General features: G+C 39.7%; 2 protein-coding genes across 6 annotated transcripts; one reads left to right on the top strand and one right to left on the bottom strand.

Annotated features, from left to right (window-relative positions):
• Positions 1-26,592: 26,592 nt before the first annotated feature.
• On the bottom strand, positions 26,593-28,376 carry TPBG (trophoblast glycoprotein). Its single transcript, XM_065632295.1, has one exon. The coding sequence runs from the start codon at positions 28,306-28,308 to the stop codon at positions 27,181-27,183; it is 1,128 nt and encodes a 375-aa protein (XP_065488367.1). The 5' UTR covers positions 28,309-28,376; the 3' UTR covers positions 26,593-27,180.
• Positions 28,377-55,515: 27,139 nt separating this feature from the next.
• IBTK (inhibitor of Bruton tyrosine kinase) lies at positions 55,516-118,468 on the top strand. Of its 5 annotated transcripts, none has more exons than XM_065631912.1 (30): positions 55,516-55,687; positions 63,976-64,643; positions 67,994-68,090; positions 69,758-69,882; positions 74,012-74,122; positions 75,126-75,296; positions 76,425-76,542; positions 77,914-78,094; positions 80,498-80,621; positions 82,986-83,163; positions 84,695-84,869; positions 85,685-86,281; positions 87,564-87,650; positions 88,615-88,697; positions 88,799-88,836; positions 90,484-90,580; positions 90,972-91,073; positions 92,044-92,161; positions 93,751-93,811; positions 94,545-94,672; positions 96,449-96,561; positions 97,181-97,329; positions 98,067-98,230; positions 100,011-100,103; positions 101,255-101,413; positions 107,579-107,731; positions 108,612-108,728; positions 114,234-114,302; positions 114,405-114,537; positions 117,107-118,468. In XM_065631912.1, the coding sequence occupies exons 2-30, from the start codon at positions 64,320-64,322 to the stop codon at positions 117,230-117,232; spliced, it is 4,191 nt and encodes a 1,396-aa protein (XP_065487984.1). In that variant the 5' UTR covers positions 55,516-55,687; positions 63,976-64,319; the 3' UTR covers positions 117,233-118,468. The 5 variants fall into 5 exon arrangements, with proteins under 5 accessions (XP_065487984.1, XP_065487982.1, XP_065487986.1 ...); XM_065631910.1 differs by having other exon boundaries at positions 84,692-84,869; XM_065631911.1 differs by lacking the exon at positions 55,516-55,687 and adding an exon at positions 63,412-63,457 and having other exon boundaries at positions 84,692-84,869.
• Positions 118,469-144,179: the final 25,711 nt, after the last annotated feature.

The raw sequence follows: 144,179 nt of genomic DNA, 5'->3' as shown, positions 1-144,179 counted from the left end.
ATCCCAATTAGATAGGTTTCAGGCAGAGAAGATGCATTAGGTCTAATGCAACACTTGTAACGTGAAAAGTATTACATAGAGTAAGAGCTGACTGCCCACCCTTGGGAAAATACGGAAACTGGGCTTAGAGTCACAGTTTAAACATGGATTTCACTTGTCAAATTCCCAGCAGGTCAGTGGTTCAGTGTATGCATTCAGATAACCAGAGACAAGATGTCTTGAAAATTACACCTTGTTACTTACAGAATGGGAAACATGGCACGAACTATTAGCTTTCCTTCCTCTTCCTCCTGTTAGCTTCACTGTTCAATTTCTAGCTCTTATAGCTACCAAGAGAAAAAGAAGGGCAAAAAAAAGGATAATACATATGCTTTTCATTATCGTTGCTCTGACATGTTACAAGCACATGCACAGACTAGATCACCTCGTTAAATTCTAGCAACAGGCTGTGCTCAGATGCCTCCTGGTTCTTCAAAATGCATGAGTGACCTTTTCCAGCCACTCACCAGAAATGAATACAAGCTGGTATAGAACCAATAGCCAATAATTTTACAAGGATTAGAAAGCCTGGCTAGATCAGTGTCTCGTGCTCTGTCAGAGAGGAACATATAACTCTCTCTCATGGAAAATGGTTGTTTGCACCACTCTAAGTGGCAGCCCTGGGAGTGTTCTCCCTCAATGCCTTCCACTGCACATTCAATATTTGTTTGCAGGGAAACTTATGTCATTCCGAGTTCTGCCTTCCAGGTGGTAAAACAAAAATGCTATGTTGGATTTTTTTCTTTAGTCATTTCTGTGGCTGCTATGTCACTGCCCACTTTCTTCTTTTCAAACTTTTGTTTTTAACAAACTGTGTTTATGAAAAAGAAAGTACAAGCCAGAGCTCAATGAATAATGAAACAAACTAAATTGCAAATATTTTATTTAAACTTTTTGGGAAAATTTTCCTCTATAAGATGTGAAAGTAATGAAAAAATGAATAATGTATTGGAAAAATATAATTAAATGCATTATGTGACTTACTTGAGGAATATTATTCAATAATCCTCCGGGAAAAGAAAATGCCCCGCATACCAGGCTTCTAATCTGACGTAAGCCTGCTTTCCACGTACCAATCAAAACTTTAGATGCTGTATTTGAGACTGTTATTGCAGAATACCCCACTGGACAAAAAGATAAGTTGGCAACATCTATTACTGGTGATGATTCTAAGAAAAAGAGGCCCTATGATCCTTGAAAGAGATAATTTCTTTTCTTAGCATCTTTCACAGTGGCAAAGTATTATACTTAGGGGTCATTCCTAACTCTCTTACCAGTATTCTTGTGAAATGATCACAAAATCACAGAATGGTTGGGGTTGGAAGGGACACCTGGAGATCACCGAGTCTAACTCACCTGCTAAAGCAGGTTCACCCAGAGTGGATTGCACAGGAATGTGTCCAGGTGGGTCTTGAATGTCTCCAGAGAAGGAGACTCCACAATCTCTCTGGGCAGCCTGTTCCAGTGTTCTGTCACCCTCACCATGAAGAAGTTTCTCATCATATTCAGATGGAACCTCCTGTGCTTCAGTCTGTGCCCATTGCCCCTCATCCTATCATTGGGCACCACTGAAAAGAGTCTGGTCCCATCCTCTTGACACCCTCCCTTGAGATATTTATAAACATTGATAAGATCCCTTCTCAGCCTTCTCTTCTCCAGGCTGAACAGACCCAGCTCTCTCAGTCTCTCCTCATAAGAAAGGTGCTCTGTGATAAGAAAGATGATCCGTGAATACCTAAACTTTGTTGCAGCCATTGGAAAGATCTCCTAGTCTTAAATCCTGGAAAATTCTAAGTGTTATGGGCTATGGAGAGACTGAGAGCATACTTTCTGGAGCTAGAAAGAGGAGGAATACTCATTTAAGAGCACTTGTAGCTTCTGTGTTTTGAAGTCTTGATCTCCCTATCTGTCAGTTTTTTATCTGTAAAACATGCTTAACAGCCTTTCCTTTCTACTGTTCTTTTCTCTCATCTATTATTAATAAAACTGCAACATCTCAAGGACAAGAATTGTCTATATATATTTGTATACCACCTAGTGCAATGGAGCCTTTGAATGCTATCATAAGACATTTTAACTGGGTACTACCAGAGTGAACTCCTAAGCAATGCAATGAGAACTAGTATTATCCGTCATAAACCTGACAGTATCACAAACTAAAGCAGCATAGTATAGAATCTGACATAGGACTTTGAATAAACACTTGACATTTGATGATTGTCTTCAAAAGATGACTTAGTGTGGGATTTGCAAGAGATGATGCAGTGGAGCTGTCTACCTGATATATTTGACATGAAACTAGTTAATCCCCTGATATTAATTTCTTGTTTTGCTGGTTGATGCATGACGACTCCAGGACAAGGCCTCAAAACCAACCAAGGCATTGGCTCCCAGATCACTTCTCTCTTTGTTTTCACATGCACTTCTCTACCTTTCAAACTCAGCATCTTGACTTACTTAGGGTCTGAAAGCACCTTCCTGACATCAGAGTGCTCTCCAGGGCATCAGTCCACAATTAAAGCAAAGAGATCCTGAAGGCGTGAGCTGCAAGTGAGAATTTCATCTGTGCCTTAGGGTAGATACGTAATACATCATTACTTCTAGTGGCTGCTTTTACATCTCCTCCTTATGTTTTTTCAATTTTTCTTGCTTGAAAAAAGACAGATATTTTGGTGGACCCTTAGAGGCCCAGAAAGAGGAAAAGAAGGTTGTGGAAGCTGCTGCTGGCTGAAATCCAATCCTCATTTCAAATCCTCTTGTTTCAAATCTACTTTTGAAGTGACAGTTAGATTTTTAGGGAGAAAACCAAAATCTTCAGGGGTGACAGTTGTATGCCATCAAGTAATAAAAATAGTGCAAGCTTCTTAGTTTTTTTTAATTGATGCTTAAAGCAATTACAACACTGTCTTGCTATAGCCTGTGCCAATGTGAAGTAATGCGTGTTGCTCCATAGCCAGGTTGCTGTAGCTAATTTTCTCAAGTGTTTTGCTTTGGCACCAACAGCATCCCTCATTAGTTTCTTTATTAGTACATTTAAAACCCCTTTTTAGCACCATTAAGTCTGAAATGGCTTTATTCTTCATTCAGCAGTATTTGTGTTCAACATATTTTCTCAGTGCTCCCTACAAGGGTCCTTACAACAGATGTTATGACGCAGTTGAAGGAACGTGAACCAAATTGTAGGTAATGGTCCATGCTTATTTGTTTTGTGTAAGCTGTGGTTTCCATAGCTACTGTACATCTGCTTCATGCCATTTACTGATCACTTTCTGTGGCTGTCTCAGTCTAGATATTTAAAGCGTGCTGTACCGATTCTGCTCGGTGCGGCAACCTGATAATGGCTGGACATGCGAACCAAGCTACAAATTTGGAAACATGTTTGAAAACAGCTGTTAAGTCTACGTAAAAATTGTCTATTGTCACAATGGCCACCTAACCAAAAACTGAAAGACACGGAGGTCCAGTCGCATGAAAAGACTTGAAAATACGACTAACGTTGAGTGCAATTAGACGTGGTCTCAAGCTGGCGGCTAAATTGGCCTCCTAACGCAGGAACTCAGAGACAGAGACAGCGAATCTCTCTTGTATTCTGCACTTTTACCAAAAAACAGAAAACATCCCTGGCTGAGGGACAGAGCTCTGTTGGGGTTGGTGGAATTACCTGAAAGCTACACTAAAGATAAATTTGACTCATTTTTTTTCTATTGAAGCTTTTCCTTCTAATGTAGAAGCAGAGTAGCAGCATCTTGGCCTTTCAAGCTTTGCCTTTATTGAAGGAATTCCTCTTCTGTCCTGAAATCTCTGCTTCTGTCATTGAAAATAATGCTATTTGGCTTAAATTGCTGGGGTTATAGAGTGACAGTAAGGGCTAATGTTTTGCAAATTTTTCATCTTTTGTGTACTTTTTTTCCTGCCACCCTCTACCAGCCACCCTAGCTGCTTTTTCTGGTTTTGACTGGTTAGCATGAGTTTGCTTTTCTAAGTGTATGAGGGAGGCATAAAAGCTGAATAGGTCCATTCTGCCTTTATAGCTTACAATCCAAAAGAAGTTTGGCTTACATGATCTGCATCAGCTAGTTTCAGCTATATTTGACTGAAAGGCTAGAGATCTCAAAGGTATTACATGCTTACAAACTACTTCTCCCTGGCTCCTTTTCCCCCATGAAATACCTAGATTAGTTCCTCCACTGAGAAAAAGGCTGCAACGCTTAGCTGCATTATTAGACAGCTGAGATCTACCTGGGAGACAGCCTCTGGAAACAGGACCTCTGAAGGGCTGCAACACGCGAATCTCCTGGTTTTAGATAGTGCTAAATGCTACTTTACCTTTCATGGTAAAATTTAGGGAATTATACTCATTTTAAGCATTTTTTGAACTGAATTTTAAGGCATTTCTGGTCTCGAAGGCAACACAATAAAACTTGAATCAGTTACAGTGTGCAAAAGTTTCTTTCTCTTCAATTAATAGGCTCATTTATTTAAAATATGATAAGAAGGTACACAGTACATTAATTGCCTTCAGCAACTGTCAGGTAATAACTGGCTAGGTTTTATCAGTCCATAATACTGGTCTTTCCGTCATAATCTGACATCATTGATTTTCTAGGAAAAAAAAGGAATAAAACCAAATGTTCCTTTACTTTCTTTTCACTTCTTCTTGAATTTCAGATACTATCTATACTTTCTTTAAGCTCCAGCAGAGCCCATGGAAACCGTAGTGTGCAAGGAAGCAAAGAATGTTTTATTGCATAAGAGAAGCTGTAGCTCCAAGATAAATGTAAATTAGATCCAGAGGAAACAAAGCAATCAGATTCTTTACTCTGGGAAGAGTGTGAAACTCTTCAAGAAGAAAAACTTACTGAGATCTTACTTCCAAGGTAGAAGGGATTTTCAAGGACTAAACATGCACATTTTAATCATGAAAAGGATGAGTTTAAGCTAAGTGTAGTCTAAGCAAGGAAAGTCTGGCCTGCTTTACACCTGAGTTGGTGAAGTGTTTAGAGGGAAAGCTGTATGAGGAGCGGCTAAAGTCACTTGGTTTGTTCTGCCTGAAGAAGAGGAGACTGAGGGGAGACCTCATCTCAGTCTACAGCTTCCTCACAAGGGGAGGAGGAGGGGCAGGAGCTGATCTCTCTGGTGATCAATGATAGGACCCAAGGGAATGGCAGGAAGATGTGCCAGGAGAGGTTTTGGTTGGACATTCGGAAAAGGTTCTTCCCCCAGAGGGTGGTGGAGCACTGGAACAGGCTCCCCAGGGAGGTGTCACGGCCCCAAGCCTGACAGTGTTCAAGAAGAGACCGGACAACACCCTCAGACACATGGTGTGAACTGTGGGGTTGTCATATGCAGGGACAGGAACTGGACTCGATGGTCCTTGTGGGTCCCTTCCAACTCAGGACATTCTATGATTCTATGACCCTATGATTCTATGAGCTACAGGCATTCAGGCTTACTTTACCTGAGCGGTGCATCACCGTGAGCCCTGTTTTGCAGTAAACACATTGCTGCAGCAAAGAACACAACTGCTTTATTCCCACTTTGCTCAGAAAGTTTCATTTTTCATTTAGAAGTTTCCACAGCTCTGCTCCAGCAGTTTTGTAGCATTGATACGGCAATAAAGCAGTTGTCACACTGCTGGCAGGAGTTGCCCAAACTTCTTGCGTTCCTTCTCAAGTCTCTGTGAAGCTCTGAAGCTCTTCACATTCTCTACTGTACTCCGGACTCAGAGTGAGCACATCCTGTGACATGGTATGGGTGTCTGCTGCTCTGGGATTCATGATGTTAGTACCAGAAGCACTGCTCCCTAGCACAGCTTAGAGACTAGAGAATTATGTTTCTATATTTTGGATACTACTCAGGAGGAATTGTCCTACAAAGAGCAGCAGAAGTGCACATGGGTGGAGAGATTTCTCCTTCCTTCAGCAGCAGAGTGAACCTGTGCTGCTTCTCCATGTGGAAGGACGCAAGCCTTGCATATCAGGTTTCCCTGCCTTGCTGAGAAAATCAGTCTTTTTCAGTGTACGTCATTTGTTAAGCACTGAAACAAACTGTGGCATTCACAGTGAGAAGCTGCAGTAGCCGGGGTTTCTGTTCCCAAAACCCACCCTCCTCAATCAGTCACTCTGTGGGACAACCTTTCAGCTTCAGAGGGGGATGAAGATTGAGAGGCACGTGAGGAATGCCGAGCTGTTAAATCACTCAGCTCCTCAGCTCATTCCTGGACCCTTGCAGCCACACTACAGATAAACGAGTTGTTTGTCTGCTAAGAGTGTGTGTGTGTGTGTTGTTTTGGGTTTTTTTTAATCACTCTGACCTAATTTATGAAGCAAATCAGCTAGTCCCCTCTCAAAGGAAACCATGAACAGAACATTCCTCCCCACAGCCTACTCTAGGCCAGAGCGTTTGGGTGTGAATCACACCAACTTTGACTCCATTCATTCATGACAATCTTGTAACATTAACTCAGCAAGCGCTGGGAATACTGGTCAGGCCCCCTTTGCACAGCCGGGCAGCATAACATACACCATTGGCACCGTACGACACACGCACCTTTCCAGTGCTCTGCAGCAAAGACCTTCCAGTCGCTACATGGAAATCACTGTAGTGTGGGACCGAAGGACAACCACATAGGACAGAAGCAAAGAAAAGGTAATTCCACACTAGAGATCTGCATCGATGTCTACTATATCTAGAGATGTAGAGATAAAGAGATATAGTAATGTACACATATAGAGATATAGAGATGTGTGTGTGTATACATATATGTGTGTATATATAAGCCACAAGCATAAGCTGGGTGTTTTCACATGGCGGCTGTACTTTAAGCAGTAGCAGAAGTGCTATTCCACATTTAGATGATGAAGAGAAACCACGTTTGCAGTACAGCTGTATTTAACAAAGCAGGGCACTGCGGTGCTGTCCAAAAATAGGGGTCTGAGGCACAGGCAACACCTGCTTCTTCCTCAGCTCTTCTCCTGTTACTGCATTATATACAGAGAGCAATTGCTGGTCACTCTGTCTGCCTCCTTCTCCGCTTAATACATGAATGGCAAGGTCTTGCACCTATGGCCTGTGCTTGGATCAGTGGCCGCAGGACTTGGTGTTGCAATGTTTCTGGTTCCTTCCACTGAAAAACAGCTGTTAGGTTTTGGGGGTGGAGGGGCATCCAGAGGAGACTCAGTGAAATGAGTGTGCAGGTGAGTATGGTCAGTCTGCTCTAGCAGAACCAGCCACCCCATACCACGGTTTGGCCTGAGAACAAGCACTGCTTTTTTGGACATAAGCCTTTAGCAGTGGAGGTGTAGCCACAGAGGGCAATAGCACTGATTCTCAGAGCTGCCGTCTGAAGGTGTCCATCCCCTTTGATGTGATGTGATGTATAAAATAGCCAGCAGATAACAAAGATGCCATAAGTGGCTGAATAAATATTGGCTCCCCCCTACCTTCTTGGTGCACTGCCTACCCAGAAAGGCAGGAACTGCAAAAACACTAAGCAGAAACTACCTTTTCATTTTTTGACTGCTGATGGGTGATTTATAGGCAGGTATGCTGGATTCTCAGAATAATCTACCCAATGTTGTGCATTATTAAAATAATTAATCAGACGCCTAAACAGCTTTTCACCATTACTTCTTGTGATATATTTCTTCTAGTATTACAGGCAATTACCTTCTAGAAAGATAATAATATAAACTATGATGCCTCCATTCACCTCTTTCCCACCATTCACTTGCCATAAGAGATGAGCAACTTACACGTCCAGCAATGCTTGTAGTTCCTCATATGTGTATTGTACTTTCTTTGGCATGTCTGCTCTGGTCTCTCCCCTCTGTTTCGTTAGATGTTAGAAGCAACAAGACCATAACCCACCTCACAATCTCAAGGCAAGTAAAAATAACTGCTGCTGTATATCAGTCCAAGCTACATCCAAAATAACCAGTGGGAGGGAACTCAGCACTGAAGAAATAAATAGTGCAGTAAGTGGAAAGCAGAGCTGCCCTAAAGTGCTCTGAAGTTCCTCTACCACCATGCCACTTCTTATTGAAAGGGACTACAGTATCACATCCAAGTTTGGAGATTCTGGAGAAGAGATGTAAGGTCTCCGAACTCCATTTCTTCAGTTAGAAGCATGGGCCAGGTAAAATCATGCTTCTTTGCATCTCTGCTACATTTATTTAATCTGAGATGGAGCAGAAGCCCTGCCTAATATTAAGGTTTCCTGTACCATGTCCTGCTCAGCCACTGTACAGAAAATCTTTCCTTGGGCATTTCTGTCACCGCTGGAAAGTGAGCTGAGCCACCAGGAAGGGTGATTTATCCTGTTTTTGAAGACTATTGCATTGGCTTAATTGTAAGAGATGATAATAAAACACACATTACTTCACTGGACTTAGAATTTTTCTTTTTTTTTTTTTCCGGAGAAACACAGTATATGGGCCTTATTCTCCAGCAGCAGGCTCACCTCACTCCTGTGATGAGTATAGAAAAGCACTGGAGGGCATAAGAAGAAGATCCATGCTACAGGCTAATACGTTCCTTGTGGCACCAAAAGAGCGAGACTAGTATTGCACAGAAAACCTCCTGCCGTTGCACCAGGAGCAGCCAGTCTCTGCTGCATAGCGCTTCCCTAGACTGAGACCGGGTATTCCCACTGGTAAGCTGCCTGCACCAACCCTGTGCTGGCATCTGCAAACTTTTGGTGGGGGAAATTAAAGGTGAATTTCTGGGTGTAAAGGAACCCTGAATTAACAGGTGGATTGGGAACTGCGGGTCTTCAGCCTAGATTACAGGGAGAGCAGAACTGAATCTAACTTTCTGTTGAGGTTTTTCTGACTTAAACGCCCAGCAGCATCTACCATTATAGTTTGCGTTTATGAATATAAGAAACAGCCTTTATGTTATCTTTTTGCACTGAAGCAGTTCACTGTGCAGTGTACCAGGCAGTGCTGCTGCCTTGTCAGATATATATATAGGGGGACAGTGACAGGTCACACTAAAAAAAGCTCTGCGGGCTTTTGTACTTGGAGTACTACATGCTCTTATTTTCCATCACCATCTCCATTAGGAAACACATGAACTCTCTTCTTTTGTACGTGTTCAAATCAGTAATAAAACTCTATAGCCAAGTTTACTGAACTTTCTTATACAAATGCTGCAAACAGAATAAAAAAGCACACCAATTCATGTTGCAAAGGTGACCCACACCAGACAGCAATTTATCATGGGATCTTTCGCCGGCCTATTTTGGGCTTACTCGCATCACACACAACCTTGCTGAAGACTCCCAGGTGTTCTGGCTCCGGGTGATGCGATATGGCGGGGATTGCCCTGAAATGAGCGAATGTGCTCATTAAAAATGATTTCTGGTACAAAACGGAGACAAGTGGTGGTTAGAATGTCTCCTTGTTGTGACCCTTCTCCTCCCCACGGAGGCAGGATGTGCAAATGTGGCTCAGAGTAATGACAACTTGTTCTTGGAAAGAATGAGCGCAGGCTGGAAGCAGAGGGAGGATTTTTGTTTCTGCTCTGTTCAAGAGCAGAACGTCTGAGTATTTGAGTTGCATAACTGGAATTGCCTGGTGATACTAACAAAATTTGCATTCGTGAGTACACAAGAGGAACGGCCATCGGCTAATCAAATCAATAAAATGCAGCATCTCCGTGGGTGGATTAAAATGTAATTAAAATGGGATTTCTCTTCTAAAACTACTCCTTTAAAATACGTGTCTTCGGATGGTAAAACTCAGCATAAATTTGGATGGGATATGAAATTCTCTCCTCAGGATGCCAGATTAAAAGGAGAAACTAAATGAAAATAATTCCATTTTCTATTAGGCTTTTTCTTTTCTTTGGTTACTTTTACAGTCTGCTATTAGATTTGGTTAACTTTTCCTAGCAAAATTAAATAAAGTGAACATCTTGTCATGTGTTACAGGTTTCTGTACCAGGTGAAGAAATTCCTGCACTGTATATGTTGTCTAACTGTTTAAATACAGATTTTACTGGCAAATACATGAGAACAGACCTTTCCATGGCTACAAAGGTATATCAGATGTTCTAACTGCTTGTTTATGTCACTAGGCTCTACACTTGAAACATGAGGCTTTGTCTGTCTGGTAGTTGCACTACTCAGTTTGAAACTCAGAGACAGCTGCATATCATGAAGCTTTAAAAATATTTTTGACAATATATGTTCTATTCCTGTTTTAAATGGGAATGACTGTTTCTCCATATTTTGTTGCTTTGAAATATTTTAGTTTGTAGAAATGTCCGAGAAAGTTGCTAACAAGAAGCCCTAAAGCATGATAATTACTGCTACCTTTCTCTGCTTGCCCCTTTCTTCACAGTGTATTTCTTCCAGCAAAGCATTCTGCAAGAAAATGGAAAAGCTGAAACTTCCCCTCTGGAAGCCTTTTAAAAGGAAGGTTATAAATGTTTTATATTACATCTCAGGGTATTATGCTGTTTCCCCAGGAGGCCAAGTCTTCAACACGTAACTCTTAAAGTGCTGTAGGTCAGTTACCTGCTTCCTCATTTACTGCCAGCATGATCACAACATCCCTTACACTAACCACGCCATAATGAGTGGCAAGGAGAATAATGTCTTTGACTGTATGAACAGACTATTATATTTGCAAATGAAGTGATATTTCTGTCACTGGTATTTTTTTTTTTTTACACCTTGTCGCTGCTAATCAGCATGAAAAGTCTTTACAAAGAACTCCCATTTCCATCCTAAGGGTCTTTTTCTCTGGTTATTGTATTTTAAAAAGAAACAATTTTGTAAACGAGTGAACCTCTTCTTCTGCCTGAAGGTCTGTCTTTCACTCTCTCTCTCTTGACAGTCACGAAAACCCTAGTAGTTTAACACCAAGATCATCAGGTACTTTACGCATTGGTCAGGTACTAGAAAAAAAAAAATATTTTTTTAGTGTTTCTTCTTTTTTTTTTTTTTTTCTTTAACATTCTACCTCTGGCTACACTGAGACTGACATCACAGATCTTTGTCAAGCAAAAAGACAACTCCAAGGGAGTGCACCGAGCTCTGAGTTTGTGACGGATGGTTGCCATGCAAGTGGAAGCGCACGTAGCAGAGGGACTCATCTCCTGCGTCAGCCTAACAGTTCCCCCTGGAAAACCCAGGGATGCCCCTGCCTGGCTCCATGTCAACCCAAGAGGCAGCTCTCCCCTTCATGCGAGACCTCACTGTGCAGCACAACCGCCAGATCCCATTCCCTCTCACATTGGGCTCTGTGCTGATACTTCTTATTATCACCAAAAAAAAAATTTACACTGTAGAAGGCTGGCACAGATTTTTGCCATTATGTTTGCAACTTGTGGCAGTCAATAAGGAACTGAATAGTTTTAAATATGTCCTGGATACAGCTGTGATCATGATAGGGAGTACTTTCACTGTTCTGAAAGTGGCAGGCAAAAAGTAATTTGATATTACTGTTCAAATTTTAATAGTCTTTGTTAAGCTTCAGAGTTAACATCTACAGCTATTAATGAGGACAGTTCCCATCTCTCAAAATTATTGCTCAGAAACTCCTCTCTCTGCGTTTGAAGGTGACCTCTGTAACTCTAGAGGTGAGGTATTAATGAAAGTTAATTCATTAATTAATTCATGGAAGCTAATTATGCAGGAGCTTAAAAGGAGTTGTGGAACTACATATTGTGGTTGTCTTACCACATTAAACATTGAGCTCTGACGTGTGTAAACTGGCTTAGCTCACCAGACTATAGGCAGCTCTAGTTGATGAAAAGGGATAGAGACATTTATAACATTTCACAATATAATTTCTTTAATAAGGTTTAGTTTAATGAACAAACCTTGTACAAAAAATACATATGGTTCAGTAATAACAGTTTCATATTTATATAAATAAAAATACAGCTTTTACAGTTTCATTTAATAAATACTTTGCAAATGCTACCAGTGAAAAACTCAGTGAGGATACATTCCAATGAAACATGAACTGTATTTTACAGCATGAAGTGATGTTTCACTTAGCCTTGTAAAAACATATTTTCATTGGATGAAACAAACAACTTGGAACCAGTGGGATCATTTTCATGAAGAGGGACAATTTGAGGTGTTACTAAATAACAATAGTGAAAACCATGCTCATTACCTATGTGGTCATTGGCTTCTTAGTGGCACCTGTGCCACTACTCATAAAATCAAGTTTTTCCACAGGGTGGTATGCCCAGAAGAAAGTGAACTGATGGCTCCTGTCCATCACCTATTTCACCACCAAAGAAAGGTCCTTGTATAGTATTTTGGAACTGAAATTACTATTTGTATTAGACTTTTGCTCTAGGAACACCCCAGGAGGCTAATCTGACAGTGCAGAGCAATAAAGCACATGTACAGGCTACAAGGATGCTGGAGCAGTCCTCGGCAAAGACTTCTCATTACCAAAATCCACATACTGCTGAGTTTCTGATCTAGCAACTCTCTGGAGCTATTAGACTGACCCAAATGCTTCCCTCTTTGCACAAGGAAGGAGAAACTCTTACCTGAAGACACTCTCCAGAAGGGACAAGTCATGTCTTTGCAAGCCACAGAGGCCACATGGAGCCAGTCTGTGATTAAGCACCATCACAGTCCAACAACTATCTCACTTCATGGTTTAAACTGGCAAATCTGTGTACGGACCAGGCAAAGTTGTTTGGGTTCAGGCACGTAGGAAGTTGATGTCCTCGTGACCTTAAAAAACTGTGAGCATTGTCTGACCATTCCTCCCTTCTGCTCTACGCAATCCAATGGCTCAGCCCTGGCACTTCGGAGTTCAATGCCTTCCTCCAAAAGAAAGCAAAAAAGATGTGTCTGTAGCAGCAATTTTGGGGCAGACTCAAGTCACAGGGACGAATTTTCCAAGAGAACAACTTGGCAAGCAGAGGGTTGCCGCCGCTTGAAGTTTGGTTTGCCTGCTTCCTGTGCCAACAGACATAACAGTCCCCAAACTGCATTAGTTGTCCTTTAAGTCACAATGTCCTGGAATTATTTCAGTCTTTCTTAAAACGGTGTGGAGTTGTGTATATAATTATATATATCTGACGTATAAATTTGAAACACATATATGGAAAGTAAATTTGTGCCATAATTTGATGAGCAAAGCATATTCACCTTGGTGACGGAATTTTTAAGGATTTTTAAGCTGTACTGCTAGATGAACCTTAGGATTTACCAGGGCCTTTGGGTGATATGAAAGTCTAAAAATTTGACATAAATCACACTATTAGAGGAGCATAGTAATCTCATTTTACTAAGAAAGTATTAACAATTGGGTTTAGCAGCTCATTGTATTAAACATCTTTTCTAGTGATGAGTTAGAAGAATTATGAGACAAGTTACGATCTGCTCTCACAGAACAGAAAGTAATGTAAGTGAATCACCTGCTCTCTCCAAACCTACCTCCCCTCTCACGAATTAAAAAGTATAATTGATGTGACATGATCATAAGCAGAATGTACTTGAGCTACTTCAAGATAATCGAGGCTCAGCATCCAAAGAAAGCATGTCTAGTTGTTTTCCTTTGGAGCTGATTCAAAATTTACAGAACACAATACCGAAGGCTCAGGAAAACTATCCTCTGCCTCCTGCTGCTGCGTGTTAAGGCTATTTTACTTGTAAAAACAATGCATCACTTTGTGCTTGTGTTGCTCCGAAGTTCAGGACAAGCTTATTTTTCTGGCCAGGAATATGAATAGCTCGCTCAGAGAAATCACCTGCTCAAAGTTTTGGATATACCTTTCTTGAGCTTTCAGGTACCTTCAGACACTTTGCTCTCAGATTCCGCTGAAGCCTATTACATTTCCATACACAGAACCAGACCTTGGGAAGTTCAGCTCTTTTGAGGAGGGTAATGTAAATTGGCCAGCTGGAGAAAAAAAAAAAGGAATGGAGCAGCTGCACACCTGCCTCGTTCACCTGCCTCGCTCAAATGCCTGCTTACAAGTGCTGTTGTGTGCTCAAAATAGCTCAACTCCTATAGAGGATAAATATTTGTTATAGCTAACAGACATCTTTGCATAAAATCAGCACATTTGGAAGCATGCGAAAGAAAAAAAAAAAGAAAGAGAAGCAGTACGGTGTTTACGTTGCTTTCATACAAATGCTTCAAAGCAAACTAGCCACAGCCCTTAAGACTTACGGGGCCGGAGCATCCCTCTGAGGTTTCTGCAAAATCTCCAGCACAGATCTTTTTATCTGTTTATTTATTAAAAGAAAGCTCATGATCCACTTCACTGCCGTCCTCCTCCAAGGGGAGTTTGCAGGTGCCGCGATGGCTGAGGGACAGGGCGCACCTGATTGTCCCCAGGAAAGATGGCACGGCTGGGCTGGGCTTTGACAAGGAGCCTTGGGCAGGGGCCAACCATGACCAGGGGGGGATGGATTCCAGTAGAAAGCCCATTTCTGGTACAATCTGAAGCATCTGGGAAGCTTTCATACTCTTTCACCACAGTCTTTTCACAACTTCATTCTTGGTCCCTAAGTAGGATTTTTTTTTAAATTATTTTTGCAGCAGACTTCTGTCTTGTATTAGTTTTTTGATATTTTATTGAAGAATTGTTACAACAAAAAACAAGGTATCTTTTTTTCGTTGTTGCTGCTGTTGTTGTTGCTCTTTAAAGAGGCAGTCTCTCTGGCAGAGTAAATTCTCTTGCAGAGTTCTGTACTGCCACAGCCAGACTTCTCATACACAAAGCAATGCATTTAAAGTCAACTCAGGTAGCTCTGCATTTAACTGGAGGCTGTCCCCCAGTTTAGCATGCAGTATTTAGCCATCTGAAGAAGAATTCTTAGGGCCTGTCTGAACTCATCTCACTTAAAATCTCATTCCTGGCAGAGCCCTGTTATGACTCCGAGTACTTTGTGCCTAGAAGGTGTTATTTACTTCATGCTGAGTACTGAAGGAGGAGGCTCAGGTGCTTGGGGGATTTGTTGATCTATTCCAAAAGCACTGGTGCTCTTAAAGCAGTAAGTGCTACTGGGGAGCTAACAAAGAAAGTGCAGCACATCAGTCAGCACAGCACTACCCTTATTTACTTTGCAGTAGCATTTGGCTGCTCCTGACACAGAACAGCAACCCAATGTGCCAGGCAATGTGGAAATACAGAACAAAGCTACTCCCTACTCCAAAAAGTTCACAATAAACGATAAGAGCATGCTTCTAAAAGCATTGTTCCTAGTGTACGTAGAACACCTACCTATTCCTGCTTTACAATACTTCATTATTGAGTCACAAAGTTATCATGTGATGTCCACGAACTCCTCATTTTTGCAGTATTCACAAGTTCTACTTTGCAGTATCCACTAGTAAAAACAAAGTTGCAAATGAAATCAGGGTAGGTATTGTGCCTTTTTCCTGGCTTTTTCAAAGGAAGTCTTATATGTTACTTTCATGTTACTACCAGGAAACTAGCAACTGACTAGCTAAAGAGAGCTCATGTGGGGGCCTAGGAAAAATTACACCATGGAACATTTTCCATGTCGCCACTGGAGCTCTGCCTCCCCAAGCAAAGCTAAGTTTTCTCTGCTAAGAATGATTTATTCCCAGGGCTCAAGGAAATAACCCCTGAAGCTCCTGTTCTACTTGTTGGAGTGCCACAGGTCACACTGCAGGTCAGGCTTTTTGTGATTTCGGAATGAAGATGGAGCTCCGATTCTCTCCTGTAGTCCGTCTGGTTTATGTCACTTTGTCTGTACAACACAGCTCCAAAGACCAGGTAACTGGTCACAAATGGATTGCTAGTGGTGTAGAGAGACCCTCCAATATCCAAAATTGTTCCTTTGCCAGCTCACAGGCAGTGCCGTGGCCCCAGATGAAGGAAGGCCAAAGAGCCACTACACGATGTCTGACACGGCCTCCTTCACCAGGATGGCTCGAGAGTTGGGAGGGGCTGGTGTAACACAGAGGCCTCTCTCCTTTACAGCCCAGAAAACGGGCAATCCAGGACAAAAGCAACACCGGGTCTTGAGTCACCTTTCACAGAGGTGCGCTCGCTCCCCAGTGATTTCACTTGAAGATGGAAACCCTTTAACATTACACAAGCAGGACATGACACCTGAACAACACGCTATCCATACCGACACCTTCTCACAAAGCATAAACACCTACTCTGCCAGTGCCAAATTGTATTGTCTCTTGGTAATTATCCTGTCCCTGTTTTGACAAGAAAACACAAGCATATCCCAGTCCCTTGCTCTTTTTCTCTGAAGGCATACTGTCAGAGACAGAGCTACACAGATTTTAAGTAGGAAAAGAAGTGTCAAAATATTGGCAGCATCCTCATGCTGGAGAAGCAATAAAAACAAAGTGGAGGCAAGGGAGTATTTTGTGCTAAACTATTCACCCAGGATAGGCTTCTGTCTGACTGTTTTACAAGTTATGAATTCTAAAGCTACTCACAAGACGTAATAGATGCTAAAAATTCCCATGTTAACCTGTTCTATAGTTCCTCTTATCAAAAGTGCTTATTGCAAAACTTTACTGCAATAATTGGATCTAAAACATTAGACTGTGTTTCTTCTATCTAAAAAAAAAAGTGACCAGAATATAAATAGCTTTTAATTAGCATTATTTGTAAAAGCCTGCACAAGATAAAACTGAAATATTATTTTCCAAAAAGAACTGCATGTCCCGCCCCACCTGTACATAGGAAGCATGTGTTTTCATACATATATAAAATCAGTAAGAATTTTTAAATGTATCATATAAATGCGTTTGTATATGTATACACACATGTACATATATAAATTGAAAAGGTATAAAATGAGTTTTCTTTATGGGTGTTATTATGAGGTGAAGATAAGGAGAACAAAAGTGTATGGGAATGTTTCCTCTTGTCTTTTAAAGGTAGTGAGAGCAAATCACAAGATGACCAAGTTGCCTGCACATCACCAGTCTGCATTATATTCCTCATGCACTTAAACTGCAAAGCTCAGATCAGCACGTGCTGAATTTTGTCTGATGCAGAAAATACATTAAAATCAACCCTGAGGTGCAAATACTGTGTGTCTGGGAAGGTTAGAGGATGAAATTCATGTCCTGTTAGCTGGAGGGCGGGACATTGCTCAGTCAGGATAACACAGGCTATGGCAGTACCGTCTGCCTCAATATGCTGAAATTACAGTCAGGAACAAACCCTCTGTGTGCAATACAACCGTACCTGCAGCGAAATGAGGGGGAGATGTAGCTGACTGGCAGTTTCAGGTTAGAGAGTTCTTGTCTTCTGCACTCTGAGATAAGGATTTGGCAGGTTGAGTCATTTTTGGTAGAGTCATTTTTAGGAGAGGAGAGGACCCCACATGCTATTAGGGCACTCACATTTGAGGGCTTTGCGTATGGTCTGGCTTCTTGCAAAAATCAGTATGGTAGAATCTCACAGAACAGATCCAATACTGAGGTGCAGATCGTATTTTGCTGCTGAAACACTTTGCCCAAAGAGCTGAATGTATCATAACCCTGGGGTTCCCGCTTGGAGCATTGCTCCTGTTACCAGGCGCAGCGGTGATGTCTGCAATGGTGCAGGATGCTTATGGAAGAAGTTTATTTACTATGATGTAGTTTATTCAATTGGTAGGATCTTTACTCCTCATTTTTTCATTGTTTCTAAACAATAATTTTCCTACAGATTTCATCATGCTCCCAAATTTCTGCACAGCTTATGTTCCAATTCCTGATGCAAAAGAAAATTTTAAGACTATTAAATTCCTTTGGGAATATGAACATTTAGGACTAAATTAAAAAGAAGAAGAATGTACCTAACATTTTCTCCTGTAGCAGACAAAAGGCTTTTTGCACAGGAGAAAAAACTTTCTCCAAGTGTCAGGCTTTTCAAAGGAATTTATTCATGCAGGAATTAGGGGATATCACAAAGATAATCAACCTTCTGCTTTAAGTACAGGGTGCTTTACCTTGCTTATGACAGAAACATAAGGCAAGACGGTGCACACACTGTCCCTCAGCCAATGTACATGCTTCTCTCAGGAGGGAAGGAGAGAACAAGCACTTAATGCATTACTGGAAGGCACAGAGTGCAGCATAAAAATTACGGGAAGAAAATGTGTAGCACATTCTGGTATTGATATTTTCTGGTGACCTAGATTAAATGTTGATGTGTGAATTAGCTGTGGCTCCAGCAATGCAAAACCCTGAATAAACCCAAACCTTTCTGAAAGAAACCATACCTTCCTCTTCTTCAGCATCACTAATGTTGCCACATCCTTCTTCCATGAGAGCAAAAAGGACTGTCATTGCAGGACAGTTTTGGCTCTACCATATTTCCTTCTTAAACAGTTTGCTCTGTCAAAGGTCTTTCCTTCTCTACTTCTCCCCTTTGCATGGCAGAATAATAGAAAATTAGATTGGGACGGTCCTCAGTAGCATTTCTGTGCTATTCATTAGTCTCCTTGCACTCAACACTGCCTCTGCAAATTTCTGTGTTTATAGTGTCTAATGTATAATAACAATGTTGAAAGTATAATAATGAAGAAATACGTGAAGACAATATATTTCTGCGATCAAAATTTCTTGAATTCTCATCAATAATGAGACCAGTAACTATTATTATTTTGAGAGACAAGATTTTTGCCTATTAATCTGATTTACATTAACCAGTTGTTGTTTGCTCCAGTTTTCCTTCTAAATCATGGAGGAGACATACAGTTTTCTGTGAACTATTCCACAACTCATGTATGAACAAACCTAGAATTGCTGTGGTGGAGGTGGTGCTTCACATGCATATCCAAAACCTTTTGGATATCCTATATTCATACACATCAACTGCTAAATGAGAAGGACAGTTTATATAGCTCTCTACAGTGACTAATACTCAGTTTTGAGTCTTCTCCTGCCAGTTAAAACAACTATTCTAGCTGGTGAAAGCATCAGTACCACCTAGTCTAAGCTGGTGCACCACAGCATCATCTGTGTGGTTTTGAAATAGGTCACATCAATTCACATCACTCGGTGTCATTTATCAAATTGTATCTGCTGTCTCTGTGATTTTGATCAGAAAAATTGCTAAAACTACATATCTAGAGAGCTTTATTAAGAACAACAGTAACCCCTACTGGATTGTGACTGTCTCCCTGGAAACCCAGGAGATAAAGTACCTTGTACCACCTTACAGAAAAGGCATAGCCTGCATAACTATGATGGGGAACGAGTCATTTCTCTTCTTGCAATAAATTTCAGTGTCATCATTTCCTAGATTAAATTGGAAATCCTGCTGAATTTACACTCAAGCTTGCTGAAAGACATCTGTTCCTTGCACATTCAAATTCAGAGCATTTTTTGTATTTACAGAGAAGTTATGAAACCAGGCTTATGCCAGCTAGTTTGTTTCTGTGTTAGAGAAATACATTCTAGTACTTCTAATTTTTCTGTTCCCAAAAACAAGGGCCTTCACATATGAGTAATAATCTAAACAAATTACTGCAATCTGCTGAATGCATTTCCTAAACTCAGCTGAGTCCTCTTCAAACATATTGGGGTGTATGCAGGGAAACTGGAGCAGAGGTACCATAAGCTATTCTAATAGAAATCTCCTGGTCTCGTTAAACATCACATGTATCACTATCCCAAATTCAGCATTCCAGTTCTTTCTGCTTATGTAGCGTTCCTGACAAATTAAGAATATGTTAGCAGAGCTATTTTCAGTGACATTTTACTACCCTGCCAGAAAAGTTCGAGCACAGTTTCTGCAAGTTTTTTTCTAGACTATTGTCTCAAAATAAGCTCTCCTTTTTCATTACTGGAAATTGGAATCAGAGAGTTCCTCTGGGCTACCACAGAAGCTTTCTGCTATGCTGGAAAATTAAACAGAAAATGGACAAACAGGAAAACAGAAAACCTAAATGGAAGTCTAACAACAGATATAACCTTATTAATTAATCTGCTTAGTGATAAACATTCAAGATTTGATTTAATGCATGACCTGTTTCATGGGAATTCTACCTTTGCTTACCAATTTAAGTACTCAAGCTCGGTCACAATACAAAGGTGATGGAAAAAAGGCATCTGGATTATGGATGATTAAATAAATGAACTGGAGAACAGGAAGGATATTCAGCATAGATAGTGTTACAGAGATCTCAGTGAATCTGAGAAACAACAAAGAGAGCAAAGACTGGGGGATTTGAAAAGCTCTTAAGAGTGTTTATATTCTTTCGCAAGTAAATACCGGACACTTGCCTTTTCATACTGAAAATTGTTTTTTCCACATTTAGTTCAATTCACCTTAAAAGAAAAATTGTGTAATTTCCCAAAAGGTGTTCAACAACTTTTGAAAATGGAGCCCCTTTAAGCTGCTTTGAAAGCAGAACCCCAAATTGTGGCCACTTTGGAAAATCCTGGCTGATCAGCATCAATTTGTGATAACTTGCTGCTAAGGGCTGCACAAGGTGTGCAGCAACACGAAGCATGTCTAAGTGCTTCTGAGAGGTGTTCCTACCCCATTTAGACACTTAGTTCCCCCTTGCAATGTGTGGGAAAAAACAGGTCCCCAAAATAGCCAACAGAATGTACTGGAGCGACTGGTGTGCCTCAGACTACTCCCCTTCACTACATATACATGTGTATGTGTGTTAAATGCATATATAAAATAACAATTCTTGTTTTCTGATGTTTAAGAGCTCTCTCTTAGTCCCCTCCAGGCTAATGAACGCATCCACCCCTGAAAACAGGGAAACATAAAAGCACTGGGGTAAAGCCACCAACTTAAACGGATTCAAATCTACACATATCCGCAGTATTCAGTTACCGTTTGCTCATAAGCTGTTAAGGAGAACAAATTAAGACACCTACCTGAAGAAAAAAATTGTCAATGTACTAACTACTTCTTTTTCCTTCTTCAAAACAAGCTTAAATTGCTTAAATGCCCCAAAGTCATTTCAGTTCACGACTGTTCACAGCATTCTTGTAATAAATAGTATTTTTTTCTTATTTGAATATTTCACTACTGGTACTTGATGCTTTTACATTTCCAGCATGAAGTATATACCACATACTGTTAAAACATCTACCTGACATTTGATAATGTCAATTTGACAAATCAGTTCTTCATTGTATAAATGTCCATGATTTCATGTGAAGCTACCCTGGGCTATGCCATAGATAAAATTTCTGCTAGACCAAATGGAATATATGAAGTAGACTGTGGACAGATACTAAGACAGATCAGTCCTAAGATAAAATCTAGGACAGATCAATCCGTCACATGTAAAGCCAAACATTCTTCCGTGTTAGGTGTCCTAAGAATGTGAAAAAAAATAATAACGGCAAACAACTTAGATACAAGACTAACGAATTTATCAGCTTTGCTCCTGGGACAGTCCCCAAAAAAATCACTCTGTCCTATTAAAATTTCAGACATCTGCACTAGCTATCTATGAGAAGATGAAATTTCACCCTTCCCTTTGAATTTCCAATCTAAATACCTGCATTAAAGAAGTTTTAAGAATAAGAGTTTGCCATCAGAATGCTTTTTTCATTCTTCATTCTCTGTTTCAGCAGTACTTTTCTTTAATAGTTCCTTCACAGTAAGAAAACTCACGCACACCATCAGTAATAACAGTGTCTCTATGTCTCACTATGTAAAATGTATTTGAAGACTTTTAAAACACACATTTTGATCTAGTCATTAAAAGGCAGAAAAAACACTACTTTTAAAATTGGGACCTAACTTGAAAATAAATACCACATATATTAAAAACAAAGAAGCTATCAAATTACGTCCAAAATATCAAGAACGATTAAAACACAATCCCTTATATTCACTGACCAAATTTATTTCTGAAGAAATTAGTCGAGCTATCTAGATGGAAGTTGCTTTTTCACTATTCTATCATATCAATTTGAGCTATAAAGAATACAACTCCATCTTTAGCAAAGACCTAAGTCTGTATAAGGATTGTCAGTAATTAAATCAATAGGGTGAACATATAAAATTTATAAACAACTGGGTAAATATTTTATTTTCTTCAAGAATAATTTTTAATTAAGAAATAAAATTTGAATCTGAAAAAGTTACAGCAGTTTCTTAGATATCTGAAATTTCTAGAAGAGTGAAACATTCTAGAACACAAGATTTCTAACATTTTCATCACTGTATGTACTCGAACAACACTGCTAATTTATTCAGATGCTTTTATGCATAATTACTAGAAAACACAAATGTTATTCTGTTAGTCTAATAATCAGAAGGGAAAAGCTATCCAGTGAATACTTTGAAAAATATAAATAATTGCAAGTACTAAATTATTAACTGCAACACGAATACACTGTCTAAAGTACTATTTTAATTTTGTTGGTAGTTCCCTTTTTCTATTTAGGCTAACATTGGGAATGCAAGGCATGATTTCAAGCTTTGCCTACGCGACAGATGACTGAGTTCTAGCAAGCAAGGTTTTCCAAGGATGTGACAACACGTAAATTGTAACACCATTGAGAAAGCAAAAGCCCTTTTTAAGGACGCACTTATACTGCAAACCTGTATTCTTACTTCTAAAAGCTTGGTGTTGTTTGGGTTTTTTGTTTCTTTTTCAAGGTGGGAGAGGAGTGCTGTTAGGTTTATTGTATTTGTACAAAGCATCACTTTTCTGCCACTCCTGCATTGATAGGCTTGGGAAGCTCGCAAAATACACTTCTGTATCAGCAAAGGACCCTCTGCTCCCACACGGTTCCCGTCTCTTTTTTAGGCATGTGGGAAATATCTAATGTATGTCACACGCCCCAAACGGCTTGCTTTCTCTCTTCCTTGGTGGGATTTTATTGTTTGATTTCAAGCCAAGGTCTTTGCAAGTAGTCAGCAGCATGTTTGCAAAAAAGGAGCATTAAGTTACGAGCATGATCTACTCATTATTAAATCAGCAAGCGCAGAATTAAATTCAGTCTTCTGTTATACCTCACAAAAATCTCACAGTGGAAACACCTGCATCACAAATATTATAGGACGTGATTCCACTCGTTAGCAAAATGTTTCTCTTTATAGGAACAGGAAGAAATTAGAGCTGTATCCATAAAACACGACCAGAACGTAACAGACAGAATCAATCAGCAATTGTTCTGCTCACTAGCGTTGTGGTATCTAGTGCTGACCCATTACAAAGAGACACCCATTTCCTTTATAAGCTTCTCTCTTCAACCTTCTCTCATAGAATATAAATCTCATTTGGATGCTCGAAACGGAAATGTTTTTCTTACCAAATGCTATTTTCCTTCATCATATGCTGAGAATGAATGATTCTTCTTGAGCATTCAGCTGCTAAAGAAAAAGTGTATATCAAATTTTTATTCTGTCCACTTTGACAAAGGCTCTTTTTCAAGTTAAAGGGAAATGAAGGCACTAAACCTCAAAATACAGGTGCAATCAGACCCATTTCTCTACCTGTACAGATTTATGGTACTCCTTCTAATGGATTTGAGAAAATGAGGTGAAGAAGAAATTATGCAGATGCATAAAGAGCAGAGTATACCACAGGGAAAATGCTGTTAGAATAATGAGAGTTGGGATCCTAGCACAGTCATATTTTGAATATTCTGCCATGTCTGTCTTCAGTGACATCTCAGTCAACAACCGAACACGGGTCTGAACAGACTGCTTTGCTAGCTGGCATGTCACTGGGGGTTGTCACCAGTGCTTAAAAGGTAAATTACTTGGAATGAAAATATTTAAAGCAGTTGTGCAAACCTTCAAGTCGCTTTTTGGATGTCAAAATTATTGGTAATATTACGGCTAGCTGAAACAGAAAAAGAATGTCAGATGATCTAATATAAAGCTACCTTAGATAAAGATTCGAGGAATTTTCTGCTTCTTACCTGGCAACAGCGCTTATCCAAAGTACTTCAGGAAAATACATTAAAACAATGTAAATTCCTTGTGCTAGTCTTCTAAGAAAATTTTAAGCTTATTACAACAAAGACTAGTTTCAAGAAAGCAGTTGAACTTTGGACAAACCATCCTTTTTTCTGCTTCTTAGCTACACAGTCTTGCCTGAAGAATTGCCCAATACTTTAGTCTAGATGTTTTCTATGAAACATCAGTGACAACTGTGTCATGCAGACCTTTGGGGGCTTATGCATACAAAACACATTTTAGAGGCATTTAGTGCTGCACGTGTTTTATTGAAGAACGAATGAATGAATAAAGCAGCCTTGCTAATTAAGCTGCTCTGGAAATAGTACTCAATTCAAATTTCAGGTGTCAAAGCAGAGTAAGATTATAAAATGTGCTTCAGAAGAACACTTAAACTAATGTTATTTTAAATGTATAATTTTTAACCAAGTTTTGAAGCACTTTCGGAGCTACTTTTTAAATGTCTTCTGAGTACCACTGTTAACTATTTTGTAAAAGGAAAACAAATTTCGAGCACTGTTTATGGAAGGGGATTTAAGATCAAATAATGCATTGTACAAAACACCAAAGCATTCACTGTTGGTCAAACACTGTAGGAGAACGTTATCCAACACAATACTGCCACAGGCTAAACTGTTACATCCCAATAAATACACATGTAAGCAAATGGCAAAAATTATTTTAAAGTAGCTGTCACCAGGTCTCTAATAAAAGTCTATTACATTGACTTTCTAGGATACAAAAATAATAATCGTCATCCTTAGAATAATAGGTGTAGTACAACAGTTACACTTGCTCACTATACAAATACTCAGTCCACTGGTGAGAGACTGCGACTAAAGTCGTTGCGTATCCTTACACAGCTCAATAAATGCATGGTTGCTACATTAACACATCACAGATAATTGCTTTTACTGTAGTTACTTTAAAGTATCTGTTAACAAAACCCAAGAAATTGCCCAAGAAATGGCTTACTTTGTACATATTTAATCTATTATATTACAGGAGCATCTTAAGCAAGGATGACGCTCTGCTCCTCTTGGCACTGTACAAATAAATGTAAGTTGATAATCTCTGAAATGACCAATACAACAAAGCGCACTGCATAGCTATTGTAAATTCGAGCTTCTTACATATACTGTCTTATTTATACCAAATATGAATGGTTTGCATAGTTGCACAGTAAGTTATTTACACTGGGCTTTTTACGCTGTTCTTAAAATATGGGCAGCTAACATTCAGACCAGCAGTCTGCTTTTTAAGAATCCACAAACTTAATTTGTATGCTGTTAACCAGATATTGCTCATACATTTAAATTACAGCAGGAGAAACAGGCTATCACTTTACTTACATCAATTGTAAAATACACTGATTTATCAAAACATTAACTGTACTTAATATTAATTCTTTTTTTACTTTTGAGGGCAAATGTACAAAACTACATTAAAAAAAATCTGAACCAACTTGTGCTACTTGCTTTGTCTGAAGTTGCAAGGAAAGAAAAATGCATTTGAATAATACTGATGCCCAAAATAGATTATATTTCTTCCGATACTTTAAGGACTATTTTATATTTATGAGCTCTTAACAAAGGCGTATTATCTCTGAGAAAACTGTCACTTTTGAAAGTGAAGAGAATTAGTCAGTAATTCATAAAATTTTAGAGATGCTCAAGAGCTTCAAGTAACAGTGGCCATGGAAAAAGCTCCACAGATATACTGATAGATGCCAATTCACATTACACTTTTACAGGTGGTGTATTTTTTTCATTAAGAATGTATAAAAGGATTATAAAAAGTGCATTAACTACTAGCGGCTATCGGAAGGTTCTTGCCGACCTTTTTATATATCATCAAGTTGCATAATAAATGATGCATTTTTCAACTTTTCTTTGCATGCTTTATCTATTTACAAGAAAATGCATTCCCAAGCAAGTAATAAGCACGAGTAACATACAACACTGAAATGCACCTGTTATAAGCTTTAAGATAAATGTAAATTTCCATCACGTTACTCGATGTAGATCACTACAGAACTTCACGAGTACTGAGAGCTTAAAATGAAATAGTAAGCACTTAATTTAGTAAGCGCTACGTTGATTTACAAGCCCGAAGCTCACCGACTACACGACTGAGCTGCATTTAATTTAGTTCAGGAAAGTATGTGGTATTTTATAATAAACAATTCCATTCAGGTAAAACTTTCTTTAGCTTACAAACTCCACAAGTTAATTTGAATTTTTTGATTTTAATTTGGTAGAGAAGACCTTATGAAAATTCTATCAGCTTGTATCTTTCCAGCAAGGTGGACCCTAGCACCTGTCTTGATGTTTTGCAGTTGTTTCGAGACAGCAGCCTGGGGGTTTTGTGCCAAGTGAAACTGCTCTCAACGTTGATCGGTGTAATTCTCTTAACATATTTCACAAACTTATCAAACATTTACATCTTTAAGCTACACATTTGTATAAAATTTTATTCAGATTACTACTGCAGGGCTATAACTTCAGACAGCTATCCACGTTCTTAGATGTCCATATATTTCTCATCAAAACAGCAAACTTCAACACAGCAGTTCTTGTAAGACTGTTTATTGCATTTAACAGTTCAGATGGAGTTTAGATGCAGTTTGTATAAAAAAACCCCCTCTCTTTTCATGTAAACTGCGATCAAAAATAACTTTACAAAAATAGGAAGAGACTTACTGAGATCAGAAGTTTTCTAACATGTAAAACTATAAAGTATTTGTGCATGCTTACTATTCGATTTCCTTCTTTGTAACAGAGGAATTGTTAAAAGGAGTTTCTTGGGTTTTTTTTAAATCTCAAGATAGTCTATGAAATGGAATCGTTGTTATCACATTTGGATATACAAGATCAAAACTGGCACAGAGAAACATAACATTTTTTTCCCAAAAAGTTGACGCAGCTTTTATTGAATCATGTCTGCATGGGTAAGTTTTTTTATAAACTCTGGTGGCTTTGGAGCACCAGACAGAATCCTTTTTTCTTTTGAGATCTTGAAAAAAATTTCCCACAAGTACAGACAGGTAAGGAGGAAAAGAAGTAGCAGCTTGTTTCCTAGATACAGCCCAACGCCATGCGCAGCTGCCCAGCTTCTTACAACAAAAATGAACTTGACATCACAGGGAGGCATATCCTCCTCAAGTTACAAGTACGTCTGAGAATCCTCCGAGGAAAGCAAGCATGAGGGTAAAGCGCAAGTCTACTTTTCATGCATAGCTACTGTGCGCTGTCCCACATCCGCGGCGCTTCGTCAGACATCCGAGTTGGAGCTGAGGTTTGTTAACCTAGGGTCTGCATTGATCTCGTATCTGTAGTGGTAGCCCTCCATGTGATCCCTACAGGCATCTCTGATGTTGTGCATCCACTTTTTGATCCCTTTTCGGTTCAAGTACAAAACCAGGAGGAAAATGGCCCCGATGAGAGCCAAGACTATTCCCAGGAAGACGTACGAAGTCTGCAGCTGGGAAGGCAGGTCTGTGGGCACAAAGCAATTCAGGTCCGAGCCATTGATCTTCAGCAGGGCTTTGCCCAGCATCTTGTCGGGGTAGGCGCAGGTCAGGGCTTCTTTGCCCTCCACCTGGTCGCTCTCCTTAAGCCAGGCCACCAGGTCCTCGATGGCGCAGTCGCAGACCCAGGTGTTGCGGCCCAGGCTGACGCGCCGGAGGGCAGGCAGGGCGCGGAACTGGGCCAGGGTGCTGTTCCTCAGCACGCTCAGGGAGTTGTCGCTGAGGTTGAGGCTCTGCAGCTGGCCCAGCCCCTGGAAGGAGACGTTGTGCAGGCCCACCAGGGAGTTGTTGCTGAGGTCCAGCTGCCGCAGGGCGGGCAGGGCCGTGAACATGCCGGTGGGCAGCACCACCAGCCCGTTGTCAGCAAGCTCCAGGCGGCTGAGGTTGCGCAGGGCCCCGGACTGCAGCATGGCGGCCAGGCTGGGGAGGACGCTGTGGTTGCGCAGGGCCCCGCGGAGGGTCAGCTCCTCCAGCGGGCTGCCGCCCTCCCCGAAGGCCTGCGGGCTGAGGGAGACCAGGGAGTTGCCGCTGAGGTCCAGCTGCCGCAGGGCGGGCAGGGCAGAGAGGGCACCGGCCTCCACCTCCTGCAGGTGGTTGCCGCTGAGGTTGAGGGCGCTGAGGTCGGGCAGGCGCTGGGCGGGGAAGGCGCCGGCCGGCAGGCGGGCCAGGCGGTTGCCGGTGATGAAGAGGGTGCGCACGTAGGACGGCAGGTCGGGCGGCACCGCCGTCAGGTTCTTGTTCACGCACTTCACCGTCTTGGCGGGCTCCGAGCACTCGCAGAGGCCCCGGCAGCTGTCGGGCTGCTGCGCCGAGCCGCAGACCAGCAGGACGCGCAGCAGCAGCCCCAGGCAGAGCGCGCCGCGCCCCGGCATCGCGCCCGGCCCGGCCCCGCACACAACTTTTCCCTCCGGGCGCCTTCGGCTCTGGGCGGCGGCTCCTGCCGGGGCGCTGCTCCCTCCAGGCAGCCCCTTTTCCGGGGGCAGGCGCTTCCCGTCTGGGGCTGGCTCAGCTCCGCTCCGCTTCCCGCTGCGAGACCTGCGGCAGGGGAGAAAAGGGAGAAGGCAGCGGCCGGGCGGCGCGGATCCCCTCGCCCGCGCCCACCCGTCTTCCCCCGGCTCGGCGCCTCTCCCCCGGCCACGACACGTGGCTCGGCCAGGCAGCCCCGGCGCCGAGACAGCCCGCGGGAACTCGCCGAGGAACAAGTTTTTCCCCGTTTCCAGCTCACGCCACCACCTTCCCCACCCGGCCAGCGGCTCCGCTGGCGGAACACGGACAGGAGGGAAGGGTCTAACCCGCCGCCTCCCACCACGTCCTGCAGCTCCCCGCTTGCCGCCCCCGGGGCTCTCCGCTCCGCTCCCCGCCACGACCGGTGCAAACTCCCGCCCACAGAAGCCACCGCGGAGCGGAGCGGAGCCGAGCCCCGTCCCAGCCCCCGCCGCTTACCTCCCGCCCCGCGCCCGGACCAAACTCCGCCGGAGCGCACGGCCGCCGCCAACTGCCCCCAGCCCCGCCGCAAACTCCGCGCCCACCCTCGCCGCGCCTGGCCCTGCCTCCGCTGACAGGAGAAACCAACCACCGCCCCGGCCGGGGGGAGCCGCCGCCCGCGCCTGCCCCGAGGGGCGGCCCCGCCGCCTTGCTCGCCCCGCCCGGCTCCCGCCCGCCGCCCCCGCGCCCATGCTCAGCCGCCAGCGTCGGGTGGCCGCGCCCGGGAGACCGTGGGGAGGGTACGCTCGGCCTCCCCTGCTCCGCTCGCCCCTCGCCTCCCCAGTCCGGGTGGTGCTGCCGGAGGCTCACCTTGCCGCCGAGCGGAGCCGCTCCATGTGGCGCTCCCCTCGGCGCGGCGGAGGGGGTGGCTGGCTCGGCGCGGAGCCGCTCCGCGATGGGAGAGCCGGCGGCGGCGGGCGCTGCCAGAGCCCCGTGCCCCGCTGCCCGCCTTGGCAGCGCCGTACCTGTGCCTCGCCCCGACGTGGCGGCCGGGGCCGGAGGCGTCGCGCTGGAGCTTGGCTGCCGTTTTCCGCAGTTTCCCCGATGGGCGCGCTCGGGCCGGCGAGAACGGGAAATCCCGAGGAGTTTCCGAGGGCAGCGGGGGCGGGGGGGACACGCCATGGGACCGCCCGGCGCGGCCCCCGCCCTGCGCCCGGGCAGGCGGTGAGGGGCGTCCGCGGGCCCCGGCGGGTCGTGCCGTGGAGGCGGGTGAGACACCGGCTGCTGCCCCGACCCCGTCTGTCCGGAGAAAGCGTTTCGGGGGAGGAGGGAGCAACACCAGCAACAACATACACTGAACAAGCTCCAGAACTAAAGCAAAAAATCTCCAACTCGCCGGGATCTTCAGAGGACCTCAAATAAAGACTAATAATGATTAAAAAAAAAAAAAAAAGCCATAAATGGACAGCCTAAGTCTGACATTTAAACTTTATTATGGTGAGGAAAAAGCCTAAGTATCTGTATGTAAAATATTTACCAGTTTCAGTCGCTATGGCTGTGCCAGAACCACACAGGTGTAGCTGAACAATCCGGGTGGTACAAACGCGTTTTTGTAGATGAACTCGCTTGAGTTCCTCCATGGAGGGCATACTTAAGGAAAAGGTGAATGGTGGGAGAAATCATGGGGGCTGTGTTGGGTCACTGGTCCCTATGACATGATTAACATACTTAAATGCAAAACACATACCAGTATATTCAAATAACCAGTTTCAGCAATGTGAATCTTAGTGCTTTGGGTCTGTAACTCTTTTGGGCTTTCGTTACCCTTCTGATGACAGTTTACACAAGATTTCCTTCTCCCCGTATGTCCGAGTTACGTTCCTCCTGCTTTCCTGATCAACTCAATTCCTTTTTTTGGTAAAGTCAGCAGAAATCTTACATCTGTCAAACGCTAGAGGGGAAATGAGCAGATTAATCCAATACGAAGTCTTGAGAAAATCAGCTGCAGAATCTGGGGAATAATGAGCTGAAACACTGATTTCTGTAGGATTGTTCTCCCCTCTCTGGCCTGACAGTGGTATTACGGTGCAGAAAAGTTTGGGATTGGGGTGGCGGGAAGGGGCTGCTCAGCTGATAGACCAGTATGCTCTTTAGATGAAGATTATGGAGAAAAGGAAAGATGGAGTGACTGAAGTAAAAGTGATACAAGTAAGATCTTGGACTCACAAGTGGTCCCAGAAGTTTGGGAAGTTATTGCTTTGATGTTGAGTTAGAAAAACAGTGACACTACACTGCAGCAGTTTTTAGTTTGTTAAAAAGTATTTGCATTCCAGATCCACATGCCTGGTTTAGTGTAATCCTTGGAAAAGTAGATAGGTAAAGATATCCCACATTTTGTAAGAGAGAGACATGTTCCCTTAATCTATTAAAATTCTTTGAAAAGGTCAAGGGAAAAAAAAAAAAAAGACCCTTTTAGACAATATTGAAATTCAGTGATCAGCAAGAGGTAGTTTCCAGAAGGAGACAGCTTTTAAAAATAGGTAACTGAAAAATATTAGCAAGTCTGGATAGATCATAGAAAAAATACTTATTGTGCATACCCATAACCCTTTTTTAATAAAAGTTATTTTAAATGAAATAATACAATTAAAGAGCAATTACACTGATCTGCTCATTGTGCTGACCAAAGATGTCCTAGTAGCTCCTGGCTCTCGGTAACTGTCCAGGTGGGTCTGTGCCTCCAGCCCTGCACAGCAGACTAGCTCTTTGGGCAGGAACATGGTTTTGTTCCATGTTTGTGGAGTGCTCCCTGCTATTGCTTCCCGTCATTCCAGTAGTAAATTCCACCTGCTAAGCCTGCTTAAGCTTGTAAGAGGGAGAAAAACACTTGATTATCTGCTGTCTTCCTCTTTAAAGAAAGCAACTTTTCTCAGAGGCATACTCCAAAAAGGAAACAGTACTTTCTGGTGAATACACTTATACTGAGTGGATTTCCTGGATGTGTTTGTAGTCTGTACTAGGAAAAGGAAGAAAAAACAAACAAAGAAACCTGATGTATTTTCAGGTCAGTTTTGGCTATTACAATTGATTGATTTGTGAATTTGCATTGCACAGCCCACAGAATCTCACCTCATAGTTTTTTTGCATAAAGTTTACGCGAAACTTCTGACTGAGTTAAAATATAGTATTTGAAAATATATTGTCCTGGCTAAAGGACTCAAACTGGAAGAGAATTTACCACACGGAAATTGTTCCTGTGGCTGATATTCCAATGGGCTGACTGAGGAGCTCACATATAGCGGGGGGTGAGGCAATGGATCAGTCTCTCGGTGGTTCTGCTGCTCCAGGCTGAGGCTGCGTGATGTGCTGGTCATTTGCAATCGTGAAGGAAACTTTTGACTGTCCTCCTCCAGAAAATTAAAGCTTGCCTCATGTGACAATGATGAGAACTGCTTGCTTTTGAAAATCAGTACCCCAGTATTTCAGCTCCTCCAAAGTGAAAATGTGAGACCTATCTAAAAAAATGCGGAGTCTCATAGGGACGACCTGTGATAACTATACTGCTTGACATTTTTGGCGTCGCTATACCCCTTTTAAGGCTCTCACTTTAGCAAGGAATAAAGTAGCACTTGTAGGTGCTAATGGCACTGCAGTGTCCTGAGGAAAACCTGGAAGATTATTTTAGACACTGAAATTTAAGGCTGTTAATTAAGATGAATCCAATCTTCACAAAGCCCCTTGGCCAGATACTAAACAATGCTGGATGCCTTTTATGGGTTCTGAGTGGCCTGACTCCAGCGGATGTCCATGGAGTTGGAATAGTGTGGAGTAGGACACTGTGCAATAGCTATCATCTTTTTTTTAAAATATATTTTTTTTTATACTGACAGGGAAATTTATGTTTCTTCTGTGAAATGTTTCTGCATTGTCTCAACATTGCATGAAGAAATTCAGCACTTCATAGGAAGTGGCCTCGGAAGGTATTTATGATGTACTAAGTATTATACACCAAGTGAGCAGTAGCTCAGAGATCAGAATTCTTCTTCTTTCACCAAAAATATCTTCCCACAAAAGTGGAAGAACAAGCTGCAAGTTCCATCTGCTTCCTCACATGGAGAGATCTAGCAGGTCCTCCAAACGACACCTTCTGTTTCCCTCAGGACTTGGCTTCATTTGAAGAAACACCATCAAAATTATTAAAATGGTGCCATAAAAATACTTAGGCAACTAAATGCTGCTTTGAATTCTTGTTTGAATGTTTTATTCTTCATTCACATACTCACACCCACAAACATTCATGTTCCGACTTGTAGGTGCACTTAAATTTATCTATATATTTATTAATTGTTATATAAATTTAACCAATATGGAAGACAATCTTCAAGTTGTGGGTTTTTTTGTTTGTTTGTTTGTTTGTTTGTTTTTTAAACTCAGCACTTCATTTTAGACACAGAAACACCCTGTCCAATGATCTGCTGGTCTGTTCTGGTTTTCAGTGTCTATATGATGAATGCAGGATAAATCCTATGATTATCTGTGGAAATCATGCCGCCATTAATCACTATAGAAGATAAGACCATGTTTGCATTTTCTTATATGCTATCCATTTTTATATTGAAATATCAAAAGTGAGTCTTATACAAAGGATGTTGATTTTTTAATACGATGGGAAATATTAAACTTTACCAGTACTAACAGAAAATTATTTCCATTAAAAGTAACCTTTTTTGGGAGTCTTTGAAAATATGTTAACTGGGTATGCATAATAATGCACTGTTGTAAATTCTGGGGACTCCTACATGCCTTAGGTGGAGATTGAAGGGATGGTAGGAGACAAAGTGCCCCCAGCTGAACATAAGCAACACTGAAAACTGATGAAACTGTGAAGACAGACTCTTTACCTGCTCACTTTGTTTCCAAAAAGTCCATCTCCACCCCCGGTAGCAGTTTATTGTTAAAACCTGTTACTCCAAAAGGAAGGAAATTATAGTGATTTTTCTCCAGCGAAGCTGTCTAACAGGGTCAAAAATACACTGGGAAAAACAACTTGGGCAGAGGGACCTGCTGTATCCAGGTGCTGCCGTTGTGTGCGTGTCCCTCTGTCTGCGCTCCAGCTCTGCATGCTCTGACATGTAGAGCATCTGCAACAGGAGCCAAGTTGAATAACTGCTTACAAATTCATCAGAATGTAACTGAGAATTTGACATGCTTAAACAGGTCAGGCTACACTTTAAATCCTGCTTTTATTCTTTCCTTGCTCGGCAACGATGCATGTCTTTTACTTTCAAGCTACCTTTGACAGATTGCTATATGGATTTTAAAATGGTATTTTTTTCATTAGTTTAATTTTAACAATTCAAGGTTTAGTTCTATGAACCAGACTAAGTTCCCTGTAAATTCTACTCAGAGTAAATCACTACAGCCAGTAAAACTCTTCCTTCTGCAAAATAAGCTGCCTGATTTTAGTCCTTTTTGAAGGACCTGCCTTCTGATTACTCTGTATTCCTCTGATTCTCACTGCAGGGTCGCTCACGTGAAGAGGCTTCAGCTGGCAAACCTGTATATTATGTCCACCTGGGATGTCCTTCGAAGGAGCAGCAATCTAGAAATCTGCTGGCAATGCTGGGAGGTTGGCAGAGCGGATTATCTGACGGATTAGTGTTGCTCTCTGCCATAGTGCCTTGCTGCACTGGGGGCCTCTCAGCAGACACTGAACTCAAAATCCTGTTTTCTGGGCCAACTTGCAATTTTGTCTTAGTTATAGTATTTGGGTAAAGCAGCTGGTTGGACTGAGGTGCTGGATTCCAGCTGACATCTGCTACGGGTATCTAGGGAACTTCTAAAAAATGGCATATTTTAGGGCAGTCGCCTAGCTATGGTGAAGGAAGGGAGAGCTGAAACACATTGTTTTCCCTTCTGGCTTTGAAAAGCAGAATCCCAGACCTGCAGGGAATCTGGGCCAATGTGTTCCTCACACTTCAGACGACAGTCCCACTCGTTCCGCCCAGAGCAGGCTGTGCCATGCCGCGGGTGTTCCCCGGTTCGCCCCGCTTCCCCGCGGGTAAGAGCGGCTGGCGTCAGCACACGGGCCTGCGGGAGCCATGGCTGCCAAGGCCTGCAACTTGGGAGTGTTTCCATGTAAAGCCTTTTTCATGAAAACACATTCATCTGTTGAAACTGAAAGCCTTCGTAGGAAAGAGTTGAATTTTATGAATTCCCCGTTTAAAAAAAAAAAAAAAAGCATATAAAGGGCTCAGCAGATTTGAGAGTATACAGGGTTTGATTCTGCACTGGCTTACACGTTGTGCTGTTGTTTACAATCTGACAAAGCAGATGTAAAATGCAGCCTTGCTGCCTGGTTAGGATTTGCCTCCACTTTTTTACAAGTATGATTGAATACACAAGATCAAAAAGCCTGCTTGTTTTTCCTCCGTGACCACTGATCCTTTGTTACCTGCCTTTAACCACCATGACACATGTAGGTTCATACAGCCCTCCTCTACTGAACTCTCACTCTTTTGCTTTGCCTTCCCAGCCTTCTCCTGCTTTATCTCAAGTCTTGGCATTGTTCTGGGTTACCACATCCCAGGTGTTTTGAAAGGAATGTGTATTTAGGAATGGGAAGCAGGTGGGAGGAACAAGGAGGACAGTGATTTTTTTGTGGGGGTCACACATTCTGTCAGCAAAGAAGGAAGATGATACTTTTCCTCCCTGTTAGCATGGTGACTACATCTGAAATACTACATTCCATTCTGGCATCCTATGACTACAAAAAATGACAAGAAAGAAACAAGAGAGGAAGAAAACAGCGGTAAAAGTGATTTGGTGACTAGATATATACCGAGTTATATAGAAATACGAAATTAACTTTAAAAAGGTATGGCTTGCCCAAGCCAAAAGCCACAGAAGATACCGCTGTCTGAAAGCAGACTGTAAAACTGAGTGAAGAAGGTAGTTGGTTATAGTAATTCAAGGTGGGTAGAGATGGTGGGCCAAAAAATGTAGAAAAGAGAAATGCATGCTTGGTATAAGAAGTAAGCTTGCCCGCACTACAGAACTGTCTCCTTATTATACTGTATTAGTGGTAGTTTACCGTACCCACTGAAAGAAAGTACTTCAGAATTCATAGTAGGTTCCCTGTGCTGTAATCAGTTGAATAAACTCGTGAAGACATGACTCTAATACATACTTATATTTCTGCCATGCTTGAAAAGAGTCTCAATGACCACAGTGGCAGGTGGGTGTATGTAAATCCATGTATGAAAGGCAAATCTTTGACTTTTCCTGACTGCTTCTTGAAGCTTTGAGAATCTCTTTCCCTGAGTTCATGGCTGTCAACAATTATGGAGTTTGTGCAATTTCTCACTCTTGCTTCAATACAAGAACCTCTCAGGTACAATCTTTGTATGCCTTGGAATTCCACTATCTATCTATAAGCCTACTGGGATGGGAGATGGAAAAGCAAAAGCAGTTAATGGAGTGATTGAGTGTTTTGAAAGGAATGCCTGTCTTTAACTTTTCCTTTCTCTGTTGCTGTGACGTGGCCAAGAATCACAAGGTCCTCTGCAATTGTGTGTAGAAGAGGAGTCTATTCTGGCACACTCTAATAAAATTAATATCAGGATCAAAATACCTCAGCTTTCTCTGTCCATGTTTAAAAATACGCTAGTTTTAAGGATTTAGTGTAATAGTGTAGCATGATGTGTGTCATCACCAGCTAGCCATTGCAAGCTAAAGCTGTGGGGCTTACTGAACTGTTTTAGTATCCTTTATGGCTATTACATGCATTTTACGTTATAAAGTCTGTTATAATTATCAGTTTGATGTCATAAATGGTTTGAGGTCTGCTCCATTAAGTTTGTTATTCCTGAATATAAACTGGAAAGAACTTCAGTACCAGAAAAAGTGCCAAAGTCTTGTTATGGCACTGAAGCAAAGTCTGCTTTCTCTCTCATGGCAGCCAACACAGGTTGCTGAAGAAAGACATTAAATTCCATACAAACATGAACTCTCCAATATATTTTCCCAACGTCCGGTGATTTGTGGCTGAGAGACTTCACAAACAAGACCTAGAAAAACTTCAATACCATAAACATGAGCACTGTTGACTGGATTTTTCACTTGAAAGATTTTCCCATCAAAACATTCTCCCTTTGTTGAAATATTCTTCTATCGTAACCTGAAATGTCAAAACAAAATTATGCATCCTTCATATTTTGAGGTTTGTTTTTTTGGGTTTTTTTGGGTTTTTTTTAAGTAAAACAGTTAAAATTTTACAGCATATCTTTTCATTTTATAGCTCTCAAAGATTTTAATCCTAGGAGGCTAAAAGAATGGAAAAGATGGAAGTGAAGCAGCAGACATCATTAAATCAGTTACACTCTGTGGCCAGATAGAGGGAGAGACATGCAAATGAAGGAGGCAAAATTTAAAAATATTTAAATTGTAATTTTTGAACATAATGAGAAACAGAAAACATTTGATTTTTTAAATCTATTTTTGATCTGTCTTTCCCTACAATATAACTAACTGGTGATAAAGAAAAGTATTTGACTATTTTTCTGGGATAAATTTTTTTAGTTTATTGTAGTTATGAAATTCTCTGGTCATCTAAATATATTTATTAGCAAATATTTTTTAAGGAATTAAAAACTTCCTACTCTTAAAATTCAACAGATATCCTAAAGCTAAACACATTAATTTTAGATTTTTATATATTTGTAATGCACTTCAGCAGCACATTGTATAGTTGGTGTTGTTGAATAAACTCTTAGAAATACACTTGCACAATATAGGTCCTGCAAAGTCTCGCAGATGAAGTTGTTGGCTTGTTTCTTTGTTTTATTAGGGCCCCTTTGCACCATATTCACAGTGCAAAAATGCCTTCAAGGGTGTAAAATCACTTTCTGAAGCTCCTTCCTTTCTTTGGGTGCAGATGACCTCTACAGAAATGCAGTATGGACATGGAGCACATGTTTAAGGGTGAACCATATATACCCACAATTTATTTCATGGTGATTGAGGAGAGCAGAACCTGAGACAGCTCTGACTCACATTTGGGACAGAACAGTCACAGCCTATGGCACAGACCAAGGCTCTCAGTCCCCATGTCTTTTTCCCTACTATTCATACCCCAAAAAGGTAAAAGGAAGAACAAGATAAAAGAAATAACTGAATAAACAGCTTCTGGTTGCTGACAACCTGAAGGCAATATGAGCACACAGATATAGCGGTTCCACTAAGTGGAAGAAATCTAATTCTACAAGTTACACGCTTTTTCAAAAGACAGCATTAAAATATTGTTACGCGATGTTGAAACAACAACCAAAAAAACCCAAACAAAAACAAACAAACAAAACCCCAACAACAACAACAACAAAAATAAAATAAAAAAACCACCCCCCAAAAATAAACAAAACCCAGATGCATCACTTGAAACACAGCTGAGTGGGGAATAGGTGGCAGCGTCACAGCTGCCAGGCCAACCAAGCCTCCAAAGGAGGTGATGCAATACAACATGACAAAGGTATTTTTGCTGAGGCTTTCCTGCTTGAAGAGATTTATGACATGAAACCAGATCCAGACTGGCAAAAGCTGTTTCTTTTGTAACTAGGATAAAATATTCTGATGTTGAGGATACTGATAACAAGTAAATAAACATGACATTTTAAAATCAATGCGGTGTCAGGGAAAATGGTCAGAAAGCAGTTATTAAGATGGTTAAAGTATCTTTAGGTAATATTGGAGAAAAAAAATCCTGCCGAAGTTTTCAGTGCTGGATATGTTTTATTGCTTCTAATATGAATTCACTGATGATTATTATTACCATAATTGGGAACTGATCACACTGAACATGGAGGTCTTGGGTGCATTTAAGCTGGGCTAAATCATACTAGGCTGTGTATGCTTTCTTGGATGGAAAAATACAGTTTCAGTATTTAATAGTAACTTTAATGTGAAAAAGCTGATTTTTACTATTTGCAAAAATACAGGGGCATAGCTTGTTAGACATTCCTATTCCAATGAATAGGAACTGCATAATACCTTGGCATTTTTGAGGCTTCGAGGAAAACTTTTTTTTTTTTAATTTGCCGTTCTACAGTGACAGAAATGTAGCTTGCTCACTTTTTTGCACTTTCAGTATTTCATTCTTTGCAGTCAACTTGTTCTTTCCAGCATGCTTAGGCAAACGGCAAACTCATGTACCTTTACAGAACTGCTGCAAGCCAAGAAACAAAACCAGACGAGATAGGGGAACAAAAAAATAAAAGGCAGAATGCATTCGTTTGTTCTTTGCTGTGTTTTCAACTGAAACTCAAAAAGTATTACAAAGATAATAATATATAAAGTAGAGGTCACTTTTATATATGCCATGACAGCTGAATCTCCAGTCAGTTGGCATTTTGTCCAGCATCTAGTATCAGTTTGAAAAATGCCTTCACATTGCCCATCTCACTTTGCCAAATCACAGTTCAGAGTCACAAGAGAACAAAGGCAAATGCAATAGCTGGAAAAATACAAGAGAAAAAAGACAGGCCTTGGACGAGATTTCATTTAAGGCTGCTAGGAGCTCTAGCACTGGCTACAGCTGTTTCAAAAGTCTGTATTCTTCTGCTTCAGGAAATAAATTAGTGTACCTCAAACCCAGTGGAGCCACCCAATGGAAAACTAATTATGTAATACCCACACTGCCAGACACTGTTCTTTGTAGCCGTGGCTCAGTTAACCTGCTCTGAGATAATTCAGGTATCTCTAGCCTTCAGCGAAATCTGTAGTAAAGATAAAGGCTCTTCTACATTTTGTCCTCAGAAGTGACTGATATTAACATGCCCAAGTTTCCCAGTTTCTAAGTCTTTTTGATGGTTTTGAAAATTGTACCCATGTTCTAGCAAACCTGCCAAAAAAGCATGCCTGTTAGTTACTATGTAATCAGTACAGAGGGTACTGGCTCTTGGGACAATAATGCACACATTAACATGAATGGACATTCTTAGATGCTCTGTGCCCTCTCTCTGCCCCTTACTTTTTGAGAGCAAATGTGGTTGAAAGTTGATGGAGAAAATGGTGTTGGAAAATAAACGACAAGCTGATTAGTAGCTGATCTTTAAGCATTCATACAAGATATATGCTTTGGAAAATAGTTAAGATACAATCACACACTGATATTTCCTGGGCACATCCATCACTCTCATGGAACGTATCTTTTCAAAACTGTCCTTCATGCATACATCTATGATTTTTCAGATACTTAGCATCATTCAAAAAATTACCTTCTCCCATCTAAAGTTAATAAAGGGCTTCAGAAGCAAACAGAGAATCAAACTTAGGTCTTCTGGAGTCAGTAAAGAACTTCCAGTGTCATTAACACCACTTGTGATTAACAGAGCCAAAAATCATTCTCTGTTACAGCAAAGAGAAAAAATATTGACCGTGTCATCATGGACCTTTCTGGACAAGTCTTGTCTGTTTTAGTGAATTTGTGAGAGTGATCCAGTACAGCTTGCAACCCTTTGTCAGCCCCATTGACTAACTGAGGTTTCGCAGACTGCTGAGAAGCACTCAGCTCCTTGGGCAATTTGACCACCATATCGTGGCATCCATCCCTTGCATCCCCTGAAAGCTTTGAGTGCCTTTCAGCTTCCCACTAGGATGTTCAAATCTTTTTTCTTCTCCTTTTTCACACACAGAGACCTGCATGGCCACAACTGACTCCTTAGATTGTATATGTGCCCTCTGTCTCATGAACATTTCTCAGATCACAGGTCGCCTTGCCTTTTCATCCCTGTAAAGGTGCCTTTAATTACTTTTACCTTTCAGGCTGAACGAAGTGTTTGGCATTTTCAAGGATGCTCTCAAAATCACACTTCTTTTCAGCAACAGCATGTTATGACCTCCCAGAAACACAGGATGACTTCCAGGACTAGTGGCCACAATTCCATGAGATTATAGTGACTTGGTAGGCAGTAACAATTCCCCCAAATCAGATGGATCACTGAAGCTTGTGCTTTATCTTAACTCTCAGCGCTTCCTTAGAGATCTCCTAAATCTCTTTGAAAAGCTCAAAAACCCCCTCGCTCTGTGGTGCCCACTGATGGAACATTGCTTGCTTATATATTTGCCCTGGATGGTGTATGATTATTTTTAAAAAGTTTTGACCAGTGTAGAATATGAGCCTGTGTAAGCAGAGAAGGAAAACATATGTTGAAAAACTCTCCAGAAAGGCTAGAACTGGCATTTTAACCAAGATGTGCACAAGACAAAATGCTGTAAAGTCATGAAAGCCACAAGGTAATGCAACTCTCTCCAGATGTTTTTAATTGGAGCAAAAGCTCCGCAGAAATGTTTTCTTCTGATTACACAATTACTTATGTCGCAGGCTCAGAATTAAATAGCTTTCTAATTCAGATAGGATGAAGTAATTCCCGAGTTTTATAGTTGCCATTTACACTGGTAAAGATATGGAACAGGAAAGCTAGAACAATCATTTTGTTATCTTAAATCTTTTTCAGCTTTCTCAAAAGCATGTTAACTCTTCTAATTATTTCCTCCTCAGTTAAGGCCTTTTGTTTCTTTCCTTCAAGTTAATTGATGATAGACTAATGCATAATCCATCAGGATGTGAATTCAGATTCTGATTATTTGTCAAGATAAAGTCCTTCATTCAGGAAAAAAACAAACCAAACCAAACAAAACAAACCCACAAAAAACCCAACAAACAAACAAACCACCCAAAACACGCTTTAGCAAATGCTAACCTTGTTGTGGTTCCAGGCATTTAATTTATTCGTTGTAAGTAGCTAAATTCTCAAGTCAGGACACTTTTTGGGTCTTCTAACTATTTCTTGGTAACAGAGATATTCTTGTCCTCAATACTCACAGTTGGTGCCTCTACAAGGTATATTTATATTGTTTTCAGACTCCCGATGAATAGAATAGCAATACTTAAAAATGAAGATTCTATGTATAATCTTAAAATAACTCCCTTGGGAATAGGGAAAAAATGGAATTAGCACTACTTCTTGTTGCTTAAATTTTACTATTCAGTCTCTAATGCAGAAAAAATATACATAAATAGGGTGACACTTGTCTTTAACAGTGAAACATGAATGGGGAGAATATATCCTGTAATTACTTTTTAATGGTAGCTTCATTTTGGACAAAAAAAAAAGTTCTGTAATTATTTAATCTAAAAATAAAGATAATTTGTAGAAAGCAATACTGAGTGTGTGAAAAGGTAAAATGTTGAGCTTTAGAAGAAAAGAGAGCTAGATATGTGTAGGCATGTGTTAATTGTATAGAGTAGGGGTCTTTAGTTGGATGGGGAAGAGAACTAGTTTTTCATTCAATTAATTAAAAAAATAAGCTTAGCTCAAAGCTTGGAGTAGATTTGAACATCTTTTTTTTTGTTTGTTTTGTTTACATCATGTTTTCTAAAGGCTAAGACTTCTAAGCAGAGATATCGAGTGAATTTTGAGAGGAGTAGTTTCAGTTTGTTAAGCCTACAATTGACTTTCTGTATCTCAGTGGCTGGCTTGTTTGCCTGCAGTAATACAACATTTCTGGTTTTGGAAAACTAACCTGTCTTACATTTATACAATCAGACTTGTTTATATTTTTGAATTGGTGCAGAACTACGTTCTCATGGGTCTATGCCGCCTCTGTGTAAATGAGCATGGGACCATGTCTACACTTCCATCATATGTGGAAGAGAGGAGATCCAGAGCAGAAATCCTTCGCACGTGGATACCTTAGGCTGTAACCTCAGCTGCTGCACATGTTTCTTTTTTTGTACTAACCCCTTCCTCACTGGCAGTGACATTTGCCTACCTGAAACTGGTCCTGACGTGTAACTTGCTTTTTCCGATCTATAAGTTATGCTGAACTGTTCTGTGCCCTGGCAGACTGCTTTGGCAATCAACGAGGTGACCATACTCTGTAAGTTTTAAGTCAACCAGAACTTTTCATTTTATTCAAAATTCATCACTTATGTTGGCTTCTTTTGTTTCCTATACTGTTTGTTCCTTATTGACCTGGTGTAGCTGTTTTCATTTATTTTTTTCGCATACCAGATTGCTTTGACTGCATTAATATGCCAAGACTCACTATTTTCATAGGAATGGAGTAAATTTTTTTCTTTTTTGCTATAAGCATGTAATATAAAATACCTGACAGCCTGAGAATCCCAGAGATGCATTATGTGGAGCAGAAGTAAAAAAGTTGCAATGAGCGGAAATTATTTCAGGTGCAATGTTAAATGCAAATTATAGAATATATTATTTTGCTTACAAGATGGTCTTTTTATGAACACAATAATGTGAAAATAAGGAAAATTATTACTTTGACAGCTTAAATGACTTGTTTACAGTTTCTTTTTCAAAAGTTAATATCTTTGAATATTTACCACTTTTGATGAGCTAGTTTTTATCACGTTCTTTTTTGCTAAAGTGGCGTTTCTCCAACCTCAGATATGGCTCCTATTACAGTTATGATAGACTTAATTATAGGTAGGGAATAACTCTGCTGGGTCAGAATGGATTTAAAATTACAGAAGCTGCTTGACTACATTTCATTGCTGATTCTACAAACAGCTCCATATGTTACATTTCCGTTCCTAGGAGAGTCGCATGAAGTGAGCTGCACTCCAAACTGGGCACCGTCTATACAGAGACAGAAAGAAGATCAGCCCTGTACTAGCATTTTTATCAACTAAAATATTTCTGTTTGCCTGTTTTTCGTGTAAGAGTAACAGAAATCTAGATCCTTGGGATAATGCAGTGCTTATTTCACATCCTATGAGAAAAATTTACTTTAGGAAAATGGGTATGACTAAGAAAGGACTACAGGTACTGTTGTTTTTATTTTTTTAAAAAAGAACAACTATCCTGCTTTGTTCCTCTGGAAGGCATTGATTTCCATTCAAGCAGAGTTAGTGCTGAGCTCTTTTAACCCATTCCTGTCCATTACTAGTTTGTCCTTTCCATTTCTAGATTTTTCTGGCAGGCTGATTAAAGCTGTTCACCAGATTGCATTGCTCAGGTCACACCATCTTATAACTGACACTGCTCCTTTTTGGTACTTTGGTTTCCTAAATGTGTCTACAACTTTCATGGCTGTCTGATGCTCCCCTTTCGGACAAAGTAGCTCTTCAGCTGTTAAAAAGCTTCTGTGACGATGTGTAGAGCATACTGGAGATGTCCAATGCTTTTCTTTAAGCCACCATAAAGAGCAGCCTCTGGACAGTGTAACATGCATTAAGTATTAATGTTTCCCAGTAATCAACAGATTTATGAACGCAGCTGAATCAGGTTTTGTTATTCTCATCATTTCTCACAGGATAGCTTCAAAACTTGCATGTTGCACAAGCTGACAGTTAGAACCTTGTGCAAGTTTTTTTTCCCTCCTTTTATTTCTATCTAAATCGTTCAAAAAGAGTATTGGGATTTATGTGTTTATCATACTTTAGAGAATTAAAATGTCTATATAAGTGGTCATGGAGGATAGATCTAATGGGAAACAATAAAGTACCCGGAGGTAAATGGCTTGTGAAGGGGTCATAGTTGTAGTACTTTGAGTCAGCCCCGTTTGCTTACCTGCATGTAGAAAGTCTGACTAGCATTGGTTTGTACAATTATATTATAATCTGTATATATGTACGTCTGAACTATGCACAAGCACTATAAATACCTACTGCTGCGTCATTTTAGTACACATATTGATAAAAAAGACAGATTAGACACATTACAGAGTCACAGACCTGAACTTTTTCCGGCAGCTGTGGTGTTATGGGGAGGTCGTCATGTCCCCCAGGAGGCAAAGGGCAGCAAAGGGACACTTTCCTCCCTCCTTGCACAGGCAGCAGGGGCAGCTGTTGCCAGCCCGGCTTCCTGATTCGGAAGCATTAATCACTTCAGTGCTCCTGTTGCAGCATGAGAGACGCACTGGGAGTATTCTCTGTTGCGTTTAGATAAGAAATTAGCTCCCTACCAGGTTTTCAGGTGCATGGGGCAGGTGCCTGGCGTTTCAGCTATATTGTTATAGGCATTGCTGTGCTTGCTGTCCATAGGTAAATATTGATAAGTGCCAGGTAAACGTGCTATCAAATGGATCACTGCTGTTTGTTGGAGTGACTGAGCACTCTGTTGAAGGTAACAAGATGACATTGGTTCATATGCTTTCAGTAAAAGCTCCTGACAACATTTTTATGGACTTTCTTTCATGACATACTTACATTCTGGGATCTGAGAAAAGCAATCCTAGATGAAGTGTCCGAGTTCACTACTGATTTTTTTTCTTCTTCTGGTTCCTTGACTGATGGGAGAGTAATAGTTTTGTTTATCTTCTGCTGTCCTAGGCAGCTGGTAATTCCTATTCTCCTTTTCTCTCTAGATTGTTTTTTCCTTCTGCAGGACAGATTGGAACCACAGACCTAATCTTCTCCTACTTTATATCCCATGCAGCCGCTTACAGGTTTGTGTATAGTGTCACCTTACCAAAATGGCAATGCTTTTCAGAGATATAAATTAGAAGGTACAAGCACTACAAGCAATGTAAAGAGCAAGATAGGAGATAATCAAGTCCCAGGGAGAGAGAGAGAAACTATGTTTAAGTCTTATAGCATATGGGCATGACTTTTTGTGGATGCTTTTGAGTTTAAAATATCTTTAGGTGCTGAGGCATCTGAAGGTTCAGCGGCATATGCCATTTTTATGTGAGGAGCAGCTGAGTCCCAGATCAGAGATTTACTGCCTGTTAAAGGGAGCTACTCCTTAAGAGACTGAGGCAGACAGATTAAGCTTCTTACTTTTCAGAAGCTGCCATTATAGAAGAAATTTTCTGTTATTTTCTTCCCCTCCAGCCTGTCCTTTGCATACAGCTATGCCAGCCTTGGTGTTTGGCTACGCGTGAGGATAGGGAAAATGTGGTTGTGTAAGGATATTGCCTGTACTGGTAATACAGAGCTCTTTGTTGGAAGGAGTTGAGAAAAAGCTGGCTGTAATCTACTCAGGCTGAAAAAGGCTGAGCACAAAGCTTTAAATCATATAAAAGCAAGCTGCAGAAAGAAAAGGACCCTGAGGAGGGCTTGTAACAGCAATGTCCTACAGAGTAACCAGTGAAACATCACATTGACTACATGATATCATTAAACCCTATCTATTTGGACCTGTTTATTACTAAAATTGTGTATTGTGTCTCATTCCTTCCACAGCTGTGCAACACCAGTCACTTCAAAATTCCTTAATGGGCCTCTAATCTCAGAATACCACCTCTGAGTATCTTTTGCACCAACCTTGTTTTCACATGTGTTGGTGGAAGGACAGCATCATGCCCCTTAGTATAAAAGTGCCTGCACTGGTAAGAACATAATAAAGGTTTTATTGTGCTGCTGTATAGCTGAGCCAAGACATAAGACAATGCTGAGGTGAGACATTGCTGCGAACTCTTTACTAAGGCAACTGAAAGGTAGGCAAAAATAATTTCTCACAGGTCAGCTCATTAAGGATGCTACTGAAGTATGGGGAGAAACAGGCTCCTGAGTTACTTTTTTCCTTTCTTTGTCTCTTTTTTTGGGAGCCGAACCAAATTTGCTTAATGAGCTTTGGCATGAAAAATGATCTTTATTTCTTTCTTCCTACTATTTTCTATAAAAATAGAGCTGAGGGAGCAAGGAAGAGTACTTGGCAAACAAATGGGTATGTTCAGAGGCAAACAACCATTAGTGGGGAATAAAAAAGTGGCAAAATAGCTCTTCCTACTGTCCCCAACCCCTTCCTTGAGAAAAGTAAATTTCAGGGCACAGTGGGGCTGGGGATTGGAGTGGTGGGGGCTCCCCTGGGGCAGGCAGGGTCTCACAGCCAAGGATCCCACCGCCCCAGCTGGTGAGCAGAGCAGGCCCCTGGGGTCAGGGCCACCACGTCATCGGTGGCAGCACTTAGAGCTGAGAGTTGCTTCTGGTCTTTCCTTTTTTTAGAAAACATTTTAATCTGTAAATTTTTCTTACCTAATCTTTTTCTTTACTCTTTTGCAGGGCAAGGGGTCTGTACTCTTGGCAGTCCCTATTACATTTATGGTCATTATGTGAAGTGGCTGAAGTGGAATCAGTGTGCTGAGCCGACTTGGAGCTTCCTGGCTGTCGTAGTGATTTTGAACTATCTTACCTCTTATCTGGAAAACGTTTACATACCTCTCCTAAAACATCCATTTGTGATCTGGGCAGTATTATGCTAGTATTTCTGTGTTATTGCCAATAAGAAAGGTGTCGGAAGGCTGCTGTGAGCTGTGTGACAGACTATGGCGTAGTCCACAATGTTTTATTGGTTGGCAAAAATGTCCCACAAAATTCCTGCCTCTCCATCCTGTCCTCTGCCCTAGATGTTCATTCCCTTGTTTGTGCAGTAGTTTGCTTAGTTGTGCTCAAGGAGGTTTGTAAGACTCTGCTGAAAACATGATCCGGTCTGATTTGAGTTAAAAAGAAGAGTATATTTGAAACCCACATCACTTCAGGATGTAGTGTAGATCTACTGATATGAGTCTACAATGTCTTCACGGACCTGAGCAAATACTTACTGGCTTGGTAAAAACTTAATCCAATCCTGTATGTAATCTGCCCTCACAGGTTTATTCTGTTTAAAAAAGATTTTTAAAAGCACCAAGCTGATAAGACTGTTTTTCAAGAAGCAGCAGCCACATGTCCTGAAAGCAATTTACTGCTGACCAAACTCTCAAGCAGCAACAGCTAGGGGAGATGTATGCATGGTAAAAACAAAAGACTTAGGAATGAATGAAAGTATTTGCATTTTTAACATCTTTTTGAATTTCAAAGAATACAGGTTTTATTTCATTTTTCAAAGTACTGAATTGCCTCTTACAAATTCTGCGCACAAATCCTTTTATTTCCCTTCCAAACGAAGCCAAATCAAAAGAGTCTCATGTTTGCTCAAAACAACATCATAATTACAGCAGAGTGTCACTGCTTCTCAGTCGGTGCTTCAGGTCAGTCACTCTGTTCTGCAAACCTGCTCGAGCCTGGAAATGGTCCTGCTGCCTGCAGGTACCTTGGCAGGAGCTGAGCAATATTTAGCACAAGGATAGCTGTTCAGATATCCACCAGACCAAACGAATGCGGCAGTGTGTGGACACATCCGCGTCTAAAGGAGAACAGCACCTGACTAAGAGATTATTTCAGTTTCCAAGGTCTAGAAATAAGATTGCAAATTTGCTCTAGTCCAAATCAAACAGCTGGATGGAGATTGTAATCGGAGATTTCTTATTTTCTTCACCATAGGGAAAAGAAGGGAGAAGCATGGTCCAGCTTATGGGTTCCTTTCTTTTTCTCCTGGCTGTTGGTTATTAGCTGTCTTTCGTGTAGAGAAGGAATAGAGGTTTCTCAGCTGAGCGAAGAAAGCATATATTCCCAGATAAGAGGACTTTGGCAAAACTAAGGAAGAACTAATATTTTTTTTCTGTCCAAATTAAATAGAAATTTCACACACCACCTTCTCTCCCTAATTTTGATTCTGTAATATTTGAATAGGTTTGTGATTAGGTGAAAGAAATTCACTCTGTCTCTAAATGGTACCATAATTATTCAAATCAGCTAAAACCAAAATTAACTCATTTACGTGCAATAGCCTGGAAAGATTTTTCCCTGGTTCTACTTCAGGAAACTATACCATCTTTGCTAGAAACTTCAGCTTCTTAAATTGTATTTTCCCCTCACGTTTTAAGAATAAGGCTTTCAGAAATGCTACTACCAAATGTATCTTGCAATTTTTTTTTTTTTTTTTTTTTTAACTTGGATTTCCTGAACACCTTTGGAGAAGCAGGAAGAAAGAACAAATGTGTCTCGACAGTGTCATCTAGTGGCAAAATAGGTACGAGGCGGTTGAGAGAGCAGCAGCAGCCGCGGAGCTGAGCTGGCCAGCCAGCACCGCCTTTTACACACTGATTAATGACAGAAACACAGATTTGCACTTTTTTGAGAGGCCTCCCTGCAGGCGACTTGAAGACTTTTTCCATCCAGAACAGATGAAAGAGTACTTCTAGCAGTTTGCATAGGAGATCATGTGTTGCTCCGAGGTCTGTGGTTTTAGTTCAGCTGCTAAAAAAGATTTGCCCTTTGTATATGTAAAAATCCTTCTTGTGTAGTGAAACCATAGAGGGAGATTGGTATTGTCTGGAAAAATAAGTGTTCCTTAAGCAAGCCTGACACTGAAAGTCAAATTACATAAGCACAAGGGCCATGAACATGTGCTTTGTGGGGAATTGGTATAGTGAGTGGAAAAGAATGTTGTCTCGGTTAGCGCAACTAACAGGAACTATTCAACCAGCGGGATATTTTTAAATAGGCAGGAAAAAAAATCGCTTTCTTTTTTTTCTGTTTTCCAAATAGCTTCACTTTGCTTATGTTTGTGCTACTGTGCTCTGGTGTGTTCGCTACATTGCAAAAAATCCAGCCTCCCGGCCATGAAAATGTGTATCATCATCTTGATTTGTTATCTGGCAGCATGGGATGTATCCTCTCAGATAGAAGAGGAGAGAGGAACACATCTTCAGACAGCACAGATGGTTGCCCAGCAGCACTGAAGAGTTTAGAATGAATGTCAGTAGAGGAGCAGGCTTGATTCGTGAGGGTGAACTTTTATGATAATGAGATACAACTATGAGTGCAGTGAAATATGCTACACTCCTCTTCCTTGGGCTCCCTTTTTTGGAGGTCTTAGTCTCAGACCCTAGAACCAGGTCATTTGTCCATTTGGCAGAGCAAGAAGAAGTAAGCTGAGAGTTTTTTGTAGTGGTGTTGTTCAGTCCATTCTGTCTCACAGGCATTTATGATCTTTTGGGCTACAGTTCTACTAAAACACCCCTTTGTACTTGCAGTATGGTGCTGGGTGTTCACACTGCAGTAATCAGTGCTGGTAGAGGAGACAGAAGTCTACTTCAGTCTTCATACCTGGAAGTTAAAATAATATAAATAATTAATCAGAAACAATTGCAGCAACCTTGGGATTACTTTATCAAAACTTAAAAATCAGCAGAGTGTATGAAATCCATCAAATATACCCTCTTTTTGAAACCAGAACAAATCATACAAATAATCATTTCCATCATGACTGCTAATCAACCACTGCATCTTATTCTACTTTCAATAAACTTTAAATAGCTTATGAAGATGCAATATTTTATAATGGAAAAAGGTTCATAAATCTTCAGTATCCTTAAAGCCTATGACCACAGTTCTATGGTGATAGGTCATAGAAAAATAGTATTTCTGCGCATGAGAATAGCAGCTCATAGATACACTGCTGCTTGGCTTTTGATATTAAAATCCTTAGCAGAAACTCACACAGATGTATCAAAATTACTAGAATTAATGTTGAAAGCTATTAATCAAAAATCCCTAAAGCTTTTATTTTTAAAAAATATTCTATACATTTCCTGATATATTCTGTCTGGAATACAATGTACATGTGCATGATTTTTTTAAAGTGAGTCTAAATAATATGTGTAGGTTAGAATTACTTGAGAGAAAAAATTAACCTTTTTAGTTTTTAAGGGCTGTTTCCCCCTGCAAATTACCTTGTCTTTGTCTTAAAAATTGTAGAAAAGAGACTCTACTCACACCTTTTATAGTTTTATTTGCATCTTCATTTGTATTTTCATCATACACTAAACCAAAACTGAATGTCAAATTTTAAGTACTGAAATATTTACCATTTCATATACAGCTTTTCATTCATAGGTTTCAACACACTTTAGATAGTCCTCTTCCCCTCCACTGTTTTGCAGGGGAGTCAATGGTCAGAAACAGCTTCATACAAGGGACAATTTAAAGCAGGTAAGTTAAGTTCCTGTTTTTGGCAATCTTAGTAGAGGAGCTTATTCTGATTCTGCGTGGAGACAGACCATGCTGGGAGTGAGGAAGGATGAATATTCTCCCTGCTGCTTGATGTGATACTCAGTGAGCCACTGTCACAGCCGGGACTGGCTCAGGAGAACTGCCTGGAGTCCTGAGCCTGCACTCGACAAGCTCCACATGTGAAGAAAACTGCAGTGCTGTAGTTTTTGTTGCAGAATTGCTCTGCAAAGCCTGTGTGAACTCCTAACCAAAAATCCTGTGGTGCTGAGTGTCAGAAGTTCTTTGACTGTAGATGGCACTGTAAGTGCAAAGGTGTGTCTATTAGCTGTGGAGATTTTAGTCTCTTGAGGGTTTTTATCTCCCAAACGCTCTGAAATCAGTGTTTGGAAGATCAAAAAATCTCAACAAAAGTTTTTAAGACCCGGAAAAGTCCTAGAAAGAAGTGAGGCAAGGCCAGAGGAAACCTGTCTGGAGGTGATGTAAAGGGAATGCCATGCTGTCTTTGCCAATGTACTATTTAATACAAGGCTATCTTGTTTTGGGAACTGACACCTCCTGCAACAGTGGTGGGTCACTGCAGAGATGGACAGGAGTGGTGACTCCAGCTGCTCCTGGCATCCCTGGGTCATGCAGCTGGAGAAAGACAACCCAGGTCCCCGGGCACCACTTCAGCTGGGCCATGAACTCCTGCAGAGCACACTGGGAGACTCAGAGAGACAGGCTGCATCCCAGTGTGCCCAGTGCCGTGAAGTGCATCCTGACCAGTGGCACTTCATGTGGCATATGGCAGCAGGGGGACATCCTCTGCCACCTGGACTGAGTGTGGTGGGACCGTCTGGCAGCAGCTTTGGGGCTGCTGCTGCCAGCATGTCTGGCTCTCAGAGCACCAGCTGAGCACATCGGATGCCTTCCTCAGGAACAGCACCAACACAGCCCAAATAGCTCCATCTGGGCATGCAATGGCCAGAAAAAAATCAGCTCTACTGTAAATGGGGTGTTTAACGACTCTTTGCAAACAGTTTTAAAAAACGAACACCTCTTTTTTTCCTATTATCAGAACAAGGCAAGAAATGCAGTTCCTCTCTGTTCCCACAAATTCAGAAGCAATAAACAGATCCTCCTTGTTCCTGTCTGTGAGACTGCCACATGATCAGCAGTGTTACTTGCAATGGCTTTGGAGTCTGAGATGTGCACTGGAAAGTCCTCAGGAAGCCAAAGAGAACATCCTTGATTCTCACACCTTTCCATCCATCCTCTCCCCTCCAGAGGAGGCTGATGGCAGCCCACAGCCTTGTGCCTTCTGTTCAGGAAGATGAGAGTGGCAGGAAGATGTGCAGGAAAGATAGACAAGAAATTGAATTTCCTTGCTGCACTTATACAATAAACTTTCCACAGAATAAGAAAACACTTTGTTTAAAATCAGGCTCTTCTGCAAAACATTTAAGATCACAACAGATAACATCCATTTTACATATACTGGAGTTTCTGATTTTATTCAAGATTATACTCCAGTTACTGCAAGTTCCTGTCCCTTGAACAGGTTCTGCAAATTATTGTGTTTTACTATCTATGGTATGCAAATACCATTTTGTTTAATGTATGTTGTGCCCTTTCCCACAGGTCGTTGCAAAACTTTTTTTTTTTTTAAATATGGGACAAAGGTGGGACAATGCTTTCTCATCACACACACCTCATATCACTTATGACAAGCTACTCTTTCTCTGTATCCAAACTACTATAATAACAGAAAACATACCTTGTACATCAGAAATGCTCTCAAGGTCTAATTAGACAAGCTGGAAATCTTAGCAGTTAAAGAAGAGATGTCAGAGTATCTGCCATGACATGGCTACATGGAAGTGTTCCCAATCCTGAGATGAAGAAACTGCTGAGCTGAAGCCACGGTTTGTTGAGCGAAAGCTCCTGGGTGCTCCCCACAGCTGAATTTCCTACTTCACCTTCACAGGGGAACTCTGAAGCAGACTGAGCAGACTTCAGGGAGTCCCCACACTTCACCATCCTCCTTTCCATGCAATTCGATCCTTGGACTTCTCCACATTTTTCTCAGACAGCATTGGTATATGGAGTTGAGTAACCTGGTAACTTTTGTAAGAGGATAGGCTTTCTTAAAGGAAGATGCACATATTTTAAATACATTTGGAGACACTTTTCTGGTATAAAAATGCTTGACTGTGTGGCTATTTGATAAACAAACAGTCTGGGTTTTTTGCAAGTCTTCCTTGCTGAGAGCTGTTACACTGAATCTTCCTCTCTTAGTTCCGTAATACAAATTTCTCAGTATTTTATAACCTTTTTTTCAAGCTCATAAAAGAGAAAGATCATGAGGAACTTATTTAGTATCAGCAGAAGGCAAGCCTGGAGCTTATTAATTTTTTCTTCAGCAGAGAGTATTACTGCTGCCAATAAGAATTATTACTCAAGGCTCCAGAGGACACTGGTAATAATTAGGCCAGCTAAGGCACACAAATAGAAATGTGAAGGGGGAAATCTGTCACTCAACACTTTGTTTGGCCAAACAGGAAAAAAATTAATTGTTTTCATTTTTGATATATAGACAACTTTTTGATGACTGGGTGATAAAAGTAATTACCATCTTTTTTCAACATTCAGAATCAATTTCAGAAACCTGTTATGAGATCCTTTCTGGAGGCTATCTAAGCCTGTCAAAATTGATGTTCCTCCTCAAATTCTGAAAATGCATAAGCAACCTGGTTTTCCTTTTTAACTGCTGCTCTTTCAATTTTTTGAGGGATTTTTGACTTCAAGTCTAGAATTGCTATGAAAAGTAACAACAGCAGTCAGAAACACGTTTTCCCCTATAATTACATGTCTATTTGTGATAATTCTGAAAAAAAAAATGATCAACAGTTCCTAACTGTCAGGCACTTACTACATGCTTCGGAAACTTACAAATCTGGCTGTTGGACTACTCAATTAAAAAAGACTCTTCAATGACTTGTTACTAGCTTTGCATCTCCACTGCCTGCAATTTCTTCTGAAAGGCTTAAAATAGTATGTTTTTCTGCAGCAATGTTGTAACTTTCCACTGGTAAACAAAACAAAACCAACAAAACAAACCCAGTAATTTAAACAGAGGCTCAAGTTAACCTGTTTGAGCTATTTTTGCTTTACAATGTTACCTTATCACCTCAACATATCTCTGCAAACCAAACTACATCATCTGGATTCTGTGAATGGTGTTCATTAGTTTGCTGCTTTTGCAGAGGCAGCGCAAGACAGCAGCAGTTTCTATTGCTGACCTTTGCGCTGGTGACAATCAGAAAACCCTGAACAATAAACAATAGGTAAAGTAGTTAATATCTTATTTTTCTATGAAAATACTAAAAGTCCTGAAAAGGAGATCAAACTCTTGCATAGAAACCCATTGCTAAAAGCCTTTGGTTATTCTGTCAACCTTTTGGCTGACTTGGACTCCATCACGTCCTATTAATGACTCGGTATTATTTTCCATTTTTATTTTTATTTTTTTTTTATTATTTTCCATTTTTTTCTGTGTCCCTTGCTGTAGTTTTCTGGTTTTTTTACAATAGTATTTTGTATGAAACACCTGAGGGGCAGTCCAGCATCTTAGAAGTTTTTTTTCTCATATGGAATCTATTCATGTTACCTTGGACCTTGTTCTACTCTAAACGTCTTGATCTTTCTCCTGCGCCATTTACCTCTCCAAAGGATGCCTGTCTCAGCTATTCACTTGAATTCATTATTGTACAACAAAGCATTTTTTATGACTGACTTCAGCTGTACTTGAACCTTCTTATCTCCCCAGATGGTCATTGCTGTTCTTAGGCCAGCTGGCAGCGTACTCGGAGCAAGGCCACCTCTGAGGCGTGCTTATGACTGAAGAGGAAAGAAGCCATCACTAGGAAAATAATGCATAAATAAATTTCACATAGCATGCAGTGTTAGTCGCAATGGTGAATGACTGCTGGGAAACCAAGCATTTGTACAGTGAAATACAGAAAGCAGATTGCACAATTCAAATTATGGGTCAGACAGGTAGAAATGCTTGAGATTCACCTAAATACAACTTCTCCTGAACCTTCTCCAAACTGAACTGCTGCTGAAGGACACACATAACATTCTTCAACTTCAAATGTCTTCTGGTTTAAAAAAATAGCTAGGTTGTTTGTTGTACCACACATGGGATAAAACTGCAGCTTTAAAGAAATGCACAGAAACTCTATAATTGGTGTTAATACATTTCCATATTTTGGAGAAAGCAATGCCTGATTTTCTTACTCTGTATTTAACATCAGGCACTGCTTATCTTGGTTCCTAGCTTCCCGCCCTAAAATGCTACATCATAATCCTGTTCCAGATTAATGTGCAATCCGTACCACCTATTGCATCATCCAAAATATTAATTAAAAAGGAGATTTTAATTGAGCTCTCATTGAGTTTACCTGAAACACACACCAAGTGCACCACAGGTAATTACAACAGGAGTTGTTCAAATCCTCATGCACATTTCCAGTTTGCTTTTGAGGGTGCCTCCTGAGCTGGTGCCAAAAGCCTCACACAAATCAAGCTTTATCATATAAATTAATCCACTTGCTCTGTCAAAGAGAGATATTACATTGCCTTAAGACAATTTGCCTCCACACGGCCTTCACGATTTTTTCTCCCACTTCAGCGTTTCCTAGAAACCTGAAGGCTGATTATTCAACTGTTTGTTTCCGAGCCCTCCTGGAGAGAGGTGCTGCCTCGCCAGAACCCGCCCTCCTGCAGAGCCGCCCACGCTGCTTCTCTCGTGAGCACCGACAGAATTAGGCGCTGGAACAACCCAGCTCTCTCCCCTTCACCTGTTCTCTCCCCATTTCCACCCCCTCTTCCCCGCCCCCAGCACACCTCAGGCGGCCATATTGGTTTAACCCCTACGCACCGCGTCACGGCCCGCCAGGGCAGGCCACGCCCCCCGCCCCGGCCCGCCACGCCCCCCGCCCCGGCCCGCCACGCCCCCTCGGCCCGCCACGCCCCCTCGGCTCGCCACGCCCCCTCGGCCCGCCACGCCCCCTCGGCCCGCCACGCCCCCTCGGCCCGCCACGCCCCCTCGGCCCGCCACGCCCCCTCGGCCCGCCACGCCCCCTCGGCCCGCCACGCCCCCTCGCATCGCGTTCGCCACCTGACCCGCCCTGTCAGTCAATCTGGGCTCCGCCGTGGGGGGCGGAGTCGTAGCGGCAGTAGTAACCAACCGGGATGTGAGGTGCGGCTGCGCTGCGGCCAATCGGCTGCTTTCTTCTTCGGGGGTGCGGTGGCTGTTGTCCCTGCACTCCGCTGCGAGCTGCTGACACCGGTTGTCGCCGTCGCCGCCTGAGGCGTCGCGGTAGCCGCAGCAGCCTGGCCCTGTCCCGGTGTCACTGAGGATGAGTCCCCGCGCTGCCCAGCGCGCGTCCCGCCCTGCCCGCCCGAGTCCATTCATCTAGCGACTGGTGAGGGGCGGGCCGCGACCTGCTGATGTGTCCGAGGGGGAGCCGGGCCTCCGGGAGGGACGCGTCACCCCTGGTCCTGGTGGCGGGGTGGGGCGGCGGAGGTGGCGCGGGGGGCTGTGGGAATGGGGAGAGCCCGAACCACGGAGGGTAAAGGACAACCGGCCACGTAGGATGGGAGGGCACCGGCTTCGAAGCGGAAGAAAAGTGGCTCAGCCGCCGGTTTTGATAAGTCTGTTCTGTCGCTTCCTGACTGTGTAGACTTGTGTGGTGAAAGGCAGGAGGGCCGCCTTCCCCCTGCCTGCAACCGGCTGTGGCTGGCTCGGGGAAGCGCTTCAGACCTTCCCCCAATCGGCACTGGCAGCAGCCGCTGCCAGGTTTCCTTAGCTGGAGATTCCCGGGAAGCCTATCGTGTTTCTGGCCTTCTCGGTGATACTTGTCTGTGGCTTTTGGTAGCAGCTCGCAGTGTTGCTGTCTTTGAGCAGCAGCGCAAGCACCAGAGAGCTGGAATCTCGTAGGTAACTTAAAAGAATATTTCTGTGTAGTCTTCTTAGGGGCCGAGCACCCGATCTCTGAAATATCTTTTTTTTTTTTTTTTTTTTTTGCTGACGTGGTCAGCGTACTTGTCTGTCTTCATGGAAACTGACCACAACTTGTGGATTACAAAAGATAATAATCACTCAACAACATTTTATGTGAGTGCTCTTTAATAACACTGTGCCAGAAATTCATTCAGAAAAGTCAGTCTTTCCTAAGACTTGATGTATTTATCTGATATAGTTTTAAGTGTGGTGAAGTTCCAGAACGCATTTGAGGTTCATTGCGCATGACTTATCTTCAGGTTATCTGTTTCAATAAAAATCCAGAGCAAGGTCCCAATGTCTTGTGGAAATGCCTATAAGTGCACTCACTGTACTTTTGTCTATACCACTTTATGTTTTAATTTTTTGGATAGTGTTAAGTTATTAAATGTAAGTAGTTTTGGCTATTTCTAGGGAAGCCAAGCACAGTATTTCACAGTAATCTTTATGTTCTGTGATTCCTGACTAATAGATCCACCCTGATGTAGCTGAATTTAGCTACCAATGGTACTTTGGTGTTTTGGTGGTGTTTTTTTTTTACTGACGAGTCTGCCTTTAATTGGTAGTGCAGTTAGCACTGTTAGGAGCAAATGGATTAGAGCTGCTGGATTCCTGAATGTTTCTGTGCCAGGGCTGCACCTGTGCCAAGAGGTGGCTCAGAGACTCCAGCCCAGTACCTGAAGCAACTTGGACCTGCCATGGCCCAGGGGAAATAGTGGGCATGGTGGAACCTGGTATTTTTTAAAGCAAGTTGGATTTTGTCCAATTTACTTCTAGGCATTTATTTAAAACTTGAACAGTTTGCTAGTTGTATAGCCCATTTTGAGAGTTCCTGTGGGTAACCTTATGAGCATTCAGTTTATAATTTGAAAGTGCTTCCTGACATAAAATCGAAATTTCTTATGAAATGTAAACAAATGACTACTTGTCCCGCTGTTGGGGTAAAATGGAAGTGGAGTTTTGATTTTTCTTCTTTTTGTAACAGCAGCCTTATTCAAAGGGTCTGTGTGATCTGTAGAAAACACAGCTGAAGGAAAAAATAGATGTAGTTTGCTAACCCTGTACTCACAGGTTGTTTTGTAAGCCTTTTGAATCTTAGTTGCTCTTTCCACAGTTTTATTGTACTTACCTACTTCTCTTAGAACTTGATATCTGAACTAGAGGCAGCACTCTACCTGATGTTTTGTGTATTGAGGAGAACAGAACCCTTGCTTTCTGTGCCTTGTATTGCCATGCTGCTGTAATACAGTTGAGAAACTACTTTTTTTTTAAAGACTCTGTGTGGGAATTTCTGACTGACAAACCACTCTAAGCTGCTGCATAATTTAGATTTACCCTTGTTTCCTTGTATATTCAATCACTTCCCCCCCCCCCCCTTAAAATACATAATGTATTCAAATAATATTGTTCAAGGGGTTGAAGAGTCTAGATTTATGCCCAGACTTCCACGAATGTGCAGGATTTTTCTGAACAGGTTAAACTATCTGTGGATATGTAATCTTCCAAGTAGAAATTAGTAGTCTAGCTATTCTTTAAAGCATTGGACGATGTGCTGCTAATAGCTGAAGGGTGTGTTTGCTATTATTTATCCAGGAATTAATCTATATTTCCTTGAGGATATGTTGCTTAATGCCAGTGCTACATTTATTACATTGCTACCTAGCTTCGATTTCCTAGTCACTTTTGTCAGATTCTAAACTACTACTTTAATATTTATTAGCGAAATTTGCCTTTAGGTAAGACTACAGTCAACAGAAAATCCTAGATAGCAAATCCCCAAGGCTTTAATTCTGTAAGCTTTGGATTTTTTAAATTATTATTAGCTTACTAATCAAGTAGTCTGCATGGTAAAATTTATTTTGGATACAAATATTTTTCAGGATTTACATGCCGTTATGGTTACAGGTCTTTTGTGATGTTATGAAACAAGTGTGAATGGACCAACTTGGAGAATGTTATTAAATGTCACAATACTTGTTTAAAAAACAGCCCCCCTCTGATGCTCCCCCTTCCACTCCACCCTGGAAGTTTTTAAGAACTCACAATATTCTTATAAGGATGGACTTAACCTTCCTGAAGTGTATGATATTGCAAGTCTTATCTGTCTGTGTTTAGGAATTTAGCAAAAGGGAGAGCAAATTAATTTTGCACCTTCTGAAAAGCCATAATATTTATGCTATTTTTTTTAAGGAGGGATATTAAGATTGACACAAAAAACTCTAGGCTTCTTTTATATGGTAAATAGAAACCATTACTTAGTTTTGTTTTAGGAGAGCCAAATACTAGGTGGTTTTTCACCAAGTGTATCCTGAATGCAACTGGTATTTAGGAAAAAAATCAGTATCATTTAAAAAATAAATAATTGTTAAAACAAAAAACAAACAAAGCAAACAAACCAAAACAAAAAAAAACCCCAAAAGAAATAGTGAATGGAATGAGGTTATGCCAATTTAAAGATCAATAAGGTCTTGAGAAGTATGTTCTTAGTAAAGTAGCCTAAAGCTGAGTTTCAAGGCCATGTCACTAATTTGACAACTGCGTTACTTTAATGCAGTGCACATGGAAGGTGCAAAATTCTCAGTCTGTCTTCAAGTGGCACTGAATTCTAACTATGTGAATCTCTTCCATTTTCTCTTTCACTTCCATGTGAGACTATTGTCTCTATTAAGACGAAAAAACCCACCATAGCAGCCACTAGCCACTGCCTTGGTACTGGTATCCACATCCATGTTAGCTGGATTTTGCTAGATTTAATACCGAGTATAGGCCATCAGGAAGAATCTGAAAAACCACAGATATTAATTCTAGTATCAAATGTGTGCCTCCCAGATTGGCAGGTTCAATATATGTTTCTGACATCCAGCCAGGTGGTGAGGGTTGGTTGATGTTTATCTTCTGATAGCACCCTTGTACCTTTGAGCCAAGAGCATACAACATCTGTGGAAGTACTTTGTAGATGAAAAGAAAATTGGGAATGTGTTCCTAGAGGGCATGATTCTACAGCTGTGGGAACGAGCAGTCTGGTATTTAACTTCATCCAGTAGCTTGTGATGCCTCTGTGCTACATGTCAGTGTTCCAGGCATCACACAAATTTCTGCTGAATATGCTCTCCCTTCACTGGGTTAGTCTTCTGAAAGACAGTGACTAAGAAACAGATACATAGTAGGGGGTCCAGAAGCTGCCTTGGTATCATCATCTCTTTCTTCTGGCTTATTTTTTGTGATATTTCATATTACCAGAATACAGTTGATTACGTATATATTTTTTTTTATCTGTTCTGAGAAGTATCTTAAATAACAAATATAGGTAAGCAGAACCCTTGGAACTGAAGACTACTAACCCACCAGAAGTCCTTCGTAAGCAGCTTTAATATGCAAAGAGATTTCTGGAACTCCACAGTGAGAAGCTTCTTCCAACTCTGCTCATTTTTCCCAATGATTGAACAGAATCTCAAGATTTCACATCTGCCCTCTGCTGTTTGCAGGAAATGAAATCTACCATCATCATCCTTAGTCATTAAGGTATTTGTTAGCTTAGCCTTAGAGTTGTGTAGTGTCTTAGTTTCATACTCGAGAGAGGTATGACAGCTTTGATTTTAGGCTTTTTAGCAAACAAGTGCCGAATTTTTGCCTTTTTTTGTAGTGACTTCTTGAAAGAAACAGATTTTTAAGAGAACCACAGTAGGTAGAGAGCTGCTTTTTCAGCTGTAGGAGTTCTGACTCCGTGAGGTCAGATGACACATCTGATATACTCCTTCTTGAAGTCTGACAGCTGTTGTGTGGTGGTGCTGAGGAAGAGTTGAGTGAGAGAGCTCTACCTACTCACTTCCAGGAGGCAAAATACCACAAACCCTTTCTTGCTACTTAGAAATTGCTTCCAAGTTGGTTGTAATCTTTTAAATTTTCCTGGACTGTGAACATACATAATGAGTAGTTCATGTCCCTAAGGGAAAATTTAGAAACCCACTTGCTACTGGCATAAAACATGTTTTGAATACTCTGAATACTGTTCCAATTCCTCGATGGTGTTTTTCTATCATGAAAATGTTAACTAGGAATCAGTTTTTAAAAAGAATGAGTTCCAAATTATACTTATTGTATCATAAAAATGTTTAAAAGATTATAATCTTATTTAGCTGTTGATCTTCAAATAATTACAGCATTAGGAAGACACTGGTATTATAACATGAATATGAGGAGGCTGAGAAGCCTACAGAAATGTCTACAAATAAACGCAGAGATACATAATCAAAAGGACACCATATTCTAGACATTTAAATTCAGTGTTTAAAAAATGCTGGTGCTGTTCCTATTTTGTGCTTATTTTAGGTGCTGACTATTCTAGCTGGAACTCTATATACTAGAAGTAAGCATTTGGTCAGTGATCACAAGGTTTTCACGCAGATGTGAGCGTCAGTTCACAATTTTAAAGTTTTAAGGTTTTACTTAAGGAGCTACTTTTTATTTAAAAATAGTCAGATCTGATTATTAACCCTTTTCAGATGTTATAATAACATGAGGGTATGTTATTGGTGTGCCAGTCTTTATTGTGGAGTCGTGAAAACTTGATCTACAGACTTCTGTCTCGAAACTCAAGGTGTATGTATCAATGTACTAATATAGTATCTAGTGTTGTAATGTTTATAGTGAAGCAGGGCTGGATTAGAATGACTTATAAAGAAATAATTCAGCAGAGTCAGAGTTCACATAGCTGCAGTAAATGTCACCATAATGTAGTTAGTGTGAGGTAGGCAGGGTCGTATTTCTATGTTAATAGCAGACCTTTTATTCTTTTAATGTGTGGTTTGTTGTCCACAGTATTTTAGTGTTTGGTGCGGCTAGAGCTCAAGGGCTTTAAAGAAGTTTTTATCTGGCCCCTCTGTTCCTGTCCTGTGATGGCACAAGTTTCTTTGGAACCAGGATTTACTTTCTTCTGAATCCTTTTCTCATGCAATTCAGTGTCTTAAATAGGTGTGTACTGCACCAGGGCAGGTATGGCATGGGGCACGGCAGGAATGCTTCCTTGGGTGGTGGTGCCATTTCATACCAGTTTACCTAACAGATTAGTCAACTTTATTTTATTACTTCCCTGAATGATTTTTCTTTGTTCTATTTATTTTTGTTTTGTTGTAGCACTAATAGCAATGAATTGTATTTAAGATGTACTTTATAAGACATATGTAAAATTCGTACTTCTTCCACAGCATAATTTTATTGGCTAGTGGCATACTGATGAAATGTGACAAATTGGTTTGAGGATAATAGCACTTCTGATGTTTTTCCTATAGGTCTCCAAATATATATTTTAAAAATTGTTACTCTTTGGAGGACTGATGCACTGACAATGTGAACCTGCTGGTAGCAGTCACCTGTCATGTGTTGATTCCTTGGAGCAGCAAGCAGACTGTATTCTTGAAACTGGAGCTTTTTCCAAGCTTTCAACAGTGGTTCATTTTTCTTTATAGTTGGAGGCTTTAGGGAAGGTAAAAGGAGAAGAGTCCACACAGGTACATGTTAAACTTCTTGTGACAGTGTGGCAGTAAAATGCCCTGTAGAGCAGGGGTGTCAAACTCATTTTCTTTGGGGGCCACATCAGCCTCGCGATTGCCTTCAAAGGGCTGAATGTAGTTTTAAGACTGTATAAATGTAACTACTCCTAAAATTACATTCGGCCCTTTGAAGGCAACTGCGAGGCTGATGTGGCTCCTGGTGAAAAGGAGTTTGACACTCCTGCTGTAGAGTGAACTCCAGTTCCCTGTGACAAGTGTAAGCTAAACAGTTGTGGTCGGTTTCAGTCTCTGAAATATTTCTGAATTTTACTTCTGGACAGGGATGGGGCACTAAATTGTAATGAATAAAACCTACTTTTTTGTTTTTCATATGCCTGCTGTTTGAAATTGTCTTGAAGGTACATACTGGACAACTTTGATCTCTAGATTTCCATTCCAAGTATTTAATCCCTTCTGAATGAGTTGGAAAAATAATTGCTGAAGGCTTTGTCATGATATGTTTAAATGAATACTCTTGAATTAGTTTTTTTTTTTAAGTTTAGATTCTATTACTAGTACTTGCTTTGAACGGCTTTCAGCTTGGTATCAGTCTTGATGATAATTCTTGCAATAGAAGGAGGACTGGGATTTGTGTTTCTCTTCCAAACAAAGTAATCTTTCCCTGACATATCCTTGCAGATAGAGACATGAACAAAACACGGTTATGCATTCTGTTCCTGAAAAGCAATGGTACCTAAGATCAACAGACTGGGGGGAGGCAAGGAGTGGGCTGTGCATATGCTTACATGTATAATGACAGCTGAGCTGGAAAGGTAGTTTCTGTTTGTTAGTTTGTGGTGTATTTGCCCTCCACCCCGAGGATCTGCTAACATGTTTAGTTTTATTTATTAGTCTTTCATGGTAGCATTGTCTGACTTCTTTTGGGATATTTTACTCATTGGTAGAACAATTTTAAACTACAGTTTGCATAGAAGGCAAAAACATCAAGGAGTTTAACACGATTGAGTACTACTTCACTCAGTTTGCAACTTATGCTTGAAAAGATGGGAGCATGAAGCTTTTTTGGACTGAAAAGCAATTTGCATTAATTCATGCAGTGTATCAGTGATGGGTATAGTTCACTTTTTCTGTTTTACATGGGTTTATGTGTGATTTTTATACTGCTATCTTCATTTCTTGTACTAGAACCCTTTTAAATATAAGTGCACACATTTAATAGGCTAGATGAGTGCTTCTGTAAGGCCTTGTTTACTTTTGAGAAAGCGAATGCCAGAGAAAGATGGATATGCTAAAGAAAAGCATGCACAGATGAGCAGAAATGCTGTATGCTTCGTAGTGTCAACATATTTTCACGAAAAAGAATATGTATCTTTGCCTCTTTTTCCTTCTTCTTGCTCCCTTACCCCTTCCAACCTAGACTTTAATTTCTTCCTGCCTATTTCAGGAGCTTTAGACCTTTGCATTGCATGACTGCCAACAGTCTGAATTCACAGCTCTTGTACAAGTTTGTTTTTCTTTGCCCTGTTGTCATCCTTCCTCTCACCTTTGTCAGCAGCTCTGGGAGTGGTGGTGAGGAGCCTTCCTGTTGATTCTACAGGAGCGACTTAGTATGGAGATGGTTAGGCATTCAGGCCAGGAGGAAGAGAAAATTTAAAAAAAAATACTTTTCTGGAATGGCAGAGGTAAAATGTAGTGGTCCCTCCCTCCTCTTGTGTGTGACTGACAAAGCTTCTGTTAGACAAGAACTAGTCGACGATTGTGGGGATTTTTTGGTGGGTGGGTGGTTTTTGTTTTTCCCAGCAGTCTTTCAGTTCAGTCCTTGCTTTCTGATCATGAAGTAATGACATAATTTTACAGTAAGCTATGAGGGTCTTAAGGACCCTAAGGCTGGGAAAGCAAACTTTTTTTTTTTTGTCTTCAGATATTTTTTTTTTTGATCCAGATCACCACATAGCCTGAAAGATTTATGTCAAAGAAAGGGAGGAGGTGCCTTTGGAGGTTGGGGTGGGGAATCGAGTCATGTCTTTATAAACTGACTGAATGCCTGAGTATAGGTTCAGATGGCATGGGGCAGGTCAGTTAACCCTTGCCGTATTGCTCTTGTACTTGCAAGTGCTGGTTTGATATGCATTTAAATTGGTCCAGTTGCTGGGGAAAAGAATTTTTGTTGACTAATCTGTTCTGGTTTGTTCTCTTTCAGGTCTCCCTTGCAATTATGGCGTTTTAGAAGAATAAGGTAGTGTGGAGGGGGAATCCCCCTCTCCACACTTGAGGTAGTTCACTTTTGGAATTTTCTATGGACAAGAATATCTGTTATATAAGATGGTGAAATAAGACTTCTAAAAATATATATTTATAAATATTTATTTGGATCAAGTGCCAAACATAACAGTACAAAGATTTCTAATGGCAGCTCAATAAAACTGGATTTACATTCTTGGAATTATAAGTTTTTTAAGGCACTGTGTTGCGTACTGAATTGGAATGCCTTGATACACCGAAGGGTTGTTCCCCTTAAGGAGAGGTGCAGCTTCAGAACTGAAGATGAGTTCTTTCGTGCCAGACTGCACTTCAAAGTGTCGATCTCTACAGCATGCTTTGGATGTTATTTCTGTGGTAACCCGAGGAAGTGAAGGCCAGATCAAGGCCTTTCTCTCTTCTTACTGCTACAATGCTGCAACTATAAAGGATGCCTTTGGTAGAAATGTTATACACCTTGCTTCATCTTGTGGCAAAAAAGGCGTGCTAGACTGGTTAGCTGAGACCAAAGGAGTAGATCTCTTGGCGAAAGACAAAGAGTCTGGATGGACAGCTTTGCACAGAAGTATATTTTATGGATACATCGATTGTGTTTTGTCTTTACTAAAGGTGAGTGATTTATAACTGTAGTTTTCCTTGGTATCTGCAATTTTTAAAGTTCTATTTGTTATGCAAAAGTGTGTTTGTTTGTTTGGGTTTTTTTTAACTTGCCTGAAAGCCTCTTGAGGGTTGTCTTAATATTGTGTGTAGATCACAGTGCGTTGATTTACCTGAAAGTTGTCTGTGTTCATAAAGATGTCTGCCTTTTCCCATGCAGAAATCAGCACTAAGTAAGGATCCCTGATTAATTGTGGACTTCCCTGAAAATTGGTTTCTGTGGATGAAGTCAGGGTCAGGATCTTAAAAGTGGATTGTGATCAGACTTAAGATACTCTAAAAATAGACTCTTCAGTACTTATACCAATTAGTGTTTTTAGAGAACATAAAATAATGAAAGATTAAATTGAGTTATAATTAGAAATTAATCTTACATTTGAGAGATAAGCACTTCAAGATATGGAGCATTTTATTAAGTGAATCCCCATTTCATTAATATTTTAACCAGGGCTTTTGCCCTGTCCCTCTCACTCCATTCTTGCAACTGCTGTTTCTTTCCTGCCATTTAGCAAGTCATGTATATTTTTCAATTGCTTTTCTGTTTCTCCTGTCCCATGTACAGCAAAGGGAAGAGCTATATATGGTTGACACATGCAGGGTCCCTTTAACCATGTGAGAAAATGAAATATTTGTGGTTCAGGATTACTTAAAAGCAAACCTTTTAAGGCAGAGAATTTTCCATTTTGAGTTCAGCCTTTTTAAATTTCAGCAACTAGCCATTTGTAAGCATTAAACTCTCTGCTTTCAACAGCAGTTTAAGCAAAATGGTTGTGGATCCAGTACTACTTTATTCTTGAAGGTTTGGTAACTGTTAGATTTCATGTGCTGTACCCTTATGTAGTGAGGAGGTTTTCATTAAACTTCACAGAAGTAGGTGTTTGTGTGAGAACTGTGCATGATTCTGTTCTCTAGAAATCTGGAAACTGTGTATGTGATGTATGAGAAAGTATTCAGTCCTTGTGTGTGTGTACATCTGTATCATTGATAATTACTAACAGGAGGCCTGTACAGGTTTCCCCAGATGGATTTTACTTTTCTGTCAGTTGCATAAATGAGTGAGGTTTTTCTGATATTAATAGCTAGCTCTGCTGATATTCCTCTAAGAAATGGTATGAAACAGTTCATGGGGAGTGCTCTGCCTCCCACTTCTTCAACTGAAGCCTATCTGCTGCACTGCCTTGTAGAAAGAGTGCGTTCTTAAGGTATTATAGCAACAACAGGAAGGGATTATAGAATAATGAAATAGCTGAGCTAGAAAGAAATCTCAGAAGATTGTCTAGTCTAACCCCCATGCTCAAGCAAGGTCAGCTAGAGCAGGTTGCCCAGGACTGTGGCCAGTTGGATTTTGAATGTCTCCAGGGACAGAGACTCAGACATCTCTGTTCCAATGTTTTAATGCCAATCCAGTAAAAAATGGTTTTAGGTTTAAACAGCATTTCTTACATTTCAATTTGTACCTGTTGCCACTTGTCCTGCAACTGGATGTCACTGGGATCCCCACCCCCTGCCTCCAGTCACGTCTTTTGCTGGACTTGTTCCTCTCTGTCTATGTCTGTCTTGCACTGGGGATTCCAGACCTGAACCCAGCACCACAGCTGTGGCTTGCCAGTGCTGAGTAATGCCTGCTGGCAATGCTCCCTCATGCAGCCCTGGATGCTTTCACCATTCATTCTTAGCTGCGAGGACACATTGCTGGCTTGTGGTCAACTGCTTGTCCACCAGGAGCCCCAGGTCCTCCTTTTTTTTTTTTTTTTTTTTTGCCAAGCTGCTTTCCAGCCAGTCAGCCTCCAGCTGTATTGGTACGATGTGTTGTTCCTCCCTAGGGCCAGGATTTGCATTTCCCTTTGTTCAACTTCATGAGGTTTCTCTCAGCCCATTGCTCCAGCCTGTCACTGTCCTTCTGAATGGCAGCATAACCCTCTGGTTTATCAGTCACTCCTAGTCTTGTATCATCCTCAGCCTTGCTGAGGGTGCACTCTGTCCCATCATCCAGGTCATCAGTGAAGATGTTAAACTGTACTGGCCCCAGTATCAACCCCTGGGGTACTCAACTGGTGTGGGTGACAGACTTGTGTTGAGAGCTGGAGGCAGTCGTGGTTTATTGTCAGACTGTACAAGTGTTGCCACTCAGTAATTTGGGTTAGTTTTTACAAATTCAGACCACATGAATATCACTACAGCCTCTGTTTTGCTTGTAAGTATCTTATGCAGCTGCCAAAGAGAACAATATCCAGCTACCTGTTAAATCATAAAAATAGGTCAGTCTTTCTGTCACATAGTGGATTAACACCAGCACTGTTGCTAGTAGGGTTGCCTACATAATTTGGAGAATGTATGTTGTTCTTCTGGCTAGTGTTTTTCCAAAAGAAGTTACGGGTTAAAATCCCTACTGCAGATGCAGCTAACTGTCCTTCTGTCATGCTTGAATGAATTGTGCTCCCTTGATTTTTGTTTTTCCTGTGTTTACCTCTTAAGCGTGAGATTCTGTAAGGTTTTCTTTTATGTGAACCATGAGCTCTGATACACAGGTAGAGCCTTATTATCCATTAGGTTTTGCTTGGGGACATCCGCAGTTCTTCCCTTCAGAGATCTGATTGATGACACTTCCTTAGAACCAATGCTGATGCAGTAGCACTTTTTTATTGAGAAAATGGTATTTACGGAGAATATCTACCGCTCTCGGAGTTCTAAAGCAATGACCTATTCATACTTCGTGTTTCTGAAGCTTCCCAGCTGCTGTCTTACCTGGTTATTCGTGCCCTCTTGCCTTTTTCTCAGTAACCATGCACCAATGTTCCCTGCTTGTTTTCAGAGCCATAGTAGTTTGTTTGTTTGTTTATTTGGTGGTGTGTCATGGTTTGGCTTTTTGGTGTTTTTTTGTTTGTGTTTGGTTTTTTCCCCCCCTCTTCCCTCTAGCTTGTCAAAACTGGTTCTGTAAATGTTCTAATATAAGAAAATGTGTTCTTTTAAATTGGTAAATGCATTTTTGGTAAATACTTGTCCTTGCTAGCTGGCAGTGATTTATCTTCAAGTGTGTTACCTTTGTGTTTCAGTGATTGCATCATTTTATCAATATTCATACAATAAAATCCCAGTTAATAGATCAACATGATGTATATGTGGCTGAACAGAATTGCACTGTTTTTTTCATATTTCCTTACAGTTTACTTGAATCTGAAGATTTTCCTGTATCAATATTAAGCTTAAAGATTTATTTAGCTTCTTAAATGTTTACCTGGTTTACTTCAAGCTGTGGAGTTATTTAACTTCTGTTCTTCTCTTTCCCTCCTCTCCTTTTTCAGCATGGCGTTAGCCTGTATGTTCAGGATAAAGAAGGCTTATCAGCTCTGGATCTTGTGATGAAAGATAGGCCAGTCCATGTGGTATTCAAGAAAACTGGTAAGAAGTCAAATAGCTTAAATTGTATTTTACGAGGAGATATGATTCAATAGTGTATTAATGTATATAGCAGTGTAGACAATTTTTTCTGTTTCTAATTAGGACTGTGTAAGTTAGAGATACCTGAAGATATGGGGTCACTATTATTATAAGACAGCAGGTGCAGAATCGTGGCAGTATGCACAGGATGTGCATATGTAGCAAAAACAAAGAAATTATGACTGACTTAAAGGTTAAAAAAACCCCAAAAACCAAACAAGTGATATAGTAGGTAACCCAAAGAGGTGGAGACTCCGTCCTCAGAGTTACTGAAAACCTGCAAGAACATGGTCTTGGGAACTTGGTCTAGCTGACCTTTCCTGAGCAGAGGTGTTGGATTAGATGAGCTCAAGGGGTGCCTTTCAGTCATAATGATTCTGTGTTTTTCCTCTTTTATCTCAATTCAAATTATCAGAGAGACTTCAGTGGCTTTGAGTTTGACAGGGTAGTTTATATCACTTCTGTGTCTTTTGTGAACAGAGGGGAAACATGTTTTTGAATCTTGAAGTTATTTTTTTTAGACAAGGTAGCTTGATTAAAGCCAGTTACAGTCACTCTAAATACAATTTCTACAAATAGGAAATGAGTATGTAAGGATCACTCTGTGATCACACAAGTTTTTCTTTGACAAGGGAGTAGTTCTTCCAGTAGCTTTTATTTACCCTGTTTCCCCAAAAATAAGACCTACTCGGAAAATAAGCCCTAGCATGATTTTTTTCAGGATTTTTGCGGGTGCTTGAAATATAAGCCCTACTCCAAAAACAAGCCCTTGTTACAGTTCATTAAAAAAATCAATTTAAATAGTGCCCAGGCACCTATACATGTGAAAAAAGTAAGCATATTTTGGAGCAAAAATTAATACAAGACCCTGTCTTATTTTGGGGGAAACAGGGTAGTTTAATGCTGTTTTATACTTTTCTACCCCTCATCTTTCCCCTTTTCTCAATGTCCCCGAGTTCAGTCTGGCTGTACAGTGAAATTTGTTCTTTTCAGTTTTTTTCAAGCAGTTTAAGTATTTTCGGTTACATAAATACTGAGTTTTGGATATTTTAAATTCTATCTTGTAAAATATGTTAAATTAGTAACATATGTTAAAATTCTTCTTAATAGTGGTGCAATATGATCAAATATGCATTGATTTCAGTTTTTTACTCATCAGAAAAATGTGTTCAGATACCACTGTAACTGAGAGGTTATTTAAAAAGATGTGAAATGTTATTTTTTGGACATACTTCAGATTTTCGAGTGTTTGTGGTTTTCATGCGTGACAGCATAGCAGTTTTTTGGGAAAGGCTTCTTACTGAGTTGAAGCAAAGCATGTATAACCTCAGGTAGTGGTAGTCGTCTTTGGAAAATGTAACAAGTAAATCTTCTGCTGAGGAATGTTTTCATTTTCTGCAACTGCAAAATACATATAAGTAATGTTGATCATCTGTACATTATTGTTAAAGTATTTTGTCATAACATCTTCGCACAAGAGAATAAATATTTTTGAAGTCCGTTTCTAGGTAAAAAACAGCTTTCCTCTCTACATTTCAAATAGAAACAGCAGGAGTTGCTTTTCAAAGTCAGTATGCACAAGACTAGTAAATTTACAAGCTTCAGGGAGAATTTTTTTTTCATTGCAGATCCCATGGAAGTCTACACCTGGGGAAATAATAGAAATTTTACTTTGGGTCATGGTGGTCAACAGGGTAAACATCATCCTGAATTGGTGGACCTTTTTCCTCGGAATGGCGTGTATATCAAACAGGTATTCTTAATGCCTTACATAGGCACCTTTCTCAGTGACCTTGGAGGGGCGTGTGAGGGGGAACAAGTATCGAGGATGTTACCAGGTTTTGAAAATTTGCATGAAAAAAAAAAGATGCATCTGTGGGTTTTTTGTTGTGTTTGTTTTTCATGTTTTGTTCTCTCCCCTCCCCCCATCTCTTTTTTCTTTTTTCCTAGTTGTTTCTCAGCAAGCAGTTTCTGTTAATCTGGCAAGCAGCTTAGAGCAGCTAAGGAGTTCCAGAGTAGGCCTTCTGTACTATATTCTTGCTCCCCAATAACCTTCAATAAAATTGTGGTTCTCTGTTTTGATGGGGAGAATGTGCTGTTTTCTTTTAATATGATTGGCTTCAAGACTGGTGCTACAGGCAGGGCTTTGGGTTCTTTGATAATGGCTGGTTTTATAAGACACCAGTCCGGTCAGTGATATGTGGGAAAGGTTTACCCCACAGGGCTAAAAAGATGCTGGGACAGGAATTAGCAGGGCTCATTTGGAGGGCTTTAGACTAGATTTGAAGGGGGATGGGGCTGTAGCTGGGCTTGCATCAGTGGGGCAGCATGCTGGAATCGATAAAGACCGGGAGACCCCCCATACCCCTAGGGTGAAATCAGTGTACTCGGCTTGCTCCCTGAAGTACCTGTACACCAATGCACGCAGCATGGGGAATAAGCAGGAGGAGTTAGAAACCTGCGTTCGGTCAGGAGATTATGATCTGGTGGTAATTACAGAGACATGGTGGGACAGCTCACATGACTGGAATGTGGTCATGGATGGCTATGTCCTTCTCAGGAAAGACAGGCCAGCCAAGCGTGGTGGAGTTGCTCTTTATGTGAGAGAGCAACTACAATGTATAGAGACCTGTCCAGGTGCAGTTGAGGAGCAAGTTGAGAGTCTGTGGGTAAGAATTAAGGGGCAGGCTGGCAGGGCTGATACTGTTGTGGGTGTCTATTACAGGCCACCAGATCAGAGTGAGGAAGTTGATGAGGCCTTCTACGGGCAGCTGAGAGCGGCCTCACAGTCACAGGCTCTGGTTGTTATGGGGGACTTTAACTACCCTGATGTTTGCTGGAAGGACTACTCAGCCAGCCAGCCACAGTCTAGGAGGTCCCTCCAGTGCATTGATGACAACTTTCTGATGCAAATGGTGGAGGAGCCGACTAGGAGAGGTGCGCTGCTGGATCTTGTCCTCGCTAACAAGGAGGGTCTGGTTGAAGCAGTAAAGGTGGAGGGCTGCCTTGGTTGCAGTGACCATGAGATGGTGGAGTTCAGGATCTTGTGTGGTGGGAGCAGAATACCAAGCAGAATTGCAACCCTGGACTTCAGCAGGGCCAACTTTGGCCTGTTCAAACAATTGCTGGGGGAAATCCCGTGGGCAAGGCTGCTTGAAGGTAAAGGGGCCCAAGATAGTTGGTTAACATTCAGGGACTGCTTCTACCAAGCTCAAGATCAGTGCATCCCGACATGTAGGAAGTCAAGGAGGGAAGCCAGGAGACCTGCGTGGTTAAACAGGGAACTGCTGGGCAAACTCAGGTGGAAGAGGAGAGTTTACAAATCATGGAAGGGAGGGGCTGGCCACTTGGGAAGAATATAAGGCTGTTGTTAAAGAATGTAGGGAGGCAACTAGGAAAGCTAAGGCCTCCTTAGAGTTAAACCTGGCAAGAGGGGTCAAGGACAACAGAAAGAGCTGCTTCAAATACATGGCAGATAAAACTAGCACCAGAGGCAATGTAGGCCCACTGATGAATGAGATGGGTGCCCTGGTGACAGAAGATACAGAGAAGGCAGAGTTACTGAATGCCTTCTTTGTCTCTGTCTACTCTGCCGGAGGCTGTCCTGAGGAGCCCCATACCCCTGAGGCCCCAGAGGAAGGCAGGGCAATGGAGAAGTTTGCCTTAGTTGATGAGGACTGGGTTAGGGAGCAATTAAGCAATCTGGACATCCATAAATCCTTGGGTCCAGATGGGATGCACCCATGGGTGCTGAGGGAGCTGGCTGAAGTCATTGCTGGACCACTCTCCATCATCTTTGCCAAGTCTTGGGAAACGGGAGAGGTGCCTGAGGACTGGAAGAAAGCAAATGTCACTCCGGTCTTCAAAAAGGGCAAGAAGGAGGACCTGGATAACTATAGATCGGTCAGCCTCACCTCCATGCCTGGGAAAGTGATGGAATACCTTATCCTTGGTGCCGTCTTAGGGCATATCAAGGATAAGAGGGTCATCAGGGGCAGTCAGCATGGCTTCACCAAGGGGAAGTCGTGCTTGACCAACCTCATAGCCTTTTATGAAAACATAACAAGGTGGATTGATGATGGCGGAGCGGTGGATGTGGTCTACCTTGACTTCAGTAAAGCATTTGACACCGTCTCCCACAGCATCCTCATGGCAAAACTGAGGAAGTGTGGACTGGATGATCGGGTAGTGAGGTGGACCGCAAACTGTCTGAAGGAAAGAAGCCAGAGAGTCGTGGTCAATGGGGCGGAGTCTGGTTGGAGGCCTGTATCTAGTGGAGTGCCTCAAGGGTCGGTTCTGGGACCAGTATCATTCAATATATTCATCAACGACTTGGATGAGGGAACTGAGTGTACTATCAGCAAGTTTGCTGATGACACCAAGCTGGGAGGAGTGGCTGACAGGCCAGAGGGCTGTGCTGCTCTTCAGCGAGATCTGGACAGGCTGGAGAGTTGGGCAGGGAAAAATTTAATGAAATATAACAAGGGAAAATGTAGAGTCTTACATCTGGGCAGGAACAGGCCCAGGTTCCAGTATAGATTGGGGAATGACCTATTAGAGAGCAGTGTAGGGGAAAGGGACCTGGGGGTCCTGGTGGGCAGCAGGATGACCATGGGCCAGCACTGTGCCCTTGCGGCCAAGAAGGCCAATGGCATCCTGGAGTGTATTAGAAGGGGGGGTGGTTAGTAGATTGAGAGAGGTTCTCCTTCCCCTCTACTCTGCCCTGGTGAGACCTCATCTGGAATATTGTGTCAAATACTGGGCCCCTCAGTTCAAGAAGGACAGGGAACTGCTGGAGAGAGTCCAGCGTAGGGCCACAAAGATGATTAAGGGAGTGGAGGATCTCCCTTATGAGGAAAGGCTGAGGGAGCTGGGTCTCTTTAGCTTGGAGAAGAGGAGACTGAGGAGTGACCTCATTAATGTTTGTATATATGTAAAGGGTGGGTGTCACGAGGATGGAGCCAGGCTCTTCTCGGTGACAACTAATGACAGGACAAGGGGTAATGGGTTCAAGCTGGAACACAAGAGGTTCCACTTAAATTTGAGAAGAAACTTCTTCTCAGTGAGGGTGACAGAGCACTGGAACAGGCTGCCCAGGGAGGTTGTGGAGTCTCCTTCTCTGGAGATATTCAAAACCTGCCTGGTCGCCTTCCTGTGTAACCTCACCTAAGTATTCCTGCCCTGGCAGGGGGATTGGACTAGATGATCTTTTGAGGTCCCTTCCAATCCCTAACATTCTGTGATTCTGTGACTTACCTTGGATATGTGGCTCATATATCACTAAATAAATGCAGAAGCATGGTACTTCTGTGACTGTTTTGTGTTTGACTTCTTGTGCAACTCCCATAGTGAACTCAAGTGGGACAATGAATCTGTTTGATACATGTTGAATTAAAATTCTTCCTGTGTTGGAAGCAGCATGTGCTGTTAAGCACACTCCCTGTAACAGTAGCTTTATCCCTTATAACATCTTGGGACTTCAATTTAAGAATTTTTGGAAGTCCAAAGTACAACTTGAACAAGCATTCAAGGCAGACAATGTGATGCAGTCTTAACATGTCTTCTCCAGCTCTTCTGACGCAGTATTGGTGCCCTTAAAACTTTTGAACTTGTTAGCCTGTAGGGCCATGCTTGAACTTATTTTAATAAATAGAAACTGTAGGTCTCTTCAAGTACGTTAAGACATTAAAGCAAATATTTTGTGTTCCTTGTGACTTGATTTGGCAGTCCTGTTCTTTAATACTAGTACTGTATTTTCACGAACAGATCTTTATTAAAGCTGAACTTTACTTCACAAAGTAGTTTTGGCAAGTGTTTTCAGATTATCCAAGAAAATTAATTTGTTCTATACTGCCTTCTCCCCACCCCTTTTTTTCTTTCAGGTGGTACTCTGTGAATTCCACTCTGTGTTCCTTTCTCACAAAGGTCAAGTTTATACATGTGGACATGGACAAGGAGGGCGCTTGGGTCATGGTGATGAACAAACATGCCTAGTATGTTGTCTTATGCTATCCCATGTAGTCTAATGTAATGTTTCTTTTATTTCAAACAGCAAGTCTGAAAAGTGGATTAGAGTTTCTGTGAGTGTACTTTCAAAACCAGATTGCTGTTGATTTCAAACAAACCCCCTTGGTCCTCAACCAATAAAAGAAAAAAAAAATATTCTCCAGTGCTACTGGTGAGGTGTCAGAGAGTAGAATGTGCATTTAAATATATTTTAATTTAAGATAGCTAGATACTGTGGTCAAACTTCTGTGTTATGGCCAAGTTGTTCTAAAGGCTAGCTGATGTCAGATAAGTGGAAGCAAATGGTTTTTGGCTGGGCTGATTTCTTAAATAGGTTTGTGAATGAATGTCAAGGCTGGCACAAAAGAAACAGCAGTACTGTGAAGCTGTAGTACTGTAGTGTCATAAAAAGTGATGGTAGGGTTGCTTCTTAGTAAACTTGCACAGCTATTAAGTGAAAACTCACCTATTCTCATTTGAGCAGTACATTGTTGCAACATGCAAAAAATTCTGTGAAATTAGAATTTTTTGCAAATTGCTGTTTTGAAATGAAGATGTTACCCAGTTGAATAAAGGAAGGCTCATGTTAGAGTGCATGAAGAGTCAAAAGGTACAGAACTGCTTCATTACTCTCTTTTTTTCTTAATCCTATGTTTTGGAGGAAGAGAGAAATCTTTATTGCTCATGGTAATTAAAAAAGAAAAACAAAAGAGGTAATAGTTAATGCTTGTCCAGCTGTCCTAAGGATATAGTTTCCAACCTCATTTCAGAGCAGGTAGTTTAAAAATCATCTTCCTGGTAGCAGAGAATGCCTTTCAAATGAAAATAGTTCATCTTATTGTGTTGGATGTGCTAGTTATATTAATGAGTTTATTGTATGTTCAAATGCATTTTCATTTGCAGTTCAATATTTGGTCATGACTTTCTGTTGCTGTAACTTTAGTTTCATAGATGGCTACTGGTTAATATAAAACTTTTTTTCCTTTCCAGGTTCCAAGGCTCGTGGAAGGCTTAGCTGGCCATCAGTGCTCCCAGATAGCTGCAGCTAAGGATCATACTGTTGTTTTGACAGAAGATGGATATGTTTACACATTTGGTTTAAATACTTTCCATCAATTGGGTATTCTTCCTCCTCCTGCTAATTGCAGTGTTCCTAGACAGGTAAAAATAACATCAGCCAAAGCTTAGTTGTTAGTTTCTTGGGGTTTTTTAAACAAAAAGTAAAATGTGAAAATTGTGGTAATAACTTTTAAACTTTTTCAGGACAAAGTAGAATGTGAGTTCAGATAAAATCTTGATTCTGTGTTGTTGTACATCTCAACCTTAAATACTTACCTGTGTCTTGATAAACATCTTAGTTTGTAACCTGAACTGTACTGAAGTTTGTAGTGCTAAGTATGATGTAAGGTACAATTGCTAAAAGCCTTTTCTTTCCCAAATTGTTCTGTGGCTGAAATGATGTACAAGTCATAGGTATGTATAATTTGAGATTCATGCTCTCTACTCCTTTTGAATCACTAGATGATGGATCTCAGGGTTTGGTGGTTGTTTCCTTTACTAAAAGCACTGTTGATTCTGTAGTTGTAATGCTTTGGGAATAATAGCAACAGGGAAGAGAGAGTATGGACATCAGCAACTTGACTATATTTCTATACTTCATCTATAACTTTTTGTATTTTTTTTTTTTAGTACATAGTAAATATAGTACCTTTTATTGGAAGGAAGCTTTATCTAGAGTAGAACAACATTGTACTACCAGTGTTATAAAAGTAGGAAAGAATAATTGGCCGAAGTGCAACAGGATAGGGTTTTGGGGTACAGTGGGATGCTCTTCAATAGTGTAGTGGTAGCTGTGTATCCACAGTATTTGCTTTGATCTTCATCTGGAAAATCAAGTTAATTTCAAAGTGTGGAATTAATATTATAGTGTTCTGCAGTGTGTTTAAGGTGTTAGGGCTTACAAGCTGAACTTTTTAGCTGACCCTTTTGAGGCACCTAAGTCGTCTTTGGCTGTCTGATACATGTCCTGTGCAATCTTGTTCAACATCTTACATATGAAGACAGCCTAAGGAGATTTTATTCTAGTTCTAATTGGATAATTCAAAAAGTTTACTTCTTTTTATTAGTAGTGCAATAGTGCCCCACTTGACAAACTTCTGAAGTAATCCTGACTTATTAGGCTGTATGTGGATTGATACTAATGTTTCATTCTTAATGACTTGGAGTTTGTACATGTGAAAATCACCTGTTGCTGCTTAATATTAAGATGTACTTTGGATTTGTGCTTAGGTTCAGGCAAAAAACCTGAAAGGTAGAATGGTGATTGGAGTGGCTGCAGGCAGATTCCATACAGTGCTATGGACTAAGGAAGCAGTGTATACCATGGGGCTGAATGGCGGCCAACTAGGTAAGGTAGAAGCATTCTGAAAGTAAAACTCAGCCATTAAAAAAATGTTATTCCTCATACTAAATCTGTCATCTACTTCTTACAACAGAAGCCTGGTTAAAGCTTTCTTTTTTCCCTCTCTTTTTTTTTTTTTTTTTAAACAGTATGACATATCTTCACACTCTTCTTTTGAAGAATGCCTTTCATTACTGTCAGTCACTTTCACATTTTGAGATGATGGGAGCTAGTCAGTCTTAGCTCTGTTATCTGAACTCTTTATAATTCTTTTGCCTTCCATGTATCTTGTGTAGTCCTGCTGCTGAAGACTTTCAGGAAACAGAATGTTGCTGTTTGTGTTGCAAATTACCCTGTGGCATGCTTATCTCCTTCCAGCAGTCTGGCTGGTACTGCCCTTAAGAAACTAGCACTGAGCTTTCCTGCCTATGTTCGTCTTTCACTGCACACTGTAAACCTGCTACTGATAAATTTTTCCTTACGAAATTTTTAAACTGAAATGCTTGCCCATATCTAGAATTTTTTTCAACAATGCCATTACAAGAATCTTCGCTTAACTCAGTATTATTCTGAAATGAAGAAACTAATAAAAATGTATTACCAACTAGTGAACTTCTTGATTTGTTGTATGAGTGGGATATTTTAATTGCTTTTGTCTTTTTTAATAAACAGGCATTGCAGTATTGGTTTGGATTTGCATTTCTGCAGTTCTATATTTGTGTGCAAACAAAACTGATAGCTAGCTTTGGTACTTACAGTTAATCTGCATCAGTTCTAGCATCAGGTTCAAACACTTTTTGTATTGCTTTTTAAGATTGCAAAGGTATGTGGAAAAACGTCTTTGTTGGAGAAGTATCTTACTAAAGAATATATGTTTTTTTATTATATGTACTCATCATATAAGTCTTTTTTGTGGTTACTTGTGTTGTTGAGATTATTCTGGTGTGCGCATGGTGCAGTGCAGTGGGCATAGCACTACACTGTCATATGACAGGGCTGCTTCCAGCTTTCAAAGTAGCTCTGCCGCCTGTTCCTGGTGTCTTCAGCCGTAATATGATCAAATAAATGTTCTTTCTTTGGAATCAAAGGCAGTACCAGTGCAGAGTCTAACCACGTTAAATAGTGTTCCCTGTAGAATATGCCTGACTTCCTTTTTTCATGTATCAAATCTTGAATGTTTTCTGGTGTTTGCGGTGAACTAACAAATATGTGTGGTGGGTCACTTATCTGTCTGACTGTTTTGAAGATGAATTATCAAACTACCTAAAAAGTCTTTTATAATTTAAAGTTTCTTCCAAATAGTGTAGCAAAGGGTCCTTTAAATGCACAATGTGTGAAATGGCAAGTAATGTTTTTGGGGTGTGTTGTATTTTCTAGGTTATCTTCTGGATCCCAATGGAGAAAAATGTGTAACTTCACCTCGCCAAGTTTCTGCTCTACACCATAAAGATATCTCTGTGTCCTTGGTCTCTGCAAGCGATGGCGCTACAGTATGCGTTACTGAAAGAGGAGATATTTATTTACTTGCAGACTATCAGTGCAAAAAGATGGCTTCAAAGTATGTGTTACTTTTCTAATTTGTCATAAAGAACAATGGGGGAAGATTTCACTGTAGTCTTGCAAGCTATTTTAAAGATTTTTGTTCATGAAGTAGAGATAATACAGTGCTCGCCTGAGTTTTCTTCATTTTCAGTTCTTCCATATGAACTGCGGTTACCTTGTTTGTTTGTTTCATTGGTTTTGTTATTAGATTAGTCTAAGGTGCCAGTCACTATTTACCAAAGGTATTTTAAGAAAACATGCCAAGAGGAAATATTTTGTACTATAACTTTGTAAATATTGAAATTGGTATTTTTTGTTCATCTGTTAGCTTGAATTTGTATAAATGCATCTAGATAGAAGCATTAAAGATCTGCTATTCAATTTAATTATGTTGCTATGATTTTTGAATCAGTAGTTTGGAGCCTGAATTTCATAATTAATGTGTGGATATAGTATGTTATAAAGGGTAATTCAGCTTTCAAGGGGGACCTTATGTCATCATCTGGTCCATATGCTAAAACCTGAATGTAAAACCTGCTGAAGAAACTGGGCACGACATAATGAGGTAGATAGATGATGGCAGAGCGGTGGATGTGGTCTACCTTGACTTCAGTAAAGCATTTGACACAGTCTCCCCCAGCATCCTCACAGCTAAACTGAGGAAGTGTGGATTGGACGATCAGGTAGTGAGGTGGACCGCGAACTGGGTGAAAGAAAGAAGCCAGAGAGTCATGGTCAATGGGGCAGAGTCTAGCTGGAGGCCTGTATCTGGTGGAGTGCCACAAGGGTCAGTACTGGGGCCAGTATTGTTCAGTATATTCATCAATGACTTGGATGAGGGAACTGAGTGTACTATCAGCAAGTTTGCTGATGACACCAAACTGGGAGGAGTGGCTGACACGCCAGAGGGCTGTGCTGCCATCCAACGAGACCTGGACAGGCTGGAGAGTTGGGCAGGGAAAAATTTAATGAAATATAACAAGGGGAAGTGTAGAGTCTTGCATCTGGGTAGGAACAACCCCAGGTTCCAGTATAGGTTGGGGAATGACCTATTAGAGAGCAGTGTAGGGGAAAGGGACCTGGGGGTCCTGGTGGACAGCAGGATGACCATGAGCCAGCACTGTGCCCTTGTGGCCAAGAAGGCCAATGGCATCCTGGGGTGTATTAGAAGGGGAGTGGTTAGCAGGTTGAGGGAGGTTCTCCTTCCCCTCTACTCTGCCCTGGTGAGACCTCGTCTGGAATATTGTGTCAAATACTGGGCCCCTCAGTTCAAGAAGGACAGGGAACTGCTGGAGAGAGTCCAGCGTAGGGCAACAAAGATGATTAAGGGAGTGGAGCATCTCCCTTATGAGGAAAGGCTGAGGGAGCTGGGTCTCTTTAGCTTGGAAAGAGGAGACTGAGGGGTGACCTCATTAATGTTTGTAAATATGTAAAGGGTGAGTGTCACGAGGATGGAGCCAAGCTCTTCTCGGTGACAACCAATGATAGGACAAGGGGTAATGGGTTCAAGCTGGAACACAAGAGGTTCCACTTAAATTTGAGAAGAAACTTCTTCTCAGTGAGGGTGACAGAGCACTGGAACAGGCTGCCCAGGGAGGTTGTGGAGTGTTCTTCTCTGGAGATATTGAAAACCTGCCTGGACACATTCCTGTGTACCCTCATCTGGGTGTTCCTGCTCTGGGAGAGGGGGGTTGGACTACGTGGTCTTTCGAGGTCCCTTCCAATCCCTAACATTCTGTGATTCTGTGAAATTATTTGATCCCATTCTCTCTTTCTTAGTTTGCAATGACAGATTAAAAGAAGTAATTAGGACTCTTGCCCAGCTAACTCCCAGTTAGCTTTTCAGCTTGCTTTCAAATTCTAGCAGTATTTATTGACATGTTATAGCTTAATGATTATTTTATACTTTGTTTTCTACACGGTTGTAAATGAAGGTGCTGGCACTTGGAGAAACTTAATACCATGTATTGCACTATTATACTAAGAAACTGAAAAGAGAGAACATGCATGGTTTTGATCAGGTGAAAAACAAAACCCACCAAAAACCTGAGAAACAACCTACTGGTATAAGATAGGTCTTTTAATACAAACAGCTACATGAAATTTATACCACTATGACTTTTGTAATGCTGAAGATCAAAGCTACATCTTGTACTGGTTTTCAGTTACAGAATTTTGTGAAGAACCTGTAAATATGATGTGACTCACTTAAAAGCAAAGCAAATATTACACTCTTCTAATAGTATTTTATTAGCAGCTATGTTAGTAATACCAGTGAGAACAAATTAAGTAATTTTGCAGTTTCACTACCTCAGCTGTATTCTTTACTGCTTCTCTAAATGAAAAAGGTAACTCTAAAATAGAACCAATATCAATACACAATGAAGAAATACTAATTTAGCCTTTTGTGTTGTTTCAGACAGCTGAACCTTAAAAAAGTTCTTGTTAATGGGGGATATTTGGAATATAAGGTAGATACCCAGCATCTTCAAGAAAATGAGGGTCAGAAGATTTGCATTCTAGCTCTGGATGAAGCTGGAAGAGTAAGTTGTGTCCCTAGAAATCATAATTATATAGCAAGATGCATACTGATTAATCAAACTTTTAATGTAAGAAGTTGACAGGACAAAATCATGCATAGAAAATACTCAGTTCATTTTTGTAGAGTTGCTGGTCTTGTGTGTGTGGTGGTGGTGTGTTTTTTGTGTGGTGTTTTTTTTGTTTGTTTTGTTTTGGTTTTTTTTTGTTAAAAGTATGGGAAGACTACCAAAGTCATGTACAGTAGCTTATTTTTAGATCTGTGAACATCTAATGGCTTTAAACTTTACTTTTACATGCATAAGTGGTAATATAGCATATATAGACTGTGGTGGTGGTGGATTTTGGTTGTTGTGTGGTTTTGTGTGTTTGGTGGTGTTTTGTTTGTGTGTGTGTGTTTTGTTTTTTGTTTTTTTGGTTTTTTTTTCTTTCCCACCTACCCTGTCATCTCTCTGCCCTCCACAAATAGTCTCAGAAGTAGTCTCTGGACTTGAAGGTCTAGAGCCTTTGCTGAAAAGCAGCTGTTCTGTAGATGGGATGCCCCTTTTATCGCTGAAAACTTCCAGTTAAACCTGGTGAATGGCATAGTATTCATAGTTAAGTGTAGGCACTGTGTTGACTTAGAACTGGAATACTACGGAGGATTTATTGTTTCCTTCCCTCATTCTTCCACAGAATAACAGTTAGTAGGTCCTTTCAAAACCCCAGCCTTTCCTAGAGCTGCTCACTGGGAAGTCTAAATCTTCAGTGCCCTCTAGTGGTGTTTACAAAAAAATTTTGTTCCTGAAATGCTGCTTTAAAGAATGTTAGAACTGAGCTCATTTTATCAAACTAGGGAGCGGTGTGGGTGTTTTTGCTTCTTTGTATTTGAGTGAATTATGTTTTGGGATGATTTTATTTATTTATTTGGTCATTAGTTGTCTCAGAGATTATAAACTTCCATTTCAGTAATTGTCCATGTGAGGTTTAGCCTCTAGCATCTGTAGTATTGGTAGTGTCCCTTCAACATCTTTGCGATACTGCTTTAGCAGTTAGAAACTACTTCGTCCTGCGTGAGTGGAACTATGTCAACCTACATTGCATATCTTTCCATGCTGAATACTGCCAAGTGCTGGGGTCTTTAGTGCTTTAATTATAAATTATTGAGTAAGGAGAAGGATGGGATCTTAATACTTGTATTTCCTGAATCAGCAGTTCATGGTCTGGCTTGATTGTACTCTCTTTAAAAGAGTACTGTTTAGCATAGAAACCAGAAGGCTTAAAGGGGATCTTATTAAGGTATATACATACTTGAAGGGAAGACATAAAGAAGATGGAGCCAGGTTCCCAGTGACAGAACCAGAAGCAGTAGGCACAAACTGAAGCACGGGAGGCTCTGTCTGAGTATCAGGAAGCACTTTTTCATTGTGAGGTTAATTGAACGTTGGCACATGTTCCCCATGGGGGTTGTAGAGTCTCCATCCATGGAGGTATTAAAAAACTGTCTGGACATGGTCCTGGGCAACTGGCCTTGCTTGGTGAAGGGGTTAGATTAGATAATCTCCAGAGGTTCCTTCCAGCCTCAACCATTCTGTGATCCTGTAGGGCTCAACAGAGGGGAAAGGAAGTAGGTTACTCAAATTATTTTGTTCCCTCCTTACGTAGGTGTTAACAGACCTGTGCAGGGTCCTTCAATGGGAGAAGACAAAAGCCTGACTTCAGCAGCAGTAATGCCTGGGCTTTACCTTGCATGAGATTGTTGCTTCGTATTTGCTTCTTTCAGACATCTAAAGTATACCTTCTAGGAATCCTGCTGTGCATACAGTTCTTTACATTTCTGTCGAGTGTTCTGAAGTTTGTGTTTGGTCATGATCTCCATTCCAAAATCTTGGCTGATATGGAGAAACTTGAGGTTTTTGTCAAACAATTAACAGGAAATGGTTTAAATTTTTGGGTGCTACCTTTGAATTTTGCCTGATTTATAAGCAAACCAGTAGGACAAATCTGTAAATCAAGAGCTAGATTAAACTTGTTTCTTGACTTGATGACACCATTTGCTGTCCTTGTTGAAATGTCAGTAAAAACTGACCTACAGGACTGCTGTGAAGATGTTTGAATATTCAGATGTTTAAATATTCAGAAAAACTTTTCAAATGCCCTTCATGGGCAAATGGATCTTGATATCGTAATAAACTTTCCCTGTTTTACTTGTGGGTTCTTTGTAATAGATGCTCATAACGCTTTAGGATATAATTTTGAAGAATGTTTTTCTCCTTTTATATGCAACTTTGAGATGGCATGTTCTTGTGTTTAAAAATGTAGTGTGTAATATGTAACTGCTTTTATATGATATGAGGTTTTCCCCTTTCTCTGAAAAAATGGTATTATAGGTGTTTTGCTGGAAGTCATCTAACAACTCCATGAAGCAGTGTCGTTGGGTGTATGGCCGGCAAGTCTTCATGTCCGATGTTGCTTTAAACAGGAATGAGATAATGTTTGTCACACAGGATGGTGAAGCCTTTACAGGCAAGTGGCTGGAAGAAGGGAAAAAAGTCTCGGAAAAGAAAGGTTAGCTCTGATTTCTTGATGGTTTTTAAGTACTTCAAATCAATATAAAAATTTAATTGATTCTTTACAGTCTCTAACAGTATTGTCTGGTGAGTTTGTTCTTTCCTCTGTGACTGCCAGTTGGTAGCCTTGACCACTACTGTTCTCTTTCCTCAGTAATACTAAGCTTTACTTACTTTGCAGCCTTCAGTTAACCTTGAGGTGCAGATTTATAGGAAGAAAAGTACTTCTGAAGAGTAATAGTAGCACAAGAGTCCAGTGTAATGATCTCGTCGTGTATTAGATGACCATTTGTAAGAGACTGGCACTGAAGAAAAGAAGGAGCATGTACTTGCTTGCACTGTTAAGTCTGTGAAACCTTACCATGTTTCCCAGACCCTTATGTGGACATAATACAGGGTCCAGAGCAATTTCTGCCTTATTAACTTGGCTCATATTGCTGAGGGTAGGTCCTGATGGATTGTTTTACCGTGAGGAAGATACCTATCTACTACAGGACAAGATTTTAATTAAAACTGAGCTCTGTTCATTTAGGGATCTTAGAACCCTATGGATATAAATGGATTTACTTCCAGTTCGGGATGTATTTGAACTCTATAGCTTTATGTTGCAGTTCTACTTCGTTTGATATGGAGATTCTATCTTTACATTATTCAGTCCATTTTTTGCATTCTTTCACAGTAAAATTCTTTCCTGTGTTGCTTAATCCAGAGCTACATACTACTTTTACTCTGTTGCTACTCTGTTTTACACAACACATCACATAGTAGTTCCCTCATTACAGAGGCACCAAATCTATCTCCTTTTTGCTCTGTTTTTCCTGGTGCTGGCATGTGTCTGTAGGCATTCTCTTCTTTATGCTTACTGCTATTCTTTTTGTAGATTTAGTATCTTAAAGAAAGATTCAGAATCCAGACCTGTTGACTAGTTAAATGTCTAGTTGATCTTCGTCACTGATTTGTAATGAATGAGATATTCTGTTGCTTTGAATGGTTTTAATGAATGCGGCGAATGCTGCACATGTATTTGATTATCCAGTTCTTGAAAAATAATCCAGTGTTCAGAGAATATCATGTTTTTTCAATAGTATTTTATTTAGCTATAATTTAAACAGATATAATGTGAAGTCCGAAGGTGGTTGTATTATATCTACTGTAATTGATATGACAGGAAAAGAAGACAATCTTGCACTGCTGTACACTTTTGCACAGCTTGTTTCATTCCACAAGAGATTGCATTGAATGTTAGATGGAGTGTTTTGCTTTATATGAAGAAGTGACAAAACACTTCCACAAGGAGTTCTGGATCAAAAGTCTCCAATATGTAGTATGAAGCCTTGTTCTTAAAATGTCTTCCTGCATTTCAGTTAAGTGAGGTGAAATCTTCACCATAATTTAGCCTTATTCAGTGACTCCATCAATGAGTTTCTGGAAGTCATAAATCTTTCTTTTTTTGTCAGATTAGTTGCATTTTAATTAGCTGCACCTTTATGTGGGATTTTTTCAATTTTTTTTTTTTTTTTTTTTAGCAGAACTCATCTCAAGCCTTCAGAATTCTTCACTTGATATGTCTTGTGAACATGATAAAAACAGTGTGTATGAAAGAATTCGACTTCAGAAGCTTACTTTTGTCCACCGAGCTGTTAGTATTGCCACCGATCCTAGTGGTTGCAATTTTGCTGTTTTACAGTCAGATCCTAAAACAAGGTATATTTAAAATATCAACAACTGTAATTTTTCTCATTTTTGTGTGTAATTGCAATCAAATCATTCTACGTTTCAAAATTATTTTTTGGCTCACACAGAAGTCACAGTAAATGTGGTTATCCATACTGCTAGAGAATAGCACTTGTTAGTAAGCAACTGTATTGAAGTTACCCAAAGACCTCAGCTTATTTATTTGTGTGATTAACATAGATAGTCTTGATGTTTTATCTAAAGCGTTTAAAACAAGCATTTGCAATGTATTTCTCAATACACTCTGAGCTCTAAAGACTGTAGAAATTCACCTCTTCACTGATCAGTAATAATCTTTTACGTAAAAGAAAAAAGCGGGTCTTTATTTGTTTGGAAAAAATGTTTAAAGTAAAATTAATAAGTAAAATACTGAACCATATTTCTTGCACTCTCGTAATACCTTCTAATATATGTGATACGTAAATATTAGCTTTTTTTTTTCTTATTGCTTTGAATTGTAATATGAAATACAGGAAACATTTCTTCTATGTTTTCTTGTTAGAAGAATGAGATGAAGATAGTTCTGATAAGACTGGCTACATTATAAAGACAAAATACTGTGTTTGATATTCTCAAGCTAGACAGATCTTACATATGTGGTTCTTTTTGTAAAGAATAGGACAAGAAATTTTAAGTAGTCCAGCAATGTAAGAAAAAAACAAACAGAAAAACCCAACACAACAAACCAAATGGAAACAACCTCACCCTCTTCATTAAAATACCATGTAAAATTTTATGGACCTTGTAAATCATAGAGTTTTTTGATGGATTTTATTTTGTTCTAGCCTCTATGAAATTCCAAGTGTGTCGTTATCAAGTTTTGGAGAGGATTTTGGCAAACTGTTAGATGAAACAGATGAAATGGACAGCATCCATGACGTGACTTTTCAGATTGGCACAAGAACTTACCCCGTGCACAAATACATCTTGGCTGCACGCTCTGACTTCTTCAAGAAGCTGTTTGTTTCCAGTGACAACCAGCTAGACACCCCAGATGTCTACCGTAAAGATGAAGATGCTGTTGGATGTGATCTTTATGTAATAGAGAAAGTTCATCCAGATCTGTTTACATACCTTCTGCAGTTTGTATACACTGATACTTGTGATCTTTTAACTCATGGTTATAAACCAAAAATCCTGCATAAAGGAAAATCTGAAGAATATCAAGATACTTTAATTTCTAACCTGAGCAAAATGAGTTTTGATGACAACGTTAATGGAAAGTCTGCATTTGAGATCTATAGAAATAATCAAGTGCAAGTTATAAATGAAAAACAGAAGAGCAAATCCAAAAAAAGCAAAGTTATTGGTGAAGAAGCTAACCTCATAAAAATGTTGCAAAGTGCTGCAAGGAAGTTTGGACTCAGCAATTTAAGTGGAAGGTGGGTGAAAGGAAATGCGTTTATATTCTGGCAAGCTCTTCACGGAGTAGTGTTTTTGTGTAAGCTGATCTAACTTTAGTTGTTATTAAAACAGAAGGCTAATTGGGATTGATGTTTGCCTTTTACACTTACAAACGATAAAACAAGTAAAAAAAGTTTACAACCCACACCATATCATCTCTTTAAAGCAACATCTGTTTGTTCCAATGCACTTTGCTAAAAGAAAGCACATGTGACCTTTTCGAATAATGTCAGAAGCAGACTTTAGTAGCATGACTGTGTACTTAAAGCATAATTTTTCAATAGGCTTCTATATGATAGGAATGTGCTGTTGGCCCTTCTTGTATCCTAGAACCTCTTGGCCATTTGTATTTAAAACATCTGTCCTGTGTATCTTTAAAGGCATGAGCTCTCTGAGACTGGCCATCTGATGCAAATCATCTGACTTTCCAGAACAACTGTCATAAAACATCAATACATGTTTTTTGTTAGAGGCAGCTGATCTGAGTTTTTGATTGATGAGTGTCTATGCTGTGGTCTGTAGTTTACCAGTTTTTCCATAGACAATGAACATATTTAGCATTAAAAAAAGCAAAGTTAAATTCTTGTTCAAGTGATGCATTTTTAAGGTTAAATGGTGTGACTAATGGAATTGAGACTAAATGTCTCTGTGGAACTGTATTATTCAGATTTTTTTTTTCTGTGTTTGTCTTTTCCTTTCAAAGGAAGGAATGAGCTTTTTTCAGGGCAGTTTTCTTCACTGTATTTTCTGCAAATACTTAAATTAATCAGCAAAGATGTGAAGTTGCTGCTAAACCTGGGTTCTCAAGTGAAATTTCTGTGTACAGAAATTTCTGTGTACAAAGCACTCTCCCTTTGAAAGTGTATTGCTTGATAATCCATCAGCAGCACTCTTCTGTCTTTAGCATCCCATTCACAAGCCCCCTTGATGAATTTGGATGCTAAAGAAGCCTGTGCTGAAAAATGCATCTCCTCCAAACCACTGTCTTTGCTCAGATAACTGACTGGTAGCAGTATAGCTTTCATTTAAGATGATGAATAAGAAAGCCACCATGTGGAAAGAATGTCAGTTACATTTTACTTTGCAGTGAAGATATTCAAGTAACAACTGGTCCTTTCTAGTTTTCTGTGATTAATTAATTTGATCCTTTTTCATATTCGCAATATGAGCCCACTGAAGTGCTGTTACTTTGTGAAAGTTTTTGATGTTTTGAACTGTATACTAATTGTATTACTTATTACTAATGTTAATGATTTGCAGGTTGGATGGAGTCAGATTAGAAAATGGAAAAATTAATGTTGTCAACAAGAAGAATGGGAACAAACCGAAGTTAAACCAGAAGAAATGGTAAACTTTTAAAATCAAGCTTCCGCTACCCCCACTGTTTTCCTCTTCTGTCATCTCTTTATCTGTGAAGCGTAGGCTAAGGGGTGATCAGCTTTTTTTAACTTCTGATGTAGACTTGTCTCCTTCACAGTATCTCATGTTTGGAAGTTCTGTATAGATGCTTATAGACTCATCTATGAATTAGTAATCTGGAATAGATGATGTATAGTATATTTCTGTGTCCTTTTTTTTTTTTGCTGGACATCAATGTGTTCTGTGGTATAACTGTGTCATGGAATACTATTACCAGTAGAAATGTTGTGGATAATCCAGTCAAAGGCAGTTTGACTTATGCAAATATGCTTGCTGTGAGAATAAGACTACATGGATTGGTAATAAGACAATATATGTATAATATTTTTTTTCTGATTCAGAAAATCTCTGGAATATCTTTCAATGGAAAAATTCCTTAAACTTTTATCAAAGTGATGTTTGTTTTTTAATTCCATTGATGTGATGGGGCTATTTATATCCAAAGGCTTGAATAGTCTTCCTACCTAATGAAAACTACATTGCATAAAAGTAGCTTTTTCACAGAATTTGGGTTACTTCACTCTGAAATGCATTGTCAAAGCTTACAGTAGCTACTAATGTAAAAGAAATAACATAAGGCCATTTAAGATTGACTAAAATTAGCCATAATTAATTTATTTGTTCATAGCAGTTTTGAAACAATAATTGACTGTGTTTTGAAGGAAATGATTCAGATGGAATTTTGAGAGCTCAACTTTGGACAAATAAATTGTCTCTTGAAACTATTGTGCCTGTAGTTTTAGATTTATTTAATATGATATTATTAAAGTTCAAGTGTGATTTATTTTAAAGGATAAATCCTAACTTGCTAAAGTAAGCATTTATTTGTAGAGTTTACAACTTGCAGCCCTTCCGAATAGTCACAGTTTTGATCCTGTTAAATATCTTCTAGTTCGTACCTCTGCGATGTGACCCTGAAATCTTTAGATGGAAAGGAATTCCCGTGTCATAAGTGTGTGCTTTGTGCAAGACTTGGTATGTGTGTGTATTTTTATATATATCTAAAATTCAAGTCATACTGTCTTTTTTTAATTGAAATTTTATTGCATCTTGAACTGAAATGCCTTTCTTTACAGATTATTTTCACAGCATGTTAAGCAGCTCATGGATTGAGGTAAGATTGCCAATAAACATGTGTGGTGGTATGTTTTGTTGCATCAAATAAGTGATAGCTTTTCAGTTTTTCCTAGAATAACGTATCCTAAATACTGGGGAAAAGGAAAGGCTGGATCCTTGAATCCTGTTTGCAAGAAAAACAAACAAAACCCAAACACATTTTGGTTGCTTTGTGTTTGTGCTATTGAGATTATGTATTAAATGAGAGTAGTAGATGTAATAATGTATACAAAAGGAAATGAAAGTATTACTTTTGTTTAGAGATTAATTTTTGAGCTAGTTTATGGATTTGTAAAAGCTGCTGGACTGTTCTTATGGGATACTGCTATGGATGAATTTCCTGTTTCTTTCTGTAAAGTTCTTACAATTTAAGTGGTGTGCAGTATGGAATAGCTTTTCATATGTACTTAGTCACCAGCTGCTGCTTCAAAAGGTGTAGATCTTTCAGTTGTCTTGGTTCCTCTTTGTCAGCTGTCCATCAATGCCCTAGTTGTTCCTGGACATCATAATTTCACTAAATGCCTTTGATTAAGTGGCTGAATACTGTTGATAATCCCTCTTGAAAGAGAAGAAAGGTGTAAATGGAGAAGCATTTTTCAGAGACTGAATATTGAATCAGTGTGCAAGAATCTTCTCAACTTTCATAGCTTTTTGGCAATTTGTAAATCTAAGAACCTGGCAAAGTACTGGCGGTTCTGCTGTGTAACAGAACTTTACCTATCCTGTAAGTTACTGTGCTGCCTTTTGTTCAGTCATCCCTGAAGAAATGTGTCTGAAACACACTGTGAGACAAGTTATTAATTTGTTTTTAAAGTGTTCAATGTCCATTTGTATTGTAGATTTCTATATCGTAAGTTATCTATTATTTTGTAAGTAAATCTAAATCATACTAAATTCATAAGTATAATAAATATTTTGTGAATCAGGTGCTCTGCATGTTGTATAAAAATCTTAATGTCTGGGAGAAGTTCTTAAACTTTGGATGGGAAATACGTCAGTACCAGTAGCATGTCTTAAAGCAAAAGAAATCTTTTAGTTTAAAGCTTTGCTTCAGTACCACTTGAAATAAATCAAAGTTGTTAGGCACTGATGTTGCATACACTTGAAAAGTGACAGTTACATGGTTTAATGGCTAATGTTTGCTCACACAAAAGCTTTGCTTTAATAGTTAAAATGGCTCTTAAAATGGAGGGTTTGCCGAGGATCTTGTTTTCTGAGGGATTAACAGTAACTGCCGCTTTCATTTTATTCTTGCCAGGGACCTTGCGATTTCACTAGATCTTTTCCTTTGAAAGGAAAGCAGTTCAATACTTGCATAGGTGATTCCTGTAATTCTACTTTTAGACAATTGTGGTTAATATAATATAATCAAGGCGGATTGTTTGAGAAGATGCTTAAACTGGTGAAACAGCGAACTATTTCATGGATCTTTATTCAGAAGTTTGGACAGATTTTAATAGCTCTGATGCAATGAATTCTTAGTTGAAGAACATATTTTGTGCAAATGCTTAAATAATTGCTTAACTTTGAAAATGTGACCCTCATTCTGAGTCATTTGCTAAATATAATTGCTGTCTTAATTTTGTATTTTATTCCAAGTAGTCAGTGTATTTTATTTTTTTTTTTTAATCCTTTTGCCTTTTAGGCTTCCTGTTGTTCAGCTCTAGAAATGCCAATCCATTCTGACATACTACAGATAATTGTAGATTACCTGTATACAGATGAAGCTCTTGCAATAAAAGGTGCCATTAATATGTTTTCAACTCAAGTATAGCTCCTGCGGTTTTTATATTTTTAAAATAGAAATTCAATAGTTAATATGCTTGTGTTGAATCTTTATGTAGAAAATTAAGTTTTTGTGCCTCTTGCTTTAGATTTTGAGGTGATAGCTGTACCCCAGGCCTTTTTGTACCTTTTCTTTAGTTTGTCAAACTGCAGTTTTCCTTTTCCCTCCTTTTCTTGCTTCAAAAAAATGACTGTTTTGCTCTTCTAAGCTACTCCTTGTGCTGTCAAAACCCCATGGAAATTTGCAAAGCCATTACATTTGTCATTTGGTAAAATGTTGTTGAAGCTGTATGTGTTATAGTTGCTTGTGACTTCGCCACAGTGTTTATGTGATGCTTTCTTTTCCAGATTCTCAAAATGTCGAATTCATGTGTAATGTTCTCGTGGTAGCTGACCAGCTTCTTATATCCAGACTCAAAGAAATCTGTGAAGTAGCCATTGCAGAAAGACGTGAGTTCTTACACTTGTACTATAAAGAGTTAGAGAATAAAAAATGCCATTTGTTTGTTTGTTTTTAGATGTTAGTGTTATTGCCTATTTCATAACAGAATTATTTGCTTATGTTCTGTTGCTCTGGTTACCTTTTGCTGTTCATTTCATAGCTGTTAACAGTTGCTTCTTTGGTTTGGGTGATGTTCTAGATTAGCATAATCTTCCATTTCTTCTGCATCTTTGTCTTTATCTCATGCTCTTTAATTTAAAAAAAAAAAAGTTAGAAAAGTAAAAAAACCCAAACAAACAAACCTAACGCAGGAACGCAAACAGAAGCCACTAAAACAAATAAACCAAGCTTTTAATAAACCTCTATTTTATTGAATTCAAAGTTCTTATCTTTAAAACATGATAAAATTAATTCTATGTTTCTATTTCTGTCCTTGTATTTAGTTCTTTTAATTCTTCTGTTTGTTTGACACAGTGCTGTTTCTATATGGCTAAGATCTGTCTCTTCTAGGAAAACACTAAGTGTTGTTGCTTAGCTTCATACAAGAAGTCAGAATATAATTTTTTGCTTGGCATTTCTTAGTGATTTCCATTTTTCTCTCTCTTCCTCACGCCCTGCCACTTTACTCCCCTTTTTTTAATTCTTCCCTACTAAAGGACCATTTGGAGCTTAAAGAACCGTTTATGCTGTATATGAAACTTGCTATTTTTTTCTTTCTTTTTCCCCTTTGTTTTGGACTGCTGAGTTTCAATGTATTGAAACTAATATTCTGTGAAGCAGCCATTGCATTCAAGGTGCTACAAAGTTATTTGGAGCTTAGTGTAGTTTATGGCCATTTGAGCATTAGCATTCTTTCTAGGAATGGAGAAGCATGATATGTTTCAATAACTAGATCACACTGTGCAATAAGTCTTAAAAACTGCTGCATGATGTTGCAGCGAGTTATCCAATTTAGTTTGTTGTGTTTCTTCTTTGCAGTTACTTTGAAGAATGCTGCTGAGCTGCTGGAGTTCTCAGCAATGTATAATGCTGAACAGTTAAAACTGTCCTGCTTGCAGTTCATAGGACTCAATATGGCAGCTTTGCTTGAAGCAAGGTAAGGAGGAATGCAAATATGTTCAGGTACTGGCTGTTATAATAAATTCAAAATCCCAAAAAGGCAAAAGGATTGGAAGAACTAATAGGAACAGGTCAATGTTAAAATGAAACTGAATGCCGCTAGTTTAAAGGGAGGGCTCATTTTTACCAAATAGGGAGAGAGAAACTAGTTAAATATCTGTACATACTGTATCAGTTCTATAGTACAAAACTGTATATTACAATCTGATGTAAAGAGTCTGAATTAAGGGGAAAAACCTCTCTTGAGTTCAGTGGACTTTGACACAAAGTCCGATCTTGTGTGAGCTTGTAAAATTGTTTTTGAAGACTGACAAAACTACTGTTTTGTGTGTGTTGTGGTTGGGTTTTTTTTAACATCATACTGTGCAAATTGAATTTATTTTAAATAGGTTTACTATGGCGGCTGCATTTTCCAAAGAGGATGGACCTGCCTTCTGGTAGTGTCTTTGCTTTACCTGTCTGCAGTGAGGGCTGAAGAAATTAATTAATTAGCCTTGCTTTCAACAATAATTAAGCTCGGCTCTAAGAAGTTGAAGGGATATACTGGCCTTCCATCTCTTTATTCTTTTGGACAGGGCTTCAAGTAGCTTCCAGAGTACCTATCATCTTCGCAGAGCAAGCTTTATCAACACTGATTGAACTTCTTTGCTAGCAAAGACACAAACAAACAAAACCATAAAAACCCCATCTCTATTACTGCTCCAATCTGTCCACTCCTAGCCTTTTTGTCATGCTTCCTTTTACCTACAGAAGTTCTCAGACATCTGAACTAGTTCATAATGCCAGCATTTCATTGCTGTGTCACACAACTGCTCTGCTTCTGTCACAGATACAGGAATTCACTCATGTTATCAATTTTCCTCTTCACATCTTTACAAAGTATAAACATTTTAACCTTTTGGAGAGAAGAGTAAAAATCTAGTAACTGTCTTAAGCATTATTCTGAATTCAGATTTTTTTCATCCTAAGCCTGTAAAGGACATGCAATATTCTTACTGCAATTAAGACTGTATCTGCATTTTAGTGAAAATCTGAAAATGTCCTTCCTGGGCAGCAAGACTTTAATCTGAGACACGTGAGACAGGCAGAACTTAGTCGTGACAGCTTTGTGCAAGGAGAGGTGCTCAGGCAGGCAAGACAGTTCTGTTGATTAAAGTTTCTTGCTCTAGTATTATTTTTTGTCATAAATGTCAAGGGATGTTGTGGCTGAATTTTACAGAAGAATTTGTATAGTCTTGCAGTATTAGATACATGTCAGGAAGACTTCAAAGTATGCAGAAATAGGTAAAGTAAGGACCGGTTCATGGTAACTTAACTGTATAGGTCTATATTGGCGGTGGCCTTAAGTGAAGGTAGGCTATCTGGAAAGGTTGTGGGTTTATTCCTTCCTTTCAACAAGGGCATTGAGTAGTTTATAGTTTGTGTTCATTTTCTTCCTTCTGACACTGTGACCACCATGAATAGCTAGTAATGCCTGTAGGTGAGATTCATTTGAAACATTCATTTGAATTTTTCATTAATGTGACTTTTTTTTTTAAATATATAAATTTGTATTTATTTTTTTAGGACTTTGGATGTCTTGAGTGATGAAGTTGTAAAGGATCTTTCTGTTTATTACAGGAAAATGGTAAGTTGTACAACTTGAGTGTAAGCTGATTAGGTTTAAAATGAGAACAGATGGGTGACAAATACGTACCTGCATGGTCTGTAGATGACAGGCTGAATGTGCAACATCTGACTGAAAAGCTAAGGTTAGCTGCTGCTATTATCACTCTCATGGAGCTCATATTTTATTATTCACTAGCCACTCCTGCAACAGTATTGTGTCCTTTAATTAATTATACATATTAAACATATTAATGTTCTGTAATTAACAATTACTACATGAAAAAAACATAAGAAAAACCTATGGAAAAAAGCATCTGTCACTTAGAAGAAAGGAGAGAAAAAAACAAATTAGACTTCTCCAATGTAAAGTTTAGGGTGATCGTATAGGTCTTAAAAGCAGTAAGAAAAATAATGTGAAAGTTGAACTTTAATGCAAAGGGGAAAACCAAGGCATTTTATAATCCAGCATTCTTTAACTGTGCAGTAGTAAAAAGTTAATATTTGCAAAACCTTGAAGCATTTTTTTGTCAGGAATTATAGGCAGCTGAAACATGCATTCTGAGTCTGTCACTTAAAATAATTCTGTTTTGCTTAAAGGTGTAACTTAAGTCTATAAGCTGGTTAAATAATTAATTACTTGATCTGTAAAAGTGTTTTAAATGGCAGTTGGTTTTGGTGCTTTTACAAGAGATTATATATTTGCTAATATACAACTTAAGAGAATCTTAGTGTAAAAGCTTTTACGACTACAGATTCCAGCTATGGTCAGGAGAGTAATTACTCCATATCCAGATGGACCTGACATAAGTTCTTTAGAGCCTGAAGATGGAGAGAACTTCGTCTTTTTAAGGGAAGAAATGAATACAGAACAAAATTCTCAGTAAGTACTGGTTTTTCATCAACAGTATTAATTAGGTGAGCTGTATATGGTATTTATTGCCCTTTGAATGGTGTCTGACTCCCTTTGGGTGCAGAATTGAAATATTAAGAAACAGGAAAAATTGAGATTTCAAAGACTGTTCTCCATTCTCTAAGTATTTTTAAATGTTACAGTACTGCAGAGGAGCACTTTTTTCAATTTATAAGTAGTGTGTAAGCAAAGGTAGCAAAACAAGCAGTCACAGTAGTTTTTAGGAATTGTGCATGTGATGAAAGTACCTGTGTTTGTCACCAACTGTGGAGGTCATTGAACTTTGAATTAGTTTTTTTCCTCTTTTGATTTCTCCTAACTTTCATGTACTACAGGTCTGTCTGGACAATTGTGATAATCTTTATTTCTTAATATTAACATAATTGTCATGCAAAGTAGAAAGTTTTGTACGTGAGTTTTTAATCTGTCAGTTTAAAGTGGCTATTGTCTAGTTGTAGAATAATGAAGCAAGAGACCTGTGTTTAAAAAGTGTTAGAAAATGTGATCCAAACAACTGTAGATCAGGTCCTTTGGCCTTGGCCGTTTTGGGGACTTCTGGTATTCTGTCTTTTTGTTTTGAAGACACAAAGGTGAGAGCAATAGAATCTGTAAAGTCTTGTTAGACTGACTTAATATGCTGCTTTTCTCTGACAAGCAAGTAATAAAATGACAACTGGATTTTTTTGGTACAGTTTCTAAACTGAACAAATTGACTATGACATCACAACTATGAAAAGTTAATTTGGTAGGATGACTTGGTAACGTGCTTCCAAATAGTGAAATATGACGTCACTGTGCTGATGACTGTTCTGACCCCATGTGTCAAGAAAAGTTATGCTAAATGAACTAGTACAGATAAGGACTAGTAGTAGATCAAGGGAACAGAGAGGCTTCAAGCCTTTTAGTGTTTTTAAAGGCTAGACAATAGCCTTGAGAGAATAGGGCTGTCTGTGGATTAAAAGTATCCATGGATTAAAACCCAAGTATTGTAAGGTTACAGTATTGATACAGGAATTAATAAGTACATACGTAGTTATTCCACAAAAAGCTTCTCAAAGAAGCTTTTTGTAATAGGGTTACTGTAGCTGTAATTCATGTAATTCTCAATTTCTAGTATTAATGGTTTTGTTAAAATGAAAGATGCCTTTTATTTGATTCTACTCATCCTAATACCATATATAAGAACATGTGACATTTTGGTAACGTGACCATATACCTGCTTTACTGCAGAAGTAGTATTATCTTGGTGGCAATATTTGTGTTAGGGAAAAATGAGATCAACTGTGGAGTTTATTGAACTTCACTAAATTAAGAGAAATCAAGAGAAGAAAAAGTGGAGACTTGGCTGTAATTTACTTTGAGTCAGTTTCTGTGCTGTGTATCAGGTTTAATCTGGCCTGGGTTTCAGTGCCAGCCTATGCAGCTCTTGTCTCTTTCCCTGTCTCAGCAGAACTCTTTATGCAGTGTACTAGACCAGAGACTACATACAGACTGGAAAGATTTTTTTTTTTTTTTTTTTTTTTTGGTCTTCCTCCTGGATTTTTATACCCCCCAAATCATTTGCTAAATAGTTGTGCAAGTGCATAAGCAGAGTAGGGACAAGCAGCTAGTGACAGCTGGTGGGACCAGGTATTACTGCTTGAAGTATAACTGCGCTGCTGACTGAAAAACTTTGTTGACACTGATAGTTCTAAGGCTCGAGTTCTTTGGCTTTTCCTTTTTTTTTTTTTTTTTTTTTTTAAATAGGGAAGCTCTTTTCAAAAGAGCAAAAACTAAGGCAAAAAAGAAGCCACGGAAACGGTCCGACAGCTCTGGAGGATATAATCTGTCAGATATTATTCAGAGTCCAGCCTCCACAGGTCAGTGGGAAAGAAGTTCCTTTCAGGTATAAAAACAGAACATAAAGTTTAATATGCAATGCTATTTCTATATTTCAGTAGAAAAATATTGCAAAGATGATTTCTTTTCTAGTGAACACCATAGCTGAATTTAAATAACGAAGTTTTAGGATTAAGTTTTGTTTGAAAGGATGTTTGTCATATTAAGCTTATGCCCAAAGTTCAGATTCTGCAAAAGCATGTGTTTTTATCAAATAAAGTTAATGGGCACTTTCCCATCTTGTTTTAATAAGTGGAACATTTCTGCTATTTTTTTTTTCTGGAATATAAAAATAAAATTAGTCACTGATTGAAAAGATGGTAACAGCCTTCATTTTCAACAGAAAAGTATCAGTGTTACTTCGCAAAACTGTATATTGTAAGAAAGAGAAAGAAAACTGGGAGTAATCTTATTCTGAAAAGATATTTAAGATAGTCTTATATTTGCTAATACTTATTACAGTCTAGTATATTGGACTAGGTAAACTTCTGGTTATTTTGTATTCATCATATGAACTGAATAACTTTTTGTTTCTTTTTAAGCATCGTTTAGTCAGGCTCTCATGATTTAATGCTTCTGCTGTCTTTTCTTATTCCCTAGGCTCAGTAAAACTGGATAAAACTAACTCTGTAGAATCACTTCCAGAATTCTTAACATCTGACTCTGAAGGTAGTTACGCAGGAGTGGGTAGCCCCAGAGACGTGCAGTCCCCTGACTTCACAAAACCATTTCATCCAGAGAGGACCGAGGTTGGATTTCTTTGTTCCTGGCAATTTATTTGTTTGTGTTTATCTAGTCCGTGAAAAGCAGAGTTTGTATTTTGGAGTGTGTCTAAGGAGCTGTTTTCCTTAAAATGGAGTAGACAACTTTATGTAGTTATTGTTTGTCTGATAAAACAAACAAAAAAAGAGAGCTATTAAACCTTCTAAGGGTGATTTATTCAAATGGTACAGTAGCAAGAATTTTTCTATCCTGTAGCATTCAGAAAATTTCAAACCGAAAGAGCAATTATGTAAATACTTTTAATTCATTTGAAATGCAAAGCATGTCTGAAGTTCAGAGTCCAACAAACCCCAAAACAAGCCAAAAAACTCCAGGAAAATCCTGCTGTTCTTTGACTACTATAGTTGGACAGAAGTATGGTCCAGGATGACTGAGGCATAACTGGCAAAGCGAAATAAGTTTTAGAGAATTGTGCCTATGTTAAGTGTTAAAGCTTTAGAAGTGGATATCTCTGAGTGAGTTTTCCGCTATCAAGAAGCATATTTGTACGTACAGGATTCAAGGTGAAGTGTGAAACAAATAAAAGTACGAATATTAATAGCAAATTGATCAGAGATTCACTACGTTCTTGCTATTTTTGCGGTATCCTTTAAAGTCTTTTCACTTGCATGTCATTCAAGTCATCTGTAGCATCACTGGTTTTTTTTTCTAAATGAAAGAATATGAGTATATTTATTCAATATTTTTCTGTCTTTTTTTTCAGATGAGGGACAAAGCATGCAGTCAGGGTATGAAACCCCCTCAACCTAACAAGGAGATGAAGTCATGCAAGGGATCATCAGTATTGGCACAGTCTGTTCCACAGTCCATTCCCAGTGCCAGAAACAGCTCTGCAAGCCCTCCCAACTGGTTAGGAACCAGTTTCAGGTGGAGTATTAGTTGTGGTGCCTATTGGACTTAACAATCGCTGTTCTGCGCTTGGTGGTGAATACTAGTAATATTCTATTCAGACTAAAAAGCTATCTGCTCTTCAAAATGATCATCTGTTACTTGACATGTGAATTACAGATTTTGGTAGTGTAATAAGTGTTACATTTTTAGAAATCATTCTTTAAGAAAAGCATAGATGTATTTTTAAGTGCTACCAGTCTAGACTTCTAATATCTTTTTTTTAAGAAGGACTTCTTGGTTAATGATTTGTAAAATACTTGGTAGTTTTTTGTAGAATCAGACCATGCTTGAAGCTATTAGAAGCACCATTGTACTTGACATTTTTAAGGCATGCCTTCAGACTTAAACAGTCTACGAAAATCATCACCACAGGTTTACCTGATATAGTAATAAAAGTTGATTATTAATTTTTATCTGTAGCAGTATCTGCATATGAAAAAGGAGCAGCACTGTGATAGACTGAATTCTGTCTTGCCTGGTGTCCCATCTTTGATAGTTGTCAATAAAGGTTGAATATTGAAGAGTTTAAGTATTTAGGGAATCATATAGCGATATTTTCCTGCAGTTTTCCCAGGCTCTGTTGGTTTGTGGCCGATGGGCTTTGTTAATACAGGTGATACAGCTGTAGAAATTAAAAGCTGCAACTGTGATGTATATCATTTGGTGAGCGGAGTCCATTAGAAATCTGTGTTTTCTCTCACTATGTATTTGTGCAAACCTAGTCTACACAGAGAGGGTAACACATCCCACAACCAACTCTTTGGTCTTTGGCCTGGTTGGAAGAACCTCCACCTTCATCTGCTATCTTAGAGTCCCTTTCAAACATTGTTTAGAGGATTGCATGGAAGGGAAACAAAACCATAGGACTTTGTTGCAATGTCACTGTGCCTGTATGAGTTTCCCTTGAACTCTTTCTTCACTTTTTCTAGTATTGCTGGTGTGATGTCAGGAAAAATCAAGCAGCACTGTTGTGTAGAATGTTTAAAGGATTAATACTGTAGTGTATTTGATTGAACTACTGTGGAGGAGCAGTGATGACAGGGTTTGGTGTGACTTCCCAGTGGTTAATTCCCTGGTTAGTTATGGCAGTTGGGTTTATGTAAGGAGAAACAGAGTGCTGCTTATAGTTTGTTTCAAAGCCTGTCCTTGAATCTAGTAACACAGCTTAGTTTACAAATACCTTTAAGTACACAGGTTTTAATTTAGAGTTTTATGTAAAGCTTAGAAATTTCTGTGAAAGTTTAAAATTAGGCAATTTATGGAAAAAGAAACTGATTCCTAAAGTTCGAGAATGTTACTGGTGTTTGTACAGAGCTCTAACTTTGCAAAGTGTGTCGTATTTGCCATGTAAAATAATTTTAATCCTGTTCTTCAAAGAAAGATCTAATTCAGCCTTCATGAAAGAGCTATGAGCCATGCCTCTCTAATACTTAGTATGAGCAGTTGACTACTAAATAAGTATCCTGGATTTAGGTATCTAGTTTTTTTTAGAGTAATCATAGTTCACATCTTTTTGTTTCATAGTATGATGAGTCTTGAAAGTATTTTTATAGTGTGCTCTTAAATATGTATATATTTATAAAAGTTTTGTCAGAAACATTCTATTTGAGGTTTACCATAATTGAGGAAACGGACATAAATTATACATCCGGTTACCAATCTTATGTATGATTTAGAAGATTTCAGTGAAGGCTGGAACTGTGGTATCTAAGTAAAAGTGAGTGCCTTGTAAGATAACTTTTTGTTTTTCATTTAGCCCTGCCAGCCCTCCTGCCATGGATCTTAGAACCATCATGGAAATTGAAGAAAGTATGCAGAAAAGTGGAACCATGCCAAAGGCAAATTCAGGGTTGGTAAAAAACCAAAATCTATAAAAGAAAAGTGTGATAGACCAGGCTATTATGAATTTACTTAGTGGTTCAGGCAGTTCAGAGTTCAAAAAAAGCACGAGGAAAGTTGTCCTATTTGATTTTGAACGGCTTTGTTTACTTCAGTTCATTATGGTTTTTCTGTGAGCATACAAAATTTATCCCTTTATTTTACTGTAGTCTTGTTCAGTCAACTACTGCAAAAGCATGTCTTAGCTGCTGAAATGTGAAAGAGCTAGTAAGCTAGTATCTTAAATCAGTGGCCTGCACTACTGAGCTTTCCTATTTCCAACGAAAAAGAGCTAATTGTTGTCCCTAGCACTTAGTAAATTACTTGTGAACCAGTACTGTAATCGATAAGTTTGTTTCTTGTCTCATATTCTGACCCCCCGCCCAGTACCCACGTGTTGATATTGACAATTCTTCCTCTGACAGAACTGAGGGTGGTTCTTGCTCGAAGGGCCATCCCAAAGACATTTGGAGATAAATGGACTTTTTCAGGAGACAGTGGATTAAACCTAGTGTTTCTTAACTGGTGGCATATGGAAGAGAACTGAAGGTGACTTTCATGACCTTTGAAGTGTGTCATTCTTGTAAAGGAGAGCTAGGACAGTAGACATGGAGCCTAGTAAAGGGTTGCTGGCTAGGTAAGATTCAGAAGCTGTGAACAGAACAGCCAAGACTGAAGAATCCAAATAACTTCAAAACCAAATTATTATGAATAAAAGGAATGGTGATATGCTGTTGTATACGTTTCTTATGCATGAGTATTTTCGGTTTAAGGGAGCTAAGCTTCTGACAGTCTCTAAAAAGTCACAAAATTAGAAAATAATCTGATGGTAATCCATGTCTTTTGGAGACTTTATTCCTACTCTGCATGTTTTCATTTGTAGACATCTATGTGAAGAATAGTTTTATGATGCTTTTCTTTCTGTCACTCTTGATGTTTGTTGATCCTCCTTTTGTTCCTCAGCCATTCAACCCCCTCCTCCCCCCCCACCTGTACTCCCCTTTTGGCACTCCAAAGTATTTTGGTTTAGGAAAGATTTCTCAGTTTCATTTGCCAAGATGAAAGGTGAGTCATCTCACAGGACACTGATCTTACATCTGTCTTTGCAATATCAATTCACAGCAAAATGGCATCTCATGGAATCAAGCTTTCTCAGAAACAAAGGAAAATGATTGCCCTGGCAGCAAAAGATAATGGATCAGTAATGAGCAGCATGGAGCCTACTACACTGATAACCACACCACCTCCACCTACTAAAGTTACAAAACTAGGGAATGCATGGTATGTTATAAATCAAATATCACTTATTTTTCTCTGAAGTGGTTTTACATTGAATAGTCTCTTAGAAGCAGTTTCTTAAATAAAACGGCCTAGGTTCTGTTCATTAAAGACTAGCATTGAACTATTTGTATCCACGTTTGGTAGTAATCCAGAAATTCAAAGAGGGCAGGGAAATGCAGTGGTTGCAGTTTCACAGTTCTTTGAAATTTTGCTATAGTGAGTCAGAAAACTTCATCCCATCTGTTTCTTGCCTATATGTGATGTGGTATTTGCAGATGGTATCAAAGTGAAGCATAGAAAAAGAAGGTTGAGTACAGGCTCTGAAACTTAGTCAAGAAGAGGTTATTGAAAACCATTATGAATAGTGGTTTTTATCTGTCAAAAAAACATTAAAATGTTAGGTCTTCCTGGGGGAAAGGGCTAGAATTACTTTGGAGTAGAGCAAAAATAGAGTGAAATTATAGGTAAGAAAGTTACCTAGTTGTCTAGGAACTGGAGGGAGTGACAGATGCTGCAAAGAGTTCTGATGGTGGGAGGATGCATAATGGGTTTTAGATGATTTTTAATGCTGCTTACACACAATTTAAATGTTCAAGTTAATATCACTATCAAATAGAAAAATGGCTTACCATCTGTTCAATGAACAGGTTTACAACAATGAATGTACTGAGGTGCTAGCCTGATTCATGCTTTGTTCTTAGCATTTACAGTTTGTATTGGATGAAAGCATAAAAGCATAACTGTAAAAGTTGCAAGCTGTGTAAATTTAATGTTTTTAATTATTACAGAATAAATAGCTCTGTGCATCTGTTTAACCTGAGGTAAATGTTGGGCAATTCACCCCCTTTCTCAGTTCAAGAAGGTCTAGAATTTTATTGCAGCTTCCTTCTCTATTGGTACCCTAGAAGAATTGCGATCAGTCTGCTCTATCTAGAGCTTGCCTCTTTGTGCCTCAGTGGGAACAAAGCTGGCTGCATACTCACCACAGTCACTATTTTAAATGGAGTCTTTTTTGCACAATTTAGCTGCTTTAAATGCTATTGTAGTAGTTTTCCTTTTGTATTAGATAGATTTTAAAGTAAAATAGGAGTCTCTTTGAAACGATAGGTTTATTTTCCACAATTAGAGCCATCTCCTTCTTGTGTTTTGTCTCTCCTGTCATCCTTTGTATGAACTGGTTGCTCCTTTCAGAAATAAGAGTAGTAAGCATCTGCTGGAATCTTTGCCTTTCTGTTATGTTCCTGTACATTCAAAGCAGACATGTAGCCTGTTAGCTATTTAATGGGCGTATGGAGACAAAAAAAATCACCTCACTAGCTGGCTGATGAAAAGGTAGGCTGCTTCCTGGCAGTGTTTGCTTACTGGAGAGGCGTTCTGTGTCAAAAGGTTTAAAGTATTGTCTAGAACTGCTTGCTTCTCTGCTCCATTTCATATATCTGTTATCTTTCTTTTTTGAGTGGATACTATTATGATCAGCACCTTGAGTTTGAAGTGCCTTTAGATTTATTAGAGATTCCACATAGATCTGTTGGTATGCTGTTACCTTAGTTTAAGACTATACTAGTAACAGTAATATCCCAGACCATAACAATGGTAAAGTAGAGCTAGTGTTCAAAATATTTATCAGCAATGTACAGGAAAAACTGTGAGAGTGTTTTGTAATCATCCCGAAAGCATGCATTATATATCAGATAATGATTGATTCTAAAATGGTATTCTACTTCCAGTTATGTGATCAGAACAAGGTTTGCTTCTCTAGTGATGCCATGCAGTACATTCAGCCTTGTGGTTAAAGGACTTTAGTATTTTACAGGGCCTGTCAGGGACCATGTCAGTCTGATCTGAGGTGGGCAGTTGTTTGGTGAATTCCAGGTAGCGAGGCATGAAGTGCTTCAAGTTTTGATTCTGACAGTGATGGCTGGGATTCCTGCAAGGGTCAGTGAAAGCAGGGGCAAGAAATCTCTGTAGTCATCTCTATATCATGGGTTGATTATAACTAAAAAGAGTAGTTACATGCCATGTATTTCCAGTGTCCAGCTTACAAGCTATAGAGGTGTGTTACTACCATAGTTATTTATGAAAATGAACTGCCTAAGATGACCTGATTAAAAAAAAAAAAAAAATCCAGCACACAACATTTCAAGTGACTTCAATAAAAGGTTGAATTCTTTTGATTTATACAAGCAGGACTTAAATATCTGTCTTCTCAATTTATTTTCAACTATGTGCACCTAAATACCAAAATTTGAGGTCTCTTATGCCCCAAGCCCCTGAAAGTTATTCTGATATAACATTGGGCAAAGCCCATGCTTTTGTCTTAAAAAAAAGATTGAATGAGTTGCTTTGTATGTAAAGATTCAGACTCTTGCCTGACCTCTGAACTGTAATTGGGACCTTCGCAATAGGAGAAACAAGGTTTGCAAGATTTGTCTTGCAAATTCTAGTGAGTGGATGAATTTCAGAATCCTTAATGCTGCTCCTCTCAAATGTTCCAAAGAACATGCCTACCTGCTTTACACAGGTGATGCTGCAGGTCAAGCAACAAGTTCGTTATGTGGTGTATCTAATGGAGGTGTCACAGGGCAATTATAGCTCTGAGGCTTAAAATTTGCTGGGAGAGACTGGTTGAATCAGATGGTGACCAACACGGGAAATAATGAGTTATATTATCCTTTATTTCAGTTAAAAAAAAAAATCCATCTACTATTTTTAATCTTACTACTAATGTTATAATTGTGCATAAACAATATGTAACCTAACATCTACAGTGATGATGTACACAGTCTTACGTATACAAATCACATGGGCTCATTCACACACTAATTTACGCGTTGTTACAAATCCACCACCTTTCTGCCCATCAGTGGCGCAGCGCAGCAGCACTGGGGAAGCCAAGCTCTTAGGCGCTACCCGATGGGTGACTCCGAGGGGTGTCCACATTGATGAGGGGAGGAGAGCTGCCGCTGGCCAGGGGTGCTGCTAATGAGGTGGGCTGGGACCTGCATGAGTCAACCCAGCGAATTGAGGGGTCTTTCTGTGATCTGTGGTCACAAGTGAGTCTTCTCGAGTCTTCAAAGGAACTTCCCCAGACTTACCATGTTATGGCATGAACTGATGCCAGTGATCACTACTACAGGCATTTTGTGGATATTTTCAACCGGTCATCTTAAATATCATCAGTTAAATTAATTTTTTGTTTTACTAGCCGTTTTCTAGCAGTAGTTTTACATGCTTGTCTCTGACAGGCTTTGAGTATCAAGGGAAGGAGGTGTGGTAACTCCTATGCATGAATATGTTTGTATAGGACGTCTGTCTTTCTCCAGGCTGGTCTTTCTCTTCTTCCTTTCATGCACAAGTTTTAGATACATCAAAACCTGAAGTAGCTTTTGGAGGACATTGCATAGCTTATCTAATTATCTGGGCCTCCTCAGAAGAGTGGGGTTTTTTTGTTCCTGAAGTCCTGTTTTTCAGTGTAAGACAAATTACTCTTGAGGAGTATTTGTACTGATTGATTTAAGCACATGAGCTAGATGCCTCTAGTTAAATGATTTATTTCTTAATTCAGGAAATAAGATATTAAGAGAAGCTCTGATAAAAGGCGTGTAAAAAATACAGAGCATAACTTCCTTGATCTGACATCTGAATAGTTTAACTATTTATGCTATTCATCTACTCTCTGATAGATAATTCTTTACCTCTTGGGTGTTATTTAATTTTGAACTACCAATTGCCTATGAACTGCTCTTGTGTTTAAAAAAGCAAACGTGGACTGATTTTTGAATATGCTTAGATAACTGTCGCCAAAAAGTATATTGTGGTCTTAAGGTTCTGATTAAACAGTTTTTGAAAGTATCTGGGCTCTGCTGTGTTACACAAACCATCTGATTTGGAAAGGCCAGGGTGTACCTCAGGAGGGTGGAATCCAGTCTAATGCTTGTGTGGTGACCACACATGTTTCTGTACATTCCTCTGCAGCGGTCCTCTGGCTGCTGATCTGGAAAATGCCGTAGCTCAAGAGTTCAAGCAAAGAACCAGTGGGAAGTATATGAGTATTTAAAATTATGCCTAGCTGCTGGAAAAGAGCATTTGTTGAATAAATGTGAAGCTGCTTCAGGCAAGCCATCAATTATGTGTTTGCCCCTGCTAGTCATTCGAAGTATTTTTTTATGTAAGGTAGAATGGTAAGTGTTACTCATCTGCTTTAATATTAAATTTGCAAAGTTATATTCTGTAAATTCACGATGAACTATTGGAGCGCATTTGGCAATAGACTGAGCTTTCCACACATGCAATATAGTCAAAGCCATAGAGCTTGTGTTCCCATGAAATGAGATCTTTATCTTGGATGTCCTGTGAGCTCACTTGCCAGAAGGGTGTGGGACCTTCCGGCTCTTTTTTGGTTGACTGAAAGACAGACTCTATCAAAAACAATTCCTACCTTTTCCACCCAAATAAACCTCCAGTTTTGTAGTTAGTGGGGGACTGAACCTATGTTTCCTCCTTTGAAGAAAAGTGGAAATTAGAAGGCGGGGGGTGGGGGCTGGGGGGGGAGGAATCTCACTAGTAATACTTTGAGAGTATGTCATGCAAGAAGCTAGGCATTAACTTTGTTACTTCTCTAAACTTATTTTGAGGGAGATGGGTGTTGGTTTTTTCTTTGGTGCTGTGTTACAAGTGAATCTGATTGCAGTACAGAATTTTCATGAAAATGGGTAGGCTACTTAAATTGGTAGAAGCAGAAGAAGCTTCTGTGACAGCAGATCCCAAGGAAACCATTTGCCTACTTGGTATAAGAGGTTTGGGGAAATTCTAGTCAAACACTTGCCCAGACTCTTGTGTGCCAGCTGGTGGTAGGAACAAAGGATGTGCAAAGTGACTCTGAGCCCCTGCGTCTGGAGGTTCCCATTCTGTTATCTGTGGCTTCTGTGCTACTCAGACAGTATTTAAAACAACCAACCAACAAAACAAACAAACCCAAACTAAAGCCCAGGTGGTCTAGCATGGGGTATAGACATCATATATAACTTTCAGATGCTTTTGTTGTAAGATTTCAGATACAATGTTGCAATGTTTTAATTCTCTCATGTTTATTGACATAAACGGTATGCCACCTAGATGTAGTTTGAAAGTCTGTTGGCTTCCAATACTTCGTTCTTATGGTAGCTACATAAACAATTAGCATTGTATAGAAAGCTTGTTTTACTTCAGTAGTGTTTATAATTGCTCTCTTATTTCTTTGAGCAGGTAATGAGAAAAGCTGTTCTTCCAATATATTTTTTGTATGTTTGTCAATGAGCGGAAATGCTATGCTTAGTAAAGTTAGATGTAAAGCAAATGTACGAGCAATAAACTCCAAAGTGTGGCTGGGTAAGCGAAAGGCTAATGGTAACTGCCTTGAATTCTGTAAATGAAAAGGCTTTTGGATCAGAACAGGATAGCTATGATGCTAAATTGCTGTATTTTCATATTGGTTTGTTTTTGAAAAATAATACTCAGGCTCTGATTCAGTAACAGTGCACATTGTACTTGGGCAAGTAAAAGAAAACTAAACATGTAATTTTTATGAATTTCACTGTAGATTTATAGAGCTTCCGGCAGGTATGAGTAACTCATTCAGTATCTTGGGGAAAGAAGATCAACTATACTTGACTTTCATCGAAGTAAACTAATAGAATTAGGACAAAAGTACAAGAGTGTTGTGCGATTCATGAGAATACTTTTGAAGGAATAATACTGTTAGAAAAGATACAGCTTTTCTGAGACAAGGTGTATGTGAAAATAAAATTGCTTTTTAAGAGGATACGTTAGGGGGAGAAGAGATGGAGGGATTTTTTGTTGTTGCTGTTGATCGCTGCGGGGGTTTTTTTTCTGTCCTAATGAAACTCCCATACTACTGGCTTGTTCTGTTCTCATAGATATTTATTTTCTGATGTTTACCTATTTGATCCAAAGTGATATAATTTAATGAATGGGGTCTAGCAGGCATATTGGTGAGATACGAAAGCTAAGTAATATTGCATTTTTACTTTTAGTAACTGAAAAGACCCTCTTTGGCATCTGAATCGTGGAACAATATAAAGTCTTGAAAAGTGCAAGTATAAAATGAGTTGTTCTTCTCTTTTTTCTTTTGTGGTGTTTTTTTTTTTTTTTTTTTAATAATTAAAGGTCATCTGGATTACATTCTGCTTTGCCAAAATCATTCCGTGATCTTGTAATGGAAGAAGAAAAATGTATGAGTGCAAATAATTCACCTGGTACTGGTATCAAAAGACCTAGATATAAAGGAACTGAAGATTCATCAGTTCAAAACACCATAAGGTAAGAGAGCAGTTTTTCCTAATTTATCAAACTTTATACAAGAACCATAGTAATCTGCTTAAATTTTGCTGAAGTAAGAAAGGATAAAATTGTCATTAAAAAAAAAAATAAATCCCTTAAGCCTTCTTTTAATGATTCTGTTAATGGGATTTTATGAACTGAATACTCTTATTTATAGGAAGCTTAAAGACTAAGGCAATTTAATGCCATTGCTAATATTTTGTTTGAGGTTCGAAGTGGTTTTGTCTATATATATGGATGTACGTGTGTGTGTGCGTCTCTGTATATGAACACAAACACTTCGGGCTCCAAAGAAAATGTGTGTGTGTGTACATTTGTATATCTATGTATAAAACTGATAAACTTGTATTTTCTAACTTCTGTAGAAATTAGATATTCCTTAGCATTCAGCTATGACATGCATGAAACAGAGTTTGCTTAGGAGTATTTCAGTGTAACCACTAAGTAGATAAAATCAGTTTATTCAAACACAGTTCTGGCATTTCCTGATCTGAGTTTTCTTATAAACTGACTTAATTTTTAGGTGCAATTTTTCATGGATTAGGGGGGTTTTCTGAAATACGGATGCATTGCTTATGTCTGTGTATTATAATTACTGGGAAACTACAGTTCTAAGGACAACAGTAACTTGTTCTGAGGTGCATGTGATCTATATGTCTAGTTATTAGACAATATTGCTCTTCGGTCAAATTGTTTTAGCCACACATCCTCTTGCTACCTCCAGTAAAACCTCTGTTTGGGGTTAAAATAACTGTCTTAGCTGAGGAAAGAAATCTCAGCCTTGTTCCTCACTGACTTGCTCACCCACCTGCATCTCTTCCCCCATCATCAGTAACTTTGAATGCTGAAAATGTTACAGGCTTTGCCACCCAGGGTCTGGAAGCAGCACAAGCCAGCTGTCCAGCGGGGGTGACAGCAGGACTGGCCAGGCGGTGACCTCCCTGACAGGGGGACAGCCCCACTGTGCTGGAGTGAGGTGAGCAGGGCAGGCTCTGTGATGGGAACCAGGGCGAGCCACAGTCCGTGGGTGCAGACACGTCCTCTGGGATGAGGCAGGGTTGAGGTCCAACCTGCAAGTCCAGTCAGGCTCAGGAACAGCAAGGCTGGGCTTGGGCATAGCTGCAGCATAGCTCAGGAAAGGCCTAAGACTGAGGGATTGAGCTTAAATGCAGCTCTTGATCAAAGAGAGGGTGACCCCATGAGCTTTCACATAGCTCTTCCATACAACTCTGCGCTGTTCATAGCAACCTGACTCAAGTTTACACAGCTGCACTGAGGGAGAAGAGTTTGCAGAGCCTGTTGGTGCACAGGGAGACCTGACACCCATTACTTTCCAGTTTTGCTTATGAACTCGTGTTCCATCCCCCTCCAAAAACTGTAAGGAAAAGAAAATTCTGCTGGGCCTCCCTCTTGATTGCTCAGTTTGTATTTAAACTGGTGTTTCCCAAGGACAGAAGTAGTATGTGTCCTGTTGGTAGATAAAGATCAAAATGAGGGTTGAAATATAGGAACACTGTGTGTGAGATGGTGTTAGAGGAGAGAGGTAGGAAGGGTGTGGACAGTGTGTGTGATATGTGGACATTCTTCAGTAACAGAGAGATAAAGCTGAAGTTATTGTGGTGAATGGGGATGTAGGGACATGAAGCACAAATCTTCAGAAAACCAGATATCATTAATTTTGTTGCTAGCAAAATAATAAAGCTTTTCATCATATGGGAGATGGCAAGGGCTGGTGATAAGGGAATTCGCACTGGATGCTGTTATAGCTTTGTCACACCTACTCTGTCATCTTCATGAAGTCCTTTATTTTCCTTTTGCATTGCTCTGTCTAGTCTATGCAGTCTGGCCAGTCTGCACACTCCCAAAGTGGATTATTTGAGCTAAATCTAGGCCTAATATGTTAGCTGTCTGAAAATGATACATTAAGCCAGTGGGAGCCTAGATGATGGCACTTCCAGAGCTATTTCAGGTTGTTTTGAATTGTGTCTGAGCTTGCTTATTTCCCTCTATTAGATATAAGAGCCAGGGTGACTAGTTCATCTGTCTGAAAGTTAGGAGTTGTGTTTCTGGTTTGAGGTAATTTTATTCTTTGACTGTACAGTTCCTGTTACAGTAGGGTCTGATTTTTGCCTGCAGCATTCAAGGCCTATTTCTGTGAAGATGAAATATCCACAGCCTTACTCGTTCCTTTTGAAGGAAAGGAAATAGCATGTGCGTAGAGTATAAGTAATCCTCATCTGTTCATGTCAGACTCGCTGATGGGACACTGAAGATACCTGCATGGCTACTGTTCCTGCTTTGTCTCTTTTTTTTTTTCCTTTGGATAAACTGTGCAGGAATTAAAGTGACAATTTTCTTGAGTCTCTGGATGAGGAATTTTCAGTGGTTGCGTGAACACTCTTCCATATACTGTCACCTTCCAATTTATGCAACCCAGAAATTTTCCGTAGATGAACCCTGTCATGAATGTGGAGATGTGACCTGGATTCAGTCCGAAGGCAGATCAGTCCAAAAGCTGGGCTGCGTGGATGTGGCTGCATTGTTTCCAGGGGCAGCTCAGCTGTGGGAGTTAACGCTGTGCAGCTGTGCTTGTGTAGCTCATTGTCCAAGCTAAAAACATAGGCCTGACGTGATTTAACTTTGTGGCAGCCTGGGTTGTCTTCACTGTGTTACTCCAGGGAGCGGTGAAGAGCCTTAGTGGAAACAAGTCTTTGTGGCTTCGTGTGGGAATGGCCTGGTTCTGGCATGGCTAATAAATGAGCTAATGAGTAGTACATGACTCAAATGGCACAGCAAAACCCAAGAGGTTCTGCAGGAGACTGGCCTTGTGTTTCTTTTTTGAGAATAGTCATTAGATCAGGGAGGCACTGGACCTGAACTGGCTTCAAATAAGCAAATCCTCAAGAAACACCAGGGAGCTGAGTGCTGGGACATACTGGTGGCTGTGCAGGAGTCATGGCAAGTTCAGCCAACTGAGTTAATCAGGTTGGTTCAGTGCTGATGATACTTGGCTTATTTGTTTCCATGCAGAACCACTTATGTCTCTGCATCAGTCTTTAATTTTCAAGTCTTCCAGTTTTCCAAGTTCTGTATTTTTGAGGATTTTTTTTCCATTTTTTCTGTATAAGCTAGCTCCCATTTCCCGTCTGTTCCATTTCTTGTAGTTATTTTGATGCCAGCTGAGGAATTAATCTTGCATGTTGAAATATCTGCAGTTCATTTAATATCTGGACTGAGTGTCTTGCTAGTAAGAAACACAGATGTACAGATGTACAAACAGCTTCAAAATATCTGAACTGCTTCCTACATTTTAAAGACATTTAAGTTGAGGGAGATGACGCAGGTATTTAAACTTATTTTTTAATTGATCACTAGAGTGTGCTGTGACACTAGAACTATCAATTCCAGTTTTTTGAAATGTCTCTTGTGGTGGTTTTTTTGGTTGGTTGGGTTTTTTTTGGTTCATTTGTTTGTTTAGAAGTCTTACTCTGGAAAGAATTTTTTATCTGTACTGAAACAGGTTTGTTAATCTACTTGGATTCATTTATAGTAGTGCTGTGAGTTCTTTGGATTGTGAGTGGGAAGGAGAGTGTAGCTGTCAAATGGGCTGGATAGGTGTTGGTTACTGTCAAATGTGCAGGAAGGTGAGCATTATTAAAGCAGGTGGAAAAAGAGATAAAGTTGAGGGATGATACCAGCATAAAGGCGTTTAGTAAGTTGTACAAACATGGTCTTTAAACCAGCAAGCAAAAGCTGCATTTGCCTTCCCGCCTTCCTTCCCTCATTTTTTATGTTACTATTTTTCTTAAGTGCAGTACAAGCTGGAAGCTGATTTATCTAGGCTTCAGCTAAAAAGTACTCCCCTGCTGTTGAAATCATAGAATAATTTAGATTGTCTAGTTCAGCCTCGTGCTCAAGATAGGTCAGACTAGATCATATTGCTCAGGGTCTGGTCCGGTTGAGTTGTGACCGCTTAAAAGTGTGAAGATACTCAAACCTTTCTGAGCAACATGTTCCACTGTATGACCATCCCCATAGTGGGATTTTTTTTTCTCATATCTAACTGGGATTTCCTGTTTTGTAGCTTGTATATATTGCCTCGTATTCTATAGCTGTGCACCTCCAAGAAGATTCTTGCTGCATCTTTTCACTACCCTCCAGTTAGGTAGCTGAAGGCAGCAATGAGATCTCCCCTTTGCCACCTTCTCCTAGGATTAACAAAGCACAGTTCTTGCTGTGTGCTCCAGCCCCTAATCTTGGTGGCCCTCCACTGGACTTGTTCCAGCCTGACGGCATCCTTCTTGTACTGAGGAGCCCAAAAACTGGATATGATCTGCTGTATGTAGACTAACAAATCCAGCACAGAGAAGAATCACTTCGTTTGGCTGCCTGGCTACACCTTCTAGCCAGTCAGCCCCGGTCTGTACTTCAGCATGGGAATATTCTCTTCCAAATAGAAGACATCAAAATAAAGTTCCACAGTCATGCTGTTCATTTTTATCCTTTGCTAAATTAATAGCATCTCTTAATATTGTCTACTGGCTTGAACTTTGCTGCTTATTGTGTCCACCAATGTTAACTTGGTTATATTTCTTTTAGTTAACTTATTCTCTAAAATAATGATTGACCCATCGGTAAAGTGAGTAAGGAATTAGCTAGATAGGAAAGGCATGAGAAACTTTTAAACAAAAAAAAAAGGTTATGTGGCACTTGACTCAGTGCCTTATAGAATTCCCATATTCATTTATTACACTTATCTGGCTTGACCTGATGCCTTTCTTAAATAAAATAGGATTCTCTAACCTGCCATTGATTTTCTTTTACGAAGATAAAACAGAAAACAAACGAACAAAAAAACATTTACAAGATACTTTTTCTACCCTTTTTCCATTTTTAACTACTCTTAAACACCTATAGAAAAAACATTAGATATTAATGAGGTCGAAACAAAGGAACTGTAGCTATATATTATAGATACTCAATCTGGAGAACGCTACAGCAGTTTTGATCAGTCTTGCTATAGAGCTGTTGTTTGATGTGTCAGTTCTTTGAAAGCTCTGGAATAGTGGTTATCTGGAAATGCCTGGTTTGGAGAGTTCCACACTTTTTTGGTTTCCCCTGCATTCAGTGAACTTCTGGCTATCCTGCCAGTACTGGAAATGGAGGGGAAGGATCATCTTGACCAACATGAACTCTGCTTTCCTGGTGGAAACACAGAAGCAATATGACCTGGGAGAAGGTGTATCGGCTGGCTTTGATTCAAGGGAGTGACACTGTAGAAAGCCTCCACTGTTGTACCCTTGTAGCTGTTGCTGCAGATACCTAGAGAGAGAGAGAGATTTTTTTTTTTTTTTTTTTTATTCCCTAAGCAGTTAAATTTGTGTTCATTCTCATTGCTGAGCAGTAGGAATCATTGTTCTTGTTGTCCTTGGAGTTGTGTTCTGGGGAAAATATTCCAGGCAGAGAAGTTAGCGGTTACTGGAATTCTAATAGCTTTCTATAGATTTTTCTTCTTTTTCCAAGAGTTTACAGCCACTTACAGAGGACTATGAAAGCCTTAAAGAAAATTGAGAGTGATTTATTGAAATACCAACACCCTTACAGTTTCTTACAAAGCTGCCGAATAATTCAAAAAAGTCTGCTAGCATTTCACAGTATGCTGTAACACTTTTTTAGAGTTCTGGGAAACACAAAAGTTGCCAGAGATAGGTATTAAATAACAAGAATAGGTCCCTCTCTTCCTACTGATGTAGGATTTTTCTGACATCTACTTGTTTCTTAAGGAGTGCAATATATCAAATGTGACTTCTTTTTGTTGAGAGGTTAATGTTTTGCAGCTGAATAAAATATCTTGCTGTTTGGAACTCTATTGATATTTCAGGATTTTTTTTTCCAATTCTGTTAATTCTAGTCTTATGCTGTTCTTAAGAACATGGGAGGTGGTTGCAGGATATGTACTGAAAGTCCCTAATTTCTGGGCTTATGCTTGAGGAAATAATCTGCTAGTGCTACTGCAGCACTGGTTCTTTCACATGAAATGCTTAATTTGAATATAGGAGAGTTGTTTCTGGGATTTTTTGGTTTGTTTTTTATCTTGAAGCAATATTTGCCTCATATTTGCAAACATTTATAGTCAATGGTGTTGATGCAGTTGACTATTTTACATGTAAAAAACCTTCTTTTAAAAAAACAAACAAACAACAAAGACACAAACCTTTGTTCAATGCTCAACTGTTAGGAAATGTCAGAATTAACACTCAAGCTGAAAATCCAGTAAGTTCTGGTAGTCAGAAATGAGCATCAGTGCCTTCTCTAGTCACAGTATCACACTTAAAGACAAATTCAGCATTACATCCGAACGCCCTTCTTCTGGAAAAATCCTAAAAATTTGTAATTGCCTACTGTAAATTTGTACTTCGCAGTATGATATAGGAGAATGCTCTCTCAGTGACTTTCATGCTCCTTTCCTGCCTTTTTCCAGGTGCACCACGAGAAGTAGCCCAGGTCTGGAAGACCATGTTCTAGATTCTCCACAGCTGGAGAGTCATAAGTAAGTGTGACAGTGGCTTAAGTTCTGGAGCTTGTTTCTGTGTATTGTGCTGACCTTGTTCTTCATGTTGCTTCATAATGTCATTTGTGTATTTTTTTGCAGTCCTTGGTTAGCAACATCACCAGCTAAATCTCCTGTGATAGCACCTGTCATGTTTTCAGCTATTATAGAGGAAGAGCTCCAGCAAGAAGCTGCTCTTATTAGGAGCAGAGAAAAACCTTTGGCTTTGATCCAGGTAAAGCACTAAATTACTGCATCTAGTAATACAAGGAGTTTCCAATGGCTGTTTCAGAGATCACTTTTTAGGATTAATTATGTATTGATACATTAGTATCATTTACATAGTGATATTAAATGTAATTTAATAAGAACTTCACATTGCTGCGTGATAAGGGAGGTCTATATTAAAGTCAGATTGACTATTGAGTCTATGATTAATGCATTCACAGCATCAGAGAGTGGTTGAGGTTGGAAGGAACCTCTGGGAAATGGTCTAATCCAAACCCACACTCAGAGCCGAGTCAGTTAGAGCAGGTTGCTCAAGGCTGAGTCCAGCCAGCTTTTGAATATCTTGCAAGGACAGACGCTCCGTGGCCTCTCTGGGAAGCCTGTTCCAGTATGCAACCACTTTCACAATAAAAAAAAAAATTACACTTAAATGCAGTTTTCTGTATTTCATGTCTCTGGCCATTGCCTCTTGTCCTGCCACTGGGCACTACTGCATACAGCCTGGCTCAGTTGTCTTTGCTCTCTTCCATCAGATATTTATACACTTTGATAAGATTTCCCTGAGCCTTCTCCATGCTGAACAACTGCAGTGCTCTCAATGTCTCCTCATATGTCAGATGCTCCAAGCTCTTAAAAATTATGTGACTTCACTGGACTCTCTCCAGTATGTCCATGCCTCTCTTGTACTAGAAGTCTAGAAGTAGGCCCAGCACTCCAAATGTTTCTCACCAGTGCTGAGTAGAGGGGAAGGGTAACCTATCCCAATCTGCTGGCAGTGCTGTCCCTTGTACAGCACAGGAGGCTGTCACCTTTCTTTGCCACATGAGGACATTGCTGGTTCATAGTTAACTTGTCCACCAGGACCACAGATCCTTTAATTCTAAGCTGTCAACCAGTCTGTCAACCCCCAGTGTTTACTGGTGCTTGGGGTTATTCTTCCCAAGAGCTGGATGTTGCATTTCTCTTTGAACTTAAGGAGGTTCCTGCTAGCACATTTCTCCAGCCTGTTGAGGTCCCTCTGAATGGCAGCACAACCACCTAGTTTATCAGCCACTTCTCCTGATTTTGTGTTGTCTACGACCTTGCTGAGGGTGCACTCTGTCCCATCATGTGGGTAATTAATGATGATGTTAAACAGTACTGGCCCTAGTCTCAATCTCAGCATTGATGCTAGCAACTGGTGTCTAGCTGAACTTTGTGCCAGTGATGACAGCCCTTTGAGATCACTAGTTCAGCCAGTTCTTAGTCCCTCTCACTGTCCATTTATGTAGTTCATATCTAAACTTGTGTATGAGGGTGTAGGACACACAATGTTGAAAGACTTGCTAAAGTTCAGGTAAGCAACATCAAATGCTTGCTCCTCATCCACCAAGCCAGCATTCTCACCATAGAAAGCTACTGGGTTTGGCAGGCGTGATTTCCCCTTCATAATCTATGCTGACTATTCCCAGTCATCTTCTTGTACTCCATATGTTTGGAAATGACTTCCAGGAGCACTTGCTCTTTGACTTCCATAGAGATCAAGATGAGAGTGACTTGTAAGTAGTTAGTCAGATCCTCGTTGCCCTTCCCGAAGACAGAAATGACATTTCATTTGCTTCCTTCCAGTCCTCAGGAACCAACCCTTATTGCCACAGCCTTTCCAAAGATTTTTTTTTTTTTATTAATTATTTTTTGAGAGTGGCCTTGCAGTGATACTGGCAAGCTCTTGTCTCTGTGGCCTGGGATTGCTGAAGGCAAGTCTTACCATTAAAGACCAAAATTAAGAAGACTGTTAATTCCCCAGCCTTTTCCATGTCCTTTGTCATTTGGCAGTGGGCCCATGTTTTCCCTCCTGCTGTAGAAACGTTTCTTGTTGCTCTTCATGTCACTTGCCAGATTCAACTCCAAATGGGCTTTGACTTTCCTAATTCTGCTACTGCACGCTCAGACAGTGTCTCTGTTTCTTCTGGCTCACCTGTCTCTGCTTCCCTCTCTTGTATGCTTCCTTTTTGATTGAATTTTGTTAGGAGCTCTTTTTTCATCCATACAAGCCTCTTGCCTCTCTTGCTTGGCTTCCTGCTCATTGACATAGACAATTCTTGGGTTTGGAGGAGGTGACCCTTAAAATCAACCAGCTGTCCTGGACCCCTCTTCTTTTCACGGCCACATTCCATGACTTTCTTCCAAGCAGGTCCCTGATAAGATCGTGGTCTTCTCTTCTGAAGTCCCAGGTTGTTATCCTGCTATTGTTCCCATCTTTTGGGATCCTGAGCTTCACCATCTCATGATCACTGCAGCCAAGGCTGCCCTTGACCTCACCCATGACCAGTCCTCCTGTGTAAGTAGTGAGATCCAGCAGAGTGTTTCTGTGTTAGGTAGTTTTCACCAGTGCAAACCTCCTGTAGTGCTGGCGCCCTGCTGAGTTGTCTTTCCAGCAGATACCAGGGTGACTCAAGTTTCCCATGAGGAGCAGTTGTCCAAAGGCCTCATCTGCTACTTCTTCATGCATTCAAGACCAGTAAAGCCAGTTCATAATTGTGCTACTGGTGTAAATGTAGACCTGTCACTGACATACATTTATGTTTTCCTTCCAGATCGAGGAGTGTGCTATTCAAGATTTATTAATCCACTACGAAGCTTTTGACAACCCTGATGAATTTGTGACTGTTGAAAGGGCTCCACAGGGACCTATAGCAGCACCTATGTGGAACAAGCACTAATTTGTACTCTTCACAGTCCATGTTGTACGTGCACTTCTGAGGTTCTAATTCTCATTACAAGTGGAATGGGACTGGAAGAACAGGAATCCTAGTTTTTAACATCAGCATTCGAGCACTGCACATAATCACTAGGTATTTGTTAGACAGAATGAAAATAATGTGTTCACTGTGTCCTTTACCCACAGTATATATTGTATGTTTGTTTTAAGATAATTTCTTTAAAAAGACGTATTATTAGTAACGTTACATGAAGCTGTAGGTTGGAAATGCATTTGCTAATCTAAAATCATGAAGATTTTTTGTTAAATTCACAGGTGGCTGAAAAGCAAATGATTGTTTTGTGATTTAATGTGGAATTGAATGTGCAGAATTATACATCTTTAAAGTTGGGGGGTGTGTTCTTCAGAGCTTTCTGGCAAATTTGGAATATTTCAAAATGTTTATGCTTGAACTTCACATAAAAGTACAGTTCGATAATGCAGTTTTCCTAATTTATGTAAGTAAGTATGGGTTCCCCGATTGTCACAGCCGGTACTTTTTACTGTCGTGCTCCATGATGAAGCTCGGCACTGTACCCGAGCGCCATTGCCTGCTCTCAGCTCAGATGTGCGTGTTTTGTCTCTGGTGTGGGACTGGCCTTTGAGAAGTCAGCTCTGTGGCGAAGTAAAGCACACAGTTGAATAGAGCATGGTAGCACTTAATTAAGCTCATCTATTGTCTTACTCTGGTAAATATGGTACAGTTTTAGAACCACTGTGTTTAAGGTACAATTCACTTGAAGTGCTGGGGAAATAAATGATCTGTGTATTCATTGTTAAAGCTATAGAGACGAATGTTTGACTGTGGGATTTGCAAACACCTAACCTTCAAAGATTATCATAGGTGGCTTTCAGTATTGTGTGTTCCAAAGTTCTTTGTGCCTGGTTTAAACAAATTTATATATGTATATATATTAAAAAAAAAAAAAGTAGCCTTATCTGCAATATTCTGTCTAGTTTGTCTGTTTGTATAGGTATATTTGAACTTGTACTTTTTCAATAGTGTTAGTACTCCTGAACTCTGGAAAACTGGAATTGAGAGCTACAAAAGATGAATGTAAAGAATTGATCACTGTGTGATAAGAGTCGAATTTTGGAAAAAAACCCATGTAGATATGTCCAATAGTTTCAGGTCAAGCTACACCAAAAAATCCACCACAAAAATTGTAAACAAATGCAATAAACCATAAGATCTTGATTTACACTAAGTTAGTATACTTTATTTGCTGTCTATGTATAATCAACACTTTAGGTAACTATCGAGTAATCTAAAAGTATTTATTTTGTGCAGAAACAACTATAGGCATTTTGAAGCTACACAGGCAAAGGAAGATGTAGCTTTTAATTCTATTTTAAATTCCACTGGTGATTCATTTGCTATACTGATGAGAATACTTGCATTAAGTGCTTTACTTGATGTGCTGCAGGGCCTTAGGGCCTACTGAAGTGATCCTTCTGAATTAAAAGAACACATGTACTGTGAGAAATAACTATAAAAGCAGTGGGCCTTTCCAGGTGTGAACCCAAGTTATTCTCAAATATAAAATTGTTCTAAAGTTGCCATTTTTTTTTTTCCCAAATTTTATTTGAATTGGTGGTTTTAAAATATCATTCTCCTGTCACTATAAGAGGATTCATGCTTCCTCAGTGCTGAGCGGTGTGCTTTTAAGTCCTGGGTTTATTGCTGCAGTTTGCTTATGGATTGTCACTGGTTATACTTAATATTCACAAAACAAAGTGAGGAATGATCAAGTATACCACTCTTCTGAAACTGAGAACATTTATTAAACTGTTGTGTTAGAACAGCTTAAGGCTAGAATGTGTCACAGAAAGCTGTGTAAACTTACAGATTCCATTTTTATTTAACTTTCTTAAAACTTGGAAATTAACAGAGTTTCAAGTGACTGAAAAGTACTTAAAATAATTCGTATTCTGCTGGAAACAGAAACAAAAATTTATAAATCCCTGATGAACTCTGGGGATAGTTTATGGTACACATGAAAACCCAAACATCCAGAACAAGGCATCAACACATAGAAATGTCTTTCTGTGAAAGTGGTAGAACTTTCAATTTTCTTGAGTTGCATACTTCGCCTTGATGGAAAACTGTCACTTCCCAGTATTAATGCGAGGTACATCCATATTTTTTGTATAGACTTGACAATTGCATCATTGAGAGTGAAAGCAGCCTTTGGAGCTGCCTAGTCCACCCCCCCAACTCAAGCTGGCTCAGCCAGAGCAGGTTTCTTGGGCTGCGTCCACCCAGGTTTTGAGGATCTCCAAGAACAGAGATTCCAGCAGCTCTCTGGGCAACCTGTTCTAGCGTGTGACCATCCTCACAATAAGAAGGCATTTTATGTTTAAACAGAATTTCCTTTATTTCACTCTGTGCCCTTCCTTGGCTCTTGTCCTGTCACTGGGCACCACTGAGAAGAGTCTGTCTCTATCTTCTTCCCAGCCCCTCCATCAGGTGCTTACACACATCAGAGGATCCCTCTGGACCTTCTCCAGGCTGAACAGTCCCAGCTCTCAGCCTCTCCTCGTATGTCAGTGCTCCCGTTATCTTTGTCCCTTGCTGGGATCTCCAGTGTGTCTGTGCTCACCATGAGTGTTATTTTACAACGTCTTCTGGAAAAATATTTAGGGGTATCTTAAGGGTTTTAAAGCATAAACAATTCTGTTTATCACAGTTTACCGTATAGTAGTAGATGAGTATTCACCTAGTGAAATGAGTTGAGACTTGTGACTCACTTCATTGAATGGTAAGTGGGTGTCCGCTGGTGTTAATGATATTTGGAAATGTGCCTGTGGACATTGCACTGGCTTTTTCTTTTAATGGATTTTCATATAGAATCATAGAATGTCCTGAGTTGGAAGGGACCCACAAGGATCATTGAGTCTGACTTCTGTCCGTGCACAACCCCACAGTTCACACTGTGGTATATAATTTTTTTTTTTTTTCTTCCAAATCTTGCATGGTCTTTTCCGATAGCAAAGAAAATAAAACTGTTAAAAGCCTGGCTATGGGCTTTTCTTTTTTTTTCTTATTTCAGTATCATAAAGGATATCACATACATGAAAAACAGGTAAGCAAGCAAACAAATTGAAAGCAAGTTTATGTAAGAGCACACTTAAATGGGCCCAGTGCATTTGCTCTCAAGTAATAACGTACAGTTGGGGGAAAGCCAAGAATCAGCTCTCTTTCTTAATAAAAACCCATCATATTCATGAAACATTCTCAAATAAGAAAGTAAGCAGGGAAGATTGAACCAAAAGCTTTTTTATCATTCTCAATACTTTAAGATTTCTTGCCTTTTTTTTTTTTTTTCCTTCTCTCTCAAAAGTTTATTCCAGGAAGGTACAGAGAATGCAACAGATGAGGCTGGATTCTCAACTAATTTCTTGTAGTGGTAAACTGTTTATTGATCTCTCTCTCCTCAGACTGAAGTGCCATTAAAGCTGAAGATGAGTTTTCCCTCTTCATCTGCTCATTTCACCGTCCTGTAATTCTGCAGGAATGTGTCACGTACGTTTGTCAGCCAGTGAACCCTGACTACAGGGAAACAGCTGCCTGTCTCAGAGGTTGTGCAGGGTGCCAGGTGCCCTTTGCTTTAAGCACAGCTGCTCTATCTGCTACGTGAGCCTGGCCATAATCCCTGTATGGCAGGTGAAGAGGTCGTGAGAACCGCACGGGCAATACTCGCTTCCTGCTCAGCTCTCTTCTGTCATTGTGATTCCTCAGCTGTGGCTGCTGTGTGGTGACTGAGCTTCTAGGGCTGTTTTTTGCCTAGGTTGTTCTGAAGGGGATCCTACCACTGCTGCTAAATGTCATTGATGGCAGCACAGCACTTCTTTTTGAGAATTATGCTTGTGCCATCTGGTGACACAACACCTGGAACAACAGGTGGTACATTAGCAAAAAGAAGAAAAAAAAAAAATCTAAAGAGTGTATGAAGCATAATGTTGTCTTGTGTTTTCCTTTTGCACGTGTACAGATATTTTTGTTTATGCTGCCTTTATTGAAATAGAACATGCAGAATCTTAGTCCCTTCTCCGCTGTGTGTATTTTAAGATGTTTACAAGATACTGCCCACGTTGGTGCATACTGTGAAGATGGAATTGAGCTGTAAGGCTATGAACACAGCAGGGTTTTCAGGATCACATCTTTGTATTGCACAAACTGACAGCACCAGGGCTGAAGGTGAATGTGTGCGCATGCACGTGTGTGTTGCCGTAACTCTTCATTTGATCCGTTTGCAGTTGCAGAATTGAATTATATTGCACCACTTCAGCAAATAGAGTTAACATGTTTTCTCTCCGTCTGTATGTACTTAGTGGTAGTGAACCTTTGCATCTGAACTTTCTCTCTCCCCTTTGCAAATGTTAACAATTAAGCCTCACTACATTTGTGAGGTACAATAACTGAACTGTTACCTAGCTTCCAACACACAAGTAATAAGCTGGTTAGCCTAAGGTTAAGCAGTAAATTCACTGTCATGTCCTGAAGGAGAATCTGGAAGTCTCTTCTTCCAGTTGCCCCTTCCAGCCCAGTGTAGAGCCTGTAGCTTTTCTGGGATCAGCTACATAGAAATTCCATTCAACCAGGCCTTGTTCTTCTCTGTCTCTGACCCTCTTTCTGAAAGCAGCGGCTCTGCTGCCAGAACATGGACCTCTGGACTGCCTGTCATTTGGTAATATCTGTTTGTTCCTGTTCTGAAGGGGCTGCAAGTCCTTCACAAGCTAGTCAGGTTGTATTTCTCCTTTTGTTTTGTTCCCATGTTCATGAGCAATTGCTAGTCTTGTAAACCAATGTTCTTGTAAAAAGTGTTTGGCCTGCTATTGGCAAGTCTATGATTGTTACCTATGAGTTTTAGCAGGATGATTTCACATAGAATAGGGAAGCTTAACTAGCTGAACTGATGGCAATGGATTCCTTGGGGAAAGGCACACTAGTGTCAGGCAGGAGCTTCACTGAGTAGCACATGCCACCTGCTTGGAGAAGTGATGGGCTGACTGGGAGGTGTCTAAAGCTGAGCTGCGACGAGAAGAAAATTGAGTTACATCCTCTGCAGTTTCATGTTGATGGCATAGGAGCAGTTTATAGTACATCTTTTATGTATAAATCTTTTTTTTTGCATTACAAGTTCAGTCCATCTCTATTTAAATATATTGTATTATCCTAGTACTATCAAGACAAGAAAAAAGCAAAGAGAAGGTGAAGATTTTAATCACGCCTTGTATTAACCTCAACATGGATATTTCCTTTAAGAGATATAACAGGCAACATCTTTCAGCTAACCTGTAAGAACAGGCAGTAACTATCTTTTGAGTCTCTAAAATGGCCTCAACTAAATCTAGGAAAGTTCTGACCTGAAATTCTTGTTATTTGAAGCAATAAAATCAAAATGATTTTCAGTAGTTAAGCTGCAGGAGGGTAGGCAGGGGGTAGGGGGGGCACAGTGGTTAGGAGCAGAGAGACAGTGAAATGGCAAAACAGTGCAATAAAAATAAAAAAGCATGAGCCTAACTTGATTGCTTAGGGGGAAAAAAGAGTTATATGGTTACTTTTCAAGGCACATTATATTACTTGCTGTATGTGAGTTTTCAGAGCACCCCATCGAGGCTGGGCAGCGACGCAAGCAGGTGGAAATTGCACTCCCAGGGTCCTCTCTCTGCTGCCTGATGGCATCAAAAAGAAGCTTTTGGCTGGAATCCTTCAAACTCATTGTGAGTTGCAACCTGCAATTGTTTATGCTGCGCTCATCATTATTCGCATCTTACAATGTCCAACTTCTTTCCTAGAAACAATAAACCCAGGTTTTACTCAGTCCTTTTCTCCCTGCTCCTTTGCAGCTTCAGCAGGAGCAGCAGTAACTGAAGTCATACTATGGATAGAGCTTCAGTGGACAAGGAGATGTGAAGATTTATGTAGTACTATGTAGAGCAAACTTGGTCTGTGTAGTGCTATTTGGTGTGTTAGAAGCACGCCAGTTGCTGCAGAAATGGTAAGGCTTTCACCATAAGTGGCAATGACAAAATGTGTATGTGATGTGTGTGGGGTGGTTGTTGTTTGTTTTTATTATTATTATTTTTATTTTATTGAAGAATGGACTTGGTATAAACAGCACCCAAAGATTCCTTGTGTTCCCATATAAAAGTCTTCACTGCATAGCAGTCATTAAGACGTGCATTTTTTATGTTGTTCAAAGCCTGAAATTTACCACCTTAATTTCAGTAATGTCCAAGTTCATGTAGTTCTGAAGCTGAATTTAATTTCTCCTGGGCTATGCTTTTATACCTCATGTAACTTAGAGCATGAGCAAGTCTCCGGCTTTGATGATGAAAATTTAGCTCATTAAGGGGGATGAGATTTAAAAAATTCCCTTAAAAAAGGAGATTATAAGGAGTAAGCACTAAGCACTGAAAAGGCTTTATGAAAACACAGTAGAAAAAAAAATGGCCAGATCAGAGGCCTCATAATTGTGTATTGGCTCTCAAACGTGCCTTTCTCCTTGTGACTGTAGTGCCTATAGACTTGGCACAGTGACTGCAGTGCCAGATGTTTCAAATTGGCTGTGTTGCCTTGTGAATATTTTAGTAGTTTTCTTCTGAAAGCAATGATGCTTTCAATCTTAAATACAGGAGGTGCTTGCTGATTCTCACGGGACTGAGGCAAAGGAATCAAGGATGAAGAATATTGGTGTATCAAGGGACAGCTCTTACCTTGGGTATAGTGGAGTCCATCCCCACCACAGCTTTATAACCCTAATATTTTTTTTTCTGTTTTCTTCTGTCACAAGTGATATGCAGTAACGTATGTGTTGAATGTTAAATACAAAAAGAAATAAATTTATGAGCTATTGAAGGCAATCTACTTTGGGCAGGGCTTCTTATCAGTACTATTGTAAGATGTGTATAATGGAGATAAGGAGCTCTGAAAAGAGGATTCCTGCATCAGCTATCTTTAGGCAAGGAAAACACATAAACTTAATCTTCTCATCTAGCCAATGTAAGGACATGGATGCCTTTGAAAGAAGCAATTTAGTGGACTGGTAATCAACATTTTTCTTTATCACATTTATACTTGTCACTGCTTCTCTGTGGGTTTTTTGACTTTCTCTAACTGGGTTCTCCTGAAGAACTGTAAGGCCGTTTGCTTTAGTAGTCTCTGGCTACAACAGTGAGGAATATTTTGAAAAATCAAATGTTTTGGCAAAATAGTTTTCTGTAAAACGTAGCTGCTTTATACTACTGCTTCACAAGCCTGTTGCACGGACAAACCGTGATCAGCCCCAGCTTATGTGGTAGGTGTGTGGCAATGTGGAAATAACAAACCCATTGGGCTGCTTAACATGGTCCCATAAACAACTGTGCACTGCTTACCACGCCAGACATTCACTGAACTGTGATGTATGCATCATTACTTGGTTTTTTGGGTTCATGACCTGTTATTTGGGGTTTTTTGTTTTGTGTTGCCCCTCACCCAAATGAAGTTACAGATGAGAAATGAGAAGTATAGACACATTGTGTATTGGCATATGAAGAGTCTCCTCCCACTTCAGTCAAAGGAAAAATTAAGTTAACTTAAGTAGGAGGAGGATTGAGTTATGCCTTGCATTATTTTTTGTACACTTATTTTCAGCAAGGATGATGGGATCTGATAAAAACTGTTGGCAATGTCATTCTCTGTTTCATTTTTGTCAGTTCTGGTGTTTGGGTAGAAACAGGAACGGTTCCGTATTTTCATTCTGGAAACATTACTAATAGCTCATAGCAGCTGGAGGAGATGCAGTGGGTAGCACAGGAGAATGCAAAGACATTAAAATTGAAAGATTTATCATAGAATAAAAGCTGATGATCTTTTATTTATTGAGAGCTAATTATTCAATATCTGTTCTGGAAGAAGGAAGATTTTATGAATAAGAATTTAATATTTCTTTAACTTATTAAAAGTGGCATCACTAAGCTCAGAGTTGGATATTTGTAATGCTGCTTTGGACTCTGAAGCAATGTGCTGACATCCAACAGACTCAAGAACCGGCTTTTTGACTCATACTCTTGTCTAAATATTTCTGACATTTTTAATGCAATCTTTTTTGGATTCTACTGCTGACAGCATAACAATTATTAATTTCAGTTACTGGATGTTAAATTCCTTTTATCCTTGTTGAGCAGTTCATGGGGAGAGAAGCTAAAACTTAAATTGTGTGAAGTTCGAGTGTGAGGCAGAGGTAGGATATGAATCCATAGTCCTACATCCTCTTGAGGTATACACACAGAGAAATACTCTTGCAGCTCCCTACATTCAAATTAGATACCAGTTTGCCAGCCCTGTTTTCCCAAAAGTATCTGTGCCTTGAATATTTCTGGAAAGTATGGCTCCTTCTTCATGTACTCTTCTGTGGTGGTGCAGCCGTGATGCAGTTCAGCTGCAATATAGTTGTAGATGCAATATGTTGAGCTTGAGCCTTTGCGACATTCCTGGCATTCTTCTATCAGTTTAACAAATTTTGGAACAGGTCGAGATGGAGATAAAAAAATCAAGTTACATGTATTTTAATGCATTATACAAGACTGACTGAAACCCTGCCCTGCAGTAATAACATTACTAAGGACTGGATTAAGGTTGTCTGATGATATTTTGATAGTAATTATAAATTATGTAATACCAGAAAGCTTGCTTGAATAGAAAGGAAAAAAAAGTAGAATTATTTTCTCATTAAAGTATTTTATGCTCTTGGTCCCTTGACATGGAGATTACAGTAACTCCTAGACAATTGTATGGAGCTATGGGCAGCTAAGCATAAGAGAGCAGGATGGACAGCAAACTGAAATCAGGAACTGTTTCCCTTCTCATGCACCTTCACACGCTCACATGCACGACAGAAAATGTGTCCAAGAGAGCAGAGTAAATTCCAAGCAAAACTGCCTCAGTCCTCTGTGGCGAAAATAATTTCAAGCAGATAAGTTATGCCACAGACTCGGTTCCCTCTAGTTCTGTGTGAAACAGGAGTGAGACACAAGAGTATAATGCCCTGCTCCTGTTTCTTCTTGCACAATGCACTGTCCTCACCAAGTAAAAAGTCCTGAAAGCTGTTTCCAGTTTCTTTATTATTTTTGTTGATGCTGATAAAGTCTTTCTGTTTCTAGCAGCCCTGGACTTCTGGGCCGCTTTGCCATCATCTTTCTTCTGAATGAGCAGTCCTACTGTTTTTTCTGTCTGTATGCATGCTGGAATCTGTGAGCTCCTTAGAAAATACATGTTTATCTTGATACCGTGTATTGAAATAGTTTTGGCATTAATGTTATAGAGGGAGAGTTTCTCAACCCAAAAGTGCACTTTTTTCCTTTCAATACTGAAAATGCATTCTTTGGGATTTTAATAGAAGATTTGGGTTTCTTCTTTAGGTGATGGTGATATGGTGGTAATTTGATATGCACATATTTCTACAAACTCACTGCAAGACAACAGCCAGTTTGTGACACTATTCTGCTGAAATCCTGTGGGTTTTGGTGTGTTGGTTTTTTGTTTGTTTGTTGTTTTTTGCTTGTTTGTTTGGTTTTTTGTTTGTTTTTGTTTGGTTGGTTTGGTTTTTTTGTTTGTTTGTTTTTCTTTCTGTGAAGATTTCTCTGAGAACAGCAATACTCTAAAAATCTCAATTTTTAATATTGTTTCATATTATAAAGAGGTATATCCATACGGTTTTGCAGCAAAATCTCATTTCAGCTCTGTCCCATGACCTGCTGCTAGTGATGTGTGTTGTCACTATCTCTTTGCCACTTGACTTCTGCAAGTATCATGACCACTTTTACCTGTGCCCTTGGCTGAATTTGGCAATTCTGGCTTTCCAGAAATAGCCTTCTTTCTGGTGGTGGCTCTGATTTTTGCCAACACTTTTGCTCTCAGTGAGGCACTCTACCTGCTGGTCTCTGCAGTTCTTGTCTTTACGGACGCAGAAAAGACTTTCTTCCCCTGCGGGGTCAGCCTGACAGAATGACGAATACGAGAGCTTGGATACCTCCGCTTTATTTTCCTGTTTCCTTCTAGTGCTTGCCTTAAAATTCTAAATTAAGCAGGATGGCTGGCACTTTCCATTTGGTAGTGAGCTCAATATTTTTGTTCAGTTGATGTGTTTTCCCGTAGTGAGGCCATCCTGTCTCAGCAGTTAGCTAGCTACCTCTCAGTCACTTTAGTGAAGTACCTGTTTTGATTGTGGTGTTTTTTGTTAAAAACGAAATGAAAAAATACGTCCCAAAATTCCCACAACCCATTAATCAACTAAGTGCGGAAAAAAAAAAAAATCCTCTCCTCACTGGCTATTACCCTTTTCTCCTAGTTTTTACCTACTCTTAAAAATTCTGGCTGGACTTTTATCAAGCAGACATTTGTTTTAAGATGTTCTTTCCAAGTATTTCTTGACCATCTGTTGATAAGGAAGGTGATGTGCAATCCAGCAGCTCTCTGCCTTTTTCTGGAGTGGTACTTCTGTCTGGCTGACCTCATGCCATGTGCTGATTGCCTTTTCGTTCACCACTTTATTTTTCAGGATGTGGTAGCTGGCTTCCAGCTCCTATCAACAGACAAGTTACAGTGTGCTGAGGCAGTATCCTGTACAATCTTACTCCATTTGTTGTCTCAGGTGGTGAACGTCCTTGGAGGTCTTTGAGAAAATATCAGATAGTTTAAAATGTTAATGATTGTTGTACTGATTATGCTAAGGATGGATACCTGCGGTAGCACTTTTACTTCTTCAGGGTCAGTGATAAACAAATGTGTTGTGACTGATTCATCACCATCCTGGTTTGATTCTATTTTACATTTACTTGTGTGTCTTAAGTTTAGTGCAAGTAAATATATTCACTTTTTATTTTCTAGTTGGAAGCTGTGATGTTTCCTCCCTGTGTGAAATTTCAATCTTTATACCTTTTCATGTATCTAACTGGTGTTTATAATAAAGATCCCAGTCTCGTGTTATTATGCAGTTTTAATTTGCACTGCTTAGTACAGACTTTCGCATGGAAAAAAGTGTGTCGATTTTCTCTCTTTGGCTTCTGATTTCCTGTTCATTTACTGCTGTCTTATTTGTCACTTGGGGGTCACAAACCTCTCCTCTTTATTTTTGCATTTCATTAATGTCTTATGTGAGAAATCAGAAAGTAACTGACAAGTGAATTTGTTTCTGAAATCCTTGACACAATGATTCTACGTATAAGGTTTTTCCATTGAGTTTTCTACACATCATCCCTTCTTTTCTTCTCGTATGTTTTGCATCTTGTACGTTTGCTATTGACTGACTGCTGGTTTGTTTTCCATGTCGCTTGCTACATTCTCCTCAGTGTATTGTCTCTGCCCCTGTTTGATTTGTGACTTGTGTTTGCGTACAAGCTTGTTTATCAGGTTTGTGCAAGTCTCTACCATTTGGTAGAGTTTACATCAACTTTCTATGCTTTCATTTCAGCTATTGCCTTTTTAATTTTTGTTACTAATGCCATCTGTTAATCTTTGGAAACTGGGTACTTATACGAGTCTGTTGGTTTTTTTGTAGCATGATGAAATATTATTGTGTGGTTCCTTCAACTTCTTGTTAATGTTGTTCAAAAATGTCTTTCACACATGCCATTTTTTGTGGATTGAAACTGCTTTTGGAGAATTCCCAGGATTTTCCTCCCTCACCCCCGACAAGTTTCTGTTTTATTTAAATGCTCTGGCATTGTGTGGCAGCATTTTTTAATTGCCGCTCCTTGCTCTGCTGCACTTGGCTTCCCTCCCTCCTGCCCCTTTTCTTTTTACTGCAATTTCATAGTGTCTCACATTATCTAGGGAAACATTACTTATTAAACATCTTCCCTTTAAAGTTCATCTGCTTGGAAACAAGAATCTGATCTACTTAACAGATTCTCATTGGTTCTATTTTATTTATACGTTCATTTGCAGTATTCATAATATCTGATTCATGTCTCTTTCCACAATGTTTTATCCAGACCTGTTCTTAGCTTCGCTTTACTATGAAACCAGAATCACCCTCCAGTTTTTTTTTTTCTAACCTTTTTATTAGATCTAGATGCAAATAATTGTCTTTCTTTTTTGAGCGATATTAAGGTGGTTTTTTTTTTTTTTTGTTTGTTTGTTTTTTAAATACAATTTAGAAACTGACTTGAAGTTTACTATCTTTTCTGTGCTTCTGCAGGGGTTTGTAAAACTGCACACAGATTTCTGTTCCCACAGTATTTTCCTAATCATAAGCCAGTGCACTGAAAAGTGTAAGCCATTTCATACCTACCTGGCATCCCGTTTATCTAATACACTTTAATGTACTATCTCATACATAAGTTTTCAGCAGTTAGTGCTATTGTTTTAAGTAGCTTGGAAAGTGGATGGGTATCGGTCGATGGGTGGTGAGCAATTTCATTGTGCATCACTTGTTTTATGTATTCTGTTGTTGTTATTTTTATTTTCCCTTCCTCTCTTATTAACCTACCTTTATCTTAACCCACAAGGTTTAATTTTTTTCCGATTCTCTCCCCCATCCCATTTTGAGGAGGTGGGGGGAGCAGTGGGCATAGAGTGAGCAAACGTCTGTGTGTGGTCTGCTGACTGGGTTAAACTACAGCACTTAATTAAACATCTGTGAAATCAAATTAAGAGAAGTCAATTAGAGTTAAGTTAAGGTAAATCAATAGAGGAACTCTGCCAGCCCAGGAAAATAAGTATCTTTCAGTTACTTCTAGCAGAAAATTGCCAGTACCAAGTCTGGTTCCTGCATCCTGCCTTATACAAACTGATGTGATTTTGGAGAAAGGGGGTGCCATTTTTTTGAGTGGATGCTGGAGGAACATGTGTAGAGCTTGCTGTGGGAAGCACATCAGCATGTTCCTGTCTCAGGAATGGTGTCTGGCCATGCCACGTGCAGAAATGTGCAGTTCAGGGGAATGAAGGTCTCTGCTGAGTTATCTCTTCTTGTGCACCTGATTGCAGGACTGTGTTATCAGAAGAGGCTTTCTCACATGCTATGTGATGCTTCAGAAGAAGTTAGAAATTCTGCTTTGGGTGGCATGGCAGCACATTATTACAGTCTGAGAAGAAACAGAGAAGGAGAGAGGACTGCAACAGGTGAATGAAAAGAGCACTAACGCAGCTTTATTGGTTGTCAGCAAGGCTCATTTTTGAGTTTTGTTTGTACTACAGATAGAGGCTGGAGTTGAATCCTATAATGCTTTTGTTTTCTCTCATCTCCATTTTTTAAACTGTTCTTTACCTATTCAGTATTTTTGCATATGAAAAAAATCCTACTTTTCTTGTGATAAAAAAGTCTGGAATTGAGCTTTTCAACTTGAAAATGTCAGGAGCTCTCCCAAGGTAAAACTTCATATTCTTACCTTCCGTTACTCTGAACAAAGAAAAATGCTGTGTATTAACATTATAGACTGACAACAACCCAGTGAACTAAGGATTTCAAAACTCAGCAAGTTTGGAAATTGCTACATTAACCTAATCAAGTCTTGATATAAATGCAGCTCCTTGACATTTAATACACACAGTCTACCATCCAAAAGTCAACTAACAGATCTATAGGTCCAGTGAAATGCACTGAGCAGTCTTGTCTCCTACACTAATGGGTTGAATTTGAATCTTATTTCCTTAGCTTCAGCTTCCAATCATTTGTCTCGATATTGCTTTGTCTGCAGAACCTCAATGTATTTATAATCCCAAAGGATGTAACTGAGTAACTCTCTGAACTACATATACTAGATTCCCTTGATGCTTCTCATCTTGTAGTTATTTTAGCAGCTCTTGTTTGAAACTTTCTGGATTTTTTTTCTTCTTTAAGTTCTCTTTGAAATGTGAATATTTGGGTGCCATGATCAGATCAGGCACTCCACCGAAGTCATAGTAGAACCACATGTTGAGATATAGAAAGTTCCCCTGCTTTTATCATCTGACACATTGACATGCACAAAAATCCCAGTAACCCTTCAAGCTAAGCATTCTGAGTGCTTATATTTATCTTATTATCCCTACTTTTTCCATCATCACTGTTTGCTTGGGTAATCTCTCATACTGACATATGGCTTTCATTTTTAACTCTATATGTATGATCTTTCCTAAATGTATGGAAACGTGTATTAGGTGTTTACACACAGGGTGCCTGTTACAATCAAAGGTCACAGTGGGCTTTGGGAGCACCTCCCACTATGTCTCTGCAGTAAAATTACACCTGTGAAAGTTGGTTGGACTCGCTTTCCTGTTCAAGTTTCTCTCTGAGATGGACACATTTCTCACCAAGAATCACTTCAGGTGTAGAAAATTTCACCATTGAGGAAGGACTGAAGATATTAAAGTTGTTTAGCCTCAAGAAAAGTACAGTAATGGATCTTCCAAAGCAATAGGAATACACTGCCCAGGGGAAAAGTATCACCAGTTGTTGATGTCTATGGTGAAGAAATAAGCTGGACCATGAAAGATTCTGCTTAAACGCTCTAAAAATTGTAATAGCAAGTATGGTGAAGCCTTGCCATAACTTCCCCTAGGCAGTCTTAATCACTGAAGTCTTAAGAATAGGCTGGACGAAGGCAAGTGTGACTCATCCCAACTCAGGATATGGTGAACCCAGTACCAATCCAAGCCATTTCTTCCATTTCTCATGCAGATACCCTCCTGCTTAGACTTTTGAAATCATAGCCAGCATCCTCCTAAAAAGGGAGCACTTTCCACCACTGCTGACCTCTCTATGAAACAGAGACCTCTGTATAAAGACAGTTATTATGAGAAGAGATTCTGCATTAAAGGCTGTTATTAGTGCAATGACCTTTTAGTATTTTTAGTAAGAAGTTCTTATTAGCAGTTTATATTCATGGAACATGCAGCTAAGCACTCAGACTTGCAACTTATTAAGAGCACTGACAATTTTTTCAGGACAAATTATTTTAGAGTAATTGATAACAACCCCAGAGATCTATCAAATCTTAACAAATCAATGCTTGAAGGGAAAACAATTAAAGAACTCATAGCCATCAAAACATAAATCTCATGTGCCATGGCTGAATAACAAGATTTGACTGCTCTCAATTTTTGCTGGTCTGAAATGACTTCTCTTTAAGCATAATCAGAAATTATTTTGATTATTTCAGTTTAGTTCAGCAAGAGGCTTTTAATATTGTGGTGGATGCACTCGCCATCCCCCCAGCCAAACCGGCAGCAGTTTGGTCCAGGCTCCAGAGGAGGTAAAGGCCTGAGCCGCAGCCAGGCCAAGAACTCCTTCCAGGAGACTCGCAAGGAAGCAGAACGGTGCACCGAACGCCGGTAACTTGTGGGCACAGGGAGTCTTGTGCAGACTTTTCCTACCGTATGCAATTTGACTACGAGTCAACCACTTCATTCTATAAATACAACAGCCTGGATGAGCCCAGTTTGAGCTCTCCCTCCTAAATAAGTGAGCTGTATGGCAATGGTTTTGCTACTAACAGGTCCGTGGATGAGCCCAATTCAAGTTCAATGTTGATCATTTGGCTTAAGTAGATGCACACCAAATGTAACAGATTATTTAGAGATACAAGGTTGTATGGTTTTTAGTGTACTCTTTGATTCATGTTACTTGGTAGACTAGATTTGCTAAAATTTTAAGCTGTAAGGTCCTGCTCGTATTTACCAAAAGCAACTGCAGACTACACTAAATGCCTGCAAGTTAAAGTCTAGCTTGCATTTTGCTGGGAAAAATGGAACTGACTGAGAAAACTGTGATCCAAGGCTAACGCAGAGACATTACAGACATCTGCATAGCGGGGCCTGTTTTGCACTTCGCTGAGAAGAAAGGATTCATCCAGACAAAACGGCACCTTTAAGGATATGGACCAAAACCAACGTCAACAACTGAACAAACCAAAGGCCCACGTGGAGTCAGGGAAAAAGAGTCCAATGGGGAGCAAAGGACCTGGTGGTGAAATTTTGCTATTGGACTGGATCTTGGTGTGAACGGTCTGTAAAGATATAAAACTTTGTAGTTTTCTATGCTTGGGTGGACCTCTGCACAGGTACCCAGCTTGAGCCAGCCCTTCTGCTATTCTACTTCATTAAATTTTTTATTTTCTGAGAATTTTGTCTCCTGAAAGTCTGCTCTGCATATGGTTATCAGACGCCCGAAAGTTTGCTGCTGGAGTTCTAAAATACAGACCTTGGAGTGAACGGTTGTCAGGGAGAGAAGAATCCTGACAGTTTGCACTGTGACAGATACGGCCTCGCCTGAAATATTGTTTTCGGAGCTCCAGGACACAGACTCCAGAGTGAATGGTTATCAGGGAGGGAAGACAGATACAGGCACCTAGAGAGAAGATAAGCAGCATTCGGCTTGGCATATTTCCCCCATGCAGTAAATAATAGAGTGAACCCGTCACTGAACTCTTTTAAGTCGTGCTTCTCCTTAAGAAATCTAAACATTGTTTTGCAGCAAGCGGAACCCTAAATTACTCCCCCGTGACAAATATACATCTCTGTACTTGAAGTGCCATTCAAAGCAGCTAGAGCTTGGTGTTGTCTCAATGAAAATAACATACTACTACTACTTGGCCTGTGTGAATTTATGTAAAACATCCATTTTTAAACTCCATTATGTTCTTAAAAAAGGGTGACTGTGTTTTGGAAATTCTGGTAACTGAAAAGAGAGCCGAGTACTTCTATCTTGGAAATCAGAAGGATAAGTATATCACATAAGTGCCTGGCTCTTAGTGGAGATGTACAATATCAGTACAAGTGTGCAGGTGTGTATAAAAAAGCAAAGCAGGTTGATGCAAATACCTGATTGTATCTGCTCTATTTTACATTGTTTATAGTAACTGCATGATCTCTTTTGCCCTGACCTTATTCATATGCTGTCCCTAACCCCTCAGTTTCTGAACATTAATTATTGGATTCCTTCTTAGAACCTTATTTTGTGTCAAATCATCTACAGAAGCAGAAATTAAACCATCCTATGAAAAGTGCTCTGGAGTGCCAAACCCCTTAATTAGGGACAGTAACTGTGGATTCCAGGTTAAATTAATCTCTCCTAAGTAAAACAGAGGATATGAGTCTGTTTTGGTTAAGTTGCAAGATCTTCCAGACTTTAGACTTACAGAACATAATAGCTGACTTTCTAGTGACCTTGCATGAAAAACAAACAATAAAAGAAAACCCTTTGTTTAAAACACAGTGATTGAGTCCCAAACTGTATTGTGATATTTTTAGTTTAACTCAATTTCTTGTGGTGATGGTTTCCCAAAGGTTTTTGTACTTCTTAGCAGTTATGGTCAGCTCAGTCAAAGTAACTGTAGCCTGGCTGATTTTGTTCTGTTTTGTTTCCTCCCTTTTTGGATGTTATTAATGAAGTGCAAATATGAAGTCTAAGTGAAGGAAATGAATTATCATTTATTGAGGAAAGCAAGAGCAGAGCTGACTAGGCACTGAAGAGATGCATTGTTTACATTTGAGATTGCTTGGGCTAGACACTATTGCAAGAGAGAGACAGTATGCAGCATCTGAATTTAGTGCCATAGGCTCAGCTTTTGCAATGTGTACAATTAGTATTAGTCTAGCATTATGTGATCAACTGGTGCTTGATCTCAATGATCTCAAGTTGCAGTAAAGAGAGGACTTTTAGACCTCTTTCAATACAATGGAACATTGCGTTGGTCTGTCAACAAGGCAAGTTTTGAATAAGAGGAGTAGCTAAACAATATGCACTAAACAGAACAGTTTTGAATAAAAAGCAAAAGCTACTGTAAAAACATCCTCTCTACCTTGAGAAAGCTCTCTGCCTTCAGAGCTCTTGTCCTCTCACCCCATTTGCCTCCAGTACATTAGAATTGGCATCTTTTCACTGAGAGAATCTCCCGTGTCTGCATTTTGTATACCCGTTTTTGTGCTTTGTGGTTTTTGGTTTGCTGTTTGTTTGTTTGTTTTTTTCCTTTATTGAGAGAGTTATACCTGTTCCCAACTCTGGAAAGATTTATTTATTTCCTGATTTATCCAGTGGAGATATTTGTGAAGAGCCATTACAAGATGTGTCTTCCCATGGTGCTCCATCACATATTTCGTGCCTCCTGTTCCCATGAGGAGATTTAGCAGACCTCTGAATCAGGAGCCTCTGCCAATGTGTCTTGGCTGTGAATTTGGAGGTGAACCACTGCATGAGGTGAAGAAGAATCCGGGGCTGGGGCCAGATTAGGGAACCTGTGAAGGGTCTGACTCTTTCTGTGCCAACACCACTGACACATATCAGTAGAACTGAGAAATCAGAATTTTCTTTTAAGGGGCCCCTTTCTCTTAAGCAAGGTTGCCCTGAAAGCGTAATGATTAAGCAGGGACTTTCTCAAACCAGCAAGTGGATCAGACTTGCTCCTTGCCCTCCCAGTTCACAGTGCTGTAGGACTTTTCTGCTATTCATGACTACACAGCATGTTTCTTGAAGTTACACCACTTGCTGACACAGGGAAGTAATGTGAAAAACAAGAAGGCTAAGGCTAGACATTTCAGAAATGCCAAAGGTGAAAATCCCTGCCATAACACGACTGCTTTTTATGGCAATTTAGCAAGTGGAAATGAGGAAGAGAGCCAAAAAGCCTTTAACAAGTTAGGTCTCTGCAGACCATGAACAAGCAGTCTGTTCTTGGTCTGGAAACTGGAGTAGAAACTGGCTCAGACACGCCAGCCCAGAGCAAGAGCTTGTTGCTCTGCTTTCCCTCATCATTCCTTCCCACCACAAACACACACGCACGCACCTCAAAAGTCACTGCTGTAGCTAATGCCTGACTATTGGTAAAAGGTGCAGACTTAATTCATAGCCATACTCTCTAAATCAGAAAAGGAAAGATGCCAGACAGTCTCGTGGTTAAGGTGTGGGTAGCCATACAAGCCTTATACAGTGGTAAGACTCTGTGTACTGGTGTCAGAGACTGCTGGAAGGAAAGCTAGCATAGTTTTCATCATTGTGGATGAACATGGTCTGAACACATTTTGCATCTATTTCTGTTTTAGCCTTACTACGAACATTACCTCTGGAGTTTCAACCCCTCACAGTTGCTTGCAATCTGAGTTATTGCTGTATTCCCTCCTTTTGATTCCTGCTATATTTTTTCCTGTCTCCTTCCTATGTGATGCCTTTTCTCTTACGGTTTCTTGTCATCTCATCATTGCATGAAATGCTTCTTCCCTGTTTTGTTTTTAGAAATGTGTTTTGCAGACAAAATATTGTGTAATTCTCCAAGGTCCCTCCTGGCTTCCCCCGTGCTGTTTCTCTGCTTGCTGTGTCTCACATCCCGCATCTCCAGTCTCTCAGCAGGTATGTTTAAGATCTTCATGTTTATTTGATATAACCAAAGTGTTTTTAATAAGTCTGAGGCAGTCATTTAGAACAATTGAAGATTACAGCTGTTTTGTGGTGTGTACAGAGACTGATGGTAGTTGCTCTGGAAAACAGCTTTAATCTCTGCAGAGTGCCTAAGGGTATTATTTTGCAAAATGTACACCTACTCCAGAAATGTCAGGGTGTAGGGTAGCAGCTGGAAGCCGTAGCACGTTGTGACTCTTTTCTTGCTCAGCTACTCTCTGAGTGGTGTATAGGTGGGGGTTTGCAGCCGCTTAGCTTACCCTGAAGAGAATATGGAGCAGTTTGAATGTCTGGGGAGGAATGTTCCTGCTTAGTTTTTATTGCCAAATGGAGTGACAACATCTTCTGATTATGTTTATGCCAGTTCATGCCCAGCTTGGAACTCAAGGTGAACAGCAGCTTCTCTACATCTGCTGATGGCTGCGTTTCTCAGAAGCATGGAGTGGGCAGGGAAGGTCCCAGGAAAGGATAGACTTGTCTTTGATACATCCCTGGCATGATGTCCCTAGTGCCATCATTACAAGCTCTGGACAAGAGCGGCCAAGTTTGGGTCTGAAGATAAAGTCAAATTTCTGGAATGTTGCATGTCAACTGTTGACTTAAACCAAAGCAACCAACCAAAAAATACAGAATAAGAAAATAACACATAGAGAAGGGCCAGGTTTGAAGTTCTGGTTGGTTCTCCTGGGCTGCTGAGAATGACACGTGCAGCTCTGAGTTTATCTGTGACCTCTACCACATAAGGATCTGTTTGCTGGTTTCCAGTCGAGCTATCATATTTACATCAACAAGGTAATATCTTGTCAGTTGCTTGTGGGCTTTTGTTAAAATGTGCATTTCTGAAAAAAATGATACTGAGTCATGCCCACCTACGATAGTCATGTTCATAAACTGTATTTTTTTATTTCTTAACCAAAGTTTATTTTCAGTGCCTTATCAATTGACTGATGAAAGACTAATATTCAAGCAAGCTATGCAGCATAACTTTATTTCTTCACTACAATATTCCATGTAAATGAGTACTGAAACAGCATTGCCTTCTATGGAGTCAGATTAATGTTGCTGAAGCTCATGCAACGGCAAGCCGTCAAGCTCTCTGCACGAAATTACTATTGGATTCCTACTGCTTGAAGAAAAAAGCCAGAAGAACTTCACAATTTATGGGACCGAATTTGTCCTCCCACATGGAAAGACTTGATTAATGTGGTAAGTATGCTTTGAGAACATTTCTTCCTTATGGATATTAGCCTTGCTTTAACATGAAAGGTAAGAACACTTCAGGCTATGTCTTAGCAACCATTATCTCACTTAATTACCCCTCCAAATGGAAACATTTAAAGATAATCCCCATTTTGTAATTAGAGATATTAATCTGTTGTTCTACTTTTCCTGCACAACACGCAGCTCCTCGATTACTTTGAACTTTCTTCTTAGGTCTCTGTCACACAGTTTAAGAAACTCTTTTATTTCTATATCAGATTTGGCACTGCGTGGGGAAGTCCCTGTGTGTACATGGAATGGGTGTTTTGCAGTTGCGTGAAAGTGTGCAATGATAAATTACAGATCGACACTACTGTTGGCAATTCTTGTGGTATGAGTGCTGAAAGAAAAAACAATCTTTCCATATAAATAAAAACTAGTAGAGCCTGAGGAAAGGTGTGCAATTGGCAGATGTGTATAAATGACATCTGCTGATCTCCTTTCCAGGTTGATTATAGTCTTCAACACTTGGTAGTGTTACATGGAACTGGACATATCTTTACACTCTTCTTCTTTCATCAAAGATATTTTGACGTTCTTCTTCCCCCATCAAAGATGTCTTAAGCTTGGTTGTTCGAGTCCTTTTTCATAAGGCTGTATTTCTCTAATGTCTCATATTCAGATGCCACCAAATAACAGTTATTTGTATCCATTTAAAAGGCCTTATTTACTCAGTATGTTAAGTAAAACACGCTGTGAAACGAGTATAATGCTTCACACTCAATAATGACCTTACTGTCATTTCAAAGTTTTGCCATTATCTGCAGAAGAACTCACTTTATACTACGTTATTCACTAGCTCATATCAGTGATGACTGATTCAACATGACGAGACGACAGCCGGTGCTTTGCTCCCTACCAGCCAGCTCTGCTGCTCACGAATACTAATAACAGCCCTGGGAAGCGACTTGTGGGAGAGGGGCTTGTGTACAGCCTGCACTGCTGCAGGCATCTCTGAAGTTATCATTTTTATGAGGTTGCTTAGGAAGTGATGAATTTCAAATGCAAAGGATATTTTGCAGAGCATTGCTACTAAAGTGTGCTATGAGGCATTTGTGACTCTTTTGATTGCTTTAGGGCTATATCTAATATTGTGAGTCACTAACTCGAGTGCAGAATGTTCTAATGGCATATTAACATTAATGAAAAAATACTGGGAGATCTGAAGACAGCCTGAGCACACCAGTAATTCTTCTACTTATAATTTTGATGAAGTAATGGCCAAAGGGTCATTGAAAGAGTTAGTGCCAATGAGACTCTTTCAAGGAGTAAATGGTTTGATTTATTGGACATTTTCTATAATTTGATTTTTTTTTTTAAGTGAGTAGGTCTTATTTATTCACACTTATTATTTTAAATTTGTTCTCATTTTGATCTGAATACATCTATATTCTTCTAACATGTTTAGTAAGCCTTTGCAGCAAAATAGATATGTTTTAAAACCCCTATCCTTTGCATTAGAAAACTATTTAAACGCAATTACTGGAGGTATTACAAGAAATTTGTTACAGAAGGTATTCTACCTCTCACCTGAGACCCCAAATCTGGAAGACTGACTGTTTTTATCCTTAAATTACATCATGCTGCCATTTAATAAAACTGTGGTAAACAGAGTCTTCTAGAGTTTACAGCTCAGTTGTCTAAACTAATTAGTATATTTCTTACCATTTATGTGAATTTTCTTACGATCATGATGTTTTCAAGATTATTTCAGTATTCTACACATAATATCTTTTAAAACTTTTACCTAGATCTGTGTCTATTTAAAAAAAATCTCTGTAATAAATAGGGATTTCCTTAAAATGTTTTTCAACCAGCTACTCTTACTGTCTGCCTCTGAGACCTAAAACCTATCTACCTAAGACATGAACATCCCTGTCTATCTAAAGATAGGCAAATCTTCTGAAAACTTGAATACACAGCAGTCAGGACCTTCTTGTTGATGCTTGGAGAACTTCACCCATTGTGCCAAAAACGTCTCATGGTAACAAAAAAAAATCGTGAGTCGCTACAAGTTCCTGCATAGGGCATGACTTGCTTTGTCACCATGGTTGCTGCCTGAATAGATTTAGTGAAATTGCGAATTTAGTAGAGGCCATAACTTTTGGAGAATCAGATTTTCTCTGGAGTGTTCAAATGTTTATAATTTCAGAAATGCTTGTGAGTATTCATTTAGGTAGACACACCTGTCCCTGCTGTTGCATCCATCTTCACCTAGGTGTGTATTTTTAAAACACAAGTTGAACAAATTAGAGGCAAGAAATCCAGCTCAGAGTTGACATCTGCATAAAAGACTTCATTCAGCCCATAAAAAAATTACACGCAATTTTCGTTTAATCATCTGTTCCACCTTTCCCACTTCTGGTGGTAGCTGTTGTCTTTGGTGACTGTGAGTCTGGGACATCAGGAAATTACATGAATATGACACACTTCCTATTGAGATGTCCTTGTTTATCATTATTTTCCTGAAGAACCGTAGTAATTGTCTATTAAATAGCCAGCAACCATATCTGGCTAATATTCATTGACTTTTAATCAAGAAAGGTAATATTCACGCAGCAAAAAAAAGAGTCATTCCTGGTCCTCTGTGATAGTCCTCACTACTGCTAGAGACTACCAATAATTTTATTTGTTTCTTGGGATTTTGAACTCTAAAAAATGAGTAATGTAAAACTTCATTAAGATATATGAGAGCAACTCAATATACTTAGTATTTTATTGCTTGTTGGGATTAAATATCTAAGATTATAACATGGGAAAATACTCTATGAAGAGCCTATTTTCAAATACAATAAATCTGTTTAAAAACAATACAGGCATTTGTTCATAAGAAAAGTTTTAATGGCCTCAGAATCTCATTAGAAAAGCTTTGTCTCTAACCAGAATGCTGAACTCATCTAGTGTAAACATAGTTTATGATGACAAAATAACCATTTTGCTGGCAGAACTTCATGGCATTGCAGTTATGTATTGCTTAGTGTATACTTGAAGTACTTTCCCCCTCATGATATAACTGAAAAGCCATTATGGTTTTGTCACTTAAAAAAGAAATAGATCATCCCACCCACATCCTGCAGCAGAAAACTGGTAAAAATTTCTAGCACGGACCTAGGATGATACAGTTAAAGGAAAACAAATCCACAGTATAAAGGCAGATAAATTAGTAATAAAAATAATCTTTTCTCTGTATGAGCCACAAAAACCCCCTCTTTGTACAGTTTTCAAACATACAGGCAAGAAAAAGTTGTTCGTTTGTTTGTTTGGTTTTTTTAAGGTATATCTAGACTAGTTTGATCTATAGATAGTTCTTTTAAAGCACTGACAAAGATGTGAGTGTTTTTACTGGAAGATATTTAGGACAGCCATTACTTGATTGGGATTAGTGGACCAGAGAAAGCTTTTCAGCATGTATCAGGCAGGAACAAACTGAGATAATTAAGGAATCGTTCTGTCACCCATAAACCAAAGCATAATGAGGTGAAATGTGTGTCTCTATGTTTATTTACCACCGTTGTAAGGTTCAAAGAAAGGCCCACATGATGTTTTCTCTGGTCAAAGAGGTAGCTTTATTGTCCTCCATTGGAAAGTTCATGTTGGTCCAGGAAGTAGGATTTGGACTTTGTTTTGTTAGAAAAACATGTTTTATTGCATTCTGAGTAATTTCCGTTGGCGAAAATTATGCTTTTGAAAGAAGGGTAAATAATGCTTTGTGGAGCTTCAGCACCTCTCAAGGGAAACCTATCTCTCTTCATTAACTTATGAAAACATAAAAATAGGAAATGGTGCTGTTGGTTTTGTGTGGATTCTTGAATTATTGTGAGTATGGATGCCAGCTGTGTCTCTTAACAACTATTGGCTTGTCCTGTTTGATTTATGTTGATATACCACCACACTTCGGCGACTGAAGCACCAAGATGTGGTTTGAAGTGCAATACTACTCTGTGTCAAAACAGCAATCAGCAGATTAAAGAAAGTAAACCCAGAGAGGAGAAATGGGTCCAGCAATGCAGTTGTCACTTGAGTCTTCGAGAGGCTGTGTAGTGTGCTCCCCGAGATCCCCAGCTCCCACTGGGAAAAAATGGAAGTAGAGAGGACCACTCAGCCTATATTGGGATAATATCTTCATATGAGTTATAGATGTGTTGCTTGCATGTGTCAAGCACTGGCATCACTGTTCGTACCAGCCCATCTTCGCTTACTGTTGCGTACATCTCGTGGTGCTATGTAAGCAGAAGGTTGCTTCTGCTGCTCTGAGGACCCTCATTCCTCTGTAGAAGGAAACAAATTTGAGGTTAAATAACTGTTGAAATATTTAACAAAGCCACATGGCAGGAAAAAGTGTGAGATGTATGTGGGGCTTGACACTATACATACCCTGCACACGACGGAAAATATTTTTTTCTTCAAGAGTGGAACTGGCAGAACATTACAAGCACCTTAAACCAGAGGTTTAGATTTTAGATAGATTAGCTGCTGTGAAGCATTCATTGCTGATGGCCATTTCCATTCCAACTATTTTCTTTTAAAGTCAATGAGGGAGTCTGACAATGGAAGAATAGTTTTTTCATTGTTAGAAAATGTGTAAGTTTCAGAGATTGTTGTTTATGCAGTGTTGTGCTGTTTGGAAATGTGCATCTGTTCTAAGGTTTTGGCACTATCAGTTCAAGTGGATTTGTTGCTCATGGTGGATGATGATGGTTGCTCCAGTGGTCAAATTTCTTGTGACACTTGAGTCTATGCCTTCTGCACAGTAGGGATCTTGTCTTTTTTTGCTTGACCAGAGGTGAACAGGTATATGGTTGGAAAGATCTGTTGAGTTTTATACACATGTATGTGTGTTTTAAAATAAATGGAGTGAACAAGGAACATCAGTTCTAAAGCTCTGTTTTCCATGGCTACTCAACCAGTCCCTGGAATGCAGTTTAAGCCGGGTATCTGTAGAGATGTCCCTGAATGCGAAATATGGGCTACCAGGACATGGGCCCTTGTGGTGTCTGTTCATAAGGCTGCAGTCAAGCTAGCTGCATGCATTTTGCACACTAAAGGCTAGCTGGCTTGGAGAATTGTGGTTAATTAGCAAAAGCACCATTACTTTTTTTTTCGAGACTGTTGAGTTTTAAGATAGAGGAGTGCCTTGCCCAGCAAGAATGCCTAACCTCACTATTAATAGATTCTGAAAGTGGATTTGTGACATGAACAAATCACTACAGTGTAAGTGAGAGAAGTACAACAAAAACGGTCACTAGGAAGTCACATGCTGAAGGGTCTGTATTGGACTTGTTGCACCTGGTTTGCTCCCTGGCGGTTTCTGTCATGCTGTGTGACACTTTGTAGAAAAGTGCTCTGCTCCCTACCTGTTAAAATGGGTGTAGCACCTAGAGTATTTGTCAGTTATCAGCAGGTAGGTGATGGGCAGGGAGACAGATGGCACTATCACATGCATTCTGGGAGATCTACCCTCTGCTAGGGCACTGGCACAGCAAGTTAACAGTGAACCGTCCCATCCCAACAGATGGGATGAGAGATGAGTTAACTCTGAACGTGACACGTGCCCTGACTCAGCAGATGAGATCAGGTGTGAATTAACTCTGAGTATTTCTGCATGGTAAAGCAAAGTGAATGCCAGACAATCACTCTGGGGGTCCAATTCAATTATGAATTTACCAAAAGCACGTGGTGGAATACAAATTACAGCGATTAATGACTTGGCAAAAGTATGTTTTAATATCACAAAACTTATCAATACATTGACAGCAAAAGCACTTCTAAAAACGGTGGATTGCAACAATTGGTAACTATAATGCAAAACTTAACAAGACTTTAGAAGCAGAACTTATAATGATATTACTTTTATATGTTTAAGGAAAAGGAAGAGAGAGAAGGAAAACTAAGATATCAGAAAGCGAGAGAGAGACAGAGAGGAAGATATCACCGCTCCACAGGTACATCGGTCCCGTGATGACCTCTGGAGGGGGGAAACGCATTGAAGATTTACATGCTGCCACCTCATATCATGTGTGAGGTCGTTTTATAACCCAGTTCATTTTCCTGTGAGATAGGAGTGGGCGGTTCGTCTCCTCCCTCTGTTCACTCTTCATGCTAATTAGGAAGACTTTTCTGGAAATGGGTCTGAGGTCTTCAAACTAGGGCAAAGTTCACAGTACTGACCAGAAGTGAGTTGATTTGCCCAATTAGACCATGAGGCCTTTCACAACAACACTTTTAATTGCCTTTATCTTCTGCCTCCATGGCCATCTATCTTTTCCACCCAAAGTATCAATCACAAAATCT

This window comes from Caloenas nicobarica, chromosome 3 (assembly GCF_036013445.1).
Source record: "Caloenas nicobarica isolate bCalNic1 chromosome 3, bCalNic1.hap1, whole genome shotgun sequence".
Lineage (NCBI taxonomy): Eukaryota > Metazoa > Chordata > Aves > Columbiformes > Columbidae > Caloenas > Caloenas nicobarica.
Note: the sequence above shows the minus strand (reverse complement) of the source record. Positions and strands in the feature narration are given on the sequence as shown.

What these genes read in the sequence shown, in the direction of transcription:
- TPBG (XM_065632295.1), bottom strand. Translation starts at nt 28,308, where the DNA reads ATGCCGGGGCGCGGCGCGCTCTGCCTGGGGCTGCTGCTGCGCGTCCTG.
- IBTK (XM_065631910.1), top strand. Translation starts at nt 64,320, where the DNA reads ATGAGTTCTTTCGTGCCAGACTGCACTTCAAAGTGTCGATCTCTACAG. An exon ending in GCTGAATGGCGGCCAACTAG is followed by an intron (nt 76,543 to 77,913) that starts GTAAGGTAGAAG and finishes TGTATTTTCTAG; the next exon opens with GTTATCTTCTGGATCCCAAT. An exon ending in TGAAGCTCTTGCAATAAAAG is followed by an intron (nt 90,581 to 90,971) that starts GTGCCATTAATA and finishes TTTCTTTTCCAG; the next exon opens with ATTCTCAAAATGTCGAATTC.